The sequence below is a fragment of the Martes martes genome (assembly GCF_963455335.1).
Source record: "Martes martes genome assembly, chromosome: 12".
In the NCBI taxonomy this organism is placed as follows: domain Eukaryota; kingdom Metazoa; phylum Chordata; class Mammalia; order Carnivora; family Mustelidae; genus Martes; species Martes martes.
This window is the reverse complement of record NC_137900.1, coordinates 15,816,252-15,960,430: the sequence shown is the minus strand read 5'-3', so window position 1 is coordinate 15,960,430 and position 144,179 is coordinate 15,816,252. Positions and strand designations below refer to the sequence as shown.

The following is a 144,179-nucleotide window of genomic DNA, read 5'->3' as shown; positions in this document are numbered from 1 at the left end:
TAAGAGTTGGCAAATGATAGTTTAAAATTTAAGACTCAGTAGGGTCAAGGTCATATGAGGACTAAATGGAAGTTCAAATAAGAGAATGATTATAATCCGGTTGGCAGGATCAAGAATCCCTTCATAGGAGGTGGCAGCATGTCAAATATGCCTTGAAGGAAGGATAAAATATTAACAAGCAGAATCAAGGGGGAGGAGAGAGGGAGAAAAATTCAGTAAGAGGCAACCGGCCAAATGCGGTCAAAAAGGCGAGACCCTGTGTGTATGCGTGTGTGCGTGTGCGCGCGCGCGCGCGCGTGCCTGTGCGCGCATGTAAAAAGGAGTGATCCAGTTTGCCTGCGAAACAGGGCATGTTTAGAAAACAAAATGACACAGAGCAGTGAGACAGACTGGAACATTCCATAGAGGGCTCCCTAGGCCACCCCGAGGGGATTGTATTTAAGTATTTCCTACCAGAAAGAAGGTTCTTTAGTAGAACCTTCCTCTGCTACTGAAGGCTTGAGTCCCCCCCCCCAACACTGAAAGCCACCCATTCAGATGGCTGGTACAGAGTCACTTCACCCACTCTTCGTTCCTATGTCTAGGCTTGTTACTCCTGGGGCCACAAAGGCAGGAAAAGGGTCTGGTGAGGAGCCCTGGGGGCTCCGATGGTTAAGAGTCTGACTCTGGCTCAAGTCGTGATCTCAGGGTCCTGGGATGGAGCCCCGTGTCTCCGGCTCCCCACTGAACTGGGAGTCTGCTTCTCCCTCTCCCTCTGTGGCCCCTTGTCCTCCTTCTCTTCTCTCAAATAAATAAATAGAATATATTTTTTTAAAAGGGGCTCCTGGATCACTCGTCATTAAGCCTCTGCCTTTAGCTCAGGTCATGATTCCAGGGTCCTGGGATCGGGCCCTGCATCGGGATCGCTGCTCAGCAGGAAGCCTGCTTCTCCCTCTCTCTCTCCCCTGGCTTGTGTTCCCTCTCACTGTGTCTCTCTATCAAATAAATAAATAAATCTTAAAAAATAAACAAAGATTCTGGAAGCACTGATGGGGCAGGGAGGGGTGGCCCCAGGGGGTCACTCAGTCGACCAAGCCAATGGTCAAAGCACCAAGGTCCCCTTTTTCCGCACAGCTCCGCATGGACCTGGGCTGGGACACCAAAGTACATGGCGCGCATGTACTTTGTTGGTGGCCTTGTGGGTGGGGCCGGCACAAGGGCTCTCCAGGTCCCGCCACGTGGGAAATGCTGGTAGTTGGGTATGCACCGAACCTGGGCACTTCTGGCTGTACCAGAGGGGCTGAAAAAGTCCCTGAAAGGCCTCAATGTCACTCCCTGTGTTAAATCATAGCTCAGACAGAAACATGTGTTACTCAGTTGCTGTCAAAAAGTATTTTTTTTCTAAAATCAACAAATACTGTGGGAATTACTAAAGTAACTAGATAAATGATTTACACTAGAATTTACAGCTCTTCTTTTATGACATAAACTTTAGTTTAGGCAGAGAATAAAAAGATATTTCTTGGGGTACCTGGGTGGCTCAGTGGTTAAGTGTCTGCCTTCAGCTCGGGTCATGATCCCAGCGTTCTGGGATCGAGCCCCGAATCGGGCTCCCTGCTCAGCAGGAAGCCTGCTTCTTCCTCTCCCACTTCCCTGCTTGTGTTCCCTCTCTCACAGTCTCTCTCACTGTCAAATAAATGAAATCTTTAAAAAAAAAAAAAAAGAAAAATATATTTCTCCTATTCTTATTCATTAATGTTAATGTTAATGTTAATGTTAAATGTTTTGACTATTATTCAGGTTTGTGGCCATTTGTTTCAATGGAGGCAGGGAGCTGTCAGGGAGGGCCTGGGAGTGGTGAGAGAGGAGGCCAGGGTGGCAAGCAAGGCCCAGTTCACAAACGGCCTTGTGAGCGGGATTTAGGAATCAGGGCTTTTTCATGAGAGTAACAGAGAGGCATAGGAACCATGTCAGAGAAGAGTGATGTGATCAGATTCGGACCTTAGCTGCAGCATGAGAACTAGAGGACACAGGGGTAGACAGGAAGCTGGGAGAGGAGGAAGGACGCCTGCCGTGGTAAATGGGGTGAGAGAGAACGGTGCTCAGAATTAAATTCATGATGGTAGGAGGCAGGAGAAGCAGGTGTTTCAAACACTATTTATTAGGAAGGCTTGAAAGATTTTGGTGATTGATGTGTCATAGACCAAACGTTTGTGTCCCCCTCAAAATTCCTATACTGAAAGCCAGTGCAGCTAGATTTGGACATGGAGCCTCTAAGGAAGTAATTAAGGTCAAATGAGGTCATAAGGATGGGGTCCTGATCTGATGGCTTTAGTATCTTCAACGGAAGAGAACCCAGAGCGCTTGGACTCTCTCTCTCTCTCCGCCATGTGAGGACACGGAGAGAAACCAGATGTCTGAAAGCCAGGAGGGGAGTCTTCACCAGAAACCAAATTTGTCAACACCATGATCCTGGACTTCCCGGCCTAAAGAAATGGGAAGAAAAAAATTCCTATTGTTTAAACAGCACAGATGATGGAATTTGGTTGTAGCAGTACAAATAGGTTAACACAGATGGGGATTCAGGAAGGGGAAGGAATTCAACGGAATATGCGGGGCTCTAGCTGGTCACTACATCACCTGGGGTACCCAGACCCTGATAAAGGAGAGGAGAAACAGGCTTGTGGGGGAGGGTGAGTTCAGTTCTAGGCATACAGTGTTTGAGAGACAACGGGGATCCTCATGAAGATGTCCAGTAAACAGCGCGATACATGAGTCTGCCGCTCAGGAGAAAAAGCTATATTAGAGATACATGTTTGAGAATAATCAGCATATAAATGATCATTAAAGACTTGAAAATGAATGACATTCTCAGGGAAAGTATAGGTGAAAAGAAAAAACACTGAAGATACAAGTTGGAGGATGGCCAATTTTTAAGGAATGGGAAAAGGAAAAAGGAGAGCTCTTAAGAAGGATTAAGAACAATAGTGGGGTGGAGGGTGAATCCAAGAAAGCATGGAAGACAAAACAGAGGGGATGGAACATCAAGAGGGAGGGCATGATGGGGTACCCCGGGTGGCTCAGTCTGTTGGGTGTTCAACTCTTGGTTTCGGCTCAGATCATGATCTCATAGTTGTGGGATTAAGCCCCAGGTCGGGCTCTGTGCTCACTGCGGAGTCTGCTTCAGATTCTCTCTCCCTCTCATTCGCTTTGTCTCCCTCAAATAAATAAATAAAATCAAGAAGGAGGAGGAGAAGGAGGAGAAGAAGGAGAAGAAGAAAGGCATGAGCCATAATGTCAGATGTCAACGGGAGATGAAGTCAGATTAGGACCAAGCAGGGATCCACGGGTGAATTCACCAGCAGCCAGGATGATGCTGATGACCCGAAAAGGAGGACTTCCCGTGCCAGAGTAAGAGGCGGTAGCAGCCGGGGAGCAGAGAGTTAAGGGCTGCAGCAGCAGAATGAACTGGGAAAGAAATGTAGGCAGAACAACACAAGAAATAAGGTCAATGCATATTTGCAAATTTTTTACCCTGGAGTTGTAATTTTTTTAAATAGATGTAAATAGTAAGACAGAATTCATTACTAAAAGGCATAAAGAGATACTTTATTTGTGCAATGCTGTTTTTTAAATTAGGCTATTTGGCAGGTTAGAAATGAAGTCACATTTCAACCTCATGTGGAACTAGATTGGTATATTTTGTTCAGATTAGCTTTTAATAGAAACAAAGCCTCGTGAATCTCTGAGCTTTCAAAACTGTTACTTTTGTTTATTTGTAAAGTGGCCTGAGAGCAACTACAAACACATTCCGAAACCAGGCAAATTCCAGGAAAGCTATCTTTGTGCATTGCAATGTTGGTTGCCATTACTGCTATTTGAAGACAGTATTCTGTCCATTACTAAACTCAGATGACCTGTATTGACCCAGAACTTCACTAATCCATTGTTGAGACTGAAATCTCTGGATAATTGTCAAGAGTCTAGGATGAAACTAGGCCTGTCCCTTTCCCTCACCTTCTCCCTCTTTCTGTCCCTCAATAATCATCCAAATGTGACAAGCTCTATGGCAACACCTCACAAGAGCATAGCTCGTGTTATTTTAGGATGTCTCTGTTTACCCGGGAGTCTGAATTCCTCTGCAAGAAGTTCTTTCCTGCTCTTTGAAACCATCAAATGTATCGGAGGATTCTATCACTTTTCCTCCCCCCAGATTCTGAACATGGCCCATCTAGGACCCATTACCTTCATGTTTTCCCTGCTTGTCTTCTGCCGCACCAAAGTCAAGGCAGATATCTAATCTTTATGCAGCAGAAACTGGCTCTAACTGCTCAGACAGTCTTCTAAACTGTGTTTTTGCAGGCCTTAACTTCAAAAATACAAAAGTTAAAAATCGACTACATGTCAGCCCATCCCTGTGGCATGAAGGTAAGCCTCATAATGCTTTTGGGGAATAAAATCGATGGGCGGTGGGTAGGGGGGGTAGTTTAGATCTCAAAATATTCACTTGCCACTTAAGCAAATAAAAGACGAAGGAAGCAGGTACAAACCAGCTGGATATAATTCAAAAAATTAAAACACCCATAACCAACACCATAATCACCCATAACCAACACCATAATCACTGGGAACAATTTATATGTGTATGCATATATTTCTACTTTGTCTATCTGCTGCTACCTGTAGGTTGCAACCTGCTTTGTTTAATTTAATCATTCACCTATCCCGTGTGTAACATTATTTTAGTTCTGGAAAACCTTGCTAAGTGAGAAAAACAGTAATTTTTAAATTTTCATTGATTTCAATGAGAAAAATCATGATACATTTATTTCATGCCAACTTATGATACCCAAACAATTTCCACATTGCTAACTGAAAAATGAAAATAAGTTAGATAAGCAACACAATAATATTTGAAGAGATATGGTTTGGTTTGTACATTGATTAAAATATAATAAAGATTATTCTCTCAAAATGAGGAAGAAGGATGTTGATAGTGGGTGTCAGTGAGGGATAGTTGGGAAGGAGTACTCTTTTAGAAGATAAATTCTGTGGGTACCATTTTCTTTACCAACTTTTTAAAGTTGGGGGGGATTTATGGTTATTATTTTGCACTGAAATCAGACTTAGAAATAAGTTATAATACTGAAAGTCACTCTTAGGGCAAAATAAAGGCTAAAGCTACTAGCCCTTGGTGACATATGGAAAGAGCATACAGAAATGCTATATCTTTATCCCACTTGACTAGCAAACTTACACAAAGCAATCACTTTGGAATCAACAAATATGGTGCCCACTTCACTGTTCCATATGGTATTATTTGATTAGAAACTACTGTGTTGAGAAAATTGGTGAGTGTTCACTAGTCTAAAACCATAATGTTTAGGATGGCACATTCATTTAGTTTTCTTTCAGTGAAAAATAATTACTTTTTCGAGAAGAGTTTTCTGGAAACTGATAAAGCTGTTTAACAGCCATTTGGCAAAATATATATATATATATATTCAATGAACAGTCATTATATGAAGTAACTCTACATATGAAAACATGATCTCATGGAAGTATAGATGATTCTACAGCAATATTTTAAGTGGCTGCATAAATTCCATTATGTAAATATACCAAACGTTATTGAACAATTCCCAGTTGTTAGAAATTTAGTGATTTTCCAAATTTCATTATTATAAACAATACTGTGGATGAACATTTCTGTGGGTAAGTTTCCTAGAAAGTTACTCATATGCAAGAATTAGCTTTGACCTCGAGCTAGATTCCTAATTCTCATCCGAACTAATATATTTTTCTCTATGCCAAATTGGGGAAACTCAGATCACATTAGATCTGTTACAGATAGATTCTGCACAAACACAGAAACGAACACATAAGATTCCCATAAACACACACAGAAAAGTTTACACTGGTTGCCCAATTCGAGTGAATACAAGTCTCACTCCAGTGTAACTATAATCATCATAATAATATTAACAATATTATCATAACAATAATATTATTGGGGCGCCTGGGTGGCTCAGTGGGTTAAAGCCTCTGCCTTCGGCTCAGGTCATGATCCCAGGGTCCTGGGATCGAGCCCCGCATTGAGCTCTCTGCTCAGCAGGGAGCCTGCTTCCCTTCCTCTCCCTCTGCTTGCCTCTCTGCCTACTTGTGATCTCTGTCCGTCAAATGAATAAATAAAATCTTTAAAAAATATATTATTACTATTATTATTAAAATAATATGCCTTTCAAGACACAGAGTCAAGAAAAAAAATCTAGTTCTTGTTCAATGTACGTTGTCCGGCTTGGAATGGGAATCCCTTCCGAATGACCTAATTCTTGTGGACCAGAGCATTTTTGAGGGTTTTCCAACTTTCGTAACTTTGCCAATTTAGGGGAAAACTGTGTTGTACTGAAAAAAACATGAGACTTGGCTCTAATTCTTCGGCCTTTATCTTTGTTTCCTTATTGATGTATACAGTAATTAATATGGAAAAATTCCAGTGAACCACATGGGCACAGTACTCAGCACTAATCATGTTACATAGTTAACACACACACACACACACACACACACTCACTCTCTCTCTCTCTCCCCCCCTGAGTAACAGAAGGAGAAATGAACTGGTGATGAATACCATTGAAGCCAGACTCCATGGCTTTTGAAAGGTATAATCTACTATGGATAGAGAGTAAAACTAATATGTTTTCATACACAGAGAAATAAATGGCCTCAAATCCATATTTCCAATTCAGATCTGACATTTTCCTGCTGAAGCACGGGTCTTGGCCATGCAAAATATTGTGTCATAAACAAGTTTTCTGTAGATGCTACCAATCTATTTCAAATTCAACAAGTTCCCTTAGCTTTTCTCTCCAGCAGTTCATGTAAAAAACACAGTATATAAATGTAATCTATCATCTTGTTCAAGAATGATAGAGTAAAGTTTATATAAATCCTGTCAACACAGTCCGGAATTGGTGAGGTGAACTGATTTTCCATCTACTCTCTCTGGACTTGACTTCCTTGAAAAAGAGTTGTGTTGGGATATAAACTTCATAAAAAGCAAATCAATGAGGCTTTCACTTTCCTTTATTCTCTTTACAAGATGGCAGCCTATGGCAGCAGGAGGCTCCCCAGACAAAGCAGAAGTGGAAATACCAAAGAGGCGCTACTGCTGCTCCCTGGGCCATTGGTGTGCAACTGCCACAATCCCAAAACCCCCTCAACAATCACCGGTAACCCCGAGCAGTCGCTACTGTGGAAGCCAGAGGCGGACAGTGGACCTTTTCTGCCCACCTCTGAACTCTCACAAATGCCTCTTAATGACAGCACCTAAGAGGGAGCCCACTGGCAAAGGTACCTGGGAAACATAGTTTGCAGACTCCTAGAAAGGAGGAAGCAAAAGGAAAAAGCAAGCCATGAAGTCACAGGATCCAAGAAACAAGGAGTTAAACACTGGAGAGTGGTGAGGGGAATTTGGAAGTGAGTGGTCCCTGAATGGCCCTGGCCTGGAGATGAACCAGCCCAGATTGGAGCAGTAGGATGATGGGTTCTAAGAAAGTTGTTTCCAGGTGGGGAATAATAGATGATTAATAGATGATCTAAAAAGTGTGGCTATACAGAAAGGACATTTACCATTCTGTCAGAATATTTGAGGAAGAAGTAAGTATATGGAAAAAATCAGAGCAATTATAAATTCTGGGGAGGACAAAAATTATGAAAGAAAGAAACTGCAATTATATTACACTATATTACATTATTTGATAATGCTGCGAACCATAGTTATATAATCAAAATAGTGTAAATCATGAATACTGATTTAAGAAAAATAAGTGATATTGGGAAGACGGGAGCAGAAGCTTGGATGGGATTGGTGGGAATACTGGAGTTGAGGGAGTCCAAGAGAGATAAAACTTCAACTTCTCTGGTAGAAAATCAATAAAACATGCTTAAAACGAAAACAGTAAGGAATATCATTAAAGCTTGAGGATCCACTTCACGTATAATAAAGCAAATAATTTAAATTGTAACTTGCCACAGGTCATACACATAGTACTGACGGTGCGAGGCTTCCAATCCAGGTCTGTTTTACAAAATCTGTGGTTTAACTCCTCTATGTGCTGACTCTGCCTGGCTGGCAACGTCTTGTTTTATGTCTCGGGTGTTTAAGCCATAAATCCTACTCCACAAAATGTGCATTTCTAACACCACAGAGTCCCACCGCACCGTGCTCGAGATATTCCCCAGAACTTACTGCAGAGAAGAATGGGACCAAACCACTTGTCTCTACCATTTGGTAACAACAAACAGCAGTAGGTCCTTTGACCTGGATCCTCTGGGAATGAACTGTAATATCAAGATCTTTCTACAATTTTAGGAAATCATTTTTCAAACAGATGATTTTCGTTCCTGATTTCTTAGAAATAAAGCAATAAGCGTTGCTAACTTCTTATTCAGGATTCCATACCATTGCGTTTAGGGTCTCACAGAAAGACACTTTTTCCTACCACAGGCTCCTTTGGAGAATTTTTTCAGGTAAATGGCAGGTCTCAAGTAGTTTGTTGTCAGCTATAAATTAGCATCGGGGTTGGGGGGTGGCTTTTAAAAGTCCCGATCCCTAGGTCCCACCATATATTAATAAAAAGTCAGAAGATCTGGGTATTTTGAAAGCATCCCAAGCGACCTTGTCGTGTGAGGCCCGTGTTGAAAACCATAGGTTGAGAACAGCGATTCTCGAAGCGCTGTTCCCAGACCAGCAGCACCGCCATCCCCTGAGAACTTGTTAAAAATGCAAAATCTTGGCCCCAACTCAGACCTACGGAATCCCATCCTCGGGGAGCCCGCGGCCAGCCAGCTGGGCTCTAACACGGCCCCCAGGTGAGCGTGACGCACACTTGAACTCGTTTCTAGGACGGTCCTAGCAGATTACCGGAAACCAGGTAGTTTATTAAAAAAATTTTAAAAATAAAATAAAATAAACCTTTAATTTCTCACAGTTCTGGAAGTGTGCGCAGGGCAGCACTCGCTTCGAAGGCACCTTCTGGTCCTCGCCTCTTCCAGCTCTTGCTGCCGCGTTCCTCGCGGCTGCCCCTCTCCGGCGTCTGCCTTGTCTGCACAATGTCTTCCCTCCGTGCGTCTGCTCATGCGCTGGTTCTCCTAAGGACGCTCGTCCCTGGATATAGCGCCCCCCGCTGGAGACCCGCGCGTTATTACACCTGCAAAAACAGCCTTTCGGCTCATGTTCACACGTTCACTGGAGACCTCTCTTGGTGGAGGCAGGGAGGGCACCATTGGACCCATTACCACACTCAACTTTCGAAACTCTGGTTGAGGACAAGAGAATGAGGAAATTCCCCGTCAAAAGATGCACGTTGGGGGGCATCTGACTCTTGATTTCAGCTCGGGTCATGATCTCAGGATGGAGATCGAGCCCTGCGTGGGGCTCCGCACTGAATGTGGAAACTGCTTGTGATTCTCTTTCTCCCTCTCCCTTCTTTGCCCCTTCCCCTGATCGCTCGCTCGCTCGCTCGCTCGCTCTCTCTCTCTCGCAAATTAAAAAATAAATAAATAAATAAATAACAATACTTTTTTTTTTAAAAATCCACTTTTTAAATTTTCTCCTCTTCATAGTTGCGTGCGTGTGTGTGTGTGTGTGTGTGTGTGTTAAGAATTTACTTATTTGACAGGGGGAGTGGCACAAGCAGGGGGAGTGAGAGAGGGAGAAGCAGGCTTCCCGCTGAGCGGGGAGCCCAATACGGGGCTCGATCCCAGAACCATGAGACCATGACGCGAGTGGAAGGCAGACGCTTAGCGACTGAGCCACCCAGGTGCCCTAGTTGTGTTCTTTTGATTATGTTTTTCTACTCCTTTTCCACTATCTAAACTTTTTCTCTCTCTCCACATTCCCTGATGGAGATCTGACTCTTCTCCTTAGAGCCTTATTCACGCTAGAAACTGCAATTCTGTTAACAGAAAAGTCAGGGTAGTCCTCAAATAAACCTGCCTTTATCAAATGAAATATCAGAAGTCACATTGCACATGAAGTGTGATGAAAATGGATTTTAGAATTAATACTACAGATAACAATTAAATGCTATATATAAATTTTTAGGAATTCTTATTTTTTAACCGTTGCAACTAGCGCCCTCTAGTGGCCAATATAGGAACTGAAAGGAAAAAACGGAATCCTTTTTCTCACTCACTGATTATATAAAAACATATTGAGTTTCTAATGTGTGTCAGACACTGCAGATGTCTAAATGAGGTACCTAGACAAGTAAATTGCATACCCTGTTCTTCAGTTCAACTTTTCTCCACATTATTTCAGAAATGCTAGAATATCATATGATTGAAATATTTATTTCACTAGAGAGTCTATATGAACTATTTCAAGTTCATCGGGGTAACTATGCAGACTTTCTAGGGAAGCAAGATTTTTCTTTCTGAAAGGTTAATTACAGAAACTTCATAATGCATGAAAATGAATGAAATTTATAACTGTAACTTAGAAACCCTGAGTGTGATGTTAAGAATTATACAGGTTGATGTGGAAATTTTAGCTCTTTGAAATTCCTTTACTTATAATGGAATCGTTATGTATATTTTTGCCTTTGAAAACTAGAAGTTAGTTCAAGATAACTAACCAAGTATACCCTTCTTCCTCCCCCAATCCCATTAAAATAATTAAAGAAATATAAGCAGCCAAATTAAGCTGTATAGAGTTAACTAGTGGAAAAGATGGCCATCAACAGACCAAAAGAGAGTTCAATTTCGACAAAATGTACTGAGCATGTGTGTAGAGAATTCCTGTCAAGCATGCAAACTTGTGGTTAGTATTGGGCCTTCTAAGAGCCATGTTGGTATTTATAAAAAGAGGAAGTCCTCTGGGAAGAAGTTGTAGCTGGAAAGGAATGAGGGGATTCAGAAGCAACAGGAAACTAAAGCAGGCTATGACCTGAAGAAATAGAAGTTTCTAGAGATCTCTGGAGGTACTGGGGAGAACACTGGATTTCCAACAGCATTTGGGATGAATGTTGGAGCAATTCTACTAGTTATTAAAGGATCAGGCTATCCAAAGCATGCAGGATGTGGGGACATGCAGACCAACAACTAGCTGGGTTTCAAATAGCTAAAGTTTGCAAATTATTTGGTTTTGTGTTAAATGAAGCACTATGGTCTCCCTATTCCTATAATATCACCTCCATTTACTTGAGTTTGATACACTTCATTTGACTGAGAAAAGAGCAGTGAGAGGTACCCTGAGGGTGATAGGGACTGACTGCAGGGCGTGTTGAACTTGGGAATATTATTTCTCATTTGTATACATTGGCGGGGTGGGGGGCGGAGAATCTGGATGGTGCCTTTCACAGAATTTGCTCAGGGAACCTGTCCATGATTCATCGAATGTGTTGTTTACAAGCCTCAATCTGAGGGAGGTTCAATCAAGGTCTAGCCCACACTCACCTGCATGATGGGAGTAGAGCATCAAGGGGAAAAGACCACTCCAGGACCCTGCATCCCAAGCCAGCTTACCTACTGGAAACAGACCCCAAACATCTACATTCCTTGTTATAGGCTGAAATGCGTCCCCCGTAGTTTAACCTGTTGAAGCCCCACCACCTCAGAATGTGATGTGTTTGGAGACAGAACCCTTCAAGAGGTGATTAAGTTAAAATCAGGCCATTGGGATGAGCCCTCACCTAAACAGACTGGTCTCCTTATAAGAAGAGGAAATTCAGGGTCACAAAGAGATGCCCGAGATGCACACACACACCTTGCGAGGGTATAGCAAGAAGGCAGCTGTCTACAAACCCAGGAGCAGTCAACAGCTGACACCTTGACCTTGGGCCTCCTGCCTCCAGAACTGTGAAAACCCAGTTTCTGTTGTTTAAGCTGCCGAGTCTGTGGTGCTCTATTAGGGCAGCCTTCTCAAGCTAATACATACCTAATACACACAGGTATAATGTCTGATTTTTAAGTTTCTGTTACCTAAGCTAGGCTTCCTTTTATCTTTTCTTCTGATACTAAAGTCCACCCACCAAAGATCACCAAAATACACCTGTTGCAGGGGGGAGGTTTGGTTTCTTAGCTTTCTGTAGCAAGAGGAACACATGGCATGAGAATTGTGACGTATCTCAAACATTTGGGGAAGGACATTTACAGGGTTTGGGGGGACAGGGGTTTGCCATCGTGTAGTTTAAGACAGTCTGGTTTAAGGCGGTGGTTTAATGAGCGGGTCTGCACAGGGATGGGTCAGAATTCATAAACCAGGTGGATTCCTGGAACGACCAGTGGTTTTTACCGCTACAAGATATGAGTCCTTATACAGTTAATATTAGATCAAGTTGATGACTTCACTTGAACACAGGGGTCTGAATGGGCTGGGGCTGAAGGGGTCTGTGCTTAAATGGTTTGTCTTGTGTGTTGCGGTTTGGTACAGGTTGTCTCTTTTGCAAGTTATGGTTTCTGTTTCATTTCTCACTAGTCAGAACCTCTTTGTGTTTACCTCTGTGATCTCAGATATGATCCAGAGAACAGATATGGATAAGTGAGCACCTTATCAGGGAAAAGCAACTGCTTACTTTCTGGGTGATTCCAAAAGTCCTTACCTGTTTAAGAATAACCATGATCCTAATATTAAAAAGAGGCCACTTGGTGTCTGAAAAACTAAAGTCTCCACACACTCAATTAACCCAAATTTATGTTTTCAAGCTAACTGAGATCCAAGTAGTGAAATTACATGAACAATTTTGGCTCAAACATTTAAAGTGGGTCTGTGGGGGTCAAACAGTCCTCGATTCCATTTCCACCTCCCCAGCTTGTTAGTTGTAGGATCTCAGGCAAATTATTTAACACGTCTGGGTCCATTTCATCACCAGCAAAATAGTATAACTAAGAGTACTTCCCTCAAAGGGTAAATGTGAGAATAAAATAAGTTAATACATGCCAGTCTAGTTATCTGGTGCTACATTAAAAAACAACTCAAACTTAGAGGCTTAAAAGAGCAGTTTTATTTTGTGGGTCAGGAATTTCATCAGGGTTCATCCCCACAGGCATTAGTTGAAGTGATTACATTGAGGCAGGAAGACACACTTCCAAGATGGCTGCCAGGTGGGAACATCTCCCGGGGCTGTTGGCCAAAAACCTTGGCTCCTCTCCAGTGAGCCTCTCCACAGGGCTACTTGGGCTCTCTGACAGTCTGGCAACTCGGTTCCAAGAGCTCATGTTCTAAGAGGCCTAAACTGAAGCTAGAAACTTTTTTTTAACATAGTCTCTGATCCCATATTATCACCTCTATTTCATTCTACTGGTGAAGCATGTTGTAAAAGTCAGCATAGATTTGAGGGGACAAGAATTAAACCCTCCCTACCTATCACTGGGTGGAATGGTAAAGAATTTGTGGTCTTCTTGATCCTACCACACACGAAGTGTTCTATACGGTAATCACCACATTCTGTGAGCTACTACAACCTTTTAGAGTCATTACTAGACACAACATAGGATACAAAATAGCTTCAGGCTCCTAAAATCAGCACAGAAACACAAAGTAAATATATATTTTGATTTTCTGATACAAATTTTGTCATTTTTATTAACCCTACATTGCTTCAGGGAATGTTTTCCCAGCCTTCATCAATAATCATAGTCACTATAGGATTGTGGGAGGGGAGGTATGTGAGGGATGGGGTAACGAACTAGGAGATGAGCATTAAGGAGGGCACATGCTGTAACGAGCACTGGGTGTTACATGCAACTGATGAATTGCTAAATTCTACCCCTGAAACTAATAATACAGTATATGCTAACTAAATTGAATTTAAATAGAAAATTTTTAAAAAATCATAGCCACTATAGACGATAATGATAGTTTTGCGGAGATGCTGAACATTTTTCAAATAATTGTTTGTCTCCAGATTTCTCAAGAGGCATGTTATGAACCATTCCCCCATACCAGCTATCTCCTGCAATGGCATCAGGCAGAAGACAGGAAAGGACTTTCCCAAAAGCAAGTTAAAGACTTTCCTCTCACCCCAGCCCCTACCTAGCATACTCCGCCTTCCATGGGATCAAGACAAAAAGTTGCTGATCTAAGAGTCTGAGAAAGGAGGGATAACCTACTAAATTACTTTCCATTTTTTTGAAAGGGGAGAAGAGAAGACTCAGGGTGACAATAAAAATTGTTCAGATATCTGAAGGGCTGCCCTATAAGAAAAGCAAACTTAATCCCAAAGTAAAAGCAATTTTTAAAACAATTTTAAAGACTATATTTATTTTTGACAGATAGATCACAAGTACGCAGAGCAGCAGGCAGAGGGAGAAGTGGGGGGGAAGCAGGACCCCTGCTGAACAGAGAGCCCAATGTGGGGCTCAATCCCAGGACCCTGAGATCATGACCTGAGCCGAAGGCAGAGGCTTAACCCACTGAGCCACCCAGGTGCCCCTAATCTGTAAAAAAATTTTAAATTTGAGTCACAGTACATGGAAGCCGTAGGGCAGTAGATCTTGGTTTAATAGACAAACATTTTCTTTCTGTTAGAATTGTCAACCAATGGAACAAGCTTCCTCCGGGAGTAGCATCCTTCCACTCCCTGGAGGACCGGTAGCAGGTCTGGATCACTACTTGGTGGGAATGTTACAGAGAGGATTCCTGCAACCATTAGTTGTAAACAACTTAGTCATATGATATCAAGTACCCTCTAACTCCAGGATTACATAAATTCTGAATGAAATTCAGTGCCTGTTTTTCTCACTTCTTTTATACTCCACAATTCTTTAATCTACATGCAAGAAACATATTCATATAAAATCTATTACCCATTCCTTCCCAGGTGGCCAATAGCCTGTCAGTTCAATAGACCCATCCAGCAGAATTTGGGAGAGAAACCCTCTTGCAATGTGTGCTGAGAAGTAATTAGTGAAATAGCCATCCCACAGAACCTCCATGTTTGTATCGAGGTGAAAAGTCTAAAGGTACCATACAAAGAAATGCAGATGGAGATAATTGGACACCAAAAAATGAGACATCTATTGGTTTGGGGCCATAGGAAAGTTAATGCACAAGCTACAGTATTTTAAAGCAGAAAAAAGTAAATGAATGGTAGGAACTTTGAACTTAGTAGTACTTAGGCCATACCTCCAAAACTCTGCGTTGGGTGAGGCAGGACGAGGTAAGAGCTGGTATTGGCAGGTGGATGGGAGTGCTTGGGCCATCAGGCTGGGAAAGAACTTTGGTAACTAAGGGAGAGATTGCCACAAGAAAGAAGATCGCCATCTCCACACAGATCATTCTTCCAGGGAGTGTCTTAATTTACAGAAAAAATATTTAGAATCATAGCCACAAGGTCACCAATTACCTCTCTGTTGCCAAAGCCAGTCACCACCCTCTGTCCACATTTTAGTGTAGCTTTCAGCAGGTTTTCACACAATTAACCATTCTTCTCACTTTCTTTAAACACTTTTCTCATTTGGTTTCAATAACTCCACATTCTTCTGGTTTCCTCTATGCTCTCTCTCTACTCCTTCCAAGTTAGTTTCCTTTTCAAGGCCCCTCTCCTTGACATCACCTCTAAAGGTTGCAGGTCCACAAGCTCCAGTAATAGCAACCACTTTCTTTCCATATCATTGAATAACATCTATACAACATCTATACACTTACACCACAAAATGTATGTCTTGTGACAAGAACTTCTCCTCAGAGCACCATCATATATCTATCCAATTGCCTACTTGACATCTCTACTTGTGTACTTCATACATCTTAACTTCAACATGAGCAGAACACGGTATTTGATTCTGCCCCGAGCAACACTGCTCCTTGTGTACCCACTGCCCCACCCCCAAGTCTGTGGCCAAGTCTTCCCTTGATGCATATGGTAATGATGCATCACCATATAACCAGCTACTCAGTCAGACACACAAGAACCATGCTCAACTCCTACTCCTCCCTCATTCCGTCATTTCTGATCTTTATCAACAAGTTCTGTTGTTGAGTCCACATGCAAAATATATCTAGAACCCATCCACGATCTACCTCTTCACTGCCAGAACCCTAAGGCAAACTACCCTGGACATTGCAATGGTCTTCCTAACCATTCTCTCCATCGTCATTTTGGTAATTCTCAACCCACTCTCCCCACAGGAACCACTGTAGCTCTTAGGAAAATAATTTGCTTTTCTTACCTGTATTTCCCTTCTTCCTTCCCCAAAGAAGAAAAAGACTTAACAGAATTTTTAGGCAACTATAACAACAGCTTGGATTTTTATCCTTATTACTTCTAAGAGGCAATGTTTCCATTCTCACTATTCTTTCCTATTGTTCTTTTTCTTTTTGTAAGTCGATGAAATGCCTAAGGAATATTCCCTCATCTACCAAGAGAGTCCACCTTTTGACACATGTGCTGGACACACTAGCTCCATCATGGTCACAATTCATGTGACTCTTCTGCTTAACATTTTTCAAGGACTTTCCTCTGGAGTGAAAAGAAAATCTCACTCTATTTTGGAGTCTTCATCAGGCCCCCACATCTTCTCAAACTCTCCATGTAAAGGGCCAGTTTTCTTTTTCTTTTTCTTTTCTTAATTTCCAATTCCTTGCTGGTGGATACTTTTATAAGATATAATAAAAATGAATTACTAGAAAAGATAAAACCAGAAAAAAACTATCAAAATATATGTCCAATTTTTTTTATTAGATTGAATAGATAGAAAATCACTCTGTCAATTGTTTGAAAGGTTTAAGGGCTTAGTTTCAGTTTCTGTATTTATCCCAACATGGACCATTTGAAGGACTGGTGCTGACCTAGGTGATGTGGCTCCTGCCTCATTCTCCCAGCCCTACTTTCTGGATCTTAAACAGAACAAGCTCTTTTCAGTTCCAAGGTATATCCCTGTTCCTGGACCTGGAAACCACCACCACCAACCACCCGCCTCTGCCTGGAGTTCCTTCTCATCCAGTCTCATTTTAACTTCATCTTCTCAGATGACTCTTTCAATCTAAGTCATCCTGTTTCTCTCTAACAGGGCACCTCAGCCATTCCTGCATCCCACCTACCACCATAATTCACACTCTTGGTTTCCTTGTTTACTCTTTGTCTCCTAAGTTGGGCCTCGGTTCAACAACGGCAAGAACCATGCCACCTTTATTCACCACCATCCGGAGTACGCCAGGGATGCCATAAATATTTGTTGAGTGACTGAATGAATGAATAAGTGAGGGGGTTTTTCTGATGGAGAACAGCCCTAATAGCCATGCTATCTATCCTTGAATATTCAGCATTGGGGCCAGGCCAACTCAGTCAACATGCAACACAAAAGTATACCACTATTCTGTGGCTATTTATTTAAATTCAAAATTTAATGTGCAAAATTTAATAAATGTGCAACTATTTATTTAAATTCAAAATTCCCTGAAGGATAGGACTAAATCCAAAATTATTTAATGACAAAATTGTCTGCTATTAACTGGTCTTAATGGTGCTTTTTGCAAAAGAAAAATAATTCTGAATCTCTCTCATCCCTGTAAATAACCTCACAAATATTCTCTTATTCAGTGTAAACGTGTGGGATTTATACTCCATTTAGATAATATCATCAACCCACAGATGTCAACATTTTTTTTAAGATTTTATTTATTTATTTGTCAGAGAGAGAGAGTACAAGCGCAGGCTCCCCACTGAGCAAGGAGCCTGATGTGGGACTCGATCCCAGGACCCTGGGATCATGATCTAAGCTGAAGGCAGAGGCTTCACTGACTGAGCCAGCCAGGCATCCCAGCAGTCAATATTTTAAAGTTAAGATTTAAATTAGCACAACTAGAGCAAGAGGGGACATCAGCACTATATTTTTTATTGTTGTTTCATGACGGTTTTGTTTTATGATCTTTATTTTGTCTGGGTTTTTTTTTTTTTTGGAGGTTGTTGTACAATAATCTGAATATAAAAGACAAGTCCATCAAAAGTGAAATGCTCTAAGCATATAGGACTTCTCAAAACCTTTGTTGAAACAAAGGCTTGACAAGCACAGGGTACCCTAGCCAACTACTCAGGAAAAAAAAAAAAAATGAATTCAATTTCCCTATTGTTACCTTGAAGAAATTCAATTAATCATTATGCATGCAGACAGTATTTTTTAAGATATAACAATCCACTTTTGAAATATTAAATAAGAGATTAGGAGATCCTTAATTTGGGGGGGGGGGGTTAGAGAGGAAGTGTGGAGATAAATTACAGAAGCATCAAAGCCAAAGCTCAACATTGGGTGGGAGCCAAGAATTAGATTTCAGAATCTCCAACCAAATAACAAAGGATCTGGAGAACTAAGAGAAATTCCCTCTTCAGTACTTCCTTGAATGTCTAAATATCTTTTCCCAGGTCAATGACTCCAGGCAGGAATGAGAAAGAGGAAAGGAGTTGGTTCTAGATTCTCCCACAGAGCCTAGTCTCAGACTTCCATTACATAAGAGGTCACCAACAAAAGAACCTCTGCCCCTCCTCAACCAAACACTAACCAACTTGTTGCTTTGCTTTAGGATGTATTGTCTGTCTTCCCTCATTTCAGATGCAAGCTCCTTTAGAAAAGAGACTTTGTCTCTCAGATTTGCACTTATAACTCAGCTAGAACATTGCTTCAAATATAAGAGGAGGTCAACGAATACTGTTGAGGGAGTGAGTAGACCACTTAATGCTTGAGTGTTCAGCAAGGGATGTATACAGCTCTGTTCATGTGGAACATGCATTCAATCCAGTTTCATACACAACTGTACAATAACTGCTGAGAGGGAGATAACTATAAAAATCAACCACTAATCTAAGCAAAAAGGATGACAAAAGTACCTGAGGCAAGGAGGTGGGGGTGGGGGAATTGGATGAAGTGATCAAAAGGTACACACTTCCAGTTAGAAGATACATAAGGAGCGGAAATGTAATGTACAATACGAGGTCTACAGTTAACCCCCACTATATATTATGTCACATACACCACTTCTTTCTTTCTTTTTTCTTTTTTTAGTATCTATGTGAGATGACAGATCTTAACTAAATTGATTGTGGTAATCATTACACAATATATGTGAGTCATGTCATTATGCTTCACACTTTCAACTTACCCAGTGCTTTGCATCAATTATATCTCAATAAAACTGGGGCAAGGATGCCTCAGTGGCTCAGTTGGTTAAGTGCCTGCCTTGGGCTCAGGTTCTGGGACTGAGTCCCGTGTTGGGCTCTCCTTCCCCTCCCCACTCGTGCTCTCTGTCACTATCTCTTTCTCTCTCAAATAAACAAATAAAATATTTTTTAAAAATCAAAATCAAATCAAATCAAACAGGGGGTAAGAAGATTAACCACAGCTCCTACCCTCTAAGGAACATACAGTCCAGTTGAAGAGTGAAACCCGTGCAGTAAGTGGCATCAGTAAAATAGTGGAGTTGGAAGCTTAAAGTTTTCATTTACCATAGAAACCCTGAAAAGTAAGCAGAAACTATCAGAACCAACTTTGTCAGGGCTTTACCAACATAAACTGAATCATGAAAAAAAAAGACACTTCGAAATGGTAAGTCCGTTTTGTGGCACTTTTACGTGCCCTTGCTTCAGCTTCTCCCAGACTCGGCAGCCATTTTGGTCCTGAGGGAGTGGCTGCCTGGGCTCCCACCCTTTTCTCTAGCTCTGGAGGGAGCAGTGCAGACCTTATTGACGAGTTGCGTATAGCTGTTCTAAGCAGTCTGGGGACGACCTGACGTACTGATGCCAGGCAATCGTCTGTTTTGCCTACCTCAGGAATCAAGCCAGAAAAGTGGTATGCATTACTCCAAAACACTGCAAGCCAAACTAACAATTTTCCAACACCTGGGACAAAAGATTACAGTCTAAATATACAACAGGCTGCCTAAAGCCCAAATTAGGGAAAGTTTCGGGGGGGTAATTAGGACATTCAAAAGCAGACATGTACACTGGAATTTAGAAAACCACATGCATGCCCAAGGCAAAACACATGCAGAGAAAAAAACCTGAGAAGATTGTAAGCCTCCACCTTGGGCTGGTCCCTAGGTTAGGAGCCAACCTGGCCAAAGTGTTGAAGGAGGGCCCCAACACAGAGCACCTCATCTCTCTCTCTCTTCCTCTCCCTCCGCCTACCCCCCACCCCTGCTCTCCTGTTTGTTCTCTTGCTCTCAAATAAATAAATTAATTAAAATCTTTTTAAAAAAGAAACTAAGAAGAACATTATAGGGTGCCTGGGTGGCTCAGTGGGTTAAAGCCTCTGCCTTCGGCTCAGGTCATGGTCTCAGGGTCCTGGGATCGAGCCCCACGTTGGGCTCTCTGCTCAGCAGGGAGCCTGCTTCCTTCTCTCTCTCTGCCTGCCTCTCTGCCTACTTGTGATCTCTCTCTCTGTCAAATAAATAAATAATAAATCTTTAAAAAAAAAAAAAAAAAAAAAGAAGAACATTATATATTAATAAAGGACTAATCCATTAAGAAAACATAACAACTCTAAACATATATGCAACAGACAACAGAAACCCAAGCATGTGAAGCAAACATTGACAGAACTGAAGGGAAAAGGACAGTTGTACAATAACAGCTGGAGACTTTAATATACTTTCAGTAATGGATAGAATGTGTGCACAGAAGATCAGTAAGGGGGGGCGCCTGGGTGGCTCAGTGGGTTAAGCCTTTGCCTTCAGCTCAGGTCATGATCTTAGGGTCCTGGGATCGAGCCCTGCATCGGGCTCTCTGCTCAGCAGGGAGCCTGCTTCCTCCCCACCCCTCTCTGCCCACTTGTGATCTCTCTCTCTCTCTGTCAAATAAACAAATAAAATCTTAAAAAAAAAAAAAGAAGATCATAAGGAAATAGAGGAATTGAACAACTCTATCAATCAATTAGATCTAACTGAGATACATACAACACTCTACCCAGCAACAGTAGAATACACCTTCTTCTGAAATGCACATGGAACGGTCTCCAGGATAGAGCGTATGTAAAGCCACAATATGTCACAGTAGATTTTAAAAGGCAGAACTCATACAAAGTGTCTTTTCTGATCATGATATGGGGACGAAACCACACTAACATAGAAAAACTGGAAATCTCACAAATATGTAGGACTTAAACAGCACATTCTTGGTTGTTGGGTTTTTTTTGTTTTTTTTTTTAAGATTTTATTTCTTTATTTGACAGAGGGAGAGATCACAAGTAGGCAGAGAGGCAGGCAGAGAGAGAGGAGGAAGCAGGCTCCCTGCTGAGCAGAGAGCCCGATGCGGGACCCGATCCCAGGACCCCGGGATCATGACCTAGGCCGAAGGCAGAGCCTTTAACCCCCTGAGCCACCCAGGCGCCCCAGTTGTTGGGTTTTTTTTAAAGATTTTATTTATTTATTTGAGAGGCAGAGTGAGCAAGAGAGTGAGCATGAATGGGGATGGGGGGAGCAGAGGGAAAGGGAGAAGCAGGCTTGATTCCAGGACCCCGGAATCATGACCTGAGCCTAAGACAGATGCTTAAATGACTGGGCCACCCAGGCTCCCCAAACAGCACATTCTTAAACTATCAATGGACTAAAGAAGAAACCACAAAGGAAATTATAAGAAAATGCTTATGAACAAAGGACACACAATATACCAAAACTTATGGATGTAGTGGAGGCAAATGTTCAGAGGGAAATTTATAGTTATGACCAATTACATTAAAAAAGAAAAATTATCTCGTCAATAACCTAATCTTATGCTTTCAAGAACTAGAAACAGAAGAACATACTAAATCCAAAGCTGGCAGATGAAAGGACATAATAAAGATTTGAGTGGAGAAAAATAAAATTGAGAACAGAAAGATAACAGAATAAACAAAACCAAAAGTCAGTCCTCTGAAATAATCAACCAAATTCACAAAATTTTAGTTAGAGTGACAAAGAAAAAAGAGAAGGCACAAATAACTAAAATTGCAATGAATGTGGGAACATCACTACTCAGAAACATTCAGGAAAACATTCAGAAAACTAGGAAGAGAAGAAAACTGCTTTAACATCATGAAAAAGATTTATGGAAAACCCAGAGCTAACATCACACTGGATGATGAAAGACTGAAAGCTTTCATCCTAAGATAAGGAAAACAATTAAAGCATACTCACTTCCATCACTGCTACTCAACATCATACTGAAAGTTCTAGAAAGAACAATTAGAAAAGAAAAAGAAATAACAGTAATCCAAATGAGAAAGTAATAAAACTCTCCCTACTCACAGACAACATGATCCTAATTACAGAGAATTCCAATCCCTAAGAAAGCCACTAAAGCGAATAAATTCAGCAAAATTGCAGGATACAAGATGAACATTTAAAAAAAAATCCATTGTGTTCCTATACATTTGCAATGAACCATCGAAAAAAGAAATTAAGCAAGCAATCCCATTTACAATAGCATCCAAAAGACTAAAATACTTAGGCGTTGAAATAAATTTAAGCAAGGAGGTAAAAGGCCTGTGCACCAAAAACTACAAAACGTTGCTGAAAAAATTTAAAGACCTTAAATAAATGGGGAGATATCCCAGCTTCGTGGGTAGGAAGACTTAAAATTAAGATGTCAACACTATCCAAAGCAAACTACAGATTAATGTAATTCCTACCAGAATCCATAGGGCCTTTTTTGCAGAAGTGGAAAAGCCAATCCTTAAATTCATATGGAATTTCAAATAGCCAAAACCATCTTGAAAAAGAATAACAAGGTCAGAGAACTCACATGTCCCAATTTAAAAACTTACTACAGAGGTATAGTAATCAAAACAGGGTGGTACTGACAAAAGGGGAGAATATAGAACATGGAGTAACATTGAGATTTCAGAAATAATCTCAAGCATGTATGGCCAATTCATTTCTGACAAAGTGTCAAGTTCATTCGATGGAGAAAGCAGGCTCTTCAACAAATGGTGCTGGGACAACTGGTTTCCCACATGCAAAATAACCAAGTACAAAACACCATATACAAAGCATTAACTTAACATGGGTCAATGATCCAAACAGAAGAGCGAAAACGATAACATTCTTAAAAGAAAACAGGGGTAAATCTTCATGACCTTGGATTTAGTGATAGAGCTTTAGACATGACACAAGCAACAAAAGAAAAATAGATAAATTGACTTCATCAGTAGTAGAACTTTTGTGCCTCAAACAACATTATCCGGAAAGTGAAAAGACAACCTATAGAGTGGGAGAAAATATTTGTAAATCACATATATGTAAGATTTAAATAACCAGAATATATTCCTAGAACTCAATATTAAAAGACAAGCAATGCAATTTTTAAATGGGAAAATACATAAATAGACATTTAAAAGGGAAAATACTTAAATAGACATCAAATAGACATTTGTACAACAAAGATATACAAATGGCCAAGAAGCACATGAAAATATGTTCAATATCCTTCATCACTAAGAAAATGCAAATTAAAACTACAATGTGGCAACACTTCAAACATACTAGGATGTCTACAAAAAATGGAAAATGACAAGTCTTGGCAAGGATGTGGAGAAACTGAAACCCTTATAAATGTACTGACGGGAATATGAAATGGTACAGCCACTGTGGAAAACAGTTTGGTGGTTCCTTACAAAAGAGAATTACATATGAGAAATTACAAAAGAGAATTACCATATGATCTAGTAATTCTGCTCTTAGTTATAATACCCAAAAAGAATTTAAAAGAGGGACTCATATCCATGTATGACAATGTTCATTGCAGCACTATTCACAACAGTCGAAAGGTGGAAATAACTCAGGTGTCCATTCATCAACAGATGAATGGAAAAATAAAATATGGTATGTACATCCATCTAATGGAAAATTATTCATCCATAAAATGAATGAAGTTCTTAAACATGCTACAACATGGATGGATCTTGAAAACAGTATGCTAAGAGAAAAGCCAGACAGAGGATATCTATTACATGATTTCACTTATGTGAAATATTAGATGAGTCAAATTCATAGAGACAGAAAGTAGGTTAGAGGTTACCAACGGCTAGGAGAAGAAGGAAATAGGTGGTTATTGTCTCACGGTTACAGAGTTTCTGTTTGAGGTAATGAAAATGTTCTGGAAACAGAGAGTGATGATGGTTTCTCAACAGTGTAAATGTAATTAATACCATGGAGTTGTACAAGAAAAAACAGTTAAAATAGTAAATTCCGAGTTCGTATATTTTACCACAGTAAGAAACCCATATATAAATAAATAAAAACACATGTACACCAACAAAAGAATGTGACCAGAATATTTGTCTTTTAGTAGGGGGCTGTATTTATTTAACTAACATTTCTTGGTATAAACTGGTCAACAAACATTAAGTTGAGGTCCTTGATCTCAAGAATTTACAACTTTCTGGAACAGGCAGACAAGCCCAATGCCCACTCTGATGAATTCAGTGATGGATGTATACGTGGAGAGCAAGACAGGGCACAAAAGGAGCCCCTAGCCCAAATTGGAATGAGTAAAGAAATCAGACTAAAAGGGGTTGAAGTATTCTGGGCAAGAACAGCAGGTTTTGCAAAGGCAACTGGTGAGACAGAAATGGGGCCTTAGGGAAGAACCATTAGTAGCTGAGCAAGGTGGGGCGGAGTTGGGGATGGAGTGGTGGACGCTGAGGGGTGGCAAAGGATGAAGTTAAAGAGATAAGCAAAAACCAGACTCTGCCATGCAGAGAAATCCTCATCTTATCCTATGGAGTAGCACTGAAAGATTTTAAGCAAGGTAGTAATACAATTATGGGCGGCTCCATGAAGAATGATTTATGGGTGATAAAACTAAACAGAAGAATTCAGGCACTCCTATGAGCTTTAAAGAAAAATTTTCACAAGACACCAAACCTATCAAGAAGGCCCTAAAATCACAAAATGTTTGCTAAATCCTCTGTTGATAAGGCTTTGGGTAAACAGGCATTCTCATGCATTGCTGATGGAGTGATCAAAGTGTCGGGGTCATTTGACAATATTTATGAAAATGCATAAACATACTCAGCAATTCTTCTGGGAGTTCTTCCTAGAGACAGACATGTGTAAACGGCAAACATAGAATGTTTATTTACTGTTTGTAATCATAAAGATTTGAAGTAATTTAAATATCCATCATTTACAATCTGACCAAACAGGTTATGGTGCAGCCATACACTGAAATACTATTTGACAATAAAAAATATGTGATAAAGCTCGCATGTACACACAGAGAATAATTACCAAGATACATTTTTTTAAAGATTTTATCTATTTATTTGAGAGACAGAGAGAGAGAGAAGAGCACAAGCAGTGGAGAGGGAGAAGCAAGCTGCCCATTGAGCAAGAAGCCTGATGTGGGGCTCAATCCCAGGACCCTGGGGTCATGACCTGAGCCAAAGGCAGACACTAAACCAACTGAGCCAACGAGGCACCCTGATGATCTTTTTAGATACAACACCAAAGACTTGACTCTTGAAAGAAATAAACACTAAACTGAACTTCATTAAAATTAAAAACTTCTGCTCTGTGAAAGACAATGCCAAGAAAATAAGACAACCACAAACTGGGAGGAAATATTTACAAAATTATACCTGATAAATAAATATGACCCAAAATATACAAAGAACTCCAAAAAGTCAATAAGAAAACAAATAACTGGATTTAAAAGATCATGACAGACAGGCCAAAGATCATGACAGACACCTCACCAAAGAAGATCTATAGATGGCAAATAAGCATAAGAAAAGATTCTCCAGGGATGCCTTGGGTGGCTCAGTGGTTTAAGCCTCTGCCTTCGGCTCGGGTCATGATCTCAGGGTTCTGGAATCAAGCCCCATAACAGGCTCTCTGCTCAGCAGGAAACCTGCTTCCCCCTCTCTCTCTGCCTGCATTTCTGCCTACCTGTGATCTCTCTCTCTCAAATAAATAAATAAAATATTTTTAAAAAAAAGAAAAGAAAAGATTCTCCACATCAGATGTCATCAGGGAAAGGAAAATTACAACAAGATATCACTACACACCTACTTGGAATGGCCAAATCCAAAACATGGACAACAAATGCAGTGGAAATACTCTGTACGATACCATAATGGGGGGAGGGGGAGAAGGGTACCTGACACTATCCATTTGTCCAGATCTATAGAAAGTACACACCACGAGTGAACCCTACTGTGAACTATGGACTTTGGGTGATTATGATGTGTGAATATAAGTTCATAAGCTATAATGAATGTACCCCCTGATGGGAGATGTGGATCATGAGGGAGAATGTGGGGACAGGTAATTTACAAGAAATCTCTGAACCTTCCTCTTATTTTGGTGTGAATCCAAAACTGCTCTAAAAAAAAAATTAAGTCTTTAAAAAAACAAAAGTGGATTTCAGACTGAAAATTTAATAGAGCCATTGGGAATCTTTGAATTCAAAGTAAAGCACTTAATGCCATTATTCTTTATTTTTAAAAAAAAATTATTTATTTATTTGACAGAGAGAAAGAGATCACAACTAGGCAGAGAGGCAGGCAGAGAGAGAGGGGGAAGCAGGCTCCCCACTGAGCAGAGAGCCCCACATGGGCCTCGATCCCAGGACCCTGGGAACATGACCTGAGCTAAATGCAGAGGCTTAGCCCACTGAGCCACCCAGGTGACCACCATTATTACTTATTTATCAAAAAGTTATATTCCTTAATTTGGAAGCCTGGATCTCTGCAACTAGGATTTCTCCCCATACCCACCCAAAGTAACTTCAGATAGAAAAAAGTTCCTAATCATGAAAATGTAGGACTAAGACCAGATGATTTATAAAATTTTTCCAACTCTAGACTTTTTTCCACCTGTGATTGGGTGAATTACGAAAAGGTACATCTTCTGGGCACACACATTTCTAGATCAAGTAAAATATTATGTCCTACATCCTCTTTTATACTCCAGTTTAACTCATACTAGATAGCTGAAAATCAAATTTTAAAGATAAAGATGTTAAAGTTCAGAGAAGAGGTGTGTGTGAGGAAGCAACATGGCAGAGGAGTAGGAAATGGAAAAGGCATTAGGTCCCAGGAGTTCAGCTAGGTAATTATCAAACCATTCTGAATACCTACAAACTCAACAGGAGATCAAAGAGAAGAAGAGCAGCAATTCTAGAAACAGAAAATCGACCACTTTCAGGAACGTAGGACATGCGGAAAAGTGAATCTGAAGCAACGGGAAGATGACTGTGGAGGGGAGGGGCTGGCTCCTGGCAAGTGTTGGAGCAGCAAAGCATAAAGTCAGAACTTTTAGAAGTCTGCTCCACTGAAGGATGTCACTCCAGAGGCTAAGCTGGGGTGGAGCCCTGGCGGGGACAGTGTGGTCTCAGGACCCACGGGGTCACAGAAAGACTGGGTGTGTCTGAGTGTGGCAGAGCTCCCAGGTATCAGAGTAGGGAAGCTGGCTACAGAGACGGAGCTGAAGAGTGAGGCCTCAGCTTGGGCTTACCTTAAACCATGATCCCAGGCACAGTTGGATCACTGCTCTTCGAGCAGGGACACCACAAGTGGCAGATCCAGGGAGACCCCTTCCTTCCTCCTCCAGGAGGAGCGGCATGCAAGCGCGGGGCAGCAATCTGCAGGGTTTGAAGACTCCAAATGGGGCTGTACACCAGAGACAGAAACGCTCTGTCACAGGCCAAGCGAGCACAGAGCACAGCTGGAGACCAGGGAGACAGGAGTGATTGACTGCTTTTCTCTGAGGGCGCACTGAGGAGGGGGGGCCCTGAGCTCAGCTCCTCTGGGCTGGAGATTGGGAAGCCGCCATTTTTATTCCCATCCTCCAAAGCTCTACAGAAAGCATTCAAGGAACAAAAGCTCCCGAGAGCAAGCGAGCAGATTTCTTAGCCTGGCCCCTGGCAAGGGCGGTGCAATTCTGCCTCGGGCAAAGACATTTGAGAATCACTACAACGGCCCCCTCCAGAAGATCGGCAAGAACATCCAGCAAAGACCAAGTTCACTGGATCAACGAAAACTGTGGAACTGAGGAGGAGGGGAAAGCAAAACATAGAACTCATGGCTTTTTTCCCATGATCCTTTAGTCTTGCAAAGTTAATTTTTTTTAATTTTTTTCTTATTCCATTTTTTTAACTTTTCCTCTTTCCTCTTTTAACGTCTTTCAACTATTTTATCTTATCAATATCTTTTTTAAAGAATCTTTTTAAATTTTCATTGTTACAGTCATTTTTTTTTAAAGATTTTATTTATTCATTTGACAGACAGAGATCACAAGTAGGCAGAGAGGCAGGGAGAAAGAGGAGGAAGCAGGCTCCCTGCTGAACAGAGAGCCCTATGTGGGGCTCGATCCCAGGACTCTGGGATCATGACCTGAGCCGAAGGCAGAGGCTTTAACCCACTGAGCCACCCAGGTGTCCCTATAGTCATATTTTATCCCTTCATTGTATTTAAGCATATTTTTTGTATACATATGGGGTTTTTTTCTTTAAAATTTTGGGATATAATTTCTTCTAATAGATCAAAACATACCCTAAATATAGCTCTACCCTGATCACATTCTCTCCTCTTTTTTTTTCTTTTTCTAACCAACTTATCAATTCCTTTTTCATAATCTTCCTTTATTTTCATCTTTATAGTCATATTCCATCCCTTCATCATGTTTACCCTTATTTTTGTATATATATAACTTTTTCTTTCTTTAAAATTTTGAGAGGTAGTTCCTTCTAAAAGACCAGAATAAACACAAAATCAAGTGGGTGGATCTGTTCTATTCACCAGTCTAATATATACATACATATTTTTTTCATTCCCCCCCCTTTTTATCTCCCCCCAGTTCCAGGTCTCTTCTGATTTGGTTAGTGTATATTTTTCTGGGGTCTTTCCAACCTCTTAGTATTTTACTCTCTCTATTCATATATTCTTATCTGGATAAAATGACAAGGCAGAAAAACTCTCCACAAAACAACAACAACAACAACAACAAAAAAAAAACAAGAGGTGGTACCAATGGCTGGCTAGGGACCTAATCAATAACTAGAGTTCAGAATGATGATAATCAAGGTGCTAGCTGGGCTCAGAAAAAACATGGAAGATACTAGAGAATCCCTTTCTCTAAAGGGAGAAATAAAATCCCTTTCTCGAGAAATAAAAGAACAAAAACCTAATCAAGTTGAAATCAAAAAAGCTATTAATGAGATGCAATAAAAAACAGAGGCTCTTACTGCTACTATAAATGAGGCAGAAGAGAGAATTAGTGATATAGAAGACCAAATGATTAAAAATAAAGAAGCTGAGCAAAAGAGAAACAAACAACTACTGGACCACGAGGGGAGAATTCGAGAAATAAGTCATCCCATAAGACAAAACAATAGTAGATAATTGGGATCCCAGAAGAAGAAAGAGAGAGAGGGGCAGAAGGTATATTGGAGCAAATTATAATAGAAATTTCCCTAATATGACAAAGGGAAGAAGCATCAAAATCCAGGAGGCACAGAAAACCCCCCTCAAAATCAATAAAAATAGATCCATACCCCATCACCTAACAGTAAAACTTAACAAGTCTTAGTGACAAAGAGAAAATCCTGAAAGCAGCTCGGGACAAAAGGTCTGTAACATACAATGGTAGAATTAGTAGATTGACAGCAGACTTATCCACAGAGACCTGGCAGGCCAGAAAGGTCTGGCATGACATATTCAGAGCACTAAGCAAGAAAAATATGCAGCCAAGAATACTATACCCAGCTAGACTGTCATTGAAAACAGAAGGAGAGATAAAAAGCTTCCAGGACAAACAAAAACTAAAAGAATTTGCAAACACCAAATCAGCCCTACAGGAAATATTGAAAGGGGTCTTCTAAGCAAAGAGAGAGCCTAAAAGTAGTAGGCCAGAAAGGAACAGAAACAAAATACAGTAATAGTCACCTTAAAGGCAATACAACGGCACTAAATTCATATCTTTCAATAGTTACTTTGAATGTAAATGGAATGAATGCCCCAATCAAAAAACACGGGGTATCAGAATGGATGAAAAAACAAGACCCATCAATATTCTGTCTGCAAGAAACTCATTTTAGAACCAAAGACATCTCCAGATTTAAAGTGAGGGGGTGGAAAACCATTTACCATTTACCATCAAAAGAAAGCTGGGGTGGCAATCCTTATAGCAGATAAATTAGATTTTATGCCAAAGACTATAATAAGAGATGAGGAAGGACACTATATCATACTTAAAGGGCCTGTCCAACAAGAAGATCTAACAATTTTAAATATCTATGCCCCTAACATAGGAGCAGCCAATTATATAAACCAATTAATAACAAAATCAAAGAGACACATTGACAATAATACAATAATAGTAGGGGACTTTAACCCCCCCTCACTGAAATGGACAGATCATATAAGCAAAAGATTAGCAAGGAAATAAAGGCCTTAAATGACACATTGGACCAGATGGACATCACAGATATATTCAGAACATCCCATCCCAAAGCAACAGAATACACATTCTTCTCTAGTGTACATGGAACATTCTCCAGAACAGATCACATTCCGGGTCACAAATCAGATCCCAACAGTACCAAAAGATTGGGATCATTCCCTGCATATTTTCAGACCACAATGCTCTGAAGCTAGAACTCAATCCCCAGAGGGAAGTTGGAAAGAACTCAAATACATGGAGGCTAAAGAGCATCCCACTAAAGAATGAATGAGTCAACCAGGAGATTAAAGAACAACTGAAAAAACTCATGGAAACAAATGGAAGTGAAAAGGCGACTCTTCAAAATCTTTTGGGCACAGCAAAGGCAGTCCTGAGAGGAAAGTATATACCAACACAAGCCATTCTCAAGAAATGAGAAAGGTCTCAAGTACACAAAGTAACCATACACCTAAAAGAGCTGGAGAAAGAACAGCAAAGAAAGCCTAAACTCAGCAAGAGAAGAGAACTCATAAAGATCAGAGCAGAAATCAATGAAATAGAAACCTAAAGAACAGTAGAACAAATCAATGAAACCAGGAGCTGGTTCTTTGAAAGAATTAATAAGACTGATAAACCGCTGGCCAGACTTATCAAAAAGAAAAGAGAAAGGGCCCAAATTAATAAAAGCATGAATGAAAGTGAAGAGATAACAATGAACACCAAAGAATACAAACAATTATAAGAACACATTATGAGCAACTATACACCAGCAAATTTAACAATCTGGAAGAAATGGATACATCCCTAGAGACATATAAACTTACAAAACTGAGCCAGGAAGAAAGAAAACCTGAACAGACCCATAACCAGTAAGGAAATTGAAGCAGTCATCAAAATCTCCCAACAAACAAGAGTCCAGGGCCAGATGGCTTCCCAGAGGAATTCTACCAAATATTTAAAGAAGAATTAATACCTATTCTCCCGAAACTGTTTGAAAAAATAAAAATGGAAGGAAAGCTTCTAAACTCATTTAATGAAGCCAGCATTACCTTGATCCCAAAACCAGACAAAGACCCCATTAAAAAGGATAATTACAGACAAATATTCTTGACGAACACAGATGCAAAAATTCTCACCAAAATACTAGCCAATAGGATCCAACAGTACATTAAAAGGATTATTCACCAAGACCAAGTGGGATTTATTCCTGGGCTGCAAGGATGGTTCAACATCTGCAAATCAATCAGTTGTGATACAATACATTAATAAAAGAAAGAACAAGAACCATATGATACTCTCAGTAGATCCTGGAAAAGCATTTGGCAAAGTAGAGCATCCTTTCTTGATCAAAACTCTTTAAAGTATAGGGATAGAGGGTACATATCTCAATATCATCAAAGCCATCTATGAAAAAAGCCACAGCAAATATCATTCTCTATGGGGAAAAAAATGACAGCTTTCCCCCTAAAGTCAGGAACACATCAACATAGTACTAGTATACATAGTACTAGTCAACATAGTACTAGAAGTCCTAGCCTCGGCAATCAGACAACAAAAAGAAGTAAAAGGCATCCGAATTGGCAAAGAAGAAGTCAAACTCTCAATCTTTGCAGATGATATGATACTTTATGTGGAAAACCCAAAAGATTCCACTCCAAAACAAATAATCCTAAAATTTTTATGGAACCAGAAAAGACCTCGAATAGCAAGAGGAATGTTGAAAAAGAAAGCCAAAGTTGGTGGCATCACAATTCCAGACTTCAAGCTCTATTACAAAGCTGTCATCATCAAGACAGTATGGTACTGGCACAAAAACAGACACACAGATCAATAGAACAGAATAGAGAGCCCAGAAATAGACCCTCAACTCTATGGTCAACTAATCTTCGACAAAGCAGGAAAGAATGTCCAATGGAAAAAAGATAGTCTCTTCAACAAATGGTGTTGGGAAAAGTGGACAGCCACATGCAGAAAAATGAAACTGGACCATTTCCTTAAACCACACACAAAAATAGACTCCAAATGGATGAAAGACCTCAATGTGAGACAGGAATCCATCAAAATCCTTGAGGAGAACACAGGCAGCAACCTCTTTGACCTCAGCTGCAGCAACTTCCTCCTAGAAACATCACCAATGGCAAGGGAAGCAAGGGCAAAAATGAACTATTGGGACTTCATCAAGACCAAAAGCTTTTTCACAGCAAAGGAAACAGTCAACAAAACCAAAGACAACTGACAGAATGGGAGAAGATATTCACAAATGACTTATCAGATAAAGGGCAAGTATCCAAAATATATATATCAAACTCAACACCCAAAGAACAAATAATCCAATCAAGAAATAGGCAGAGGACATGAACAGACATTTCTGCAAAGAAGACATCCAGATGGCCAACACACACATGAAAAAATGCTCCACATCACTCGGCATCAGGGAAGTACAAATCAAAACACAATGAAATACCACCTCACACCAGTCAGAATGGCTAAAATTAACCAGTCAGGAAACAACAGATGTTGGCGAGGAGGCAGAGAAAAGGGAACCCTCCTACACTGTTGGTAGGAATGCAAGCTCGTGCAGCCACTCAGGAAAGCAGCATGGAGGTTCCTCAAAACGTTGAAAATAGAGCTACCCTACAACCCAGAAATCACACTACTGGGTATCTACCCTAACAATATAAATGTAGTGATCCGAAGGGGCACATGCACTGAATGTTTATAGCAGCAATGTCTACAATAGCCAAACTATGGAAAGAACCTAGATGGCCATAAACAGATGAATGGATAAAAGATATGATATACACACACACACACACACACACACATCTATATCTCATATCTTCTTTATATATATCTCATATCTTATATATATATATATCTCTCATATCTTCTTTTTATATATATATATATATATAAAATGGAATACTATGCAGCCATCAAAAAAACCGAAATCGTCATTTGCAACAATGCGGATGGAACTAGAGGATATTATTATGCTGAGAGAAATAAGTCAATCAAAGAAAGACAATTATCATATGATCTCTCTGATATGAGGAATTTGAGAGGCAGGACGGGGGGTTGTGGGGAGTAGGGATGGAAAAAATGAAACAAGATGGGATCGGGAGGGAGATAAACCATACGAGACTCTTAATCTCAGGAAACAAACTAAGGGTTACTGGGGGGTGAAGGGGTAGGGATAGGGTGTTTGGGCTATGGATATTGGGGAGGGTATGAGCTATAGTGAGTGCTCTGAAATGTGTAAGCCTGATGATTCACAGACCTGTACCCCTGGGGCAAATAATACATTATATTTTAATGAAAATAATTTTTAAATTAAATAAATAAATAAATTGAAGAAAAAAAAGTTCAGAGAAGAAGGCAGGAACTTAACATTTACTGAATGAATAATATCACAAGCAGTTTCTGCATGTTATCTCTTAAATCTGCACAATCATCCCATGTGGTAATCAAAAGTACTCTCACTTTCAGAAATGAGGAAACAGATGCTCAGAGAGGTTGGGTGACCCGCCTGAAATGATTCAGCAAGTTTGTAGCTAATCTTTGACTCAAACTCAGTTCTCCCTGAAAGTGAATGCACTCTTCCCTTTGCCATACTTTTTTAAGTGTATTGTCTTCTGTTAATAAAAGGGGAAGTCAGGATATTTTGCACTGTTTTACTTTTTCTTAGAACACCTTGCTCTGTTTGAAATTTCCAAGAATGTTGACAGTGATAAGTTCTTAAGAAATCTATATTTAAAGTGTTTGGTATTTCTGAATCATTGGGAATGATCCTGTCAATGATACAAATTGATAGTTTGGACTTCTCGTGAGCATTTCAAAATTAATAAATTCTATGTAAGTCACAAAATAAACAAATCTTTACGCAAGTTCATGTGTTTCCTTGATTCATACTGTCAAGCATCTGTCTGGGAAGCATTGATTTCATTTCAGAATTCAAATAGTAATAATTATATGTCAGTGACACCCACAGCTAATCCTACGTTTTCCTGAATTCTGAAAGGATATGTCGATTTTAGAATGACTCATCATGTATAAACATACATCATTTGCATATATATTCTTCAAGTATATATAGAACATACAGCACACAGTAAGAAATATACATACAGTCTTCCCCTTTTCCTGGCACATCATTCCTAAAATCCTTGGAATCTTCTAAGTAATACGTGTCCTTTTGTATAGTAATGCTATGACTAATGGCTGGGGGCTCCTGGAGAGCCTCAGGATGGAAGCTATTTGACAGAAGAACCAACCCTGTGGTCAGATGGGACAGAGACTGGAGGTTGAATTAATCGCCGAGGGTCAATGATTTTATCGATCGGGCCTGTGTAATGAAGCCTCTGTAAAAACCCCAACCAAAGGGGTTTGGAGAATTTCTGGGTTGGTAATACCAACCCAGAAGGTTGTCAGGAGGGGGGTGCACTTTGGGCATCAAGTTCCACAGGCTTACCCCATACCCTGCCCTATGCGTCTCTTCCATCTGGCAAACTAGTAAACTTACTCCTGAGTTCTGTGAGTCATTCTCACACCTTATCAGACTTGAATAGGGGTTCATAGGCACATCTGATTTATAAGCAGCCAGTGAGAAGCACAGGTGACAGCCTGGCCTTGTGACTGGCCTCTGGAGTTGGGGGTGGGGTGGGGTGGAGACGACAGTCTTGAAGGACTGAGCCTTTCATCTGTGGGGTCTGGCACTAACCCCAGGTAGACCGTTCAGAATTGAACTGAAATACAGGACACCCAGTAGGTGTCCAGAGACTTGGAGAAGGCTTTATGTAGAAACTCCACACATCGGTGTCAGATGCGTGGACAGTAGAGAAAGAAGGGGTTTTTTAGCCTCTACTGAGGCCTACCACACATTTTGCTTACCTATGCAGTCCATGAGACCAAGTGTTGAACCTGTACCAATCCTGTGTTCACCAGCTTATTCAAAAAGCACTCGGGAGGGGCGCTGGCACTGGGTCCGGAGGCCCAGCAGGAATGGGGGGGGCAGGCATGAAGGACAACGCAGCCAGGAGACCGGCCACGGGAAATGTTGCGGCAACAGGGGTGCGGGCTGCTGCCGAGGCACCGAGGAGCAGTGACACGGATCGTGGGGCGACCGGGGTCTTCCGGGTGATGAAGGAACAGCTTTCTCGTGCTGCATTTGGTGGAGCGAGACCTCTTTGACCAGCTCACTCTCGGCTCAGTGAGAGAGAGAGGACTGGTTCGCTCGGGTGGCTCCTACCCCCAGCGGTGCCCTGTGCCCGTGGGCGTCCGCGTCCTGGTGCCCGCACGCATCTGCAGTGAGAGCTCGGGGTTCTTCCGCGCCGCGGCGGGGATCCTGTGCACCTGCGCCGTAGTTGGGTTGTGGACGCAACGAAAGCTTCTACAGTAAATGCCCGGGGAAGGAAACAAACCAACCCACAAACACCTGAAAGACAAGCAGGGAAGGCCCGGGTGCAGGAAACCGTCCACGCAGAGGTGGGAGGCGCCTACACCTTTCCCGCAGCCTCGCCCTGGGGGCAAAAACAGAAATAAAGGGAAATCTGATTTGCTCTCAATTAGGAAAAACAACAACAAAAAAGTAATTTGATTAAACAAGGACTTACTAAACCTGTACATAACTGTTTATCGCTTTTCATAATTGCTGAAAATTGGAACCAACCCAAATGCTCAGCAAGAAAACGTATTCAATTCATAGATGGCAGTATTACCAACAAACCTGGATAATCTCAAAGGCATTATGGTGAGTGAAAGAAGTATGTCCCAAAACGTTACATGCTTTATGATTCCGTTTATAGGATATTCTGGAAAAGACAAAACTAGAGGGATGAACAGATCAGGAATTGGCAAGGGCTGGGGGTGGGGGAGCACACAGTTATTTGGGGTGCCCTAACTGCTCTGTATCCTGATCATGTTGATGGTTATACGTGTGCTAAAATTCATAGAACTTTACATAGAAAAGGGGGGTCCGTTTTATACAGAACTTTGTTGTTGTTTTTTTAAATGTAGGCACTACGCCAGGCATTACACTATGTGAGGCAAAAGCAATGGTGGACCGTTATCATCAAAGAGCTCCATAAAATAAGGCATGGATATAAGCACAAAGCACGGCACAAAAATATTTGCTCTACGATAACTGAAAAATAAAAGTAGCAAATGTTATAAGCAATGAAAGAGGAAAGAAATCTCTAGTTTAAATGAGCAGAAAATGCTTCAGAAGAGGGGTGGGGGGATGGAGCCACTGGGGGTTGGGCATTAAGGAGGGCACGTGAAGGAATGAGCACTGGGTTTTATATGCAGCAGACGAATCACTGAACTCTACCCCTGAAACTAATAATACACTCTATGTTAATTAATTGAATGTAAATAAAATTAAATTTAAAAAATGCTTCAGAGCAGAGATGGCATTGGATGTGTTTCAAGAGCAGGAGAAGGCACCTGATCATTTAGAGATATTGTCATGTCAGTAGTGTGCGGAAGGAATGGGAAAGAAGCACCCGAGGACAGAAAGTGTGCCTTGTTAGAAGACAAGTCATTTGGGGAGAGCCTGAGCTGGGGTGCTGGCCGTCTAGCACAACAAGGCTTTGCAGGCAGTGGAACCCACCCCCCCAGTCTGCAGGCGTGACCTAGAGACCATGTGGAAAATAAACCTGGTCCACTTCTTCATTTTATTCCCACCATTTAAGTTTTGGGGCCTCATTTACAAATACGGGGCATATGTTCATCTTCCTTGCTACAACTTTGGCTCTTCCTCATTTTAATTATGCTGCCTCTTATCTGCCGCATATCCTGAAATCTGTAGGAACGTCCCTGCTCAGCTTGTGTTATTTTCCACCAACCTCTGCACAGATGGTGTCCCCCCAAAAAGGGACACAAACTCCCACCTTGAGAATCCAGGCAGTTGTAGTGGGAATGGAAGGGAAAGCACAGTTTGGAGAGACATGGTTTTGGAGTTAGCATTAATTAATAAGACTGGGTTGCAAATTGGATGGAAGGGATGAAGGAGCTGGGAAGAAAACAAACAGATTTGGAAGCAAAGCTCTAAAGGAAATATAAGTTTGTTGATTGCTTTATTCTTGTCCAACTGCATTTTTTTTTTCAAGACTTAACTTATTTATTTGAGAGAGAGCGTGAGCAGGGAGTGGGGAGGGGCAGAGGGAGAGGGAGAGCAGGCTCCCCGCTGAACAGGGAGCCCTGATGCATTCCCAGGACCCTGGGATCGTGACCTGAGCTGAAGGCAGATGTTTAACCAACTGAGTCACCCAGATGCCCCAAACAACTGTATTTAAATATTAGTTTGCCTTAATCGATATTTGTAAAGGAAATTTTTCTTCATTTAAGAAATACATGCCAGGCAATTAAATAATATTTGAGAATAGACCATTCTAACTTCAAATAAAAACTTAAAGGTATTTCAAGCAACAGCATGATGTAATCCAATTTTTGAGAGATCAAATAATAGACAATCTTTCAAATCACAATTAAAAACTCCTTACTGGGGGACATTATGTGGCTCAGTTGGTTAATCGACTGCCTTCAGCTCAGGTCATGATCCTGGGGTCCTGGGATCAAGTCTCACATCAGGCTCCTACTCAGCAGGGAGCCTACTTCTTCCTCTCCCTCTGCCTGCTTATGCGCACACACTCTCTCTCTGTCAAATAAATAAATAAAATCTTTAAAAACAAACAAAAAATCTCCTTACTGGCATGGAGAGGAGGAAAGAATTATCGTGGATTTTACAAAACAGAGAGAAAGAAAATAAAATATGATTGAAGAATTCTTTAAAAATGAGAATCGGCTTTTCTCACAGTAAAGAAATTCGGCTGAAAGAGAAATAAGAATGACATACAGAGAATAAAATTTCTTATACAGCTTGTAGTAAAAAGGAAAATTTGATAGTACTAAATGTATATTGCTATAGTTTTAGTATTAAACTACAACTGTATGCAATACAAGCAACCCACCGACTGATTTGAACACAACGTACCTCTTGGTATGAATATATGTGAAGTCATTATTAACACTGCAATAAAAAATATATGTAAACCATTAAAATAAGCAAGGCACATCAATGAAAACCAAGCCTTGTATTCCTATTCATTTGAAGTCATTACTGAGTTTACAGGGCTCTTCATTCAAAGGAAAACACAAGAGCCACAAACCTTGAGTGAAACACTGCCTACTTACCACAGTTTCATTTCTTAGGATTTGTCCGTGGGTCAAAATGATGAGGCTGCTGGACTAGTACTAAGTCAACCCGTTCAACATAGTTATTATTCTTCAATTTAAAGAGAAGGCACCTTCGGCATACAAATGTTAACAGGTATTTCCTAAATACCCAGCCACAGTCCTTGCTGACGGACGAGACAGAAAGCACAATGAACAGGGACAGCCTGTGACTACACATACTCCACAGAATGCAGTCGTCTTATTTTCGTAGTGACTCAGACACAGAAAAATTAGGACACGAGAATTTCAACTCCTTTTCATCTAGGACAGCTAACAGAGGCAAGCCACAAAATAGGGCTAATAAACTCAATCATTTCAAATTTTATTTAGGCTAGCTGTTCAATTTCTCCCCCTATTAACCTTTTAGTGGGAGATAAAAGTGTAAAAAAAAATTAGTTGATGCAATCAGACCTTTCCCATTTCCCTGTGTGTGGCTAAAATGCAGTTGAAGGCGAGGGGGAGCAGAGAAAAAGGAAAGATGGTGAGAGAGGGAGAGAGAGAAGAATATACAGGACCTGGAAAAAAGAAAGCATGTCTACAGTGGGAAAACAATCTCTCGCAAAACAACACAATCTGGAAAGAAAAGACCCAGGGCAACGATCTCAAATCCTGTGTGATTAATTTCTCATCAATGACCATTTCTGCCATGACCTTGCTGTGTTTCTAATAGAAAGTCAACAGGGAAGAGGGCGCCTAGATGGCTCAGTTGGTTAAGCATCTGCGGTTGGCTCAGGTCATGATCTCAGGGTCCTGGGATTGAGCCCCACAGCAGGCTTCATGCCCAGTGGGGAGCCTGCTTCCTCCTCTGCCCCTCCCCCACTCGTTCTCTCTCTCTCTCTCTCAAATAAATAAAATCTTGAAAGAAAGCAAGCAAGCAAGCAAGCCACTTCTGGACCTCGGGCTCTATCTATTTAAAAAGGAGACGGGCCAGACACTGGACTGAATAAATCACATCCAAGGACTGTTCAAGGACAAAATTTAGGAACAATTCTTATATTAGCAGTTCCAGTGTTCTTGCTGAAATTTCCTTGCAGGGAATAAATGCTCAATAGCTTGAGGTAGTAGCAGCAGGCGTAATTAATGAATTCATGTAACAGTTCAGAAGACAGACATTGCTAACTAATAAGGAAAAATGGAGCAAGAGAGAGATAAGGCACCATTTCCAATTTTAAGACAAGAACGGCATCCACAAGTTCCGTGCCGTTACCTGTAAGTGACGGCCCAAAGGTCAACAACGTAATGAAAAGCGTCTGACTCACAGAAGGGCAAAACCTGCAGCTCTGACAAAGGCAGATGGAGAGATGCAGTGAAAACCTCCCACCGTACCACATCCCATTCACAAATTCCACGGGGGCAACGTGGAGGAACCCCAAGTATTCTTCCCCACCAAGGTCTGCTATCTCAACCCCAGTTCTGAGATTAAAGGCAGGGTTCATCACGCGTCCAATTGCAGACGAAGGGTATCCTGTGCGAGAAAGCTGACACAGCAACACAGTGGCTTATGCTCTAACCTGAGGTCCTGGGAAAAGGCCCCTGATCGAGCTCCTCTTAAAGATGGATGGAGCGACGACACTTTGAATTCACACAAACCAGTGTCCCCCGATCCTCACGACCGGTGCATCAAGGGGACGAAGGGGCCTAGCCAGTCACCGGGCTCCGAAATGGTGGGTAACACCCGCAGGCTGGGTTTTTCCTGAGCCATGGGGTCGTGGTGATGTAAGCCCTCTACTGAAGAGCCCTTCGGACCTGTGGGCTTCTCTGAAGCTACTTCTTGTCTGTCAATCAGTGACCTTCACACCAGCCTGTGTCCCAACAGGCCTCATGACCTCATCTCAGTCTTCACTTGTAAGTAAGCATTTTCATGGGGTCCCACAAATTTCCCTTCTAAAATGGGAAATGGCCAATTGAATTCTTCCTCTGTAGCCTTGGTCAGAGTGAGGGACTGTATGAGGGAGGACTGTAAGACACTTCACTTCTCATGTCTCAGTGTCGTTAACACCCGCAGACCCACGTCTTGAAGCTTAGACCTTGTCAGGGAAATGTATGAAGTTAGGAACCTGATCTGTTCAAAAAGATGGATTGTTTGTAGTTTGAAGACATGTAATTTGAAATCTTCCCAATTTGAAATCTTGATGTACCAAATAGTAGATTCATGGTCTTTCAAGCCCATCAAACAATTCCAGAGCAACAACGTAAAACTGAAACGGAGGCCAACACTCTCCCCACTTGACCTTGAATTATTTTAATAATAATAGCAAGGTCTTTTTTGAGTTATATATATCTTCCCTGTAACTCTCAATCAGTAAATTTATTTTTCTTAGTTTTTTTTACGGTTTTTATTTATTTGAGAGAGAGAGACAGAGCACAAGCCAGGGGGAGGAGCAGAGGGAGAGAGAGAAGCATCCTCCCCACGGAGCAGGGAACCCAACACAGGTCTGGATCCCAGGACCCTAGGATCATGACCTGAACCAAAAGCAGACTCTTACTCAACTGAGCCACCCAGGTGCCCCAATAAGTAGATTTATATTGAAAAATGCTCTACCACATGTAAGCGTACCTAAAGGAGTGGAAGGAAATATCATTGTCCTCTACTCATTTTTAATGTATTTTAGGAAATCTTACAATGATGGCCATGTTTTTGAAAAAACATGTTTGACCCATCCTTCAAACACACACATTTATTTAATGAAAACGTCCTCCTTCGGGCTTATGGGTACAGCCAATATTTATGAGGCGATCACTCCGACAAGCACTCTCTTAAGTCATTTACATAGATCACTACATTTAATCCTCTCAACTTCAGTATCTATAAGTAACAGATACTATTACTTACCCGTGTTACAGTTTATGAATCTAGATGTTTTCCGTAATCTGTCCAACATCACTCAGCAATGAGCACCAGAGCCAGACCTGAATCCAGAGTTCCTCCCCAAAGCCCCATACCCTTAGCCACTTCTCCAAGCTTTAGGATTTCGTATCAGGACCATGTGTAACCCAGAGGGGGGCGCCATTTCTCCTTTGCTGTTCACCCCCTTTCCTCCTCGTCTCTTCTCCTACCTTCCTTCCTCCTCCCACTAGGGCTTTCAAACTCATACTTGTGGATTTTTTCAGTTTTCTTTTTCAGCCACAGCCAGGAACCTGACCTCACCCCGGCCCCCCATTGGCAACAGTGGAGTGTAGGCGGAGGGCTGAGCGTGATGGGAGCCCCGCGCAGACGGCCGCTGGCAGGAGACAACAGCAGAACTCCCTGGGAAGTGGGAGGGAACCGACCCGTCCCTGCAAGCTCCCAGACTTGGGTAAGACAATATTCCCTGACCCTTCCCAGGCACACAGTTCTTTTCATGATTACATGGAAATAAGTCAGGAACTCTTGGACTATCTGAGGGAAATGCTGAAGTTAGCAGTATAAACTCCAAGCAAGGTGATCGGCTGCTGGTTGAGGCTCTCCTTCTTTGGCACTTATTTATAGTTATCATGTAGATAGGAAAATTGGGAAACTTGTTCATTAAATCGTATTTCTTCTGGGAACCAAAAAGTTCTGCCAAAATTTTCCAGGATGGGGTGGGGTGGGGAGGGAGAAATCCTTTACTTAAAAAAAAGAAAGAAAAAAAGCTCTTAGGGTTGGTTTACATAACACATTTAAGTAAATTGGCAGATATGCTGAATTTATTAGATGCTAGATCCTGGGCTCAAGTAGGAAAGGAGCTGGTTCGTTTCTGCCTATTTTTCTGGCCGAACGTGAAAGGCATCACCTGCCAGATGCAGTAGGTTGCAGGTGCATTAGCTCAGGAGTTGACCAGACCTGCACTTCCAACTTCGCAGTATGACCTTGAGCTAGTTACTTAACTTCTTCAAAACTCAGCTTTTCTGTAAAAAAGATAGGGGCATTAATGTTCCCTGCCCGGGGTTGCTGTAAAGATCAAATGACATCATGTCTACGAAACTGCCTGGCATAGGAACGGGCAGGGTAGGCATTTAATAAATGGTAGTTTTATTTAATTTTATGTCATTTGAAGGGACGGGCAGATGTAAAGCCTTGTTATTAAGAAATAAGGGGAAAGCAACCATAAATTTGTGGTCTGCAATTTTTCCTTCACTTGAGAAAACTTCACTGAAGCTGTATTTTCAGTTAAAATAGGGAGAATAGACTCTTTTGCAATCCTACTCCCCCCAAAACCTCAACTTTCAGTACAGACTTTGCAGTTCGGCTGTACAATGTATGGTTGTCTGTGCATTACCACTACCAACCTATTTTCAACATAAAATTCAGGAGAATAAGTACAAAATCAAAGCCAACAGGGAAATGCTGATGTTAAGCGTTAGACTCCATACAGCCTATCAGAGAAGAAATTACCCTTCACAAATGTAAGAGGCACAGGGCTCACAAGAAGAAGAAATGCCAGTAAATCAGAAATTACACAATAAAGAAACCTTATGAAGGAAGCTTATATAGAAAATTTTTATTTTCCTCTACCTAAAATTATCTGAGATTTCATTTTCAGCATTATTTCCAATTTGGTTTTTAAGAGTTAAGCCTCTGTCTTTGGCTCAGGTCATGATCCCAGGGTCCTGGGATCCAGCCCTCCATCGGGCTCTCTGCTCAGCAGGGAGCCTGCTTCCTCCTCTCTCTCTCTGACTGCCTCTCTGCCTACTTGTGATCTCTCTGTCAAATAAATAAATAAAACCTTTAAAAAAAAATCCTTTAAAAAAATAAAAAATTAAAAAAAGAGTTAAGAAAAAAACAGGGTCACCACCACTTTGTTCAACATTTCCCTTTGGGTAACAACATGGCCACACTGTTGAAAAAAAACAAGACAATGGGGGGAGTGAGCTCACCAGAGAAATACAGAAATTGACAAATGTAATGCCTACAGCCCAACAACAAAAAAAATTTGCCACAGACCAGTCCCAGAAAGGAAGCTAAAATGGGAAACTGATAAAAACCGTTCTTTGCATGAGGCTATTGGGTGTAAAGCTGGTCTATCTCACACCCCCACGGGCTGGGAGCCATTTTCTATCTAAAGCACACAATGGACTGGGAAGGCATTCAGGCCACAGGGACTGTCAGAAAGCTCAGATTACAGCCAAACCTCCAAAGTCATTTTCAGAACATAATCAAAGCTCTCCTCTACACAGAATTAGAGGAGTGACACGTTCTTAGAACTGATTTTTGTTGCTGAGTTCAGCATTCGACATCTCTGAAAAAGCTCAGATCGGCAAGGCTGAATAAACAAGAAGCAAAAGTAAATTTTCCCATGAAGTTTCAACCACAGTGAAATGTGTTGTCCTTTTTTTGTTTCACCAGCAACTCATGCATATACCTAAGTCCACCCGCCACCCCCCCAAAATTCTGGTTGGCCAACTTTCTAGAATTTTCACGAAGTTCAGTAATGTTAAAAGCAATGTTAGTGAAGCCACTCACTATTCTTTTCTTCAAAGACATAAATAATGTACCCACATCAAGCACACAGCATTTTCATAAAAATTATCTGTATTCATATAAACTGCATTATCTCTGCCCATGTGAAAAAATTAAAAGTGTTTAGTTGGCATCTATCCTAATCACACCAGTCCCAAAGTATGTAGGAACAAAAAGTCAGAGATTTCCAAAAGCTTTTTGTTAAGGCACAAGCCCTGCATCTTATTTTATTTTATCACTTCATTTTAAAGATTTTATTTTTAAGCAATCTTGACACCTAACATGGGACTCAAACTTGCAACCCCAAGATCAAGGATCACACTTTTCCAACTGAGCCAGCCAGGAGCCCCACACAAACCCCATTTTAAAGAATGAATCCTTAGCAAACCCCATTTTAAAGAATGAATCCTTAGAGGCACCTAGGTGGCTCAATCAGTTGGGCATCCGACTCTTGATTTCAAGTCAGGTCATGGTCTCAGGGTCACGAGATCGAGCCCCATGTGGAGCTCTGCACTGAGCGTGGAGCCTGCTTGGGATTCTCTCTCTCCCTTTGCAACTCCTGCCCCTGGCTCGTGCTCTCTTCCTTTAAAAAAAAAGTTTAAAAATAAAGAATGAATCCTTAAAGGTTCTATGGTTTCAAACAGACACAATTTCAACAAGGATTTCCTGTCTTCAAGCTTGTGCTTATGAAGGAATGCAAATCCTTAACTCAAGTTTCATAAACATATTTATTTTGAGGATATCAATTTCAGATTTTGTGTTCTTCCTCTGCTGTCGCTACTTATACAGATTTCTTTCTATTAAAATTCAGTCAGGGTATTAGAAAGACCTCAAACAGGCTTCTCAGGATACCCTTCCTCAAGGCACCCACAGAGGGAAAAAAAAAAGTCACAGACAGAAAACTCTTACAGTTATTCATTTCCTGAGCTAACCCACTTCCTTCTTCAAACATTTCCTTCTCCGCACCAATGTGTTTTATGAAATCAGCATTTAAGTCTTCTTACAAAATAGGGTTCTGGGCTGAGGGCCTAGAATCTAGGCAAATGCCAACAGTGATGACAAAATTAGAACTGGAATCTCAAATCAAGGGGCACTTCAATATTACAGAAGGCTCCCTGCAATATTAATTGATGTTTTAGTAAAAGATTCTGAATTGTTATGAGCTAGAGGCACGCTCTGGGAAAACAAATGCTATCAAAGTGAAAAGCTTACCACAAAAAAATTTCATGGCTCCTGGCTACTCCATTACAGGAAATGATGACATCTTCCATGATAAGGAAATCAATTTTTTTAATCTTTCAGACCACAAGCAAACTGGTAATGAGTGGCTGGATTTCTTCATACTACGTATAACCTTAGAGATAAAAGTGGCAGTCTAATAATTACTGAAGTTATGTATTTCATGATAAATGTATCTTCTCCATGATTATTGTCTCAACTTTAATCAGATTAAAGCAAATATATAAAGTTGAACAGAAATGTGGCTACCTTGATTCCTTTGTGCTAATAAATATAAAATAGGACTTAAAAAATAAAATCAGCCTTTACCTAAATATAAAGAGCTTTATTTACCAGCAAATAGTGATCCACAAAAACAGACAAAAGGAATACAGTCTCTTAAATGTTTATTTTTGTCAGAATAGCTGACGATTTTCTGTTAAGTCTCTTGGTTCATTATTATAACAAGCATTTCTCCCTTGAAAAATCCATTCAAAATATTTCAATCCTTGAGGTAAAGAACTTAAAACACAAAAATAAAACAACAACAAAAAAAAAAAACCCAAAAACCATTCTGATTTTTTAAAGAAAAAAAAATTTTAATTCCTTTAAAACTTGATAAATAGAAATAATCTCTTCTTGTTCTACTCTGGTGAACAAAAATGTACTTTATACAGCAAAGTATCCAGTCACTTATTGGCAAACTGAAGGTGAAAACCTACCCATTTACACGTTCTACGCAAATGCAGTGCAATACTTCCATGTTCATATAGACTTAAAAAAAAAAAAAAAGACAAAAAACAGTTACCAACACTCTTCTGGCAAAGACAAAGGATTTGGAATGGCAAAAGCAACAGATGTTTTAGCTCTCGAATCTCCAGAAGGGAATTAATCGGAGTCTTCATCATCAAGATATTCCTCGGCATTGCTTAATGTTCGAACAGCATCTAAACGGAATGGGGGGCAGAGCAAAACAGAGACATTACAAATTGCCCAGATTTTGTTTTCACTTTCAAAGCTCCTGATAGCTCAACAAACTGTAATCTTTCCTCAGACCCTGGGACTGTACTTCCCCCAAGGATCTTTTCCAACTTTTGCTTTCTTGCCTAACTGCTGAGGATTTGCTGCCACAGAGGCTGACAATTACAGATGTCTGCATGTTCCCTAGACGTGCAAAAAAAATAAAGCATGTGATGCTAATGTACCATTCATCTACCTTGCACAAAATGCAACCAGCCCCATGCACCATGACCAGCATGGAACACACGGGAAGCCCCTCCACTCCGAGCAGTGTACTTCCAACCTCCTCTCCCAAAGACAAGTGCGCACACGCGGCTTCGGTCAGTCGACAGCCCGCGAGGCCTTACCTGAGGGCAAGGTCACTGGGTAGAAAGATAACTAATGCGGGGGAAAAAAAGGAAAAGAAAGAGAATGAAAACACAGAAGCTTCAGTTTCATTTTTAAAACTACGGATAAAGTAGGCTCAGAAGCAAAAGAATGAAACAAAATAAATAAAAGTGTGAAACGGAAAGAACAGTACCTCACCATATGTTAAATCAGGCTTGGACAGGGTTCAAAAAGAAGGCATCTGATCTTTAACTGTTCACCTATTCAAGTGTCTAGTTAAATGCCTATAAGCAACAGGTTACGTGAGGTATCATTTTAGGGGGAAACGGAAATGGAAGTATAAGAGCTGTTAGAGTTCAATAAATGTATGTGATCATGGTTTCTAAACACTCAATCCCTATGCTCACTGGAGATGTCACTGATCCCAAGTCTGGGGCAGAAAATATAAAAGATTCACCTGGAAACCAGCATAAAACAAGGATGCTATCAAAGAGAGCATCATTTTAAAGATTCATGATCCAACCTGAAGAGGCCTCCACTAGTCAAAGAGGGACTATCAATAGGGATACTAGGGGCGCCTGGGGGGCTCAGTCAGTTAAGGCAGAAGTCTGCCTTCAGCTCAGGTCATGATTGTGGGATCCCGGGATCGAGCCCCACATCGGGCTCCCTGCTGAGTGGGGAGTCTGCTTCTCCCTTTCCCTCTGCAGCTCCCCCTGCTTGTGCTCAGGCTCTCTCTCGAATAAATAAAATCTTCAAAAAATTTTTCTAAAAAATAAGGATACTGGGGTCCCTGGGTGGCTCAGTGGGTTAAGCCTCTGCCTTCAGCTCAGGTCATGATTTCAGGGTCCTGGGATTGGGCTCTCTGCTCAGCGGGGAGCCTGCTTCTCCCCCACCCCTGCCCCTGCCTGCTGTTCTACCTACTTGAGACCTCTCTCTCTCTCTCTGTCAGATAAATAAATAAAATGTTTTAAAAAAAATAAGGACTAAATATAATGGATTGAAACACAGCACGTATTTTGACATATACCAAGGAGAATTCACCAGTCCTCTTTGGAGAACAATAGGGAACCAGTACCTTATTTTGAAAATTTATTAACAAAGGATAAAAATCAAGCCTTTATTCTGCCCCTATTGCACAAACTATTACCTCTGAGGGATCAAGCCATGGATGAAGGGAATTTTTTTTTTAACAGAATGTTCTGGCTAATAACTGAGACAGGAGTGACAGAATTCAAATATCACCGTTTTGCAACTGTTCGTGAACTAGTGGATCCAGATAATGATTATTGATGAATGTTAATGTCACAGGACAAGTGACAGATATTCTGTGCCTCTGATGAAACAACTGTCTTCATGAATTAGTTTCCCTCTAACCCTTAGGTAGACGGATAAAATGGAAAATCTAATCAAAGCTCTAATCTAACACCAACTGACAAAAATACAGAGGAAAGAGGAACATGACAAACAGCACCATGGGGAGGCACATATGCAATGTCTAGACTGGAAAATTCAGGAAAAGTGACCCAGCTTCTTTAATAAGTAAATCACCAGGCTAGCAAAAGAGAGGAAAAGGAGAGGGAGAGAAAGCAATGATTTAAGAGACGTACCTACCAATCAGAGCCTGACCTTATTCAGACTCTGACTTAAATTATAAACAAACAAGTAAACACAAAAATAGGTAAATAAAGGGCACCTGGGTGGCTCAGTGGTTTAAGCCTCTGCCTTTGGCTCAGGTCATGATCTCAGGGTCCTGGATAGAGCCCCACATCAGGCTCTCTGCTTGGCGGGGAGCCTGCTTCCTCCCCCGCCCCCCCCCCCCCCCCGCCTACTTGTGATCTCTCGCTCTCTGTGAAATGAAGGAATAAAATCTTTTTTAAAAAATCTTTAAAAAATAGGTAAATAAAGCATAAACAAACATGTATGAGAAAAAAAGGGGAAATTTGGGCAATGACAAGATTTATTTGATGATACGAAGGCATTATTAATTTTATGCATGCTGAAGATACTATAGTTTTTCAGCCATGATCTTTATGAATTTAGAATTATTGGGAAAAAGGAAGGGACAAGGGAGAGTTGGTACAAGGGAAGTTGAAATGGATTTATCTACAAGAAGGAAAGATAAAGGAGCAAGTGGATATAAGCAGAACAGAGGCAAACTTCAAAGATTTCACAGCAGCTTCCAAACTCCTAGAAGTCTCCAGGTTTCAGTATTCGTGCCCATCCTCCTTATGAGAAGTTCGGAGACCTGGATAGAATATACTTTGTCCTATCCCACACATACTCCCAAACTTCAGACTGGCTGTAAACTTAGGAAAAGCAGCTTTTGGAGCTACAGACAAAAAGACAATAGCAAAGCTCTTTCCTACTCTACTTTATTACTACGATCCTATGTTTTGCCACTTGAGATATTCTTTGTCCTTCCATGGTTACTTCTGCATTTTATTTCCACCTCGTTTCTCCTGTTAGCAAGAGAAGATGGCTCGCCATGGTCCAAACGTTACTGACAGGAAATCAAGAGACAGGAATGAGCCAGGCAAATAAACTCCTCCACCTTCCTTCCTTTCATGGATTGAGCTCAGGCACAGTTTCTCTGGAAACTTCTCACACGGCCAAGTGCCCATCCTGGGCTGTGGCCATGATAATAATGTATCTCCTAGTGATACATCCCCTTCTTCCCTACATCACTTCCATTTCTCCCCAGTGTCACTGACCTGGCTCTGCATGTCCCAAATCAAGCACCAGTACTTAAGACAAACAAACAAACAATAAATAAATAAGTGGTAGAAAGAAAGACACAGTAACCTAGATATATCTCATAGAGGATTAAGTGAAAAGAAGTTAGACACAAAAAAGTACATACTGTTTGGTTCCATTTATATCAAGTTCAAGCACAGGCAAATGATGAGAGAAAGGGAGACTATGGAAGGGGCTTCTTGGGTGTGGAAAATATGCTCTACCTCGATCTGGGTTGTGGCAAATAGGTGTGAGCACAGTTAAAACACACACTCACACTCACATACACACATACACATAAAGATATAAACTTAGGATTTATATATTTACTTAATATAAATTATGCCCCAATTTGTAAAAACTGGAAAAAGAATTTACAGGGTGGAACCCTTAAGGAAGGGTTGAACCCTGGTCCCACACTCGTATCCCAAAGTTACCCAAGGTAAATACAAAATGGGACTTGTTTTTTCTCTACAAAAAATCCAAGATGTGCTCTTAAAAGTGGGCAAAAACCATCAGGATACACTTTTTCCAGTGCAGAGTTTGTACTGATAATTACCTATATGGCCCAAGAGTCAACTCTGATTCCAATTAGGATCACAATACAAATTGGAACGTTTTACTGGATGATTATGGAATGAAGCAAGAAAAAAGAGAGGAAAAAGGTAACATGAAAACTGAAATGTGAAAATTCATTTCTTGCCTCTGTGTGCCAGGCCCTCAGATTACCTCATTAATGAGTCCATTATCTAATCAATATAAATTTAGGAAAGTAGCCTAAAGACACTTGGCATGAACAGAGAAAAAGAGACTTTCCTCCCAGCCCCATTCTACAAAGACTGTAGAAAGGTGAGGGGGGAAACAGCAGTTTGCCATCTGCCTCCCCCAGCTCCCGCTGCCCATGTGGAGGCTTCTGGGTACAGCTCTCTGGGGTCTAATGCAAGTGTGGCATTTTCCTTGTCTACCATGATCAAGCTTATAGTACACATGAGTCTCTGATAACCTTCAGCTCATAAGAAGTCTTACTCCACGATCAGGACATTCTGAAGGGACCCACATAGCAACAGGAAGTCAGCGGCAGAAAAAGGAAGTTAGGCCATAGTCCGACTTCCAGAACCAACCAAGGCAGCAGGAAGGTGGAGACAGGCTCCAAGTAAAAGTATTTCTCCCTCATAGCTACATATATGGCTTCTCAATCAAAATGTAGGATTGCTAAGGAGCACCACTCAGCTGGTAAATACTTTCTCACTCCCTTAGCAGACCCTCAATCCATCTATGCATGAATAATTACTTTAAAGAAACACTATCTCTGCCAGTGAGAATTCATGGCTTAAATAATTAAGGAACCCAAGTTTCTTAATGGTTTAATGGTTTACACTATATCTGAACTAAAAGTTAAAAGAAATAAAAATCTGGAACAAAGACCTATCTGGAGTTAAGAACAAAGGAACAGCAGATTCGTGAGGAGGGCTATGAGGGGAATTTGGTGATGGACAGACAAGGAGGATAATTCTGGCGGCTCCCTTGGTAAGTCATGAAGAGATAGGCTCTGTTTGCGATTTTTGATCGACTAAAGCAGGAAACCAGAGGACTGACTTTATTTTGTTGTTTCTGCTGGAACTGGGCCATAGGACAAGATAACATTGCCTCTTCTCATAAAACAAAGGGTACTTAGCTAAGGAAAAAAAAAAGCTTTCCCAAAGTTCAAAAATTAATGGGAGTGTGGTTCACATGATGAAACAGAAATCAGTACCTCGTCACACAAGCTCAGAACTCTGACAGTGATAGGACTCTTAGCTTAAAATGGAAACAAACGCACTGAGCCTCTACACCGGAAATGCATCAGAAGCTGATCTGGTGATTCTCCACCAGCATGGATCAGTCTCAACTTCCGACTCTAAAGCAACACTGAGAAGGGTTGGAATGGCGAGTAGCAATGTGAAATAAAGACTTGTACAAAGTGAGTTCTCCATTATACTAGCTTCCATTCTAGAAAATGGTGGGAAAGATGCATCAATCACTGGCTTCTCCTTCAAAGTGGCGTTAGAGAGCCAAACATAGGAGTAGAGGAAGGCCTGGGGGGGCGGGGGCGGTAACTGAATGTGCCCTCCAACCAAATCATCTCCTACTTTTCTTTTTTCTACCTCTGGATTCCTCGTGGGCCAGGAGGCTGATGGTGGATGAAAGGGAGAGACAGGACAGGGGAATGGGAAGGAGGGTTAAAGCACATCCTCCCAGCATTTCTTTTAGGGGGAATGGTTCGTTCAGTAGGTGATGCGCTGAGAGGTCCAATAAACAGCCAGTCTCTGAATAGTAATCATGAAGGAGGCAAATGTGTTTAACACCTTTTCTTTGACACCTTTTCAAAACAACCACACAAACCTTTCATTTTTTTCTTTCAAACCTATTCTCCCACACCAACAGATATTTTTATCTTTAAGGATGTATACCTAAACTTTACCTTTAAAAACCACACAGAGTCTGTTAGTAAACATCAAATTGCTTACCAAGTCTAGAATATTCTGATTATTGTTTACTGATACTCTCATTTAAAACAAAAACCAAATAGAACCATGGAGCTCTTCAGTGCTTAACTGAAAAAAATATATTTAGAGATAACCACTGGTAAAAACCTATCTGAAATGAGGATATGGAGACCATGGCTCTCTGATAAGGGCTCTCATGGAAAGCAAGGTGATTACAACCTGATTGTAAGGAACAAAGGAAACATACAAAAAAATACTAAAAGGTCAATGTCTCTTCAACTTATTTGCATGAAGATATTTCTTCTAAGGCGAACGTTCCAAATCAGACCCAGGAGATAAAACCTAACTTCAGAACCACATGAAGAGTTTCCTGAGAAAAGTGGTTTTTTGCCCAGTTCTAAGATGATAACCTTTGGTGATGATGGTGCCAGAGGAGAACAAAGAATGAAAGCTGAGGGGCGCCTGGGTGGCTCAGTGGGTTAAAGCCTCTGCCTTCGGCTCAGGTTGTGATCCCAGGATTCAGGGATCAAGCCCCGCATCGGGCTCTCTGCTCAGCAGGGATCCGGCTTCCGTTCCCCTCTCTCTCTCTCTGCCTGCCTCTCTGCCTACTTGTGATCTCTGTCTGTCAAATAAATAAATAAATAAGAAAAAAAGAAAGAATGAAAGCTGAATACCTGTGCCCTGTTTCTTTTTCAGGAGAGATGCGCAGGCGGCATTCGTAGCCATGTCCAGGGCCAGCTTCTTCTCGTTGTTTCTTAAGTCTGTTCTCGCACCTTTCCCGCAACACAAGAAAAGCACATCAGGTGTTTCTGAAGAATCTAGAGTAGCAGACAATCTTCCTTCCACTCAAACTAATCACTTGGGGCCAAACAAACTAGAAAACCCCTCTCGTGCTAAAGTCAGCTTTTTCAGAACAGTAAAAGCCCACTTGGCGTCTTTAATCAGGGGGCCTGCTGCTGTACCCCTGATAATTAGGCACCATTAAAATACCCTCTCCTTTCAAGTGCCTAGAATACTGCATGTGAGTTTTCAGCGGGGAGGTGGCCCTCCCCAAGGTGAATCCTGAGCCAGTCAGACTCCACAGTGTCTTGGCACTAGTTTTGGAGACTCAATGTAATACACCCGTTGCTTTTTGAGAAAATACCACGTGGCTGGTGCCTGAGGGGATTAATATTTTATATCTGTAAGTGGACTCCTGTGCAAATTAGAAAAGTCGCACAATAAAACCTAGAGGCAATCCATTGTCCCCACAGCCCAGCTTCTACTTGCTTTTTTCCTCGTCTTCACAATGGTAAAAGTTACATCAGAATTTATGAGTACATTTTTGTTGTTAGAGATTTAAAAATATAGAAGTATGCTGAATAGAAGCATACATCCCACTTCATCCAATTCATGCCTTCCCTTCCCCTTCTTCTAGCTTGTCCACAGGAAACCATTCCCAGCAAGTGGGCATCAACCCTCATTCCCTTAGGTGCATGAATGCATTCACAAACATCTATGTATATATACACAAATTCATAGCACATATATTGGTCTGTAAATTGATTTTTTAACCTGACAATACATAGTGGTATTCCTTCATACTATTCCTTATTAACACACATCCTTATAACTCAATTATTTAAACATTTGTAAGTATTCAATTTTGTGGACACTGCAAAATTTATTTAATCACCCACTTTCCTGAGGGGTACTTAGGCTGCTCCTTTATTACAAACAGCACTTCTGTAAACCTCCTTGAACACCATCTTTCTGAAGTCTGGTTTTCTAGAAGTGATGCTGGAATGTAAGGATATGTACATTTTTCATTCTGCTAGCTACTGTCAGATTGCTTTCCATGAAGGCTTTACCAATCTACACTTTCTGCCACAGTATAGGAGAGTGCCATTCTCTTTGTAACCACATCCTCTTCCATAAGCAAAAAAATAAATAAATGTATGAAACTCAAAGGCACAAAAATACTTGAGTTAAGAAAGCTTGGCCTATTTAATTAGGAATATGGCGACTGTGTATAAAAATCTCCCTCATGAGCAGATTCAGATCTACCCATAGCGAAGGGTCTAGAAACCTCATTTTCTTGTTGTGCTACAGGTTTAAAAAAATCCTGAGGGTTAAGAGTTCTGTGGCTAAGTGTATCTTACATTAAATTACACTTTAGAACTCATGTACATGATTTCTGTCAGGACAGGAAATGTTCAGAGCCAGCATCGCAAGAGAAGAAATAACCATTTCCTGTGTCCCTCTCCACCCACACTACCCAAGAGAAATGCAATGTGAGCCATATATGTCATTTCAAGTTTTCCAGTGGCCACAATTTCAAAAAAGAGGAATTCATTTTCATAATACATTTTCTTTAACCCAGTGTATCGAAAAGGTGACTGGTCTACGATAGAACCAACATAAAAATGGTTTTGATGCTTGACATCTTTTTTTCACCAAGTCTTTGACATTCAAAACGTGCATTTTACACATGCAGCACATCTCAGTTCAGACGAGGCTCATTTTCCCCGCTTAGTGGCTTAGGCACAGAGGGCGCAGTTCTAGGCATAACCTTGAGGGGGCGCTATAGCAGTGCTCACGCAGATCTTTTTTACACCTGAGGTTTACGTCAACACACTTTAAACCAGTAACATTTCCCCTCATATATCCCACAACATTGCTCCGAGGAGCCCTAATGACAGCACATCCATAGGACACCTTGGAATTTAAGCAACTCATAGGTTTCTGGACCAGGGTACAGGAAGGGGGGGCGGTGCCTGGCCCTCTGAAAGGATTATAATGAATATGTGCGGGACAAGTGGATGGACAGATGGATGGTCAGCCCATAATTTCATTGTCCCCTCTGACTTGTAGAGAAATAGGGAATCGGGGTATCTTCTCATTCTTCGTCCGTCTAGCACTTTCAGCTCAAAGCTGGACGTTATAGCTACAGCTTGCCTTCTTATCTATCAAGACTTTCCTGTGTGAACAGAGACCTCAGCGACTTTACCCACACAGCCTTCTGAGATAGAATCTTCTCTGCACACACATGCACACAGGCACGCACACACTCACACCTTTCTTCTAAGGCCCTTTAATCCTGCAGAAATATATAATAAACAAGTCCTAAAAGTAATATATGTAACCTTAAAGCTTACCAAACTTTCAATTTAAAATGAAAAACTTCACACAAATCACCTCAATACTGTAATTTCATCTTATTGTAACAACGTGTGATACAGAGTGAAAGTTAAAATCCCAGTTTCAAAACACAGAGCCTATTATTCTTCCTACTATCTCAAATAATATAATTGAATGTAGCCTATTTTCCCAGGGTACACGAAGGCCAAATAAACTGGGCACACCCTTTACCTTTTTCCAGAAGCAACTGGACGATATCTGCATAACCCTTCCAGGCGGCAGCGTGCAAGGCTGTGTCTCCTAACTTGTTCTATAGTGATTTAAAGAGAGAAAGCAGCATTTTAAAGATAGAGTGTGGATTGAAAATGTGCATGAATTCAGGTTCACTCTAAGTAAACGTACAACGAGAACAAGTCACAAGATCATAAAATTCCAGAGAGAGAAAGAAGAGTCACAAGACGACAAAAGAGTCATCTGGGGGGAGGGGATGGGACGGAGGAGCAGAAACCGACTGGGCAGAACACCAGGGGACCTGCAGGTGCCCGCAGGAGACACCAGGAGGAAGCAAGCAGATCTGTCCCTGCAGAAACCCTACATGAATTAGCAACTGGAGATGCCCGGAGACGTTGGAGCAGGCAAGAGGCGTGGGAGTGAAAACAAGAGTACTGGGTGAAAGTGTTTATGGAAGTAATTAGATCACCCTCCTCACTCCTTGCTGTCAGCTGACCCCGTGCAGATGGCAGACTTACCCTGTCGAGAAATTAACCGGATCATTTCCAAGCCCACAAGATGTAGAGGTACAAGGTAAGGTAGCAGTGAGGCCAGGAGCTAAAAGCAGTGGCTAAGCTTGAAACCGACAAGCTGAGCAGTAAGCTGCCCCGGTGTGCACGGTCTAGCATCTACCCCTAGGCAGAAGGCTGGAGGACAGTTCTCCAGTGGAGCTGAACAGCCCCACGTGCAGAAGAGGAAGAGGGTATTCATGCTGACATCTGGGTATCACCCAGCGAAACAGCCAAGATCTTACGTCACCCTACAGAGAAGCCCCGTGAGCAGGCAGAAGATCTATCACACTTCAGACAGTAGGTATTTGGAAATACCAGGTACTAGCAAAGCCTCCATTATTTGAGAAAAGATCAAACCAAAATTAACGGAGCTCAGGGGGAAAAGACAAAGTACAGTGAATGGCAGAAAATGTTTTAAAAAGCTCTAATTCATAGATCTGAGATATAACATGAAAGAGCATAATGGAACAAAAAAAAATGCTACTTAAAAATAATAATCAGAGTAAAAGAAAAAGCTTTTAGTGGGCAGAATTCTAAGAAGGTGCTCAAGGTCCCTGCCTCCTGGGATCCACCCCCTGAAGAATCCCTCCACCTTGAGTATGGGTGAGACTAAGGAATACAATGGGATATCACTCCCCTAATTGGGTTTCTAATCGGTTGATGTTGACTTCATCAAAAGGGAGATTATACCGGGTGGGCCTGGCCTAATCAGGTAAGCCCTTTCCCAAAGGGACAGCATCAGAGACACAATCTCCTACTGGCCTTCAAGAAGAAAGCAAACGGCCATGTTGTGAAATGTCTGTGGAGAGGGGTGACCTCTGAAAGCTAAGGGCCAGAGCACTAGAGGTGCAAGAAACTGAATCCTCCTGGCAAACCTGAGTGAGCCTGGAACAGGAGCTGAGCTCCAAGAGGAGAACCCAGTCCAACTAATCCCTTGATTCCGGCCCGTGAGATCCTGTGCAGCTGCGCCACACCCCGAATTCCAGTCTATCTACAGAAAGCATAAGGCAAATGGGTGTCGTTTTAAGCTGCTGAGCCTGTGGTGTTTTGTCACACAGCAGCAGAAAACTTACACAGGACAGAAAGGAATTAAAGAGGTAACCAAGATAAAATACAAAGGTAAGAAGATCTCTGAGAAAAACTAAAATAACTGGAGCCTCAACGTTAAGAGGTCCTACCTCACTACGAACAAGCATTCCAGAACCAAAGAACAAAGACAACAGTCAGTAAAAACTGGAAAAGAAACCCCAGACAATATTTTTCCAGGCTGAAAGAGTCCACTACCAGTCCTGGGAAGAGATCTACTCTAAGCACATCATGGTAAAATTTCAGATCACCACGGACAGAGGGACAATTCTGGGTGAGAGAAAAAGCAGACCACATGCAGAAGAATGGGAATCAAAAGGGCATCAAACCTCTCGAAAGCAATCCTAAAAACTGAGTACCCTAGAGGCCTGCCTGCAAAATTCCAAGGGAAATCATTTTCAACCTGGAATTCTCTCAGCCAAATCAATCCCTTGGACCCCTTTCTTAGCAATCTGCTTGAAGAGGTTCTTCAACAACAGGAGGACAGACGCAGGATGCAGACAGGTGAAGGCATATCACAGGAGGGAGGTGAAGGCTTCGCAGGAAGACAGCAAAGGACAGCAGAGACCAAGCTGCTCAGATCAGAGAATGAGGACGAGGACATCGGGAGGTACCAGTACCATTCCCGGGCGGGGTGGGACCGGGGGTGGGGAGAAAACAGTTACCTTACACATTTTGGAAAAGCATGTCAAGAGAACATGAAACAGTGTGGAAGTCTCCAGTGAGATACAAAAACTAAAAACCAGCTAAATAAAAGTGAGGCCGGAAAGAGAAATGACACAAACAGTGAGCAATATTTAGCCATAATACTTGTAAGCATTACAAGGTTACTCTACAGAGTAACATACCGGAAACTCTAATAGGATACTTGGCAGAGGACCAGAGGAGCAAAGGTTGGGAGCTGGCAGATCAGAGTGGGGGTGGGGAGAAGCTAAAGCCTTCAGACAAGACACCAGAACATTATGAAGATACTGACTTAGGGGACAGCTCTGTAGGCATCTTCCTTAGTAACATGAAGGCAAGAGGAAAGCGCTAACAGCCAGAAGGAGTGCATGGGAAGGATGGACTATGGTATGCATTTTGGGCTTTATACAATTTGGACTTCAGGACAATAGTAATTTTTTAACCATGTGTTTGTAGTGTTTTGATTAAGAAGTGTATGAAATAAGGGCGCTTGGGTGGCTCTGTTGTTAGGTGTCTGCCTTCGGTTCAGGTCATGATCCCAGGGTCCTGGGTTCGAGCCCTGCATCGGGATCCCTGCTCAGCGGGAAGCCTGCTTCTCCCTCTCCATTTCCCATTCCCTCTACTTGTGCTCTCTCTCTCTCGCTATGTCTCTCTCTGTCAAATAAATAAATAAAAATCTTTAAAAAAAAAAAAAGTGTATGGAAGATAGGAAATGAGAAGAGGTCAGTTCAAGGCACCAAGACAGGCCTTTGCACGCCCATAAGCCACCCATAAGCAGCCGAGAACAAGGGAGGTGTGTTATGACCACCGACTTCCGTGTAACAATCTTACCTGTTGGTTCAGTTCAACGTTCGGTTGAGTAAACAGCACTTCCACTACGTCTGAAATTAAAAAGGAGAGATATTTTTTAAGAATGAAAAAGAAAAGGCTGATAAGGCTAGGCATAATAGTTTTAAAAGAGAGGATTCTTTAGAAGAATCTTCAAGAACATCTGTATAACAAAATCGTTTATATGTATGGAAGTACAGGACTTAAGAACCTAAAAAGGAGAATTATCTAGGGAAAAGTTGTTTTCAGATAATCTGGCTTCTGCATTTTGACACAGCAACCACTGTAGAAATATCTCTACATTTGCTGTGCTACTTTATATTCATTTAACTAATCTGTGTTCATTAGCTAAAATAAGATTGGCTTCCTTTTGGGAAACAGCCAGAAACTTCTCCTTTGGCTCTGCTATCTGATCTGCTGGATGCTCTGTTTCTGGTTGTTGTGTTTGTTTTGTGTGTGTGTGTGTGTGTTGTAGGGAGAGGTAAATGGGTGTAGGTCAGGCTGAAACAGATGTAGAAATTCCACTTGTCCTATTACCGATTGTAACTGAGAAGGTTACCGACTCCATCACTGACTTAAGCAAATGCTGTCCTTCCCCTACATCTAACAGCGTGCATTCAACTTAAAACGTAAATCAAGAAAGCGTATCTTGGGAGCAACCGAGCCGGAGGAGTCCCTGTTGCCCCGTCCTTCCGTAAGATCAGATCGTGGTGTTTGTTTTTACATGACTATTGTTTTCCTGTAACCTTTCCAAGCCCGGGAGAGAAAAGGAAGTTTCCAGGCTTTCAAGTGAGGGAGGTCCATGCAGTGAGCACTCTACCTACTGCTTCCCAGACCTTCCAGGAACAAGGCTTTTTGGCCGAAGTTCTAAAGGACTTGAAAAGAATCGATTGTTTTTTCATTTCTGTAAATCCGTCTCCTCTCTGCGGTGCATAGTTTCGGTAGCGTGGACGGTGAGGACAGCACACGGAAGCTAGTACCTTTATGGCCCCCGTGGCAGGCCCAGTAGAGGGCGGTGCTTCCAGCCTTGTCTAAGCCATTAACGCCGACTCCGTTGTCCAAACACTCTCTCAACCAGCTCAAGTTGCCTGAAAAAATTTCACATTGATAAAAACACGAGAAAAAGGTTTTTGCTTTGTTTTGTTTTGCTTTGCTTCGCTTCAAAATCAATTTCATCCTCCACAAATTCCCATCTACAATGGATTCGTCAGCAAGTCTGAAATTAATCCCCAACCCACAATGCATTCATTATGGTACATTTTCGCTTCCAGTTTATTAATGAAAAGCATTGACAGTGACTTGGGAGTGGAGTAGGGGGAGGGTCGGAAGGGCTTAAACAGCACAAATTACTTGTCACTGTTCTGAGACGCCCGGAGTCAAGGTGCTGGCAGATTCAGTGTCCGGTAAGAGCCTGCTTCCTGGTTCACGGGCACTGTCTTTCTACCCCTTGGACAGAAAAGGCAGGAGAGCTCCCCAGGGTCTCTACGGGCTTATTTAAATTCCAGTTATTTAACAAAGAGTGTAATATTCATTTCAGGTACTAATGATTTTTTAAATGTCAGCTTAGCAGTTCTCTAACGTATCCACCATTCTAAACCCATGATTTCCTTTTGTACATTCACATTTCAAAAAGATCTGGGGTACCTGGTGGCTCAGTTGGTTAAGGAACTGCCTTCAGTTCAGGTCACGATCCCAGAGTCCTGGGATCGAGTCCCACATCAGACTCCCAACTCCATAGGGAGTCTGCTTCTCCCTCTGACCTTCTCCCCTCTAATGCTCTCTCTCTCTCTCAAATAAATAAATAAAATCAGGGACGCCTGGGTGGCTCAGCAGGTTAAGCCGCTGCCTTCAGCTCAGGTCATGATCCCAGCGTCCTGGGATCGAGTCCCACATTGGGCTCCTTGTCCAGCAGGGAGCCTGCTTCTCTCTCTGCCTCTGTCTGCCACTCTGCCTGCTTGTGCTCTCTCTCTGACAAATAAATAAATAAAATCTTAAAAATAAATAAATAAATAAATAAATAAAATCATTAAAAAAATCAGAAAGATCTGGAATAGAATGGAAGAGAGCGCCCCGAGGACTTATTAACAACTCCCCTTGTCTATGGCAGGGTTTCTCAACAGCAGCCCTTTCGATGGCGGGGCTGCAGAATTCCTTGCTGTGAGGCTAACCGGTGCCCTGTAGCAAGTTCGGCAATGTCCCCAGCATCTACTACCCAAAAGGTGCCAGGAGCATCCCCAAGTCTACAGTCAAAATGTCTCCAGGCATTGCCGAATATCTCAGGGTTTGGAGGAGGAAACCACAGATGTGTGGGACCAAGGCCCATCCCTGTTGCTCCCTCCCTCCCTAACCTCAACCTCATCCCACACACCTGCACTACAACAACACTCTCCTAAATGCTAAGGCCCACAAGAAGTCTCTACCCTCCTGCCCTCTGGTTACTCACTGTGGCCTCTATAACCTGCTTAACTTAAACATACTTCAACTGCTTTTCTTCTGACGTCATCTTGTAATGATCTGTTACACACATGGCACCCCGGCCAGACTCGGCTCCGAGAGTCACAGGCAATGCCTTTCCACCAGCCACTGAGCACAGACTAAATAAAGGACTCAAAAGTGTTTGGTGGCTGACATTTTAAAAGTTAAAATCACAGGGGCACCCGACCAGCTCAGTTGGTAGAGAATGTGATGCTTGATCTTGGGGTTGTGAGTTCGAGCCCTACACGGGGGTGTAGGACTTAGTTAAGGAAATAAAAAAAAATTAATCACATTTTCTCTCTCGAGGGTGATAGAAGGCAGAACAGAGATCGCCTCTGGAGGACACGGGGGTTTAACTGGAATGGGAACATATTAGGATGACACAAGTGTTCTAGATCTTGCTCTGGGTGTTGGCAACACGGGTGTATATACCAGTCAGAAGCCATCAGATGATGTAATTAAAATCTGTGTTTTGCTCTACTGTGTATCTCAATCAAAAAGAATCACACCTACCTCTTTTTGCAGCTTCATGCAATGGATTGTCAATGGATTCTGCCTGCTCAGCCACTAGATTGAAAATAGAAAGAGCAAAGGCAACATTGAGGGTGCCACCCCGATGACTCATGACCCCCTGAAGCCACTTCGCAGCCCCCCGGTTCCCCGAGTGCCAGGGCTTTTCACCACGTGGCAGCCCTTTGGGTGCAGATTAAAAAAAAAAAAAAAAACAGCAGAAAATCAAATGCTTCCTGCTTTAAAAGAAGCTGAATTATTTGCAAATGAAACCAAACTGAGCAGTAAGACAACACCACGGCAAGGAGCTGGTGTATAAACAAAGCCACACACGGTAATGAACTGCAAGGATGAGCAAAAACAAGCAGACAGCCTGCATACCAGCACACCCAAGTCTGTCCTAAACTGAGTCACAGAAATGCGAAGGAAACCATTCGATGTTCATCTGCACATTCTGTAAAACACCCGACTTCGAAGATGGCCGAAAATAACTGTTTCCCTTGTGTGTGTGCGTGTGGGGGGCACGCATGAGGGGGAAAGAGTTCACTTCCCGTATTTACAAAGGGCGAGCAGCATCCCTACCTGCCTCTGAGGAAGGTGTGTTCTCTGCTGTCCCACGATCAGCAGGAGTGACCACATGCAGACTGCGGTTCAAAACAGACGTCAGACCCGCGCCCTCCCGCCATAAAGAGCTAAAACGGGACATGCCCTTGGCTACCGGAGGTGCAAAGCAACAGGGGGAGCATTTTACATGCTCACTGTCTGCGACTCGCTGGAAATGGAGCGCAAAGGTTGGAGGAGAGTAGAAATGTTTCAAGTCTTTTTTTAACCCAGAATGGTATCACCTTTAGACCAGGGCAAGCCGGGCCCCTGCGTGGGGCCCCAGACCTCAGCTCTCACTTCCCCTCCCTTCCCCTCGCCCTCTTCGCTCCCCAAGAACTTTGCAACAGTTTCTTCCTTGAAATTTTCTAAGTCCTGTGCCAGTGCTTGGAACTGGGCCTGACGCCAGCCCCCACTGGTCTCGAGACTCATCCCGTGCTGAAGTCAAGAGGAATCTTGGAAGTGACTGAAATCAAACCTCTCATGACACGATGGGGAAACAGTCCCAGGGACAGCGGACAAGGGCCTTCACTAAAGCCCCTTGTTATTAAGAAGCAGAAGAAAAAGGATTAAAACCCCGTTTACCCATCCCGTGCTCTTTTTACCTACTTTGCCGTTTTCTACAGAATTACTTTGTTTGCCCCTCTTCCAACGGATGGCGGCTTCAAGGCAGAGGCCACCTCTCACTCCCCAAGCTCCTCACACTGCCTGGACACCCACCTAGTGAATACAACCGCCTCAGACATGAATGAACAAGGCAAGGTCCCTCCGTCACCAGAGAAAGGGCTAGGCTAAGAAACCACCTGAGGTTTTGTTTAACAGCAAAGGAAAAGGGAAAAAAACAAAAAATAAAAAATAAAAAACAAAAAACAACATGCTAAGAGCTAGATAAAGGAAAGCCATAGCACTTCCTTGGAAACCTGGTATTCTACTGAGAGTGCGACAATGCGTTTTCTTAAGCCAAAGAGTCAAGTTCAAGTGCCTCCAGTGCCCATATTCCCCCTTTTATTAAGGAGAGCTTCATGGAGTACAAAATGTTCTATCCTGGCAATGACTCCATTGATTTCTCAGCTGGGGCAGCAAGCAGAAAGGCTTCAGGAACTACAACACTGAAATTCCACAGAGTAGAAACAAAGTAATAACCACCCCAGCCATGCTTACCGTAGTTGCTTGGGATGAGACCAGTCCTGCCTTTGGACGTGCCTTTCCACCAATTGGTATCACTCTAGTGAAAGAAGAGTTAGATTAAGTGGCACCAAATTTATATTCAATCACTTTTAAAACCATCTGGCTCGGGGCGCCTGGGTGGCTCAGTCAGTTAAGCATCTGCCTTCTGCTCGGGTCATGATCCCAGGGTCCTGGGATCGAGCCCCGTATCAGTCAGGCTCCTTGTTCAGCAGGAAGCCTGCTTTTTCCCTCTCCCTCTCCGCACCCTGCCCCCCGCTCCGCTCATTCTCTCTCTCTAATAAATAAATAAATAAAATCTTTAAAACAAACAAAAACCAAACCAAAAAAAAAAAAAAAAAAAAAAACATCTGGCTCATGGTCTCCCCTGTTCTACAGAATGTCCATCGGCCCCAGTCACATCAAGTTTCCTCACCCCCTAGTTACGGATACCCGTTCCCGCTCTCATTAAAGTACAAATATACCCCAATCGGCTTGGGACACACACAATACACTTCATCATGGACCCTCAACAACCACACACATCAGAGATCATGGGAAAGGGAAGAAAACAATTATAGCTAAACTATCCACAGAATTTTTTTGTCCAGAGTCTAATTTCTCGTAGTTGGAAGATTTTTTTTTTCCTAAACATCTCTTTATTTTAGTTTCATTTGGAGGGAAACTTTATTTTAGAAAAATTCAGACCTATAAAAGGTAGGAAGAACAGGATAATGGACCTACATAAACTCAGCTCCCACCTGCATAAATTATTCAGTCATGGGCGAATTGTTTCCTATATCTAACCCACAACCTCCCTCCCCTTTGGATTATTTTGAAATAAACAGCAGACATTGTATTAGCTCACCTGTACGTATTTCAGTACATATTTCTGAAAGATGAGGATTTTTTTCCAAAGACATATAACCATTATCATTGCTTAAAATTTATTTCAACAATTCCTTAATATCATCAAATATGTAGATCAATATTCAACTCTTCTAGTTGTCCCACAATTTAGAATCCAAGTAAGGGCCATACAACATGATGGATTGATTTGCCTCTTTGGTCTCTTTTAGTATATAGGTTTCTTCCATCTTTTTTTTCATTCCTTCATTATACACTTGTTGAAGGAAGCAGTTTATTTGGTCCGCTGAGTTTCAAACAGTCTGGATTTTGCCTGTTCCCTCTCCGTGTTACCAAAAACGTGTTCCTTTGGTCCCCCATTGCCTATAAATTGGTTGTTAGTTCTAGAGGCTTAATTAGATTCAGATTCAGTTTTCTGGGCAAGACTATTTTATAGGTAGTATCGATTTCTTCCATCACTAGACACATAATGTCTTGTGGTCTCTCTTTTTGTAAGGTTAGTTAGTCACTGAAGAGCACCAGCTGGATCCATTATTTCCTGGGAGCTACAAAATGGTAACATTCTATCACTTCTTTCTCACTTAAACAATCAGAGTATCTCTTTAAAGAACAATTTTCCCTCACCGAGTCTCAGGTTACCCAGAGATGAAGTTCATAGAGAAAAGGCAGAATCAATACTCATGATTTTCCCTAACTGAACTGAATAAAACGTTGGTTCCCTAGCATCTGCTCAGGGTGAAGAAGGATGCTTGGGTTTTTGGAAGTATCATTGACAGCCCATGGGTTTAAACACCGTAAATGTCCTTCAATTCTAGGGGATTGCTGCCTTATTTAACTGCTCAAATTTTCCTATCCTTGACTAGTGGCAGCCTCTTCAACTTCATTCCTGTCTTTCTACTGTGACCCTTGTTTTGGAGGCTTTCCTACTTTCTTTTTTAAATTTAACTGAATTTTATATTTTTAAGATTTTATTTATTTGACCAGAGAGAGAAAGAGCGCACACAAGTAGGGAGAGTGGCAGGCAGAGAGAGAGGGAGAAGAATCCCACTGAGCAGGGAGCCCAATGTGGGGCTCGATCCCAGGACGCCAGGATCATGACCCAAGTCAAAGGCAGCCGCTTAACCGACTGAGCCACCTGGGTGCCCCAGCTTCCCTGCGTTCTAATAACAGCGTTTTCAGATTATCTTGTACCTCTGCTGGCCCCAACCCGGTCACAGGTATTTCTCAACAGAGCCTTGTTCCTTTGAATGCAGAATAACATAATATTATTAGGCTGGTCATTTTTTTTCTAGGCCTTTACAAAGGACAGAGCAGGACCTATTTTTATTTTATTGTAGATGAAGTACAACGTACTTGCCATACAGATGCAGAGCTATGGGGTTTTCATTTAACCTCCTTGATCTTACATCTGTGTACCTTTTCCTGCCAGCTGAAAATCCCCGTGTCAGTATCACTGACCTAATGACTCATTTGCTCTCAACCACAATACAATGCAGCAATCTCAGCACAGAAACGCCAATGCTTCTGCTACAGGACCATGACTGAAACCAGGGTATAGTGATTCTTCCTGCCAGCCCTTTTTGTCCTTCATGTTCATTCTACTGGAGATGTTCCATCGAACTACTGAGTTTTAAAGTCACTTGGAACAGTTCCTTCCGGTGTGGTTATGCCAATTCCCCGGGGTATAACTAACTTCATTTGATTCATTCTGCTTTTAAATTTCAAGGACTGCTTTTTTACCATTTCATTTCATAACTATGCAAAAGTTTATATGACTCCAAAGTCAGATCTCCAAAACAAGGTGTGATTTTTTTTAAAAGGTTTTATTCCATGTTTCCTCTACCCTATATGCCTTCCCTCACATAGAAGAAACTATTTTTAAAATTTTACTCGATGATTCCTCCTTTGACCTTCTGTTTTAAACTGAAGAAAACAGTTATACATATCACCTCTCTTAGGTAAATAAGGCATACTGTTCACATTTTTTTTTTACCTTGAGTTTTTTCACTTAAATTACTCCATAATAGCATTTAGAGATATTGCTCATTCCTTTTTATAAATGCATAAAACTCTGTTTGTGGATATACCAAAACTTATTCAACTATCTTCCTACAGGTGGACATAAGGGCTACCTCTAATTTTATGCTATTATTATAAATTGTGCTAAAATGAACAAACCTGGGAATACGTATTTCTATCCAGATAAACATTTAAATACTGTGCAATATTACAGCTACACAGAATAGTCTTATGTATCTTTAGTTCATATGCAGTATTACAAAATATTAGTTGGGCTTACCATGTCAGTAATGTAGATAATATCACCTTCCTCAAAGTACAATTCATCTGGCTGAAAGAAAAAAAAATATACACAGTTTGACTTCATGTGATTTTTCATGAATTAGAATATAATGACGATGCTAATAATTACATGAATTTCAAATACTAAAGTACCTTACAGACAATGTGGTTTTTAGATACTTAAATCTGCACACAGACCACTTAACGAAACATTACTGACAAACTAGCATACGTATAGAAAGCTAAATTTTTCCCGTGATGAACTTCAAAGAATTGCATACGTGACATATAAGATTTCCCCCTACGCACATATCCTATATTCTTTCACAATGAAAGCAGGGCATTCTCCATCAAAATAAAATATTGATAAAACCTTTCTCATAAAAAGTCTAAGAGGTGATACACATTTTTTCATAAGAGGATAAATGTCTAGAATTTTAAACCAGGCAAAATAGCTAGGAGCTTGGCTCTTGTCTAAGGGATTAGGTTCAGTCCTCAAATATACTTTTAGATCAACATCTGCTACCTGCTTATTTTGAGAAAGCAACTATCCTATCTTTTCATGCCCAGAGAGAATGAACATTTCCTATATAAGGATAGTTAATATGTAATTCAACCATTAATAAGGCTAAAGAGTGGGGAAAACAGGAAGCAGTAACTCAGTCGGTCCAGACCGTAAGCAGCTCTCAGGGCTTAGCTGACCACACAGACAACATGCACTCAGCTTGTCCTGCAAATGCTCTGAATACAGCCACGAGCTTTAATAAGCATCTTTTTTCTATCACGACATTAACGCTTACCAGCACAACTCTGTAAGTATACAGGACCTTGCCTATTTAGGATCAAGTTTCAGATACTGGGAAATATTCACGTTGTCATGTTGAATGAAGAATGTGGAGCACAGAATTTGATGTAGGATAAGATCACAATTATGTATGAAATATGAAATATGTAGAAAAATTTTTCCAAATTTTCTATCATGAGCATGTGTTACTTTCATAATTTGGATTGGAAAAATAAAATGTTTTTTAAACAGGCGTTGATAGTTCTGATTATAGTTACTGTTCCATACAAATAAAACTCAAATAATTTCATCGACTGATTTTTCCATTTGTTTATCTCCTCTCTGTTACAGACCACGGTGGCAAATATGACTCTGAGCTACTAATTTATTTAGTTTCTAAGCCTGATCTGTATTATTATAACTATCTCCTCCTGAATATAAATGAAGACTATATCAGCTACACCATGCTGAAACCAACCACACACATAAATACTTAGGCACATTACGCATTCAAATATAAAAATTACCAAATGGTAATTAATGATACTAAAAAACTGCTTAGTTTCTTTATTTTTTTAAAGATTTTATTTATTTATTTGAGAGACAGAGAAAATGAGTAGTAAGAGGAACAGAGATAGGAGGAGAAGCAGACTCCCTGCTGAGCAGGGAGCCTGATGTGGGACTCCATCCCATGACCCTGAGATCATGACCTGGATCGAAGGCAGATGCTTAACCCACTGAACCACCCAGGTGCCCTGCCTAGTTCCTTTAAAAGGTACCTCCTGAAGTATTTGTTGCATTTGCCGAATCTAGACTTAACACACAGCACAAGCTTTGCAAAATTAATTGAGCCAATGTAGACTCAATGACATAGATTTTTAAGATTATTAGAAATAGGCATTTAAGGCAAAAAAAGTAAAGCCCTCTAATCCTTTTCTTTCATGTTCTGATGATCTATGATCAACAGACTACCAATGTTTAATAGATATAGAAAGTGACTAGGGAAACGAACTACTTTTTTTTAATATTTCACTGCTGCAAACTGGATCACTCCCAGTGAGGCCGTAAAGGGTTCATACCGCCCACCCAGCACCCCAGCTGGACCCAGTGGCCATCCCTGTAATAGGAGGGTCCACCTTCGCTGGCAATTTCAACACCCTTTGACTGTGTCTCCTTGAGATGACAATACGGGTTAGGAGGAGAGAATGAGGAGAATGTAAAGAAGTAAGGAAAACAGAATACATGTGCAAGCTTGGCGTTTTTCTGGAGGGACTCTGTGTTTCCCAGAGTTTCGAAAGAGTGCAACATCTTGAAGAGATCTTTCTGGTCTTGGAGTCATCCAAAGCACATCTTACCCCATCCCTCTCCAAGACCTAACCTTGCCACTTATGTCTAGCAAGGGGCTTTCACGGAAGTTAAAAATCTACTTATGGTGTTGGCCTCCTTTTAAAACCACAAGTCAAGTTTGCCTAAATTTCAACACGTAGTAAGTTCATTCACCCTTGAACCAAAAAGGTGTGTTTTGAAAAGGAACCGAACAAACAGGTTCAAAAAAGCACACACAAACAAAAATCCCTGTGATGAATCCTTCTCATTAAAACAAAACAAAAAACAAAAACAAAAAAACAAAAACCTAGAACAATGGACTGTAAGTGCTTAATGGGTATAGGGTTTTCTTTCAGAAGGATGAAAATGTTTTGGAACTGGATAGAGGTGGGGGTTGTACAACATTGTAAATTTACTGAATGACACTGAACTGTTCCCTTCAAAACGGTGAATTTTATGTTATGTGAATTTTTACCTCAATTTTTCAAACGGCAATAAAAAAATAAAATACATTTAGAGGCAATAAAAAACCCAGAACAGTTATAATTCTTATTGTCTTTTAGGTAATTCTCGTCCTTTGCGGTTTGGTAAAACGCCTCATTTGGAAAAATGTCATTCGACACCGTCATTTCGATACTTCTCAGTGCTGCTTTGGTTTTTAAAATAATGGCTGTTGTTCAAACACTGGTGCCTGCCACAAGCCACCTATTAGGTGAGACTTTTTTTTTCAGCTGAGAGGAGGACAACGGCCGTCGATTTCAGTCAGGGGAAAAAAAGGTCTCACTATTTTTCAACCCTAAGAAAGGAGAGTGGACAGTTTTTCTTTTTAATCAATAGCTCCTAGACAGACAATGCTATTGCCCATAAAATAGCTTCTTCCAAAGGAACCAGGGGCAGTTTTTCCAAACCTAGCCACCGAATTCTTCACACTGTTACTAGCTGTGTAGATAATAAGGTCATTTTCATGATTTTAGAACTTAAATAGATTTTACCTACAATATTCACACTTCCCATTAAGAAACCGCTTGTAGGGCACTTAATGTAAATGATTTGATGAGGGTCTACTTTTAAATTCCTGGCATTATATTCACAGAGCAGAAATGGGAAAACAGTGACACAATCAAGCAAGCACTTTATTTCTAGATTGTTCTTTGGTTTTCAACCACATTCCTCTTTTCCCCTCTCCTTGAAGAACCACAAGGTATCAGGACAAGCAAATTGTTGGCCACTGGAATGTTAGAGCGATGAGTACAAACTTGGTAATATATATTCTCATTCCTGTTTCATATATTCTTGGTAACATGTAATTCCCAAGGCATTCGTTCAGTTGGTTTATGAAAAAATATATTTTATGAAAAATTTTAGAGACTATAACATCCTTATGAAACTTTTCAGATGTGTCAACCTGGAACCCCAAGAACTGATAAAAATATTTTTACAAATCAAATTTTCTGTGGATGTTTTTATTTACCACTTTATAGGACTACAAAATTGCCAGGCACTAGCCTGGACATGTACAAATATTAACACATTTAATCCTCACCAGCAACCCCATGAGGTGGGTGTTACTCTTATCACCACCCTGTAGATGAGAAGCTTGTCCAAGGCCATAGAGCAGGTATGTGGTAGACACTAGACTTGCACCATGACAGTTAGCGTCTGGAATCTTCACCAGCACCTATGCTTTCTCTCTTATGGAAGGGTCTTGTATAGCCACTACTGGTCATCACGGTATCAAAACCAGGTTAAAAGGTGGTGGCCATGGAAAGCATCTGTGGTTTGCCGCTACTCCCATCCCTACATGATGCAGTACAACAGAAAGAAAGAGCAACCCCTTACACTTGCAAAGCATGCTTAACCTCGTTTAATCCTCATGACAACCCATTAATTAGGTCAGGGCTGAAACACGGGTATCATCTCCATTTCACAACCAGGCTCAGAGGGGTGCTGAAGAACTTGCCACAAACCACACAGTGAATGAGTGGCAGGGCTGGGCTCCTGCTTCAGCTTTTGGAGTCCCATTCTAGGGTTCCTTCCTCTCCGCAGAGTGTGATAAACCTAGTGAGGCCCAGAAAACGTGACACGACAGAGTGGTGTCCTGCTGCTTTCCCTTTAGAACTCAATACCCCACCAACACACAGAAAATGCTGTACCCTCTCTCTTGGGGCATCTTGACACTGGTCTATCCAGTCCAGCCAGATCTCTGTATAAGACTTTATTGGACTAGGGGTTGAGCAAGAATTAAGAACCAAACATGTATGGGTGGCACCAGGACTCCCCTGCCTTCAAGCAAGACTGAACAGAAATGGGTTGGCAGGAAGAACCAGAAGTAACAAACTGCCCAGTGTTTCTGCTGCCCCATAGACTGCCGAGACTGAAGCTGGCATTGCCAGCCCTATCCCCTGAGGAGAGAAGAGCAGCTAAAAGCTGGACCCAGGCCTTCCTGGGGTGCCGCACTTGTCAGCAAGTGTCCCAGAGAAGCCAGCTCAGCCCTTGCATCTTGCCTGGTCCCAGTGACTTTGAAGAGGCCAGGTTCGCATCCATCCTGTCGGGGTGGCTACTGGGGGAGATGGGAGAGAGAGACAAACTGAGCTTCCCGCATCGCCCAACAGAACTCCTTATTCAGAAAAAGAATCTAAAATTAAACTAGCACTGGGATGACTTTCAAAACATCGAGTAACTAGTCTAGCACAGGCTCTTAAGCAGCAAGGAGGGCCGGGAGCTAGAGGCTATTTGCCCAGCCAGCCACCTCCCCTTTAACATCTTCATCTAGGGGAGGTGGGAAACGGCAGACTGTGGGGGCAGGTGCGGGATACTCATTACTGAGCACGCAGTACATCCTGGATGGATTAGCAGCCTGTGCCACAGCTGAGGATCCCTGGGACCAGGGATATTAAAAAAAAAAAAAAAAAAAAAAATTTAAATATGGACTCTTTAAAAACCCTAGTGAATTTAATTAAATACCTTTTTCCTCCTGCACATTCAATAATAACAAAGATACTTTTTAAAAGATTTTATTTATTTATTTGAGAGACAGAAAGAGAATGCAAGCAAGAGCAGGAGGGAAGGGCAGAGGGAGAGAGAGAAAAGCAGACTCACCCACTGCGCAGGGAGCCAGTCGTGGGGCTCAATCCCAAGACCCTGGGATCATGACCTGAACCGAAGGCAGATGCTTAACCGACTGAGCCACCCAGGCACCCCAATAACGAAGATTAAAAAAAAAAAATAGTAGAGAATTCCATCCTGCAGCAGAACTGGAGGTGAATTAAAATAATCAATGTCAACCCACCAAAACTATTAGCTAAATGTCTATAATACAGTAACCACTACCCCTCTTAACAGTAACAGCAGCTTCACACATTAATCACCTACTTTGCATTAAAACCCCATGAGATTATTATTATTCTCACTTGACAGAGGAGCACACCAAGGTGCAGAAGTTAGGGAATTCCCAAATTTCCCAGGTCACACAGATGCTAAAGAGGCAGAGTGGGTCCTAAAACCTACGGCCAGCTCTGAACAGCCCTGTGTTCTGCCCCCGACCCAGACACGTGTTATGGGGAGCTGGACAGAAATGCCAAGTGTAAAAGGCAACCCATTCTAGGCTGGGTTAATCTGAGAGTCTTTATGGAAGAGGAAATATGTTATTAGAGCCTAGAGAGGGGCAATACTATGAGTCTAGAAAGGGTTCAGAGATGGGTTCTGCTGTGCATCAAATCCAGACTAGAATGGTCTAAGAAGGGAAAGGAGCAGAGGACTGCAGGGCGGAAACAGGCTGGAGTCTAGGGGACTCTATCCTAAGTCAAATAAAGAGGTGAAGCAGATAATGGGAGCAAAGCCACATTTTAGGAAAATCAATCAGGAAGAAGAATGCGGATGAAATGGAGAAGCTGGAGTCCTTGGACCAGAAGCAAGAAAAAGCACAAGAGAACCAAAGGAGGAGGAGGTCAGCGAGAAAGGACAAAGGTGATGACCAAAAGGATATTGGGGGGAGAGTCAGGACTCATGTCTGGCCTCAAACTGAGCACATGCAGGTTCCTTCCTAGAGTGAGGGAGGCTTTAGAGAATGATCTATTATATATTCACTGACCAGCCCAGGATGGCAGCTGATGTGCACACCCCAGCCCCCACTTCCACCAGCCTCAGGGGGCTTGCAACCTAGGAAACCATCGATCAGGACAATCAGATGCATGAAATGACAGCCCTCCTGTGAGCAAGGGACAAACACAAAGACAACTTCTGGGGCTCATAGTTCCTTACCTTTTTGTGCCCCACCCCCTGCTCAATTCATACGGTGAAGTCCTAATCCTTAGTACCTCAGGATGTTGAGAGTATTTGGAGACAGACTCTTTAAAGAGGTAATTAAATTAGTATTAGGTCATCAAGTGAACCCTAACCCATATAGGACTTGGGCCCTTTTAAGAAGAGCAGACTGGGAAACTGACAAGCCCAGAGGAAAAACGACCCACTTGGGGACACCAGGAGAACACAATCATCTACAAGCCACAGAGAGAGGCTCGGGAAGAAACCAACCCTGTCCACACCTCCATGTGACTCTTTGCTTCCAAAGCTCTAAGAAAAATTTTTGTTGGTTAAGCTACAGAGCCTGCAGGACTTTGTTCTGTAGCCGTAGCAAGCTGACACGCGGCCCGTTCATTACTGCCTCCCCCGACACAGGCCAGATGCCACTGGAACATCCCGGGAGGAGAATAAAAACGTGAGATCTACCTCTACCCACCCCACCCCTTTCTTGGTCCAGGAACACTTTGTTTATTAAGTCTTGGGAGGATTCATCGGAGCACAAGCACATCCCGTATCAGCGTACTCCCTGCTTCAAATATCGATCTCGTTCCCCGCTCACAGCCAAATTCTGCAGCCTGGCTGATGAGGACACAGATGGCCACAGAGATCTGGAATTTGAGGGCCGGCTGCCTCCCGATGGCAGCAAGCCAACGCCTTGGCACCGTCTGGGTCTGCGTTACCTTCTGAGATGCTGGGCTCTGGGGAGGCCAGGGCCCAGGGCAAACCCAGACAAAGCCAGTGGCAAGCTGGCTGCCCCCAGCACAAAGGCTCCCATATGTAGTGAGTAGGACGGGGAAGTAGAGAGGGTGGGCTTCCTTGCTCAGTCTCTCTCCTCTGCCTCCTAACTGCCTGGACATTTCTGCTCTCACTCTCACTCTGCTGGATGGTTTCCCACACCGCAGGAGAGTGGCTCTTCTAAAACTTGTCTGATCAACCCCGGACTCAAAGCCGTCCGTCCTCCCCGACGAAGCCCCTACGTGATCTGCCCTCCCTCTCCTCCCAGGCTCTCTGAACCCATCTCCTACCTCCCTCTCCTTTATGCACAACTTTCTAAGCTGCTGTCCTCCCTGTTGTTTCTAGAACCCACCAAAGATGCTCCTGGGTGGGGTGTTCCCACGGCTCTCTCACTTCCCTCAGGCCTCCACGCGAACGTCACCTTTATAGAAAGCTCATCCCCGAACACCCTGCTGAAAAGAACTCTTTTCTCCATGAACCTTTTGGCTCCGTACCCTCTGTACTTTTCTTCGTCGCACTGATCAGGCCCTGACAGTCATGTTCATTTGTCTGCTTACTGTCTGTCTCCCCCCCTGGGAGGGGAGCTCCATGGGGCCACCCTTTCTGTTGACGTGGCACTGTCCCCAAGGCCTGGGCCAGGGTCTGGCACATAGTAAGTGCTCACTAAACCAAGGATGGATGGGTGGATGGATGGATGAACACCAGAAAGAGCAAAAACAGAAAAAATTGTTCTAGAGAGTTGATTAAAGGTGCCATTATGAGGTGGGCTGAGGTGAAGGGTCAACAGAAGAAGAGGAAGGTCAGCGTTGAGATTCACGGGAAGGATGACTAAGACAAGGTCATGTGCTTCACACATGGGTCACTTGGTGATTTCTGAAGTGGGTGACATCACCCTAGGGAAAAAGGCAAAATAGGCTGGACTACATGACCTCAAGGTGGGGAACGCTTTCAGGTCAACCCAAGGGACTTAGCTCTCACACCTCTGGACTACATGGGAAGTGACTGACCATCCATCCCTGTGAATCATTTATGGGTATCAGAAAAAAGAGAGGCCTTTTAGGCCAGAGGAAGTATCTAAATGAAATCATCTTAAGTTTTTATGCCAATTTTGAGGTTAAAAATTGAATACTTACAGTTCTGGGTTCAAATGTATAAAGAGCTCTGAACACTTTAACTTGCCCTAAAAGAGAAGGAATAAACAACACATGATCAATTCTTTCATTTTAAGTTTACTCTAAATATTATCCATTATAGTCTTCAGAATTCCCTAATTAAAAGCCCATGTGAGAAATTTATTTTGGAATTAAATGTTTTTTTTCTGCATAGAGGATATTTTGTAAATATGTATTAAAGGAAGGCATGAATCGACACACATCCCTGGGGATGAATTTGTTTCCCCTCTCAAACAGGAGCTACAAAATTATTTGGACTTCGTTTCTGTCCTATACAGAGCCCTTCCAACCCTAAGATCTAAGTTTAAAAATCAAAAGGTAAGCGTTTAACATAAAGAGGTATTTAATGTGACAGTCAACAGCGTTTTAATATCCTTAAACTGATGATTTAGAATTTTATATTTTTCAAAAGAAAATACCATGGAGAAACACGGTTATCTGTTGGAGAAATACGTGATTCCATTAAGTCCCAAAACAGTGCAGTAACTCAGCAAAGAGGTGGTCGTGAAAGCTGTCCTCCATTCTTGCGAACAAGCTCTCTTGTTATATGCCCCTTTCTTGCGTTTCCATAACACCTTGTGTTAGAATAAATGCTTTGCTGGCCTGTCTCATTTGAGAGCAGGAACCCTGACCTGTTCAATTTCCTGGCATCCACTAGCATACAGTAAGAACTTCATAAATGCTTAGTAAATGAGTATGTAAATAAAAAAACAAATTCAAACTGTAGGAAAAAGCCTACATATAGGAAAAAAAAGAGAGAGAGAGAGGGCGTCTGGGGGGCTCAGTCCTTAAGCGTCTCAGTACAGGTCATGTTCCCAAGGTCCTGGGATGGAGCCCCACATCAGGCTCCCTGCTCAGTGGGAAGCCTTCTTCTCCCTCTCCCACTCCCCCTGTTTGTGTTCCCTCTCTGCCTTCTCTCTCTCTGGCAAATAAATAAATAAAATCTTTAAAACAACACAAAAGGATACATATGTAACTATTGGGAGTGAACACTCAAAACATTTTGCTGGTAGAAAGTTAAGCATTATGAGGACAGGTATTTATGTTTTGTGAGTGAGACATCCACATACCAAGCACAGTGCCTGGCTCATAGGAGGCACTCAGGAATCATTTGTTGAATGGATGAATAAAGGAATGGAAACATGTACTTGAAAAAAAAAAAAATCTGAAAACCAGCAGTTTAGAACAGCACTGTCCAATATAACTTCACCCAACGGTGGGGAAGTTCTTCCTCGGTGCTAGCCACGTACAGCTACCGGGCACTTGAAATGTGGCAAGCCTGACTGCGAACTGATTTTTAAACATTATTTGACTTTAATCAAGTTAAGTTGCCACACGTGGCTGGTGGCTACCTATGGAACCAAGTATGTTTAGAATATGAGAAAACAGGAAATGACCACAATGTCCACTGAACGGGATTATGCAAATCAACTCTGACTCATCCTAAGAATGCTGCAGACAGATCCGCAGACCCTGACGTAGAGAAGACCCTGCAAGGTATTCAGTGAAAAAAAGCAGCTTACAGAACAGTATGCCAAGGACCATTCCATTCCTGTTGACAATATACACGCACATATACCCCTCGAAGAACAGCACCGACTTATGGGGAACCTTCTACTTTACAAATACCGTTTATATTCATTACGTTCAGCACGTATTACTTTTATAATCAATAAAAACAGATACTTTCATGGCAGACGGTGGGGTTTGGGGGATGTGGGGTTGGCAATCATTTCTTCCTCCTAAATGCCTTATAGAGTCAATCCCCTGCTCAGATCCCTTGTGACTTACTTAGCATGTTTGCAAAAAAACATGATTTTTGCAATCTGAGTTCTAGTGCCACTCCTTCCCTGCTCTTCTAGGAGGAAGGTTAATAGGCAGAAGCAAATGTGAAACCTCTTTTCTTCTGGAGTATGTTTTTTACACACGCCACAGCCCTGAGAAAGGAAACACCAAAAGGAAGGAAGAGCTGCCAGGAGAGATAGCTGCTGACCTGATTGTCTCTCCGAGAGAGGGGAGATTCGTTATCTGGATGACTTCAAACTTTCCAAAGAGGAGTTACACAAGGAAGCAGATCCTGGTGACCAAAATCAATAATGACAGAACTTTCTTGTTGCTTTGAGGGAATGGCAGCAATGAGACGGGCTATGTATGGCTAATTGTGGAAACTAGATCCAATAGGAACTTAATGAACTTAGATAAAATTCAATATAAGCTAAAGAACATGAAAAAACATACTTGGGTTGCCTGGGTGGCTCAGTCTGTTAACGTCTGCCTTTAGCTCAGGTCATGATCCCAGGGTCCCGGGATTGAGCCCCAGCATTGGGCTCCCTGCTCAGTGGGGAATCTGCTTCTGTCCCTCCCCTGCTCCTTCTCTCTCTCTCTCTCTCTCTCTCTCTCCCTCTCCCTCCCTCTCTCAAATAAATAAATAATCCTTTAAAATAAATAAATATTGGGGAGTGTGTCTAAGCCACTGAATTTTGTAACTGTATCTTTTGTGACTGTCCAACTTAAAATGTTCGCAGCTAAAAGGAAGTGGGAGATTTATTTACATTTTGACTTATACTACACATTGAACATCAGGCCACTCTTTTAGGCCATTACGCAAGGGAACGTTCTCTGTGCGAAGCTGTAGAAAACACTCTCACCTCCACTATCCTACTTATTGACTAATGTTAGAACATTAGCCTCGTGAGACTCCCTTTTAATCCTAATATTATAAAAGTTCTGGGCCTTAATTTATTCAATTCTCAACCCTGACTCAAACAGAAATGAATGAACGCCAAAGAAACAGCCAGAGGATAGGGAAGGACTGCAAACAGATGAGAAACAGATGACTTTCATGATTACAGTCTACCAACCCTGGATGGTCTCTCAAGAGAGTAATAATAGGAGAGAATTCACTGAGCATTTTTACATCATATTTAATGTAACTGCTCTGGGGGGCAGGGGTTCACACGGAGCAGCGAAGGGAAGGAATCAGGGTACTCTGGGTTTCTATCATAATGTCCTGGCAGACATGTAAAAAAGTATTCGTAAACATCACGAATCATCAAGAGCAGGCACTGATCGACTGCAAATATATGTAAAGGAGGCAGATCCAGAAATGTAAAATCACCGTGTTCTTGGGAGGGTAGGGAGGCTAAGTCAGATGTCTTCTCCGGGCACCCTCCACCTTGACCATTTTCTCATGGAAGCCTGGAGACGTGATAAGGAGAACGTGGAACTGAGACGACTGTACGCATTACCTGACATCACCCTGACATCACCCTGGAATTCACCCTGAATGGAGACCGGGAGGAGGCCCAGTCTTTTGTCCGATGCTTTCAGGGAATCTCGAGTGAATGGTATTTGGGGTTTCAGGAGGACAGGCCTCCTGACGTCAGCAAGAGAAGCAGATTCCCATTTTCCTCCAGGGGCAGCTGGGCCTGCTGCTTTTCCCTTTGCGGGCTCCTCACCTAGTCGGCCACACCCTTCCCTTTTCTCTGCAGCCCCACCCCGGCCCTGCAGAAAAGGGCTGAGAGCACAAGCCAGCAGCCAAACACCAGAAGGCTGACCCCGGTGACAGTAAAGGAATCCTAGTCCGCAACAGGCGAGGCAGAGAGCGGGAAGGGGCTCTGGGACAGGGCCCTGCACCGGCAAAGGGTACGAGACTCTTCTGTGTCTGAAGTCTGCCAACAGATATGTACACATGCGGCTCCTGTGGCCCTGGTACTGCACTTGGAAGGAGGATGTAAAAACTCAAACATACGGTTTCCAGTCTAGTGGATCCTCTGTTGTGACGGGGTAGAGAAGTCTGCAGAGTGAGCCGCGATGACAGCATTGACCGCTCATTACAATGAGTGGACATACCATCAACAGCAAAAGGAATGACCATTCGAAATACCCAAACTTAGTGATCCGCGACAGATCGACCATTTTGTTTACATTCTGCTTAAAGACATTCGAAGGCCCAAGACATTTTAGAAGGACTTCATTTAAAATAGCCATGACAGGGGGTGCCTGGGTGGCTCAGTTGGTTAAGAGTCTGCCTTTAGCTCAGGTCATGATCTCAGGGTCCTGGGATCGAGTCCTGTATGGGGCTCCCTGCTCAGAGGGGAGCCTGCTTCTCTCTCTCCCTCTGGCCCCAACTCCTGCTCACTCACTCTCTTTTGCTCCCTCTCTCAAGTAAGTAATCTTTAAAAAAATTAAAAATTAAATAAAAGATAAAATGGGCACGACAACCACTACATACCCACTATGACAGCTAAAATGAAAAATACTGGCAACGCTAAGTGTTCAGAAGGATACAGAACAACTAGAATCCTCAGACATACTGTCTGAGTGGGTGTCTAAACTGGTACGACCACTGGAGAAAATTCTTTGGCAGTGACATTCACTCATTTGTTTGGAAGTCCTCACATGCTTTTGACGTCTTAAATTACATTTCTGGGAAAGGAACTTAACGAGGAAACCCTCGTCTCATCCTTTGTGGATAAAATGCTACATACAAAAATGACCCCTCCGGGATGGTGTCACCCCCTCTCCAGAGGACAGGGAGTCTCAACGTTTTTTTAACTGCACATCAAGAAACTGATTTAGTGGCTTTCAAAAATATTAAATAGAACAGAAATGACCATGGTACAGTGCACATGACAGAAATAATTATGGTTTTGTGAGATTCTTTCGTGGGGGACTGGACAGATGGATGGAGAGATTCATGTTTATTCTAGCAATTTTACCAAATACACCTTTTGGCATACTGCCAAATGGCCAAAATATGAAAATCAGTATTTGCCGAAGCCAGAGATGGCTTTACAGAAGGGACTGCTGGGAAACAAGAAGAATTCTGAAATGTTATTGAAAAAATTCGTTACGATTACAATTTTATTATTAAAATTCTGGCAGACCCATTTTAAACGTTTGACATAAAAGGGCAGGAGCCGTAATTCCTTAGCATGACCAACTGCGGCCTGATGAGACTTCTGCAAAACTGAATAAATGCTTTAAAAATTAGGTCTGTGTAAAAGCAAGATCTTCGGGTGCCGGCCTAGCTGTTGCCTGTGAGGATTCTGCCAGAGAGTTGGCAAGCCTGCTCCTCCCTGACAGAAACAGTGAGGTCAAGACGTTCCTCCTCTCACCTTCTGGGCCTGAAGACTTGCTTAATGCTGATGGTGCAACTTCAAGTGAAGCCTATCCCACAAAGGAGACAACGGTTTTCCCCAAATTATTAGCAACTGTCCTCTCTTAAGGCTAATTCTCAATCTACACCTGTACTTTCTAATATTTATATCATCATTTTCAGACACACAGAATTCAGTGCCTCACCATCGTCAGTGTTTGCAATATTTACTCTCCAATAAAAATCAGAAATTGATACTCTCAGTTGACTGAATTTTCATACACAGACCATAAAAGGGGACACCGCCACAGTTACATTTAGAGTATCCACCTGTTTTTCAAAGCAAATATTATGGTAACAAATCCAAATGGTATGCCCTATTTGCCTTACTTACATGGTTAGACAGGAGAGTTACCTGTGCAATCTACAATCCTTGTTCAAGTTCAAGTCTAGGTGTACCAGAACCAACCCTGAAGTGAGGCATTCCCCCATTTGACCAGTTAGCCGAAGCTGACTGGCAGATTTATGAAGAATTTGAGGCTAAGGTGAAGTTCATGGTCGCGCGCACGCGCGCGCGTGTGTGTGTGTGTGTGTGTGTGTGTGTGTACTTTTGTATGTATCAGACCATTAAATAAAGTATATACCTTCCTGAAGAGCAAAGTCAAAAAAAAGTCTGAAAATGATCCCTCTACACTATCTGATCAAATCAAATAAGGGATTTATACAGGACTCTCTAAAGAGTGAGTGATATTCCCTCTACTTTATGGGTTTCAAGATCCAGCTAGCATATAAAAACTACTATTCTCCCAGCTGCTCCAGAGTGTTTGAACCAATATAGGAGTTTTTGAAAAGAAAGGAGAGGAAGGGATGCCTGGGTGGCTCAGTGGGCTAAAGCCTCTGCCTTTGGCTCAGATCATGATCCCAGGGCCCTGGGATCAAGCCCCGCATCGGGCTCTTAGCTCAGCAGAGAGCCTGCTTCCCTTCCTCTCTCTCTGCCTGCCTCTCTGCCTGCCTCTCTGCCTACCTTTGATCTCCGTCTGTCAAATAAATAAATAAAATCTTAAAAAAAGAAAGAAAGAAAGAAAGGAGAGGAAGAGAATTATTTGAACAAGGGAACACCCTGGAAAAATAAGAATTTACCACATACACAGAGTTCTCGTATTTGTCGAAGAGAAAGGACTATCGCTTCTTGATTTATACCCCATGGGTATGAAAAACCCGTCACCCCCTTCAAATATTCTCAGGGCAAATAAAAATATTGCTATTTCTACTAGACATATTTAAATGATTCTATTAAACATGCATGATGAAACAGGATGTTTTCTGCTCAAAACCAAAACAGATTGTGATAACATCCAAGAGTCAAGGCCATCATTTCGACTGCGCGGTAAGAGGAAACAGCTGTGCTCTGTTGGGCCAACACGGGCTCCCCTGGGCTTTGTGGATTCCAACACCCATAAAGGAGGTGGTTAACTCACAACAGGCTTCTGGGTGAACATCTCTATTCATGTCATTCCACAAAAGTACACTGCTCTTGAAGATAAAACCCAGAGGCTATCAGCCTTGCAGAGACAACCATCTTGTGAGCACAGCAATGCCTAAGAGTTTCCAAAGTAAAGGGTAAGTCTCTTCCCTCATACTTCTATTCTTGGAGTAATAAAATCAAATCCAATGAATCCCATTTGCATATATACCTTAAAGGATATAACTAATAAAAAAGAATATGAACATAATATTTCCATCCCTCCTTACACCAATACCACCTCTTCCCCGCTGCCTCCCTCATCCAACCCCACTCCAAGAAAACCACCAAAAAAAACCAAAAAAACTGAAGAATTTGAAACGTGTCTTGATTTCAGCTGCAGGAATGGCACGCTCGTTAAAAACAGTAGCCAGTGTGTTTTCTGACAAGAGGGTTCTGTTTATTAACACTGTGCCTTTCTTATCCATTTTTTCCTTTGCTTATACTTTTTCAGTGCCTTTCAGCAAACGTGGTGACTTTTATGTCTTCAGGAGCCATAACTGCTGGTTATTTTTATTTCTTCTTGTGGTCTAATATAAAAGTCCCAAAGAGCAAAATTTCAAATGACACGCTCATTGTCAACTATGTATGTCTTGACTGGCTAAACATTAGAGAGGGAGCAGTGGCCTGTAAGTCCCTTTTACTCCCAGACAAACTGCTTCCAAAGTCACTCTGAGGAGACCCACGGGAAAGAATGTTAGAAAAATCTTTATTTCAGTCCTCGGAATTTAACTGGAAAAGGCAACACTGGTCACGCCACTTTCTTGCAAAAGGCAAGATGAACCCAAGGGCCGACCCGTGACAGCCAACAATTGGTTACTCTGTGACCCAGGAACTAAGACGGTTTTGCATTTTTTAATGGTTGGGGGCAAGTGGGAGGCTCAAAGAATATTACTATTTGAAGACACATGAAAATTATCTGAAATGTAAATTGCAGTGTCCGTAAATAAAGTTTTATTGGAACAGAGCCTGTATTTGCACACCGTCTATGGCTGTTTTCGCTCTGCAATGCCAGAATTGAATTGTTGCCAACAGAAACCATCTGTGACCCACAAAGCCTAGACTATTTCCCAATTGGACCTTTATCGAAGAAAGTCTGCATTCCCCTCTCCTCTGGTCCCTTTTCCTGTAGGTAACAAGTCAGACTATAGGAGCATCACAGACCACAAGCAGTGTGGTTCTCAGCCCCATCCTATGTGAAATGACTGGTCATCTACACACCCAAGGTTGAAACAGAAGATCCTCTGACACTAAAATCTTTCATCCAAAATGGTATTACCCATCTAAACTCATATTTATGGGACACCTACCATGTGCCAGGCACCACACAAAGTGCTGACTTGCCGCAACTCATTTGATCCTCAAAGTAATCCTGGGCCGAAAATACTTTATGTATGGAGCCCATTTTACAGATGAGAAAACTGAGGTTAGAGAAGTGAAGTAGCTACTCCGGGTCTACACAGCTAAAAAGGGGGGCAGAGATGGGTTTAAACCCAGGCCGTCTGACTCAGAGCTCATGCTCTGAACTCTGGATGTGGCTCAGAGATCTGAGCTTTCGATGCCCACACGCTGGGATTTAGGGAGACAAATCAATGTATATAAAGCACTGAGTGCTGTTCCTGAGAAACTTCCTGTGCCCACAAGTGTTAGCTATTACAAACTGCTACAAATCTTTAGCTAATTTGGGGGGGCTATTCCTTGCGTCTTTATCCCCACTATCAAGGCAGCCATTTACCCAAATCCCATTCCTCTAGATCTGAGAATTTAACATTTACAACACCCCAGCCAAGAAATCTTCATGCTTTTGTTAAGCCAACAAAACATGATGTGTAATATTATACCTTTTAGGGACCATTCAAGGATTCAATGTGAGTTTAAAATTGTCATTTTTGAACCCTACAGCTACTGTCTTTAATCTGCTCAAGCCACCATAACAAAATGTCACAGACTGGGTGGCCTGAACACAACGACATTAATTTCTCACCGTTCTGGAGGCTGAGAAGTCCAACATCAAGATATTACCCACTTCAGTTTCTGGTGAGAACCCTCTTCCCGGCACGCAGACGGCTGCTTGCCCACCGTATGCTCACACGGCCCTTCCTGTGTGCAAGGACACACAGAGAGACTCTCTTACAAAACCACTAACCCCACCACGTGGCCCCACCTTCATGGCCTCCTCTAAACCTAATGCAAAACTCGAGGCCTGTCTCCAGATACCATCACGCTGGGGGTTAGAGCTTCGACACTGGAACTTTGGGGGCACATAAACATTCAGCCCACGTTCAGCACCTATGAATACAGAATTATAGAAAAAACAGAACATGTAAAGGTGTACACATGTTGGACTAGAGGTCCAACAACAGTAATTTAAAAAGGTTTATTGTGATCTTGAAAAATCAGCTTTTCGGGGGGAGGCTCTTGGGGAGTTTGCTTTAGAATCTTTCTTGCCTTCTGCCCCTCTCCCATCCCCAGAGCCCGCACACACAGCCCCCTTCTCTCTCAAAAAACAAACAAACAAACAAACAAAAAAAAACCCCAGCTTTTTGGAAATGTGATTATGCTTTAGTGTTACTTAAAAAAGGCTGGTAGTAATATTACATTTATGATCATCTGTGCAAAACGAAGATATGCATAGAAGAAACAGTCGAAGAAAATATCAAAACGCCAACAATTACTTTGGGTGATACTACCATGAAACACATTTATTTTCTTAATTTTCTCAGTTGGCCATAAAGAATAAGAATTCCATATATTATCAGGAAAACATGTTTTCTTTTAATGCCCTACTGAAACGTAAGTTACATGGTATCTGTACTCTATCCACAGGGTATTTCTTATTTTTTTTATATTTTAAAGGTATTATTTATTTGAGAGAGCATGTGTGTATGGGGAGGGGAGGCAAGGGAGAGAACTCAAACAGATTCCATGCCGAATACGGGGCCAGGTGCGAGGCTTGATCTCACGGCCCTGAGATTGTGACCTGAGCCAAAACCAAGAGTCAGAGGCTTACCCGACTGAGCCACCCAGGCGCCCTAGCAGGGTATTTTTTTATTATGAGTCCTCTTTGTCTCCTTGATCTCACACCACACACACACACACACACACACACACAATCGCTGGGGAGACTAGCAACCACAATGCCAACTGTGCTTAGAGGGGTGAGAATTCAGGTGGAGGGAAGTGTACCGACCGTGGGGAAACTCATAGGTCAGTGCAGGCTGAACCAGAGGCGGCATCCACTTTGTTTCTGGCAGGATAAGAGGAGTTGCCAATAAAGGGGGGCAGGGCAGACCCAGAATAGGGACCCAGAGGGCTGGAGACCAGGACGAGTGGTGGAGGAAACAGTACAGAGTTCCACGTGCCTGAGGCCAGGCGGGAGAAACACCGACTAGGGACATGAGCACAGAAAGGGCACGGGTTTCTCAGATATTTCTGAGACCCACATTAAGAAATATATTGTATATCAGGGCTTAGGAAACACACACACAATGAAACACTGTTTCACAAAAAAATGCTTATCCTTACTTTGAATGATCCCCTCTGAAATTTTCTATTCTTGCTCTATTCTCTTTCCTTCTTTTTTTATTGAGATGCAAGTCATGACAGGGGTGTCTGGATGGTTGAGTCAGTTAAGTATGTGACTCTTGGATTTGGCTCGGGTCTAGGTCATGATCTCAGGGTTGTGAGAGTTGAGTCCCCTCGAAGAACTCTGTGTTCTGTGGAGAGTCTGCTTTTGATTCTCTTCTTCTCCTCTGTCCCTACCCCCTGTGCTCATTTGTGTGCTCGCTCTCTCTCTCCAAAATAAATAAATCCTAAAAAAAAAAAAAAAAAAGATGCTAGTCGTGATAAACTATACAGACTTCATGACCTACCACTGGGTCACCACTCACAGTCTGAAAAAACCAGCAGGCCAGAGCATTTAAATTATGTGTATAACCACTGCCCAGAGACCAAATGGGAATTTATTCAGATTTAGGTATCTGGTACTCATGGTAATAATGAAACACTCTCTGAATACAAAATACTAGAAATGGCCTTGGAAATTATTTTTAATTCAAGAGAATTTTTTTTAATTTGAGCAAATAATAAATGGACAAGCTTAAACTTCAGACTTCATGAACGCCCAATTCACTGGAAAATTACAGTTGTATTTAGGAAATAAAAAGCTGCTTAAAAAAAATGGCCTTGGTCTTAGCCCTCTAATAAAGACTCATGCCAGGAAGACAACAGGATGATAAAAATGTCTCCTTTATTTAAAACAGAATCCCTTTAAAACCTGATGTAGGGACAAAGATATACACTGTATCTAAGAACAAAAAAAGAGAAACTCTCTAGAGACATAGACCCAAGCTTAAACAAGATGCTTACTTGAAGTTTACCTGATAGACACACAGGGGCCAGAGCTGTAGCTAAGGGCATTTTTCTATTTCTACTCAATACGAAGGCTCTCGTATACTAATACAAACTCTGGATGAATGAGAAATATTATCAAACACAGCAGGAAAAACTAAGTAGAGAGCAATGAATAAGCAATAACCTTGAAACTGAGCTCCTCTCATTCAGGAAATGAAAGGATTCAAATTTTCTGCAGCACATACAAGAAACTCTGCCAAAACCCATGTCCCGGGCACCTGGGTGGCTCAGTTGGGTAAGCAACTGCCTTCGGCTCAGGTCATGATCCTGGAATCCGAGGATCCAGTTCCGCATCGGGCTCCCTGCTCCGCGGGGAGTCTGCTTCTCCCTCTGACCCTCCCCCATCTCGTGCTCTCTCATTCTCTCTCTCAGATAAATATATAAAATCTTAAAAAAAAAAAAATCCCAAATTACAACAGAACCCAAACTAGGGAGGAGGTCCAGAGAGGACGTCAATAGGAAACCAACAAGAGGTCTATGACAGTTACTTCTTCATCAGCTACTTACTAGGACAACAACAGCTTTTAAATTGGAAACTATTTCCCTAATTTCAGCCTCTCTCAAGACACACAAGAGGGCCCCTTCACAAGGTTCACTAAGTGTTCCTGAGGGCTGCATTCCAATCGACTGTGAAAGTGCTGAGCCTCACTTGGTGGCCCTGGACACACGCTGGCCAGGACACGCTGGTGGAAGCTCCGCCCACCGCCATCCCAGGGCTGCACGCACGGGGCACCTTGCTGAAGGCGAGGCCCAGGCAGGGGGATAACCCAGGTGATTGACCCATTCTTCCTCCCGACTTGCCTGGGTCCCCAAAGTCGAGACTGTTTATGAGAAGGAGGAGCTAGACAGAGGTCTGGAGGTCTGGGAAGACCCAAAGAGTCCAAGTGACTCCAAAAAAGGCCAGGGGAGAATGTTAAACCCAAAGAAATGCTCAGGTATTTTCCCAAACCAGAATCAGACCTGGGGAGGAGGAAGAAGGATGTGAGAGAATGAACTTGGATTTCCCCTGAAAAGCGGCAAGGCAGGACAAATGAAAAGCTGTGGCTTTCTGGGGTTGTAATTAAAACGGGGTAATTACAGGACCGTTCTTATGAAAATCTCCCTAACCTCTGGGCAGGAGCAGGGACGGCACTCCCCAGGGTCATATACTCATATTCAACAACTAACCTCAGCAGCTCTAAGACCCACAGCACCTTCCACACCCATTCCTGGGGCTGCAACATGCTCCGTGATTTTGTGTGTGTTGTTAACTCTTTTTTCATTAACGGATGTCCAGAAGATCATTTATCATTCTCTGAATGTGGGGTCATCGGTGGGGGGAAGGCAGGGAACTGAGACACTGGAATTTTCCCTAAAATGTCTAGGAATACCTCAGCCCCCTCCCAAACCCTTCAGCCTGAAGAAACATTTGCTGTTTACAATGTGGATGGGATGGCAGTGAAAATCACTTCTGTCCCCGGGGAGAGAAGAGGAAAACTCAATGCTCTCCAGGACAGTAGTTTCCCACCAATATGCAGCGGCTGTGTAAACTGCAGGCTTTCCTAATAATTACTAAGAATTTGCTCTCCTTCAGTTCCCACTGTCCAGTTGTGGAAGTAAGGGTCTTCACTCATCATCTGTTCTAACAAATTGCAATTCTTTGCCTACAGTCTTAAGACATTTGGCAGAAAATGAACATTTGGTTTTTAATTATGAACAGAACTCTTTCTGAGTTCTAAAATTATAGCAATAACATTCATTCCCATCAACACAATGCTACATTCTTAAATTTGTCATTATAACCCTATGAGTATATAAATGTTGTTTTCTTTAAAAAAATAAATTAAAAAAAAAAAAAAAGAGGGGCACCTGGGTGGCACAGTTGGTTAAGCATCCAAATCTTGGTTGCAGCTCTGGGTTGTGAGATCAAACCCCACTTGGGGCTCCTCACCGAGCACAGAGGCTGCCTGGGATTGTCTCTCCCTCTTCCTCTGTCCCTCCCACTCATGCACATAAACTCGTCCTCAATCTCTCTCTCTCAAATTTTTTTTTAAAAAGGCTTCTGGTTTCTGTGTGAGCCCTACATAACTCACAAAGTGATGGGTGGGCTAAGAGAGAAGCTCTGAAACCCTCCTTCCTGGAACGAAATATGAGACTTTCTACCAAGCAAGCTCTGAACTTGAATCCATGGCTTAAAACGGTGACCTCCAAAATGGACAGGAAAAAGATGGGAGAACAATATTTTGCAGAGACTTAATTTCAAAAAACTAGCAGAATATATATATTCTTAGAGCTCAAATCTACAGGCTTGATGTTACTGAGTTATGGTTAACTTTACATGTTTTCCAAACATTAAAAGTCCTCAATGTCCCAAAAGCCGTTCATGAATTATATACATACACACACACACATATACATATACATATGTGTGTGTGTGTGTGTGTGTATATATATATATATATTTTTTTTTTCAATTGTCCCAACTGGAATCTCATGGGACCCATTTCTGTAAGGCCACCCAAGGTAATCTTTCTCTAGGCAACCGAAAAAAAACCAGAAACAACAGACAGAACAAACTCCCCTGTCCTTTGTAGCTAGAGTCTAAGTGAAATCAGAGCGGGTGGGGCGCCTGGGTGGCTCAGTCAGATAACCATCTGACTCCTGATTTTGGCTCAGGTCACGATCACATGGGTCACGATCCTGGGGTCGGGAGATGGAGCCCCACAACAGGCTCAGCATTCAGTGGGGAGTCTACCTGAGATTCTCTTCCTCTGCCTCTGCCCCTCCCCCTGCTCATGCTCTCACTCTCTTTCCCTCTCTCAAATAAATAAAATTAAAAAACAAAACAGAACAGTAGACACAGACCCATATTAGTCTTTCGGTCACAGTACATCAGAAAGGCGCAGATGTGTTGGCCAAAGGTCCATGTGACAGGGAGCACGTATCCAAGAAGGGACAAAGCAGCCAATGACCAGGACTCAGGAGAGACTAAGGAGCAGATTTCCCAGTGCTGCTAAACGCAAAGAGTGCTAGGCCACATGTCAAGACACAGGAGAGACCTGGTACCGAGCAAAAATCAGAAAATGGGCAGGAGCCCACTGTGGAGAATAGAGCTCCTACCAAGCCAGGGTCGAGTGCTGGGCACCCTTCAGAGCCCCAGGACTTAGGTACAGAACTGGTCCTCGAGAGTAGGAAGGCACTGGGCAAGGACAAGAGGCAGCCCTGCCGAGGGGACAGGCTCCCTGAAAGCGGAAGTAGGCGGGCACCCTAAGCAGTGACTCCCACTTCTCAGAGGCCCAGGTCCCAGAGGGCAGCTGCTTGGGTGACTCTGATGAGGAGCCTGAGTGCGGAGGAATCCCTAACATCATCATCATCGTCGTCGTCATTATTAGTATTATTCCCTATTAGTATTATTCCCTATTATTATTATTCCCTAACAGAAAAATGAGGTTGAGAACACCGTCGAGCTTGACGCACCATTCAGAGATGAACCCTGGAGGGACGGGTTTTCTGTTGCAATGCTCCACAGCTAGCTTCCTTACCTAAAAAAAAAACCCCAGCAAGAATACCTTCTGTTCCCTGGGTTACTATCGACAAACTCACACTGACTCATCAAAACAAGAGGCCCAAAGGCAGCCGTAGAATCCTGTAAACCTGCGTAAGCAACATTTTAGAGAACGTCTTCAGATTCTGGTGTTTTCAAGCAAGGAAATCTAAGACTCTCTGGAACCTTCCAAATCTGGAGTCTGAGATACCTGCCAACTGTGGCAAAAGGTGAGAGGGACTTCGCTCAGCCTGGCTGCCCCTAGCACGCTCGGAGACCTAGGACTTGGGAGGCAGGTCCCCGCACGTAATGGATTGGGTCAAGAGGTTTCTAGAAGACAGAGCCTCCCCAGAATACTCTCCAGGAGAAAGTCGTTTCTTTGTCTCATGCAAGTGAGTTGATTTAAGTCTCTCCGCCTTGATGAGGGATTCCCTTAATAGAATCTACAAGTTTCCCAGAATCAAGCAAAACCCCTGGAGTGGAGGGATGCCAGAAAGACTTCCTTGCTGCCTCCAGACCCTTGTAAGGGGCCTGAGACAGACCCTCCAGCAGGAGAGTAAACCAGCTGGTCTCTAAGGCCTTTCTTAATTTAAATTCAGATCACCTCAGGCTCCCTGGAAATCAGGAGCAAGAGACTAGGAAAGGACTCCTGTTCAGCGCATTCTTTGGCCCCAAGAATATTAAATCGGAGTAGTTTATCAAATTCTAAAGGATGCTAATGTGTTTTAAAATCCCACGCCAACCAAAATGCAAATACAAAACGCTCCCCCCAACTCGGACCCCAAGAACAAGTTGAGGAATTTGCCTTGTGACTCTAAAAACTCGACAGCCGCCCAAATATAAGTGGGAAACAACAAGCGAGAATCCATTAGGAGGAAGTGGCCACAGCAGTCCCACCAGTGACTGAAGTGACTTTGAGCTGTGACCCTAACACATGGCTTCCCCCTAAACACCACAGCTATTGTTGATGTCCTGACAAACGGATATGCAGATGCGAACACAGAGGACCCACGGGCCGGCACTCCAAGTCTCGCTTTCTGCGTGGGAAGTACTCCACAAACTGTTAGCACAAGGCAAATGGCTTTCTCTTTAATTCGGAACAAATTTATACAGGTCACAGCTTCCATGGGTGTCCACCCTGTCTCCCTGGCTTCTCTGAGAGAAGCCGAGCCCTATGCAGTCAAGCAAACGAAGAGAAGAGGACATCAAGTGATCTCATTTTGCCCCCAGTGATCTCATTTTGCCTGAGTTCAATGACCGTCTCCCCTCTTTTGCCGACCACACTCCGACACAGCATTCCAGATTCTGCTTAAATTTCCCCTCTTAGATGACACCCTCCCAGCTTCCTCAAACTCTCTGCCTTGGACTGCCCAGCCCCTCAATTGCCATCTCCTAGCCCACGCATCATGAAGTTGCTGTTTAAGGCGTGCTCACACGTTTTTGGTAGGAAGGTCAAGTGGTAAAACCCTTCTTTGGAGAGCATTTTGGAAATGTCTATGAAAACGACCTTGCGGGGCGCCTGGTGGCTCAGTGGGTTAAAGCCTCTGCCTTCGGCTCAGGTCATGATCTCAGGGTCCTGGGATCGAGCCCCGCATCGGGCTCCCTGCTCAGCAGAGAGCCTGCTTCTCCCTCTCTCTCTGCCTGCCTCTGTGCCTACGTGTGATCCCTGTCTGTCAAATAAACAAATAAAATCTTAAAAAAAAAAAAAAAAGAAAGAAGGAAGGAAGAAAAGAAAAAAGAAAGAAAGAAAGAAAGAAAGAAAGAAAGAAAGAAAGAAAGAAAGAAAGAAAGAAAAGAAAGAGAAAGAAAGAAAGAAAACGACATTGCCCATACGCTCTGGTACAACAATCCACTGCCAGGACTTTCCCTCAGGGATTTACTCCCACCCTAGTAAGGAACAAGGTTGTTGTAACCATCTAAACTCTGAAACAATCTAGATGTGCATCAATGGGGATCTGATTAAACAGACGCAATGCACTGTCAAGCCTTGTTCAAAAGCACAAGGGGAGCTCTCTCTGCGCTGTTATCTGCAATGTTGTCCCTAAACTCCTTTAATATACTTGAGTATCTCTTTTTTGGGGGAGGGGGCTTTTTTTTGAAGTTTTTTTTTTTAAGCTTTTCTGAAGTTTTTTTTTTTTTAAAAAAGACTTTATTTTTGCCAGAGAGAGAGACACAGAGAGAGAGAGAGAGCATAAGCAGGCAGAGGGAAGGAGGGAGAAGCAGACCCCCCGTTGAGCACGGAACCTGACAAGGGGTTCGATCCCAGTACCGTGGGATCATGACCTGAGCCAAAGGCTGATTTTTACCCAACTAAGGCACCCATGTGCCCAGCTTTTTTGAAGTATTGACAAATTGATAGAAAATCTTTTTTTAAAAAGATTTTATTTATTTATTTGGCAGAGAGGGCAAGTGCACACAAGCACACAAGCAGGGAGAGCACCAGAGGGAGAGGAAGAAACAGGCTCTCCGCTGAGCAGGGAGTCTGACATGGGGCTCAATCCCAGACCTGAGCCAAAGGCAGACACTTAACCTACTGAGCCACCCAGGCAACCCTAAATGATAAGAAAATCTTGATGTGACAGCTCACATCAGCCCACTGAAAATTGTTGCTCCATCCCTCTCCTGACCTCCCTCTGCCTGTCTCTGTCTCTTTCTCTCATGTATTTTGTCTTCCCCTGAGCATTAAGCAACTGAGTACTACTTTGACAATGGTTTTCACTGGACATGAGGTATGAGGTAAAGGGGATCAGAATATGCCACCCCTCAGTATGTCACTTGGTTTAAGAATTACTTTGACCTGAACTGACCTCTACTGAGAAAAAGCAGACACAGAAGAACTCTCTGCCCTCCCCCCCATTTGCCTAAAAGCAGGGCATAAATTCCCCTTGTGAAGGAGTTCTGCTCCATACAAGAGAACAACTCTTACTATCAGATGGAGATCACACCTAAACGTGTCTGAATAAAGAAACCTTACTAAAATAACCCTTATCTTCCACAGTTTCCCCATATATTTACCTTCCCACAATTAACTGCCTCTAAAAAACAAAACCCCTCTTTCCTTTCGTAACTTTTCCACAATGTATCACTCTTTGTTAAAATGGCCCATAAGCTTCCAAGTCTACCCCTTCTTTGGATTTTCACCTCTTTTCTGCACAGCCCCTATGCAGGTAAACCCGAAAACATCAATTAAACTTGTATGCCTTTTCTTCCTGTTAATCTGATTTTGTGTCAGCCTAATTTGCAGGACCCAGAACCAGAACCTAAGAGGGTAGAGAGGAAAGGTCTTTTTTCCCTCCCTTACACAGGTGTGTCAGAAAAGCTCATGGCACTAGTCAGACTGGAGTCAAGCTGTGCTTGAAATGTTGAAACATAAGAGGGAGGGGACCCCACTATTTCCAGAACTAGTGCTGATGGATACTGCCTGCAGCCTTTGCTGCTTTATAGTGAAGCTTTAAGAGGTACCCAACCATGGACTACCCCACCTTCTTCCAGACAAAGACTTTGTTATGTATCAAGACTTTGTATTTATTTGCCATGAACAAAAAAGTTTAGTTGCTGCAAAGTTATAAGAAAACAAAAGGTTATTCTACTCTCAAAAAGTGTCTAATAGCCTAATACAGGTGCACTGAAAGAGGGGAGTTAAACAACAAAATTGCAAATAATACAATCCCATAAGTTAATGAAGGTGACTGCCCAACGAAAGCTGGTCCAATCTAATGGAGTCTTCATAGATTTCTCTGCCCAAAAAGCACAGCTTGCACTTAAAGCTTGTGTTCCATTCCCAGGTCAAACCAACCACTTCCTAGCTCTGAGACCTTAAGTGGTTTACTTAACCTCACTAAGTCCTACTCCACCCATAAAAACGGGGATATTAGGACCCACCTCATAGGGAAGTTAGAATAATTAAATGAGATGGAGCATATCAAGCACTTTGCACGATACCAGACACTCAGGGCCAAATAAATGTTAAGTATTACTATTACAATCATCACCATCGTTCTGGAATTTCCAAAATGCTTTCCGAACTTTGATGCCACCAGGCATCAGTGGAACATGAAGTTTAAGGACACTACCCATATGTATACTTCCAGCCAATTCCATACTCTCGCCTTTGACTAATTCATTTACTCAGAGGGGCAAAAAATACACAAAAGCTCAGATCATTTTAGAGAAAGCCTTTTTTTCCTCTCAAAAATGTTATATAAGCAGCATATGGGTGACATCTTTGAAGTTTATGATGTTTTTACTGTAAATACAAAAGAACCCCAAATACTGGCATTTGCTTCTTCCAAGTCCCATGAATTTATTTTCCTAAGACACATAAAATATTTATGCTGCTTTACTTCCACCACCAAAATCAATAAGCCATTTGAAAGAATTGGTCAAGGTCAGACCTCTGGCTTCCAACTACAGTGGAGGGTTATCAAACCGGCTTAGAATAAGATGATTCTAGTCCAAATCTCACTCAATATCCTTTGGCCATTTTTACAGGATACAGTTTCAGAATAAAGTCTCTTTTAAAAAGAAGAGTTTTTGTGAGAACACAAGATGCCATCTACACTCTGCCATGGCCTGCGGGTTCACCCTAATTGAACTGCAAGGCTTGGGAGGGTGGCCGACAAGAACCAAAGTGCTTGATGTATAAACCTGAGAGGCCACATTGGTCCCGAAGAAGGAGGAGGGGCCCATGAAGAATGAGCAGAAGACCATGAAACATGACACTTTTTAGCAGGCTGAGCACCTTGGTGGCACATCTAACAATGAGCGGGGAGAGTTTCAATGACAGATCTTGAGTGGCCAAAAATGACCCTATAGAAAGACCTCAGTAGGAGGGGCGCCTGGGTGGCTCAGTGGGTTAAGCGTCTGCCTTCGGCTCGGGTCATGGTCCCAGGGTCCTGGGATGAAGCCCCACATCGGGCCCCCTGCTCGATGCGGTGGTTACTTCTCCCTCTTCCCCACTCATGCTCTCTCACTCTCTCGTTCTCTTGTACTCTCTCTCTTTCTCTCTCTCTCTCAAATAAATGAATAAAATCTTCAAAAAAAAAAAAAAGACATCAGTAGGCAAGGAAAGGTCAAAAACATGACAATTGATTTTTCAAGCAGAGCTTCAGCAACAGTATACCCACTATAGGAAAAAGCCAATCCAATTTCAAAATTGAAACTGAGACTCCATTCTGAAAATAGTTGTTTGTATTTTCTTTTTTTTTAAGATTTCTTTCTTTTTTTTTTTTGACAGACAAAGATCACAAGTAGGCACAGAGAGAAGGGGAAGCAGGCTCCCCGCCGAGCAGAGAGCCTGATGCGGGGCTCGATCCCAGGAACCCAGGATCATGACCTGAGCCGAAGGCAGAGGCTTTAACCCACTGAGCCACCCAGGCGCCCCTGTATTTTCTTTTTTTAATGAAATGGATTTGACAAGGAAAAATAACACCTGAGAGAAAGCAGTGATTATCACTAGATAGTTAGGGATAATATTTATATTTTCATACATTTTTTTCTATAGGTATTTTCTAAATTTCCCATAAAAATATATTACAAGATTTGAAGAAAAGAAGAAAGAAGAAAAAAATATTACTTTTATTTTTAATGACGAGATTTTTCCCTAACAAAATGGGTAAAAGATCAGCCATCCAATTACGGATAGGGGTCAACTTAAGTTATTATCTATTGATACCTAAATCTCCCCCATCAGACTCAATATTTTCATGGACGAGAGCTTATTTTATTGTTCCCAGGAACCACAATGTCTAGCACAAGGCCAAAAACATTAGCTGCATATAACAAGAAATGTTTAGCAAATAAATTTTGGATGTGGCTACAAACCCAAAGTGTGCTATAACCTTAGGAAGGTGCAAAAGAAAACAGTCTCTTTATGGGATATATGCCAATCGTCCCAATAGATACACTACTCTTCCTCATAGTTTAATGTCCCTTGCTACTGAAATCTTCCATTAAGTCCTTTGTCCTCCCCCACCCAGCTCCCCTCCCTTCAGCACAGCCTATGGAATCGAACCATGCTGTTTTGCCGGGGTCTTGCCCTGCAGGAAGCTAGAGGGACCACCACCAGGATGTCCCGCTTGTGTTTCTTACAGAGATGTGCAGTCCCCTCCAACACTTTGAGAGGCCCCATGGGAAGTTTTTTGGATCTCAGTGCCATCAACATATCTCTTCTCTGAGAAAGTAACACATTTTATCGTTACAAAGAGTAGGAATCTTATAATTGATTTTTTTACCTTTATGCAGGAAGCCAAGAGCCAAATCTATAGGCACTCTTCAGAAACCTTGGCGGACCTTAGGACACACATGTCTGTAGGTTAACCTTTCCACTGGTTCCCTCTTATTCTTCCCCCTATATGGCCCTTTCTTTCTTTTTTTTCCTTCTTTCTTAACTCTCATCTGGGATGAGGCTCAGTATAAACAAACCAGGAAATCAAAAATTTAATACAACCCTCAACTCCCAATTCCAAGCAGCTTCAGACACTTTCCACCCATGCGTCTTGCCTGCAGGACAAGAAAGTAAAGCTCACGCTCCTCACGGCTACCAACCCTTTCTGTGCATCTGTGACCACAAGATCTGACCGAGGGCGAGAAGCATTTTCCGTTCCACTTCCACTCACGAGTTCTAAACTACACAAGACCTCACGCAGGAATGGTGCACAGTGATACGAGGCAGAAGAGTATTATGACTAGGAAGGCAGATTCTTTTTTTCTTTTTAAAGATTTTGTTTATTTATTTGACAGAGAGACAGTGAGAGAGAGAGAACACAAGCGTGGGGAGTGGGAGAGGGAGAAGCAGGCAGAGCGGGGTGTCTGTGTGGGGCTAGATCTTAGGACACTGGGATCATCACCTGAACCAAAGGCAGATGCTTATGGACTGAGCCACCCTGGAGCCCCAGGAAAGCAGATTTTTAAATGAGACTACTTGAGTGCTTGCTAAACCTGCCCTGCTCCTCCCTACTGGGCCGCTGACTCTGGGCAAGTGACTTAACCTTTCTGTGCCTTGCCTTAATTTCCCAACCTGTGCAATGGAAACAATAATGGTCCTGACCTCACAGGGTTGTGGTGAGGAGCAAATGAGTTAATATATGTAAAGTGATTACATCAGTGCCGGGCACACAGTAAATGTGGACCAGTACTATAATAGGACAGTTTTGTTTCCAATTAAGCCAGGCCACCCAATGTTTCGAGTCGGACTGAAAGTAATATTTCTCATTGTAAATTCGTAAACTAACAAACCGAATTCTGTGTTGAGCTTGAGCTTGGATCTCATTTATAAATCAATGTGGGGTCAAAGCTGTTTCTAAAACAGGAAGCATTTTCAACCCTTTGCTTTCTGATTTGCTGAAGAGAAGGAGAAAGCAGCGGGTCCAACCGCGAAAATGGTTTCCTGGGTGTGTATCCCTAACTGGTAACAGTAGGATCCTTCAACCAAACCAGGGTACGCACGAGTCATGGACACGCTTGCACACCACAGTCAGTGCCCCTCTAGCCACAGCACGGACATCACTTAAAGTCTGGAGATGAAAAACCTCTTGAACAGCTAACTTCTCGGGACATTCTTTAAAATAAAGTACTTTGTTTAGCCAGCAAAGAACAACTCTGCTTTGTTGGGCGCTTGAGGTCCTGATTTACATCCAAATTGAGAAAGCTGCCACCTCCTACACATGCATTTAAAAAGCAAACCCCTCATCAGATTCCACTTATGAAAATGCACGGAGCCCAATACTAGCCACACCCCATCTCTGCTCACCGCAAGCCAAAGTCCCGGCAACTTCCTTCACACCCAGCCCAACAAAAAAATTTCAGTCCCCGGTGAATGACTGTCAAGTATAGGAGTATGTACTTAATTTTCATAAAAAATGACTTGAAACGGCCGGTGTGTGTTGAAGAAAAAAAAACTAGAAAATTATGAAAGGTGTAGTGCCTGCAACCAAGGTTACTTCGAAGTTTGATGTAAGTGGATACATTTCAGCTCGTATTATACTTAAATTAGGGGAGATTCTAAGGAAACACCCCAAAGTGCATCAAAGCCATTTATCTTCCACGTCCTACGTGTCCCGTAATTACTCACCAAATGAATGCACGAGTTTGTTACAGTATTGAATTGAAATACGTCACTCTCTTTTACATTCTCGAGTCTCCCTATCACAGAAAACATGCTAAGAATAGAATAAAAAATGCACAGACTACCGGCCACGAACAGCGCTTGGAGGGAACTGGTCACCTCGCCCTCTCCACTTTCGCAGGGCGAACTCACTGCGGGAGGCGGAGGCAAAGGACTTGGACTGCACCATAAAGGGACACTCCCGAAGAGCAACAGCCGAGATTACTCTGCCGCAGCCTACATTTTTCTCGCCGCGAGAGCTCGCGCACAGAGTTTTCCAAATGCTTTTCCCAAGATCCCGAGGGCAATTTCATACGCGGCTCCTCTCAAAAGTCCCAAAGGAGACTCGCTCCCCCACCCCACCCTGCAAACGGCGCACTTCCCGTTCGCTCTGGCCGGTCAAGAACTCTAACTTGACACTGCACACACACGGGGAAAAAAAAAAAAAAGAGGAAGTGGCCAAAAGACCATTTCAAGGCATATATATAATTCCCCCCCCCAAGGGAATCAATATCCCCGTCTTCCAGTCAAACTTCAATGGGACGTAACCATCCCACACACTAGAAAGTTGCAGCGAATGACAATATTGCAATATCGAGGGCGACTCCCCTTTCAACATAAAATTAAAAAAAAAAAAATCCTCGAAATCCTCTTGCTATCCAAAACGATCCCTCCCTGCAGCGAACGCAACAAAGCGACCCATCCCGGCGGGTCGGTTCCCGAGAGCGAAGCTGCAGGCCGGGTACGTGCGCGGTCTGCCCTGCCAAGTGGCAGAGGAAGCGCAGGGCACCACGGCGGCCAGGGGACCCGGCGAGCGCCTCCCTTACCTGGTTTGACCGGTTTGGGTGGCGGCTTCGACATCGCGCTTCCTGGAGCGGCTGAGCCTCAAGACCAAGCACGAAAAGCCGGCCGAACGCCCCGCCAGCCGGCACTCCGGGGGCACCAAAGTTTCTTTTTGTCCGGTTCGCAGCGGAGCGCCTTCAAGGATCTGCGCCCACCCTTGGCCGTCGGACGAGCGGACGCAGGCAGAGCCGCTCCGCGCGATGCCCCGCCCCGCCGCGCCGCCGCCCGAGCCTCCCGAGCGCGCGCCCCCGCGACGAGGAAGTGGCCGCCGTCTCGCCGAGCGCTAATTGGCTCTCGGGCTGGCAGCTTCGGCGCGCCGGGAGCGCGGGCGGCGCGCACGGCAGCGCGCGCGGCGGCGATGGCGCCGGCGGAACCAGCCGGAGCCGAGAGAGGGCGCAGCAAGCTCACGCCGGGGCAGGCCCGGCCGCGCGCGCCCCCAACGAGAAAGGGCCGGACCCTGCGGGGGCGCGCCCGTGGGGCCCCGGTCGCCGGAGTCCCGCCCCGCCCCGCCTCGCCCCGCCCCGCCCCGGGCGCTGAAATCCGCCCCGGGCGCTGGAACCCGCACCGCGTCCGGCCTGGGTCGGACGAATCCCCAGGTTGGCGTCTTCTACCGGGGCCGCTTCTGACCCGGTAGGGGCGCTGAGTGGGGGGCTGTGGGCCTCTAGACTAGCGAGCTTCAGGGGTTGTGGCGGGTCGGCGAGAGGCGCAGGTTCGGCCCGCGCTTCTGCCGCTTTGCTGGGGAGGGGTCGAACTGGCGCCCGGTGAGTACCTGCGCGACCCGGCCGCGCGGCGCCGCCTCGCCGAGGCCTGGAGGTGCTCGCGACGTGCGGCTGCGCTGGAGCCTGAACCGGGTTGCGTCTTGCAAGCCTTGGGGGGGACTCTTACCGCGCTAAGCGGGCTGGTGGATGGCCTGCCGAGGAGTATGTGTGCTTTTAACGCCCCGTACCGACCCTGAAAATGGGAGACTCCCTCCAGGAGACGGTGCGGGTTGTGGAGAGAAGTCGCCAGGGTTCGGGGTCAGGTCTTGATCCCTACGGGATGAGGCAGGCTTTTATTCCACCTGTATGAGGGTGCACCGAGTACGACCCGCCTGCCACCTGTTAACTGAACGGCCTGCCAGCTGAGGATGGCTTTACCATTTCAGATGGTTGCAGAGCTATCAGAAGATTTTTGTGGCACGTGGGAGTGATAAGAAATTCTAATTTCGGTGTCCATAAAGTGTTGCGAGAGCACGGCCACGCTTATTTTGCTTATGGCCGCTTTCCTCTTCCCAACACGCTGCCCTCGAAGCCTAAAACGTTGACTCGAACGAGGTATGCCGACCCCTGACCCAGCAGATTGGTCCTCCAAGAGGAGGCGAGGGCCGGAGCGAACCAGAAACGCAGCGCGCCTTCGGTACGAGATAGCACGGTGTTCCGGATCCATTGTATGTCTGAGGGAAGACAAATGAAAAAACCTTTACGTGAAAGTCTCCCTAAAATGAAGGTTGCAAGTTTTTGTTAGGGGTCCGTGAGAGAGAAAAGTGATTCCACGGGGAAGAGGCATGGGTTGAGGGATTCAGAAATTCTAACCGTGGGAGATTTCTGTTTACCAAAAGGGAGCAAAGTTGAAACAATAGTAGGAAAAGACTTGCCTGGTGGGTGGAAGAAGATAATCAAAATACCTGTTGAATAAGGCAAGTGAGTGAGAAGTCCTGAAACACTTCGCTGGTTTAAAAATACCAGGCTGCTCCGTGGAGTCAGGGACAAGCACAACAATTCGGTAGCATGTTGTCATTCCATTTGTGTTAGAGGGCTGCTGGCTTCCTTATCATCTGCTGACTTCCGCACATACCACCCCTGACCGTTTTAAAGTCCAAAACGTACCTTGTTTATTAGAGGAATCCGCATAATAAGCACATACTAGTAGCGAAACAAAGGACTCGGCAACCTCTCTTACTTTCGGTTAAAAAAAGAAATTAAAATATTCGTTTTGGGGTTTGCCCCTGGCGATCTTCGCTTGTTCTCCTGCCACTATGCAAATAACTCTGCTGTGGAGGAAAACTTGGCGCTTATGGGGAGGATAAGGTACATAAACATCCCAAGAGATTGAGGGGGCAGTCTATATTCCAAGTAATCAGATGCCCCGGGTGGATGAGACTGCGAAGTTCTGATGGTTGTCTGTGGAGACGCCCAGTGATTGAGTGTAGTTGATGAGGCTTGTCTTTGCCTCATGGAGTCTGTTGCATGTATTTGGAATCTGACAGCTCCTGGTTGTAAGTTTTTAAGTAAGTGTGATTTTAAAATAGTCCCCTAAGAGGGCAACAGGGGGTGTCATAGCACCAAGTAGTATGGAGGTAGACGATTCCAGTCCCAAATTTGGAGTTCGCCTGATGCTGCCCTATGCATCCGGCAAGGTTTCTGAAATGAATGACTTCTGGGATTTCTAGGCCTGCCCTCACCCCAGCACCTGCCCTGCTTTGGCTTCTCCCAGTTCTCCACCCCTTCCCCCACAATTGTCACCCCTTTAGGGCTAATACACTGTGCCCAGCGTTTACCCAAACCCTGTCTTGGGTAATAGCTCTGTTAGCTAACTAATACAGGACTGAGGGTTCCTGTTTCGGTTAAAAACTTACCTTTGATGGCAGGAATTCCCTCCTGAACCCAAACAATTTTATAAGTAGGTTCTTGATTCTCCCTCAGTCTTCATTTCGGAATTGCTAGCTTCCACCCAAATAACCCCCCTCCAGGATCTTTCCAGTGCCACAACCACATTCGTTATTTGCATGCTATGTAACTGATTCGGTATCCTCCCATGTGTGCACAGATGTGGCACGAAGCAGGGGGACCCTTAGTCCTTGCCTTTCAGTGTGCTCAACCGTTAATAATACATCAATAAAAATGGCATCCATTATACATGAGAGCCTCACAATTAAGCCAGCCCATGTGCAGCATCCTTTCTTTGCTCTTGGCAATAAAGTGCTTTTTAACAGGCTGGAAAGAAGAAAGAAATTAACTCGCTAGGACACAGGTCAGGGATAGGAACTGGGAGGGCCACTGGGGGTCTCCAGCCCAGGAGCCACTCACCCAGGAGGCCCAGCTTAGGTCCCTGATCACCCAACCAGAGCAGTCTGGAATAAAGAGCAGCCTTAGGTCAGGCAACCCTCAGGAACCTCTGATCAGAGGTTCCCTCCAGCTGAGCCCCACCTTTTCACAGAAAGAGGTGAAAATGGTTCATTAGAATATCCATAGGACGGCTGGACTGGACCTCAGGGGCCCTGTGTGAAACTGCCCTCAACCTCCCACCTCCCCAGATCCAGGGGTCAACAAACAATGGCCTGTGCCTAAAATCTGGCCCTCAGCCTGAACGTTTGCAGTCACTTGTCTGATTTGAGAACACTAACTCTGAAATCCAGTAAGAGAAATACTATCCCAATAAGAAAGGAATTCCATTCTTCTCATAAGTAGATGTCTATTACAACCACCACCAACAAAATTGTACTCAAGGGTTACGTTTTGACTTTCGTCAAAAACATTGTGGAAATTTGTTTTCTCTCTGGTTACATAAGTACCTACGTAGTAATTTTCAGTTTGCTTCTGGGCCCACAAAACCTCAATATTTTACTACCTGGCCCTTTTTGGAAAGCGTTGGCCTGCACTGGCCCTGGACTTAGGTTTCTGAATGAGGAAATAGCACCCTTAAAGGGAATTAACTTCCTTTCGGCTCCGGCCAGCAGTGATGTTTTCCCCATTTCAGAAGGGGAGAGAGGCAAGCTCTGTGGGGTTCCCTGGCATTGGGGAAATAAAGGGTCCGTCCCCAGGTGATTGAATCTTGAAACTCTTGAGTTTGAGAGTTCTGAGACACTGTGGTGTGGCCTACTGAGCACATACCCGCTGTTGGATTTAGCCATGGCGCCTAGCGGGGAGAGCGTCTAGCAGAGGGAAGCTGGTACTTTGTAAAGCTCTTCTACCAACTGGCTAATCCAGGTGTAGGGGTTCCCCAGAGATCATGGTCAACTTTCCCCCTCAGCTGACTCTCCTAATGTAGGGCTCTTTCTTTCTTTCTTTAGACATCTCACTGATAAGCATTCGATTTGTTTTCTTTTGTTTTGTCTTTTAATTTTAGGAAGACGTGATTTTCAAAGCTAATTATGAAAACATTTGTCATTGGAATCAGTGGGTGAGTAATTTTGCTACAAACAGCTGGTGGAGATACTGCGGATGTCCCAGGGGTGTTTTGGGGGATGGAGGGTCGGGGTTCCTGAGTCCTCAGGAAGAGAGCAGGCCACTGGATATCAAACAGGGGACCACTGGCTACAGAAATGACAACAGGAGATGAGAGAGTCTCCCCTAAACAGAGACACAGGGCCATCAGTAAGCAAAATCTGCCTGCCCTACCATTTCTTTTCTGGAGTGGACACCAGATACGTTTTATCCTTATTATCCTTATGTCCTGATTGCCCTGGCCTAATTAGTAGTTGTGTGCCCCTCTCCCTCTCAAAAGTGTCCTAAATTATAGGGTCACCCTCCCCGTGGTACCAGAGGTATGCATGCAAATAAGACACCAACAACAGGTCCAAAGGCCCTTGTTTGTTTGGCTGCTTTGTTGTGTTCGTCTTTCTTCTGATTTCTTCTGAGTACCTTCACACTAGGTGTGTGTGGTCCAATGAATGAAATACTTGAAACTGTTAAAAGTAAACATTTGTGATTTGGGGGCGATCACTGTATTGTTGTATTATGTTACTATAGCAAGTAATCAGAGGTCGAAGGGAATGAATCCTGTGTCAGAACTCTGCCTCGTTTTCTCCCATCTAACCAGAACCAGAGTTCTGTTTTACTCTGCCTTGCTTTTCTTGGACAGGCTTTCCCTTCTGCGCTCACTGCCCCATTGTAAATCACGCCCTCGTTTCCTAATTCCAGCCTCCCCCTCTTAGCTTTTCCTAGGTACCTCTCCACCAGTTGAATCTTCTTGCAGAAATGTTTAAGTATTCTCTCACCTACTGAACAATATACAGTGGTTACCAGTTATCTAGAACAAAATCTGAATATCCGGGTGTGTGAAGACCATCCATACATAGTAAAAGAACTGTATTAGCTTCGGTGGCATGGAGGCTGTAGGGAAGGTTTGATCCAGGAGCTCAGTGGTATCACCAAGGACTCCATGACTTTTTGTCTCTTCTTTGTGTCTTCGTAGAGTTGGCTGCACTTTTGGGGCACAAGGGGTTAGCAAAGGTTCTGGGCCCTGCTCTGCAGCCCAAACCAGACCTCAGAAACCAGGATAGAATCTGGGGAGACAGCTACCAGGTCAATGCTAGCATCCAAACCAACTTCCATTCTGCATGTGTAGGAGGAACATTCCCTTCTCCTCCATGTTCCAGGTGTAGAAACCTGCCTCGTGCTTTCTTGCCCCATGCATTAGGTGCTAACCACAATTCCCTAAGAAAGCCTCCCCTTCACTGTCTTTTCCTCAGCAAGGGCCAGGATTTCCTGTTAGGGCTTCACAGAAGCACCTACCACACTCAGCCGCAGTGACCTCTGCTCCTGCCATTATTCCTTCGTCCAGACTCTGTGGAGTCCAGACTCCTTGTGTACTTACCACTTGCTACGCTGTGAAGGGGTCGTTCAGTTAAGACGTCAGGGAATAGCAGGGATCCCAAAGGATTCCAAGATCATTCAAGATCCTCCCGAAAATGGAATGCATGTGTGAAGATGTTCATTTTTCTGGGGAAGGGGCATAAAATCTTCATCAGAGGCTCACAGAATTCTGTGATATTAGAATATGTAAGTTTCATGGGCTTTTGGGGGAAAAAAAAGATCCTTGGGCTTTGGAGTTAGACTTTATATCCCATCCTCATTACTTGCTAGTTGTTACCTTGGGCAAGTTTTATGAGTATATAGTCTTTCAGTCCTTAGTTTCCTCAACTGTAAAATGGTAATATTAATACCTACCTGCTACAGAATGGATTTGCCTCTTAAGTACCTGCAGACAGCCTTTTTAACTTCCCCTGTCATATTCCGAAAACACTTACCCTTCCTGTCTCTTGGCACATAAAAGAACAAATGGACAAGACTTGTGCATTTATGCTATAAGGGAAGAGTTAGTTTTAAGGTGTCACCTGACCAGAATTCCAAGTATAGATCATAGGCTTGAACTTGCGCCATTCTGACTTGTTAAATTCTCATTAAACCCCTCTCCCTGACCTGTACTACCTTCTGTCTGGTCTGTCTCCTCCAAGTCTGTGACACTGGAGTGCTTGCTTCTCATTGTCTCCAGCTAAGTCAGTGAGAAGGGATCTAAGTACGGTTGGTTTGACTATATCATCTGAAAGAGATAAGTCTAGAAAATGACACATTTTCTGGCCAGGTTGTTCAAAAAAGTTAGCCCTGTTTACTCTCTTTTATTTTTTTTTTTTATTATTTATTTATTTGACACACAGAGATCACAAGTAGGCAGAGAGGCAGGCAGAAAGAGAGGGGAAAGCAGGCTCCCTGCTAACAGAGGGCCTGATGCGGGGCTCGATCCCAGGATCCCGAGATCATGACCCTAGCCGAGGGCAGAGGCTTAACCCACTGAGCCACCCAGGCACCCCATACTCTCCCTTTTAAACCAACGTTCAATATCTGAATTCTGGAAACATAGTATGAATTACAGACATTTTTGTTAAAAGGGAGAAATTCTGTACCGGTATTTTCTCAAGGCAAAGGGTAATACCCACCACTTCCCTGTCTTTTCTTAAAAAAAAAAAAAAAAAATTGATTTATTTGTTTGAGGGGGCAGGGGAAGAGAGAGAGAGCTTGAGCAGGGGGAGGGGCAAAAGGAGAGGGAAAAGGAGGAAGCAGACTCCCCACTGAGCTGACAAGCCCGCTGGATCCCAGGACCCTGAGATCAGGACTTGAGCCAAAATCAAGAGTCAGACGCTAAACTGACTGAGTCACCAAGGCACTTCTGTCTTTTCAAGGAGATGGCCCATATCCTATCCAATTGTGTATTCTTAGTTTAAGTGAAAAAGTTTACGAGGCGCCTGGGTGGCTCAGTCAGTTAAGTGGCTACCTTCAGCTCAGGTCATGATCTCAGGGTCCTGGGATTGAAGGCTCCGCCCTCTCCCTCTGCCCTTCTGCCCCTACCCTTCTCCCCCACCTTGGGCTCACTCTCTCTCTCTCAAATAAATAAATAAAATCTTTTTAAAAAATTAATGAAAAAAAGTTTTGAATCAAGTTCCTTGTACTTTATAAGTATGAGGTATTTAGGTAATAATTGAATTACAGCCAGTAAACAGTTTTGATGAATGAATATTTGTTTCTTTTCTAGATTATGAATACATTGCAATCTGTCATCTGGGATTAAGCACAGGTTCCTGCATATAAATGTGCAGTTAAGAGGTTTTTTTGTGCCGCCAACATTCGGTGGCATGATGAAATCTTGATTTAGAGTAATGGTTTTAAATGCACAAAATAAAATACAGAAATACAAAAGAAACCAGTTGTGTTGAAATACAGTTATAAAAATATTTAAAAAAAAACAAATTGTTGCTTTGTGATATGTACATGGTTAACTTATTAAATAACAGTGTCCAGGGGTGGGTCTAAAAACTGCTATCAATTTGAAATAATAGTGAATATCAATCATGCTTCAAGATCTCTGCACCCCCCTACACCAGGATATGAAAATATCTATGATTTCTAGTGGTGATAGAGCCACAGGTGCTGTTACTACTACTGATGTTTGTTACTTATAATTAAAGGGGAAGCTAAAATTCTGTTAGAATGTAATAAACATAAAGATGTAATTTCTTTCCCATTCAAGTTCACAAAGTCCACCAATGGGTCCACAGACCCTTTGAGGCAGCAGCCCCAGGTTAAAAAAAACCTCTGACTGAGCGACTGACTGCAGAACCCCCTCCCAGGTGCCATGCGTGGTTCTGGAAAACTAGATACACAGGGGAGTTAGCCAAGATCCACTGTCACAGTCCAGCCAGGAGAGACAAGTAACTGACTCCATAAGGAGGAAGGGAGCCCCTCAGCGGAGATGGGAATATGTGCTGTTTGGCTTGTCATAAGCGCGTCCTCCCTTTTTCTCCATGGCACACTGAAACAAAATCACAGTGACCACGAGCGGGTGGACAGACTTGCACTAAAACATGCTACTCGTGTTCTCAGTGTTGCTCATGAGCCCTGGGAATCGCTCAGTATAGATGGAACGTTCTTTTGCTTCCCACCCAGTAGCTGTAATTTTAAGTCTTAGTATCACCCAGTGTACTTGCTCAGTACTTAGTGACCTTTCTCCTCCATCCTTTCCAGTTTATTTGTCCTCATTTACCACAGTAGATCTACTCAGGCTTATGCTATTACCACCGTATCTATGAAAGAAATAATTTCTTCTTAGGTATTACATATTTTTTTAAATACCCTTTTTGTAAGATCACTTTAAAATGTTTTAGGGATGCCTGGGTGGATCAGTCAGTTAAGGGTCTGCCTTTAGCTTTGATCATGATCCCCAGGTCCTGGGATTGAGCCCCACATTAGGCTCCTTGCTCCACAGGGAGCCTGCTTCTCCCTCTGGCCTAGGGCTCCCCCTGCTTGTGCATGCATGTGCTTGTGTGTGTGTGTGTGTGTGTGTGTGTGTGCTCTCTGTCTCGCTCTCTCTCTCTGACAAATAAATAAAAATATTTAAAAAAAATAAAAAATAAAATAAGTATTTTATATTAAATGCATCTTCCTTCTTGGTATGTTCAATTTTTTTTTTCTTTTCCTTTTTTTATTCAGGGTGACAAATGGTGGGAAGACAACACTGGCTAAGAATTTGCAGAAACACCTCCCAAACTGCAGTGTCATATCTCAGGATGATTTCTTTAAGGTACCTATAAAGACTTCTTCGATAATTCACTTAATACAACAAAGTTCTAGTAGCAAAATTAATGAAATTACATCCAAAAAGCCTTTGCTGAGTAATAGTTTTTGCAGTGAAGATAGGTTCCATGCAGTAACGTCCCTTATCCACTAGATGGCATTACTTATTGGCGCGGCTCCGATTTTGTCTCCTCCTCCTCCAGAGCACTTAGTAAGTTTCTTGCCCTCTTCATTCTGTAATTGTGTTATTTCAGCAGCGCACAGTTTTGATGGGTGCTTTGCTCTTTTTTCCAGCCACAGTCAGAGATAGAGACAGATACAAACGGATTTTTGCAGTATGATGGTAAGTAGATGAGTTTGTGACCCATTCGCCAATGTTCATTCTCTTTTCCAAACCCGAATACCTTTTCTGTCTATGAAGACAGTCTCAAAAATGTGCTTAAATATATTGCTGTACTTTACGCATACCTTTGTAAAGGTTTCTGGTTTATATCCAGCTATTTAAATAGATGAAACCTTTTCCCCGGTTTTATGTGTAAGACTGAAAACATAGAAACGATACATTTTTCTTCTAAAGCTAGAGCAAGGTAAGTTTGCTGGTACTCCACTTATCCCTGCCTGGGGCACACATAACTAAGGATACTTCCCTCACCCTGTCCCTGTAATCTCCCCTGAAGCAAACTCTAAGCTGCTCCTCTGGGCTTCCCTTCCCAGTGACCCAGGGGCACTGGACAGCTGCTTTCTTCTTTCTGCTGCTCATAAAGGTTAGTGAATGTTTTTGAGATGGATTCACCTCTCTCCCGTGCCCAATCTAACACTGAAGCCAGAAGATTATAAGGTCCACGAGAAGATACTTATTTTGCTACAGAGAATATCATGCTAATAAACTATATTTAATGGTCTTATCGACTTTTATGACGAACAAGATGATCACTGAGTGCTTATGCAAACTGGCAACAGAAACATCTCTCTTAAAAAGCCATAAACTACGTTATTTTTAACTTTGACGACCTTTAAGGGAAAATGTTGTGTAATCAGTTCTTACAGACACTTGATAGTTTTAAGAGAAGCAAAATCCTTGACTCACTGCCTGTTCTTGTGTCTTGAGCTCCAGCCAGAATATATTTTTCTTTTCGTCCCCGTGTCTAACGGCTAGTGAGGACGATTCTTAAAAAGTAAGCGTTAAACAAGGAAAAACTGTTTTCAACAATGGACAAAGAATTATTCGTAGTTCAAATGAGTTCTTATAAGCTGACAAGAAAAACACTAATATTCCAATTGAAAAATGTCCAAGGAGATAAACAAACTATTCATAAAAGCAAAAGTTTATTTGATTAATAAATATTACAATAAAAAGTCAACCTCAGAAGTAGTCAGAGTTGTAAATTACCTTTTTCCCCACTTATCTAATAAACAGATTTTTAAAGCAATGATTATCTAATGATGGCACAGCTATCTAATTATCAAATGATGGCTCAGTAAAACAAAAACTCTCTTAGATGGAAGTATTAATTGACATAACCCTTCTGGAAGGGAGATTGAGCATATATCCCAAAGACCTTAAAATACTCATGCCATGTGTCCAGTATCCCACTTCCAGGAATCTATCCTGGGAAAAAAAATCTGAAATTTTTAGGTAAGTGTACAAATTTAAACTAAATCAAGGTAATGCTGAAACCTTATGATAACCACCATAAGAATAGTTTAAAGATGGGGGCGCCTGGGTGGCTCAGTGGTTTAAAGCCTCTACCTTCGGCTCAGGTCATGATCCCAGGGTCCCCACATCGGGCTCTCTGCCCAGCAGGGAGCCTGCTTCCTTTCCTCTGCCTGCCTCTCTCCTTACTTGTGATCTCTGTCAAATAAATAAATAAAATCTTAAAAAAAAAAAAAAAGAATAGTTTAAAGATGTATAGCTATCAAGTTTATAAACAGATGGAATCATTAAAATGTAGTTGATAAAGACAAAGTCAGAAATAAAAAATGGAGAACTTAAAGAAGTCAAAAAATGATAGAAAAGTAGAAAATGAGATGTAAATGGTAAAGTTAAGCCAAATATATCACTAGCTGTATTAAGTTAAATGAACTAAAGTACTCCAAAGATTGTCAAGTTTATTTAAAAAAAAAAAAAAAGAAAGAAAGAAAGAAAAGCCCAAGTATAAGCACCTTACAAGAGATATATTTAAATATTAGGACAAAGAAAAGTAGACAAGGCTAGAAAAAGATCTGCCATATGAACACCTTCTGAAAGAATCTGGTGTAACTACTAATATGAGACTAAGTAAACACAAAGAGTATCACTAGAGATACTGTTATTAGAGATAAATGGGTTAATTCAACGGGAAGGTAAACGATCTAAAATTCGTGTGCACGTGATAACAACCTCACAATACATTAAGCAAAAACTGACCAAACAAAATGGGGAAATACACAAATCTATAATTATTGTGGGAGATTTTTAGTACAAGTTCTTCAATAACTAATGGAAAAAGCAGACAAAAGTTCTAAGGGTATAGCAAATTTGAACAACACAATTAACAAAGCTAACCGAATTAACATATATAGAACATGTGGCCAGTTAGAGCAGAATACACATTTTTTGTTTTCTTGAAACAGGAACGTTAACTAAAATGGCAGGCATATGCAAGGGCACGGAGCAAGTCCTAGGACATTTCAGTAGATTGAAGTAAAATAGAGATATCCTCTAACTACAGAGAACTGAATTAGAAATCAGTAACAAAAGAGTAAGTAGAAAATTCCTAAGTGTTTGGAAATTAATCAGTACCCTTTTTTTTCCAGAAAAATTTAAACATACACAAAAGTAGGCAGAAAAGTGTAATGAGCTCTCATGAATTTCTCATCCAGCTTTTAAAATGATGCACTCTTGACAATTTATATTTCATCTATGCCCTTACCCACTCTCTCCTTCTATATTTTTTGAAGTAAATTCCAGATGTCATCACATTTCTTCCGAAGCAAAGCACTTCTGTATATCCTGTGGGTTAGAGAATGAATCACGGTGAAAATTAGAAGATACTTTTAATTAAGCAACAATGAAAATATGTTAAAACTAATGGTATTTCTGGATCCAGCTAAGATGGATTGGCCCCATTCCTTTCTCTTGCTCCTCTTATAATTGAAAACCTTGGATGCAGCACAACCAACAAAGGCAGACACGAAGATGAAAAGAAAACAGACTTGAGGAATGATGGGGCTGTGATTCTCTAGGTTTTCTTCTCACCTGTCATATGTCCAGGAAGGGGTGCTAAAGGGGTGTGGAACATGATGTCATCAATAGGTGCAGACAAAAAAATCCCCAAGAAGACTGTTCCCTGTAGTCAAAGGACCGGGAAGAGAGGGGCACACCAAGTAGAAAATCATTTTGATAATATCCAACTTACTGTAGCCAAACACAAAAAGGAAAACCATCCTCCTTTCATGGCGTCAGCAGGGCCAGGTGGGGAGCAAGACTTCTGGACCCATGTGGCACCAACCAGGCAGAGAACCCCTCAGTGATCCTGTCAGTAGAGCCAGACGGCGAACTGAATTTCCACACCCGTCTAGCAGCAGCGACAGAATGAGGCAGTGTGAGGTGGTGCTAGTGGACTCTCCACTCTCCTCACCCAGAGAGCATCAGCTGCTGGCAGTCCCCACCAAGTGAAGCCACACCAACTTTCCACCTGTCTCTTCCTCCTCCCGTGACAACCTCCCCCTCCATGTTGGTGCGGCTCAGCAGGGGGATGACCGTCCACGCCCTCTCGGACCTGCGTACTACAGCTAAGCAGGGTAACTGCCTGTAGAAAAGAAGATAAAATGAGATCCAGAGCCTCACAACGTGGTACCTCAACTATCTAGGACAAGACTGAAAGTCACCAGGCAACTCTCAACTTGAATGAGAAAAGACAATCAACAGACACCAACTCCGTGACAACAGAGATGTTGGAATTATCTGACAAGGATTATAAAAGCAGCATTCATAAAAAGGCTTCCCTGAGTGATGGTGAACATTGCTGAGTCTAGTAAAAAGTTAGAAAACCTCAGTAAAGAAATAGAAGATGTAAAAAAGAACCAAATAGAAATTTTTTAATTGACAACATACAGTTAGCGAAATTTTAAAACTCACCAGAGGGACTCAACAGCAGGATAAATATGATAGAGGAAAGAATCTGTGAAATTTGAGGACAGAACAAAAGAAATTACTCTGTCTGAACAACAGAAAGTAGACTGAAAAAAAGTTAAGAGAAATATGGGACAATAACAAAAGCTGTAACATTTTTATCATTGGACCCTCAGAAGGGAGAAAAGTAAATGGGGACACCTGGGTGGCTCAGTCCATTAAGCATCTGCCTTCAGCTTGGGTCATGATCCCAGGGCTCAGGGATGGAGACCCGCATCAGCCTCCTTGCTCAGTTGGGAGCCTGCTTCTCCCTCTGCCTGCTGCTCCCCCTGCTTCTGCTCTCTCTATCTCTCTGACAAATAAAATCTTAAAAAATAAAAATTAAAAAGAAGTAAATGTGTGTAAAACATTGCAAACTTGGCATAAGACATAAACTTACAAATTCAAGAATCTGACTGATCCCCAAACAGATTAAACAAGACTGACCAAGAAAAAAAAGAGAAGGCACAAGCTAACAGAAGGCACAAGCTAACCAAGAACAAAAAAGGTAATACCACTACAGATCCAACAGACATTGAAAGAGTATATTATGAACAATCAGTGCAACTAAATTAGAAAACTTTAATGAAATTGACAATTTCCTAGAAGAACGCAACTTACCAAAGCTAACACCAGATCAAAGAGAAAATCCTAATAGTCCTATGTCTGCTGAGTAAGTTAATCCATAATTTATAAACTTTCCACTAAAAAGACTCTAAGTCCAGATGGTTCAATATAGTAGTTCTGAAGTAAGGCTCAGAAATTATAATTCTTTTTTTTTAAGATTCTATTTATTTATTTGACAGAGACATAGCAAGAGTGGGAACACAAACGGGGAGTGGGAGGGAGGGAAGCAGGCTTCCTGCTGAGCAAGGAGCCCAATGTGGGGCTTGATCGCAGGACCCTGGGATCAGGTCCTGAGCCGAAGGGCAGATGCTTAACAACTAAGCCACCCAGGCAGCCAGAAATTATAATTCTGGTAAATTCCCAGGTGATAGTAACGCTGCAGGTCTAGGTCCTACACTTTGAGAATTGGTATTTTGCAATAATTTTCTAGAACTATAGTTGTAAGCTCAAAAAGTATGTACATTTTAGAGTTTAGAAAGGACATATTTGTGTCCTTTATAAAATTTTTAATGATTTTTCTCTTATTTACTTATAAGAGCCATATATATATATTAAAGATACTAGCTCTTGGGGTGCCCGAGTGGCTCAGTTGGTTAAGCGCCTGACTCTTGGTTTTGGCTCAGGTCACGATCTCGCAGTCTTGGGATGGAGCCCCACGTCGGGCTCCGCGCTCAGTGCTGAGTCGGCTTCAGATTCTTTCTCCCTCCCCCTCTACTTGCTTGTGCTCTCTGGTTCTCTCTCTCAAATAAATCTTTTTTTTTTTTTTTTAAAGAGAAATTTTTTTAGCTCTTTGTGAAATACATTGTGGATATTTTCCCCAGTGTGTCATTTATCTTTCAAACTAATCTATAGATACTTTGCCATCCAAAAATATTAAACTTTTGTGTAGTCAGGAGGAAACAGACATCATAAGTAAAGCAACATTGGCCATGAGTTTATGATTGTCAAAGCTCGTAATGCGAACATAGGAATTCATTGTACCCTACTCTCTACTTTTATATATATATTTGAAATGGTCCATATTAGAAATGTTTTAAACATACCAATTTGTCTAAAATATTTATTCCATATTTTGAAGGGTAAATAAAATAGTGTTATTCTATATATTTTTAGAGCCCTGGATATACTCATCATAGAAAGCCACATCATAAACCTTTTGTTATATTGACTTCATATTCTTGTCTGTTTGTTTCAAGTGCTTGAAGCGCTTAACATGGAAAAAATGATGTCCGCCATTTCCTGCTGGATGGAAAGCCCAAGACACTCACCGGTATCAACAGACTCTGGAAGCACCGAGGAAATTCCCATATTAATCATTGAAGGCTTCCTTCTCTTTAATTATAAGTAAGCGTCCTCAACCTAATACTGACTCGGAATGAATGGGGGGAAAACCTTGTGAACTAAAGATGCTGTGATTTTAGGCCCCTTGACGCTCTGTGGGACAGAAGCTACTTTCTGACAATTCCTTATGAAGAGTGTAAGAGGAGGAGGAGGTGAGTGTTGAAATCACCTTTGTGGATCCTAATTCAAAAGACAGTTTACATAGGGGTGCAAATTACAGCATAGGGTGTAGGGTCACTAGTATTTGTAACAACACAGTGTAGTGACAGAGGGTAGTGGCTACACTCACGGTGAGCATAGCCTAACGTACAGAGAAGTTGAATCTCTATGCTGTACAATCAAAACTAAAGTGACGTGTGTCAACCATACTTCAATTAAAAATGAAAAATTTTTAAGTAAAAAAATATGTTGATTATGATTTTCCATTCATGAGCCATAACTCTGCTGCAGACACAAAGAACACCAATTAATTGAAAGCTTAACCCAACATAGCAAGTTCTCTGTCATTATTTACACTGACATTTGTCTCTTAATTCTGTACTGAAGGAGGGGGAGATAATTATGAATGATAGTGAATTACAAAAGTAATTAAATCCATTTTGTTGTCTTTGTAACTAGTGTTGCATCTAAAATGTATACCCTTAATTCTGTTTAGAGTTAAGTCTCAGTGATTTTTCCCAGTATCCTGACCATTATTATTTTACTGTTATCAATTGTGCGTTTCTGTCCACATAAAGTGTCCTCTGTGTTTTGATAGTACAAGGGTCTACGAGCCCCCAGATGTCCCAGGGTACTTTGATGGCCACGTGTGGCCCATGTATCTGAAGCACAGACAAGAAATAGAGAACATCACGTGGGAGATTAGTAAGTACCTTTTCTTCCTCCGCAGGAGGCCTTCACGTGTCATTGCTCAAAGTCTGCAGGAGAAAGGATTTTTAGGAGGCATTTTTCTCATGGATTACATTATAAAGGAATGCTTTAAACCAGAATACTCCAGGCCTTTCCACAACTGTTCTGATTTCTGTTTCTCTCTCTAAGGCTCTTGTGAAAGCCTGTCAGCTTCTAGAGGGTCCGTCGTGAAACAGATATTAACTGAATGCCTTCTGTGTACAAGGCACTGCCCTGGTGATGTTGAGGAAAATAAGACAAACCCAGCCACTACTCTTAGGAGCCAACATTCTCTCAGGGAAACAGGCATTAGAGACACTAGCTGCCTGAGCATGTCCTTTCTAGCTATGCTAAGTGCTGTGACACCAAGTTCCAGGGGGACTAGGCGAGGCCCAGCAATCAGGGAAGGCTTCCTTGAGGAAGTCACTTAAACCACACTCTGAGGGGTTTAACTGGACAAAGGGAGGTAGGTTGGGTGGACAGCGGATCACCCCAAACAGTGCACAAAAAGGCCAGGGATAGGTAAGGAATGAATAGCATCTGAAAGAAGGGTTGGTGTATTTTTGGTAGAGAACCAAGAGGAAGAAGTGATGCTGGAGACATAAGGAAGATCTAAACTCTACAAGGCCATAAGCCAGTTAAGGACTTCGGTCGTTATCGTGGGAGAAATGGGAAACCCTCCTCAGAGAGGTTTTAAACAAGGACATGGTAAATAACAAATTATTGAGTTAGTGAGATTCCCCTAGCTATGTGAGTGTGGATGCAGGTGCTTAATAGAACAGAATGAGAGAAGAGATTTGGAGGGTGCCCCTCTCTCCCTCTCCATCCAAACTGCCAATCTGGGGGTGCCTGGCGGCTCAGTCAGTGGAGCATGCAAGTCTCGATCTCAGGGTTATGAGTTCGAGACCCATGTTTGGTGGAGAGATTACTTAAAATGAAACCTTAAAAAAAAAAAAAAATGCTGGGCACCTGAGTGGTTCAGTGGGTTAAAGCCTCTGCCTTCAGCTCAGGTCATAGTCTCAGGGTCCTGGGATCGAGCCCTGCATCAGGCTCTCTGCTCAGCGGGAGCCTGCTTCCTCCTCTCTCTGCCTGTCTCTCTGCCTACTTGTGATCTCTCTCTCTCTGTCAAATAAATAAATAAAATCTTTTAAAAAAAAATGCTGATCTAACCACACCCCCACTTTGCTTAAATACCTACAAACAAAGAGTTCAACTTTTTGGGATAAAATCCAAACAGTCAGACTTAAAGGCCTCTAAAGACTAAGTAAGGCCTAGACAGCCTTGCTCTAAAATCTCATCTCTCTAGTGTCCCTGACTCCCACATTCTAGCCCCTCCAAACTGTGCATCCCTTGCTGAACAAGCAAACTGATCTCTTACCACCAGTTTTCTGATTAAAGTATTCTTTTCGGGGCGCCTGGGTGGCTCAGTGGGTTAAAGCCTCTGCCTTCGGCTCAGGTCATGATCCCAGGGTCCTGGGATCTAGCCCCGCATCGGGCTCTCTGCTCAGCAGGGAGCCTGCTTCCTCCTCTCTCTCTCTCTGCCTGCCTCTCTGCCTCCTTGTGATCTCTGTCTGTCAAATAAATTTTTTTTTAAAAAAGTGTTCTTTTCTTCCATTAACCTATATAACTTATACTTTTTCTCCAAAATTACCTATGCCAGTTTGGGTAAAAATGCATATCTCCTGGGCCTGGAGAACATGGCAGAGCCCAGACCCCTGCATGGTTCTTTCTGCCCACAGGTCCTATCCCCGTGCTTTAATAAAACCACGTTTTGCACCCAAAAAAAAAAAAAAAAAAAAAAAAGCTTCGCAAGGATCCTGATATATAAAGCAGTTGGAGAACCAGGCCCTGGAATGATTCCTCAGGGCTGCTACATACCCAGTGCCATTTAACTCTTTCTTTTTCAAAAAATAATTTCCACACCTGTTAATATGCATTTCCCCCTATTAAACCAATTTTTCTTTACCTGTTATTCCTGACTCTAATCTATTTCTGTCTTTAATGGCTATTAATTTCTTTTTAAGTGTCTAAGGTCCTGTGTTCTTTATTTAAACCTGTGAATATTCTCTTTTTTTGAGGGGGTAGTGGCAGAGCAAGAGGGACAGAGAGAACCTTAAGCAGGCTCCATGCCCAGCACAGAACCCGACGAGGGGCTCAGTCTCAGTACCCTGTAGTCATGACCTGAGCTGAAATCTAGAGTCAGACGGTTAACCGACCGAACCACCCAGGCGCCCCTGAACCTGAATCTGTTAGTATTCTTAAGGGATGTCAGATAGCAGAGTAAGAATCCACGGCTAAGAGGCCCCCTGGCATTTGAACCGCTCTCCTTTCTCCTTCTCAGTTTACCTAGATGGAACCAAATCAGAAGAGGACCTCTTTTCACAAGTGTATGAGGAGCTAAAACGAGAACTAGCAAAGCAAAAGTGTAAGTGTTGTGGACGGTGAAGGAACAGCCCGGAAGAAGCGTTCATTGCACACCCAAGAATGGCTTCCCAGGATGCTCCTGTAGGGGTGGTTGTATCCTTTCACTCGTTGCTTTGAAGACAATTTTGAATCAGAGACTCCGAATGGGTTTGGGGCCTTGATTATTTTGTTTATGAGGCTTTGTCTTTTGTTGTTTTTTTTTAAGGGTGAAAATGCCCACCCAGTGTTACAGCCCTTAACGATGTTTATGTTACATAGTTGAAACTTTCTAGTAGATGGCTGTCATTTCAGTGGGATTGACATTATCCTTTGGGCAGAGTGAAGTTAAAAGGCTAATGACCCCCTTTTTATATGTCTAGAGCTCCCCTTCTGCTTTAGTCCTCTTAAAGATTTCCCATGGACTTACTTTTCCCAGATACCTCAAAAATAAACACAGGATGTTAAAAAAAATATTTAAGGAGAGTTTCTTTAAGGTTTTCATCTTAGATGACCCATTTTTCAAGTACCAGAACCCCTCCTCCATCTGACTTGAGCGGGAAGAAAGTACAGGGTAGCTGTGGCTTCAGGCTCAGCCAGACTGAGCAGCTCAATGCAGCCTTCAAGGCTCTGCCACAATTCCACGTTGCTCTTTGGGTTTCTTCTGGAGGCAGACTCTCTCCACCAACAGATACGATGACGGTTGGCAGCAGACTCTCTCCACCAACAAATACGATGGCTGTTGGCAGCACCAGCCTCCCAGATGCAGCATCCCCAGTAGAGAAAGACAGTTCATCCTTTCTTTAGCTTTCCCAGGAGTTGAAAGATGTCAGAGCTGAGTGTTGGGTTCCAAGGAGCTTGTATATAATTTTCACTACTTTAGCATATGTTTAAGATTCTTTATTTTAAACACTTTTGTAAAAAGCCATTTTGCATTTTAACCCAACGGGGAGATTTTGATTGGTCCTGCTTGGGTCACAGGGCTTGTGCTAACCTAATCACTTTGGCCAGGGAGATGGGATACTCTGATTGGGTAGGACTAGATCACGGACTCATCTTGTCCTTGAACGCCTCTCCTAAGGCCTCCTGTTTAGCCAGAGAAATTCCCCAGAAGGAAAACAGCAGGAGGTAGAAACCAGAAGGAGGTTGGAAAAGCATGCTGGGAGAGCAAAACTAAAGACCCAGCTGCTGTTTTGTTGTGGGGTTTTTTTGTTGTTTTTTTTAAGAGTTTATTTATTTATTTGACAGTGAGAGAGGGAATACAAGCAGGGGGAGTGGGAAGGGGGGAAGCAGGCTTACTACCGAGCAGGGAGCCCAAGGCTCGCTCCCACGCTCCTGGGATCATGACCTGAGCCAAAGGCAGACAGACACTTTAAGACCCGAACCATCCAGGTGCCCACTCCCCCCACCCCCAGCTGCTGTTGTATTCGAACTATTGCAACTAAAAGGGTTTTCACAGTTGACATGTGCAAAATGTAGTCATTCGCTCATTGAAGAGGAGACAGTGTGAGTCCTGAGAAGCAACTCCCCTAAGCCAGATGTAATCATCTCTTAATAAGAATTAGATTTCCTGGGGCACCTGGGTGCCTCAAGTGGGTTAAGCCTCTGCCTTCAGCTCAGGTCGTGATCTCAGAGTACTGGGATCGAGCCCTGCGTCGGAGAGGGAGTGGTCTCTGCTCAGCAGGGAGCCTGCTTCCCCCCTCTATCTGCCTGCCTCTCCGCCTACTTGTGATCTCTCTCTGTGTCAAATAAATAAATAAAATCTTTAAAAAAAATTAGATTTCCCTTGTTCTCAGTAAATTCCTGTGTTAACAAGGGGACTGAGCCCTGCCCGTCCGTGCACTGACCCTACACACTCCTGATTCCACCATCAGCCCTTCGTGTAGCCATTCCCATTTGGAGAAATTTCAGGACCATTTTAAAGTTTCTTGTAAGTGGAGCTTAGAGTCCTTGGCTGATATGCCTGTCCCCCCACCCCACACCCCTGTCGTCTGTTTCTTTGGTGAAACCCAGGGAGGCTCAGGGCACCGACGTGAAGGGCTCTAGAGTGTAGAGTGAGGAGAGTTCAGCCTCTGAGCCAGAGCCACTTTGCTGAGAGTGGCTGCCTCCCTTTCCGACCCTAATGAGATACTTCAGGGTGTTTCAGCTGCTGGACACCCGTGCCTTTCCATCCCTTGATAGTGGCCAGCGCTGAAGTCCAGTTTTAAGTGGCTAAGTCATACTCTGGAGTTGGGCCTTGTGGCCCATCTACCGATAAAGATGAAAGGAGCCTTCTCCAAGTAGCTCAGACCGCAGCTCGTTCCAGATCAAATGCCGGTTTCTCCCATCTGTTCCAAGACCCGAGAACAGCAGGTCTGTTTTGACAGACACTGAAACCCCATGAGGGAGTACATGTCCGTGTGTGGGCGGCAGCCCTCTTTGCTTGCTCACGTCCTAGAGGCCGCTGAGAAGTGTTCACCTGGGCCTTTTCAGGCTCTCTTGCTTGGGTTCTAGATATCAGATGAAGTTAAGTAGGAAAAAAAATCATAACAAATATTAGAAGAGACATAAAATCCAAAGCAAATCTGCTTTTCTTACCTCTTAAGATCTATACCAGCTTTTTTTTCTTCCAGTTGCATAAATAAGTTACAGTGTTATTTATAGTAACCCACCACCTTTCCCAGTTCTCATAACCACGGTACCTTGGCAGTGCTGCCTGGAGGGCTCCTCAGCATGGCCTGGTTTAACCCACGCTCGGGGGCTGAGCGAGCAGGGAGGCCTTTCCTAGGTTTCTACGGAGCACTCTGTAGGCTCCTCAGAACCTCTCCTAAACCTGCTGCACCAACTTCCCATTTTAAGCACATAAAATTGTAATTGTGATCAAGTCACAATAATGGGAGGGAAACAGAGATTGAATTTAATGATTAATGAAACAAAGGACCCAAGAGAGTAAGAACATAAAGTTATATGTTTAATTTAATCCTTACTTAAATTCCGTGTTTGGGGCAAGATTTAATCATTGCCTCTCCTCACAAGGACAAGGCCGTCTAGCTACCAGAACTTTCAGACCCCTTTGGAGAATGTTTATTTTCATGGTGATGGCTTGCTTTCTGGCATGCTGGTTACTTTTTCAAGGGAGGCTGACTCTGCCACATATGCAAGATAGAAGCTGGCAAGTCTTGATGGGAGATTGGCTCCCACATGTAGAGAGGAAAGGGGGCAACAAATGTCTATTACCATCTCATTATAAAAGCATATTCATTATAAACAACTTTTAATATTAAAAAGAAAATAATCACTTGAATCCCCCCCCAATCAGCAATGTTAACATCTTAGTGAGTACACAATCAGCATTTTTGCTGTTCACATCAGCCTCTTAACGTGTTTACGTGGTTAATCGCCATACGCATTTCTTTTTTACAATGTTTTTACACTAGTATTTAATACTTAAAGGAGCTTTATAGAGCTTATTATATAATGAAACTGAGTAAAACTAAACAGCTCTTCCAATTAAAGGAGTCAAGGCCGAGTTCTGTTTTGCTCATTAAAAGTGAGTTGTAAGACTTGGCATTGACATCTCAGTGCAGAAGAAAGAGGTCACATGTCTCATTTCAAATGAAAGGAATAAGAAATTGCAAAATAAAATTTAATAAAAGGTGTGTATTTTTCTCTCAGCATTTTTCTACCTTTATATTTAAAATATAATGTCCAATTAAAAATAATAGTATAATTATCTGATATAATAGCCAGAATTATCATAGGATTTATGACCCATTTCACAGCTGCTAAGTGTTTAGTACCTTTACAAGTTTTTCACATTGGCAAGTAACATGCTATAAAAATATTTACAAATATCATTTGTTTTCTTCTCCTGGAATTATATTAAAAATTTTCAGAAGTGGGGCACCTGGGTGGCTCAGTGAGTTAAAGCCTCTGCCTTCGGCTCAGGTCATGATCCCAGGGTCCTGGGATCGAGCCCCGTATTGGGCTGTCTGCTTAGCAGGGAGCCTGCTTCCTCCTCTCTCTCTCTGCCTGCCTCTCTGCCTATTTGTGATCTCTGTCTGTCAAATAAATAAATAAAAATCTTTAAAAAAAATTTTTTTCAGAAGTAACGCTTGATTAAAGAGTATAATCATATCTATATGTATATACTTCAGAAAATAAATACTACACTAAAAAACTTTGTTTCTCCAACACTAACTCTATGATACGAATGCAATAGGTTTATCGTTGAGCTTCAAACCAAAGTCACCAAAGGTTCAACTAGGCTTCCTTATTTTAAGAAAAAAAGAGTAAAGGTACCCATGCTCTTTCCCCAGATCAAGGAAAATGCTCCAAAACAATAATTCTACTACAACCAGCCACCCTTTGTGATATTCTTCTAATTTTCAAACTATTTCATTCCTTGAAGCCAGCAATTATTACACCAATTGCAAACGATGTTGGATATCTGATACCTTAAGATAGGCTTAAATTTAGTCTAAGGATTCAAAGAATGAGTTCTTTTAGCCTTTATTTAGTTCCTGATGGAAAAGCAGCATTTCTGGCTCCAGAATCCCTATGATCTTAATAGTAGATTAAGATTCACTGTTGATAATGTGAAGATTTAATGCAATGAGATTGGAATTCTCTATTAATTTCTTTCTACTTGTGTTTGTTTCCAAGGCTTGCAAGTAACAACATAAAGATGCAGTGCTCGGAATCCTTCCTGGGATGAATTAGGAAACTCAAAGGAGTATATCTGAGAACCTTAACCAAGATTCAATAAGTGCTTTGGTATGATAACAGCTGCTGGTTCGTTTGTTTGTGTTATCACACGTGGTTTCTCCGACATGTGGAACAGTAAATGGTTATCCACACGCCACCAGACAGGACTTTACCTTCATGAGTTGTTCTTACTCCAAGAAATACGGAGAGATAGCATAGCTCACAATGAGTCAGTCCGTCTGGACCAATGATTGTCAAACTTTTCTGAATGGGACCCAGAGTACAAAATAAGATTCATCACAATCCAGTATTTATGTAATCTCTTGTGCTTGAATGTGGATGTGTGTGTGTGTGTGTGTACACACCTATCAAGTATCACAAAGCATTTACCTTAGATTCAATGCACACTGATATTTTTCTATTTTTAAATTTATTTTAAATATTCTTTACCATCTAATATCAATGCCTATTTCCTACAAATAAAGGCTTTAGTGGGAGTAGCAGTCACATTGAATAGATCAACAATTTACCTCGGGTGTCTTTCTTGTGTGTGTTTTGTTACTGTTTCTTACATGTGTGTAAAACCACTGGATCATTGTGTCACTTGTTTTGATACTTTGTTATAATAGGGAGTGGTTTTTTGTTTGTTTTATTTTGTTTCTGTCAAACCAATGGTCTAAAGTCATAGAAAGCATTTATGGTTACTTAAATATGTAGTACCTTTCACTGAAAGGAACAGACAGAAGATCTGAATTATATAATTTTGGGGGGCCTCTTTCAATGCTGGAATTTAAATATCTACTGTACTGATCAACCTCTTATTTTTTAAGAGATTGCTCCCAATCCTCTCAATCTTTACAAGTAGAAATATATTATTACATTAACGTTAATTGATCTTTACAGACTCACTTGATCAGCTCTCGTTATTTCTGTATTTCTAACTAGCTTGTACTCAGTGGTAATTAAGGAGGGTGTTTTGATCATACACACTAAACAACAAGCAAACAACAACAACAACAAAACAAACCCTGAACCCAAGTGGCACTTCTTCCCCCTAACAGCTGTATGACTCTGATCAAATTATGGAAAGTCTTTACTGCAAACAATTCAAAGTCTCTATTTCCTCTTGGTAAGATGGGGATATCAACAGTACTTAGTATGGGTGTAGCATTGAGTGAGGATCAAGTTCAAAATCCTTAATATGGCCTCCAAGTCACTGCCTGAGCTAGCTTCTCTGTGCCTCTCTATTCTCGTTGCCCGTCACTCAACCCATTGCTGTTCAGTACCGTGACCTCCTCTCCTCAAACTTTCCAGAACCCTTCCTGCCTCGTGGTGGGCACACATGCTGTTTCTGGGGCTCAGATCAAACTTCCACAACCCTCCCCTCCAATCAGCCTGCCCCCCTCCACTCCTCCTTCAGAGTGCCCTGACGTTCCTGCTTCAAGAAGAACTTCCCTCTGTAGATGCTGGCAAAGCCCCCCTCCTTGTCCTTCAGAGCACTCATCACAACTGGAATTACACTACCACTTCCAGAATCGCTCATTTAGCAACAGTCTTTCCAGCTACACAGAAGCTCCGTAAAGGCGGGTCTTGCCTCTGTGACTGAGTCACACACACGTCCCTGCGAACCAGCACAGTGTCTAGCACGTGAGAAGCATCCAAAGAAGTATTGGGTACAAAAGTAAATTCCTATTATACCAAGAATGAATTCACATGCAACCAATATGTTAGTTGAGTAGTAGTAGCTTAAACTTACCGGGATTTTTTTTTTTTTTAACCTAAGAAGAAAGTTCAAGGCAGGCAGTCCAGAGTTTGTACATAGAGTTGTCAGGTTTAGGGGGGGAACCCCCAAAAACACAAGTAGAGGACACAGAGTTAAATTTGAATTTCAGATAAACTATAGTTATTTATAAATAACTGCAGTATAAGTAAGTCCCAAATACTACATATGTAAGACTGTTGTTTCTCTGAAACTCAAATTTAATTGGGTGTCCTGTATTTTATCCGGCACCTCTGCTTTTGCAGCAACTCAAAAATTCAGAAAAAAGGCAAGGTTTTCCATCCTTGGCTTGCGGCCCTATCACTAGGAGGTCACAGGAAGGCACTGAAAGTTCCCAACATATTGTCAGCTATCAAAGCAGAAAGATGGGGGGATGGGGATACAGATAGCCCCATGTCTTCCAACATCCCCCTCCAGTGTCCCTGGCGGACTCCTGCAGATGTCTTTGGAGCCAGGATTGGCTCACATGGCCACTTCTCACTGCAAGGGAGGCGAGACGGAGGCTGTCATGACAGATTTGAACTGATTATGATTCATTGTCTGGGGATGTTGCCACGGGAACAAAATCAAGCCTCTTTTAGCAAGGAAGGAGGAGGGAACAGATGAGCAACCCAAAGTGCCTACCACAACCTTTTCTCTGCCTACCCTCCCTGGCCGTGATTTCATCAAGATTGGATTGCTCTAATCCCAAATTCCAAATTACTGTTCTCAAAACAGTAGGAATTTTTATTTTAAAAAAATTATTTATTTTTTTTTTAATTTTTAATTTTTTAATTTTTTTAAGAATAAAAGTCTAGGGATGCCTGGCTGGCTCAGTCCATTGAATATCTGCCTTCTGCTCAGGTCATGATCCCAGAGTCCTGGGATCGACTCCTGTATTGGGCTCCTTGCTCAGTGGGGAGCCTGCTTCTCCCTCTGCCTGCTGCTCCCCCTGCTTGTTCTCTCGCTCTCTCTCTCTAACAAATAAATAGATTTAAAAAAATCTTAAACAACAACCAAAAAAAGGACTAAAAGTCTAGATGTAATTCTTTAAACATCATTTCCAAGAATTTTCTGAAATATCCTCTCTCCCCGCACCCCTCCCCACCCCCAAGAAGGATGTCCCTGCTGATTGAGGATCATTACACTTGACTTTTCTCCCCATTTCAGCATGCAAAACTAGGTCAGAGAAAGACTCTACCTTGAAGAAGGATATTAAAAATAGAAATAGTCGAATCATTTTAAGAGGCAATAAGTGTCTTTATGCTTACTACTCTCAGTGGGAAATAAATCAGGAATTCAAAATGAAGGCTACCTCCTTTCTGACTTCTGGCTGAGTATTTTCACACTGCAGCTCCTCTTACCCACACAATTGATGAGACGTTATTTCAAAAAGCACAAGCTCTTTATACATTGAAAGGAGCAATCCTGGCTGACATCTCCACTCTCCGTGCATAAGTAGCCTCAATCCTTTTAGGTGACTGTGCTGTAGGAAGGCTTCATCGTACTTAATATGACACAGAGGAGGGAATCACAAAGACTGTCACAGTGGAGGGTAAGATTCAAACCCAAGTTAACCTTTTAAGGCCATGCTCGTGGCAGTACACAGAATCATAAAATGTTGGAGCAGTAACAGCTGGTTCAACCTTCTGTATTTCAGGATGGAAGTTAAAACCGGAGCTGGTGACCTGCCCAGCCCCACGCAGCTAGTTAGTGGCGGGACCGGGGCCAGGCCGCCATCCCCACTCTGCTCAAATACGCGCACACGCACACGCACACGCACACGCACACACACGCACGTATTTTAATTTCAAAGCAAAGAAGGGCAGAAAAGTCATCTGCGAGACTACATCAACTGTTCTCTCTCCTTTGAAGATTGCAAATTGAGGAGCCTGGGAAGACAAGGGCTGAGTCAGGGAAACATGAAACTTTCTTCTCTGGGCTGTCGGAGCCTGGTCAAGGAGGCAAGCCTGCTCACGAGCAGGGGGAAGCTAATGTGTGCTCCGTGCTGCTCTCTGGCTGGCCTGACCCTTGGCTTGAGGCTCTAGCTGCTCCTCCAACCGTCCATCCGTAGTGGAGAGTTAGGGAAGAGCAAGGATATGGAAAAAGTAGAACAGGCGTTGGGCTCCTTTTTTGCAAACACGCAGAAATCGATGGAAATGGCAGTAGCTGGCTCAGGGCTCTAATCAAGGGAGTATGACCTTGAGAACATCAAAGAAATGTTAAGAGAACATCAGAAACAGACTTTCTTACCAAAGCGAGCATATCTGATATGTGCATGCCCACAAGTCCAGAAACACGTTGTCAATGCAAACGTGGAGATAGAATAATGGGTTCCCTGCGAGCTTCCAGATCCCAGAGAAGTTAGGTCATGTTCTTCAAGGTTAAAAACTGAGACTAAAGCTTGGCCAAAGAAATCTGTATTGACTGTTCCCTCCAAACCTGCACAACAAGATCCCGGAACTTATTGTTATACCAGTGGTTTTCAAACCTCAGCATGTACCAAAATCACTTGGACAGCTTGTTAAAACAGAGAAGCAGGTCCCCAACACCCTGTTCAACACATTACTGAGTTTCTGACTCAGTAAGCCTGAGATAAGTTCGTAGAATTTGCCTTTTTTTTCTTTCTTTTTTTTAAAGATTATATTTATTTATTTGACGGAGAGAGAAAGCGAGAGACCACAAGCCAGGGGGAGTGGCAGAAGGAGAGGGAGAAGCAGGCTCCCCAGTGAACAAGAAGCCCAGTGTGAGGCTCTCGATCCTAGGGTCCTGGGAACATGACCCGAGCTGTAGGCAGACGCTTAACTGCTTAACTGACTGAGCCACCCAGGCACCCCTTAGAATTTGCATTTCCAACAATTTCCCGTGTGATGCCAATGGTGCTGACCCAGGGACCACACTCTCAGCATGACTGCTCTACAGAGGACCAACAGCAGCTTGCAGACCCAGAACGGACCCTGCTGGCTGTTACTTGGACACTACCAGCCTGAAAGGATCAGTATTCTGAGCCCCGAAAGATGTTACAGAATCACACATGTGCTAGTTATTGGATTGATCACTCCAGATTCTTCCTTTTGGCCTCATCTGTAAAAATTAATCTGGGCCCTTTACATATTTTTCCCTTCCCAGGTAGAATGATGTTAGGCTTTGTCCATAGCAGGTGCTGGAGAGACACAGCAGAAGAAAAGGATTTTCTCTGGTTCTTGTGGCTTGGCAACTGTAGCCGAGGACCTCTGGGGAGACAGCTCCCTGCAGAGCTGCATTTCCATGGCACCCTAAAGAGGGGGATTCCCGAAATTTCCAGAGGATGGATTTCTAGAGAGTTTGGTTTGCATTGCTAACCAAACTGCTTTCCAGCCATTCGTGAGCCATGGCAGTGCCTTCTCCAACAAGGGTTGGCTCTCATTAGTGACCACAGAAATAATGAGGTTTTGAGAGGTATAGTAACTACCCAAAGTTCCATGGCTCACACTTATTGGAACCAGGTTTGGTACCCAAGCAGGGAGCTCTTGACCATCATACCTTACCTACAAGGCTAGTCCTAGCACTCTGTGATGTGGCTTGCTGGCGCCACTGCACTTGGCCTGCAATCACACCTCCACGGCTCTTGGCCACCCATTTTCTATACTACGAGAGGGCTTCATAGTTCAAAATCCAAAACCAATCGGAAGCCTTCTACCTTTAAAAGCTCTTACGTTCACTGTGTCATATCACAGAAGTCGACACAATAGTCACCTGGCTGAGGAATGCCTGGGATCATGAGCCACGCAATTTAAAACACCATGTTCAACACACCCCTTGAACTTATCTCCATGAGTGAGTTGCGGCTGTCCCTCTCTGGGCACACCCGGCAGGAAATCTGGTGGGACTTGCTCACACTAGTTTTCACTTTTTGTCTGTCTTCCTGTTTTACAAACGGGGAATGTGGTAGAAGGCACAAAGGCATCAGGAATCAATGACATCAGCACTTGGAGCTATTTTGTTTAGATTCATGCTGATCTCCGTGACTTCTCTGTCTGGTCCAATCGTACTAATCAGAGTAGGCAGTACATAGATGCTTATTGGACTCCCTGATTGAACAGTCATTTGCCTGACTCTTAATGTTCTTAGGAGGTAACCTAGCTTTAGGAAAAATACATTCAATGGTAAAAATAGCTATCATCTTGGGTCGCCTCAATGGCTGAGTTGGTTGAGGACTGACTCTTGGTTTCAGCTCAGGTCATGATCTCAGGGGCGTGGGAGCTCAGGTTCTGAGCTCAGTGTGGAGTCTGCTTGTCTCTCTTCCTCTGCTCTTCCCCCACTCACATGCTCACTCTCACTCTATCTATCTCTAATATGAAAGAATAAAATCTTTAAAAAAAATAGCAATCACCTGTAGAGTGCTTACCATACACAGAACTGAGGCTCTATTGCCTAGCTAGTCTACAGAAATAGATTAATTGGATGAGAGAGTTGACATCTATATTAGGTAATCAAAGGTATTATTATTGCTTTGATTGATTGATTGATTGATTGGGGGGAGAGAAAAAAGGGGGGAGGGGCAGAGGGAGGGAGAGAGAATCTTAAGCAGGCTCTACCTCAATGTGGAGCCCACCATGGGGCTCAGTCTCACAACCCTGAGATCATGACCTGAGCCAAAATCAAGAGTCAAATGCTTAACCACCTCTGCCACCCAGGGACCCCTATTATTGCTTTTAGTAAACAACAAATGGCATAGAGAAGTAATGTTTACTTACAGCTGGAAACCTTGACTCAAATCGCAGTTAGGCTTATTTGTAAAGTGTAAGCGCCTTTAGAAAGTTTGAGATCATTAGAAATAGGGATGATGTATACAGCCTGGAAGTCAATTATGTCTCCCAAACACAAGAAACACAAAATGCCTCCCATCGTTCATGTCCAAACCTGTCCTTCCACGTCCATGAATTTGGGGCTGAGCTTAGGACATACTACCCCACTTGACAACAAAGGAAAATGAGGTGCTAATTTGTCCCTTGAGGCCACTGAAGGAGTCTGCATCGGAGCCAGATTTTTAATAAAAATCAAACAAAGGTAGACATTCACAGAGAATTGGATTTATTTCAGTATAAATTATAAACTTGATTTCCTTTCCAACCCCATGTACTTTCTTCCGTCCTCTTTTATTTTTCCTTCTAACAGGCTTGCGATAAAGTGCTCACCAAAGCAAAATGCAAGTCATGCTGAAGGCTCAGTAAGTGTGGGCCTGCTGTGACACGGCTATCTGGCTTTTGGGGAATTCCATGCTTCCAGAGACGAAGACGAGTCAAGGACACAGCGCACGGCGGAAGTGGCCGCCATGGTTGCTCATGCTGACCCGTGAAGCAGCCACATGGAAAGCACGTGGAACTATGAGTAGGAAAACCTAGGTTTTCATTCCAGCTCTGAGGCTTGACCACGGGCATGCCATTTAACTTCTCTGAGCCCGAGGAAGCGAAGCCTCCCTCAAAATTGAAATTCTTAATATCAACCTCATGGCATTTGGTGACAAGGATTAGTGCATCTAAAGCATCCAGTCAAATGCCTGGCAGTAGGTGAGTGTTGACTATTAGTATTAGCTCCATCTTCAGTCCCACCTCTTGTCTCCATCCTACAAACCTAAGGTTGTTCTTAAGATCAAATAAGGTGTAAGAAAAATCGTGTGACAGAATCTATGGGGCTCTGCAAATGTTAAAATGTTATTATGACAGATGAAAGCCAAGGCTAGAGGCAAGTTGCACATAACCCTCGTGTTTTTTTAATTATTATTCTTTCCCCTTCAAGACCTCATTCGAGACACATTTTAATCCTTTTGGCCTATAAAAAATGAATGGAACATATGGTATGTTTGCTCCAGGCCCGAAACTCTGTATTAGGGTCTTCAGCCTTTGAGACAACAGATGATCTGACCTATGAATTCCATCCCCCTTCCCCTCCTCAAAGAAACCTTAATCCCAGCCATAATATTGGATCAAGCTGTTTTTGCCTTGCCCTCTTAGATTACTTGATCTGAGGAAAACCAGCCAACATATGGTGAGAATATTCAAACAGCCCTCTGCAAAAGCCCATGTGGCAAATAGTAGGACTCCCTGCCAATAGCCAGCCCTGGTACTGAGCCATCCCGGAATTGGGGCTTCCAACACCAGTCAAGCCTTTAGGTGACTAAAGCCTGACGGACACCTTGATTTCAACTTGGTGAGAGGCTCTGAGGCAGAACCCACTCCTAACACCCCCATCCGAGTAACTGCACAAGGTCACTGTGTTTCAAGCTGCTACATTTGGGGTGATTGGATAATTTGTTATGCAGCATTAGATCATAATACACCACTCACTCCACATCATCAGCTGAGGGTGATTTGTGTTGCATGTCTGCCACTTTCCTGCCAAAGACATTTTGAATAATTGATCTGAATCACTTGGGATGGGTCCTGGGCATCTGTACTTTTTTTTAAAGCTCTATAGATGAATGTGATGTTGCAGTGAAAAACCTCTATTTTATTGGGAAGTATAAATACTTAATGTGTAATTATAACCCACTAGCTTTGAAAAAAATTTTTTCTTTTATTTAACAGTCAGAGATCGCAAGCAGGCAGAGAGGCAGGCAGAGAGAGAGGAGGAAGCAGGCTCCCTGCTGAGCAGAGAGCCCGATGTGGGGCTCGATCCCAGGACGCTGGGATCATGACCTGAGCCAAAGGCAGAGGCTTTAACCCACTGAGCCACCCAGGTGCCCCAACCCACTAGCTCTGAATCCGCTAAACTGCATTCTTTCCTCTACGATACACTGTACAAATTAGGACTGGCTTTTAAGCTATTGGAAACTCAGGTGGGCAGCCCCATCATTGGGACGATCTGGTGTTCTTCTCCCCTCTGTCTCTAACATAGAAGTGAGCGAGGAAGACTCATCTTCACTACTTTCCTCTTGAATTTCCCTCTTGGCTTCACTGTTTTGACTTAAGAACAAAGCCAGTGTATATGTAGCACTGCTTGGCTTTGGGACAATTTGCAACGGCTCCCATCATGTTCTGTTGCAAACCCTCCTTTGCTCCTGACTCAGACGCACTGACTCTTTCATGGGCTGCTCCACAAATATTTTTCAAGTACATATGAAAATTCTGTTTTACCTGGAGAAAATGACAGTCATGACGAGATGGTGACACTTCTGTCCCGCTCAAACATACACACCAAAGATGCTGAATTTCCTAACGTGAGGCTTGAAAATAAGAGTAAATGCATGGCTGAGCATCTTCTCCTTCCTTCTGTATCTTTTCTCCACAGACATTCAACCAGCCTCTTACAGCACCACACACTAGCAAATTAATATTTTTTAAATCTTAAGAAATCTGAATTAGAAGGGTTTTGGCCACCAGCTGAGAGTGGTGTGAACCATCTCCCTGTTATCCTAATATCCTAGTAATTATCCTCAGTTCCTCTTCTCACTTCACTTATGGAAACAGCTCCTAAATCCTATTAGCTTCACTTCAGAAATCCCATTTTCAGATGTTCATTCCCCACCCCTACAACCAGAGCCTTTGTTCACACCGTCTTCACCCCTAGTCTCTTTACCAGGGCATGGACCACAAGCTCCCTCCTCTCCAACTCATTCTGCACCCAGCTGCCAGAGTAGTCGTTCCAAATTCTAAATTGTATCATGCCACACCCTTGATGGAGAAAGTCTGTGATGTCATGTACCCACTAATATGGTGCACCAGGGAAGGCACATTCACTTCGCTGGTATTCTTGTCAGAGATGCAGAGCCTCAGTCTCGTCGTGAGAAAACACTAGATAAGCTGAGGGACATTCTGTGAAACAAATGGTTAATGTTCTCCCACAGTGTCAAGGTTATGACAGAAAAAGACGAAGGAGCTGTCCCAGACTGGTGAAGACAAAGGAGACCTGATGTTGAAATGTAGTGCCAGATCCTGGACTGGCTTCTGGAACATTAGATAGACATGACCAGAAAACCCGGTGAAGTGCAAATAAATTCCATATTTGATGCTGTTATAGCAGCTTCTTCATTTTGACCATTACGCGAGATGTTGAGTCCAAGAAAGCTGAATGAAGACTATGAAATTGCTCTGCCCTACTCTTGCAACCTTTCTGAAGTCAAAAATTGGGGGCACCTGGGTGGCTCAGTCGGTTAAGCATCTGCCTTCGGCTCGGGTCATGATCTCAGGGTCCTGGGATCGAGTCCCACCCCGGGCTCCTTGCTCAGCCAAGAGCCTGCTTCTCTCTTTGCCTGCTGCTCCCCTGCTTGTGTGCACGCGCGCTCTCTCTCTCTCTCTCTCTCTCTCTGACAAACAGATAAATACAATCTTTTTTTAAAAATGAAGTCTACAATCATTCTGAGGGGTGGGTGGAAAGGAGACAGAGTGGCAGGGAGAGTACCATTGTTTCAAATTCCAATCATCTATATAGGCTTAGTGAAGAGAGACATGGGCTGGGGAGGGGTATCGATGCATGTCTGGCAGGTACCGTGGGGTGAGATGTGAAGTTACAAGAACTCTCACCAGGTCTTGAAATAAATACATTAATTTTAAACCCATTTTTAACATTCACTTTATAAAACTGCTGTGAATATTAAATTTTTAACCCATGCAAATGCTTTACATTGAGCATAGTAATCCGGCACAGCATACATGCTCTGTTAAATATTAACTATTATTTAAAGGCAAAAAGGAAAAAACTAAAATTTGTAACAGTGGAAGGTTCGTGATGAGACATTTGACTATAACTCTGACTACATGCCCCATTAACCCAGTACTCAGTAGTTTTGAAATTATGAACTTGTACTCAGCTTTCTTTCCCCATGCTAGACTTTACTCCTAAGGGGATCCTCACATTCTCTATATTCTATCAACCAAATCATTGAATCTCTCCAGTTTCCTAAAATGGAGGAGAATCCATCCTCTGAGATCTAGTGAGCAGAGAAGGGAACCTGGAAAGGAAGGTGAGTCTCGTTGCTTGAGTGCTGCTCTCAGTCCTCTCCCCCCAAATCATGAGACTGTCTTACCTGTTGCATTGTCATCTTTCCCTTCCCTCTTCTTTTCCTTATGTCTACAGATAATTTGTACCCCTATCAAATAGCTCTAACTACTAAGATTAGATAGATATGCCTTTATTTTTAAAGAGCTGGAAATTATAAATAAGAATTTTAGAATTCATAAATGTTCATGGATATATACATACATAGACCTAGGTATATCTACATATCACATCTTTTTAATCCATTCATCCACTAAAGAACACTTATGTTGTTTTCTTGTCTTAGCTATTATGAACAATACTGTAACAAACCTGTAGATATCTCTTTAATACCCCGTTTTCATTTCCTCTGGGGTGGGAAATTTCAGTTGCTTTAGAGCACCATCGTAAAGTTGCCTATAAAAAAAAAATCCAAAGTACATGTGCAGTGAAAGAATACGCGTTTTCAATCTGAGGGTGAGAAACGAAGACATTGTTACTTACAAGCAGTGCTATCTTACATAAACAAAGCATGAATTAGGGTATCAGCAAGTAAATTTCCAATGAGAGGAAACTAAAATGGTATTCGTGATTGTAGGCAAACAGCACAGCCATCACGTGACATATCATGACTGTTGGACTTCTGACGCTTATTCTATAGTTTTCTATTTTAATGTGGACTTGCACACGGTGGTGGAGGTGGGGTACCATGATTTCCCAGTACTTAGATCTCTAGCAGGTTTTATCCAGCCTGCTGATGGAAATCACAGGGTAAGAGAGCAGGCTTGTGGGGCGGGGGCACTGGAAGGAGGAGAAATCCACTCTCCTTATAAATTTCTCTTAGTGATATCTTGGTAACTTTAGCTACAACCATTGTCATCCTTTTCGATTCTTCTCTTTATTCATCCCCTATATTCAACTCTGCCTTTTTTTCCCCTCTTTGGAATTACGATCTGGATTTACCTTCCTCTTTCCTTCACTATTACTATCTAGCATAAATCTTTATCACATCATTTCAGGATTATTTGAACAGTCTCCTCATCTGGTCTTCCTGATGGCAGTTTATCCTCTGGCTCTTGCCCAATTAATCCTCCCATAATACTACCTTCATCGCTATCATTCTACTGCTTCAGAATCTGAAATGACTCTCTGTCGCCGAGTGACTCACCCAAACTCTTCTGGCTGACTTTGAAAGTTCCTAACAATTTTTTTTTTTTTTTGGAAAGTTCCTAACAATTTTATACCGCTTGCATGACTGCAGTTTACTTCCCTCTGTTTCTTTCTCTGGATTATCATCAGACTGGTCTTTGCTTTCCTTTCCACCTTGCTCATGCTGTTATTCACCCACGACACCAAAGATCTGTATACATTCCCGCCCCAAATTGACTTTATCTTTCGGGAGCATCACCTGGAATTTCCTCTGAGAAACACCAAGGCCATCAAGTCCATAGTTTCGGACGTGTCTGAATCCACAGCCAGCTCGGGGGTGGACGTGTGACCCTGGCTAATCAGAAAACCGCAACCCCTTGGTCACGACCGCTGATTCAATATAGAACACATGAACCAAGTATCCAATGAGACCCCTTCCCAAACCTTTTGTTGGAACATTTAAAAAAGAGTAGTAGTTGGCAAAGCCAAGAAACAGCAACTAACAGATTCCTGAGGATATAGTTTGAGGTTCTAGATCTACCTATGCCTGATCTTTTCAGTAATAAGAAATGATAAATCCTTTCTTCCATTTGGCTTAAGCTAACTTAAATTGGTCTGTGAAGAGCATTCCCACCTCTTTACCTCTTCGAGTTAAATTCATCCTTTGAGATCTAGCTCTCATGTCACTTCTGGACTGTTCCCTTCCCTTAATCCCCATTGCACCTTACCTCATCTACACTACATTAACACTGGATCATCTCCATTGTTCAGTATTTTCTAGTTTTGCTTTCCCGGTGTGCTTAAAAGGTTGGACCAATCATCTCTCTTGTGTTCACAACACTTAAGAACATTTCACATGTAACATGTAGACTGACTGATAAATTCTTGGTTAAATTACTTTGCCCTAGGAAGCCAACAGTCAGAATCTCAAGAGTAAATGAAAAGTGGGCAAAATTGTTGCCAATCAGATCCCTGCTCTGTGGATAATTCTGTTCCCATCTTCCTGATTAAAAACAAATATTGGGGGAGCGAAGGGAATTCGATACCAGTGACTGTGGTATAAAGTTGCACTTTGTATCAACTTCTGAAGCTATCTGTTCAAGCCTTTGGAAGGGCCCAATAACACCTACCTGTTCTAGAATGTGGGTTTCATTTTTATTCAGGGATGGTGAAACCAATAAATCAGGAGATGACCGCCACTGAAAAGACAGTTGGTTACTCGGTCCCCAAGAGGAGGGGGCGCACCACACCATACAGGACCACATGGGGAAGCACAAAGGGTTTCTGCAGATAGAAAGCGCAAAGGGGACAGTCTTTATCATGGTCTCCAAAAGAAAGGCAAAGCAAGAAAGCAAGGAAGAGTGAGCAGGTTCAGGATTGGCTAGTTTGAAAAATTTCAGCGAGCTCTAGGGTATAGGGCCTATCCTAAATTATCTGGTTCCTGGTCCTGGATTGATTAGGGAAGGGGAATATTGGCTTAGTGTGTAAGAGCTTGATAAAGGAGATGGTTGGGGGGATGTGGGTTCTGGATTCATCAGTTTGCATATGAAAGGTTCTCAGGAGTTATTTTCTATCTCTGGAAATTAGCTAGCCCTGGAAGGGCAGTCTAGCCCCAGTCAAGGAGGTCCTGGATGGCAGAGTATCACCAATACAGAAATTAAGAACATATATTTAACACAGTCCCCTCTTTCCCACCCAGGTTCAGAACACATTGAACAATAAGACAAAGGAGAGGCTGATGGTAGACAAAATGCTCCTTCTATTACTGAGAAAGCCTACATTGGAGAATGTGTCTTTTTTTTTTTTTTAAGATTCTATTTATTTATTTGACAAGAGAGAGAGAGATCACAAGTAGGCAGAGAGGCAGGCGGGGGGTGGGGGGGTGGGGGGGTGGAGAATGCTCCCCGCTGAGCAGAGAGCCCGATGTGGGCCTCAATCCCAGGATCCTGAGACCATGACCTGAGCTGAAGGCAGAGGCTTAACCCACTGAGCCACCCAGGCACCCTGGAGAATGCATCTTAACATGAGAGGCAAACAAGACCTCCTTCTACCTCCTCCATCCAGAATTAGTCAGACTTACTCATGTGGTCATAGGCACCATTGGATCAGGACACCTTTACCAACAGACAAGAAATTGTGCTAACTGCAAGCAGACTTACTTCCAAGAGGGGGAAAAAAAAATTAGGTCAGGAGATGAGTCAAGCACACCCAGTTTATTCTTCCCAAATGTATCAATCAGATAAGACAACCCAACTTGCCCAGGCAGAGTGAATAGAAAATAGGGAGTGTCAGTCAGGGGGTACTGCTAGGCTAATGTCCCTTTTCATGGAGGGTCACATCAAGAGTGGGAAAGAAACATTACCTCCCACCAAAAACCAGATTTTTCTAGAGATTTTAGGAAGACAGTGAAATTCTGGCACTTTCGTAACCAAGACTCCAGCTTCGTGTTTCATATTTTAAATCTGGAGTGTCAGCTAGTTGATACTACAGACTGGTTCAATTCCCCGACCTCACACCCCGGGATTAGCAGCACCTGAGTAACTGCTAAGTCTGTAAAACTTGGAGTCAACTTTGGTGTGTGGGAAATACCCTTCTTAGGGCTCAGGGTTGTATTCTGTCTCACTTCCTTCCACTTTTTTGGATAGAAACAGGGAAAGGGCCAACGGGCCCAGACACCTGGAAACTGTCATCCAGTAGACAGGTCAATAAAGAATGACCTATGTTCGAGGCCCCCACGGGCCATAAGATGGTGTGGAAAAAAGGGGAAAACTCCTTATAGCAACATACATCTTTATTCTCAACATTTATTCATCTATAACAGGGGCAAACAAATTGTGTTCCACGGGCTAAATACAGCCTGTCATCCATTTTTTTTTTTTTTAATGAAGATTTATTGGGGCACCTGGATGGTTTGGTTGTTAAGCGTCTGCCTTCAGCTCAGGTCAAGGTCTCAGGGTCCCGGGATCAAGCCCCGCTTCAGGCCTCCTGCTCGGCAGGAAGCCTGCTTCTCCATCTCCCACTCCCCCTGCTTGTGTTCCCTCTTTTGCTGTGTCTCTCTATGTCAGGTAAATAAATAAAATCTTAAAAAAAATAATAAAAAAAAAGTAAAATAAAATAAAAACTAAAGATTTGTTGGAACACAGCAACACCCATCCCTTTACATGTTCTGTGTGGCAGCTTGTGTGCTGTAACAGCAGAGCTGAGGAGTTGGGACAGACTTTATGGCCTGCAAAGCCAAAAATATTTACTATCTGGTTCTCTGTAGAAGTTTGCCAACCTTTGCTCTATATATGTTCATTGAATGTTTCTAGATTTACCTACACGGTCCTGGGAGCAGGGCCAGTCTGTGCCTTAAATGAGCTCACAACCTGCTAGGGATCCAAATAAATATATATATGTATATGTATATGTATATGCATATGTATATACATATATATATTTAAGTCTTTATTTATGTCTTTCATTTTTTATTATTTAAAAAAATTTAAATTTATATTCATAAATCAACATTGGGGAGCCAGATATTTTATTTTTTTAAGATTTTATTTATTTATTACAGATAAGGAGAGAGGCAGGCAGAGAGAGAGAGAGAGAAGCAGGCTCCCTGCCGAGCAGAGAGCCCCATGTGGGACTCGATCCCAGGACCCTGAGATCATGACCTGAACCGAAGGCGGTGGCTTAACCCACTGAGCCACCCAGGCACCCCAGGGGAGCCAGATATTTTAAAAACTACTTACAAAGCAGGGTGAGAAACACAGAACCAGAGGAAGAAGAACTCTGAAATTGTAAAGGAAGGAGTGACTTTTGGGAGTGATCATGAGGGGTGGGAGGTGACTGCTGGGACATGACAGGAAAGGCTGCCTTCCGCCCACTGGGCAAGATGTTATGCTATGCTCAATAACTAGGAATTTATCTGAAGGGTAGTGGAACACCACCGAGGGATTTGAATCAGAAAAGCAACATTATCAATTGACTTTTGGAAAAGAAAATTATTTATTGAAAAAAAAAAAAGAATCACATGAAATCTCTCCATATCTAATACACAGGAGGGAAGTGTGAAGGCTGGCAGATAAGTTAGCAGAGTTGCAATAGACCAATTTTTTTAAACCTAGGCCAAGCCCTGCCCCAAATCATTTTTATGTAAGCCTATTTGTTAGCAAGTAAAGTACATATCAGGGGTTCTTTTGGCATAGAGCATCGAATGCAATAAAGTAAACTGAAGCCAAACATTAATTATATGCACATTTAGTTAGTTATGCTTCTAGCGTGGGTGTATATTAAATCAGCGAGGATTCATTCCTTAGAGAGGTTTTCCGTCATCCCTACTCTACTCTTTCTTTTCCGTTTATACATGAAGATAAAGTTGTTATCAGTTACCCCCTCCACAAACTCCGCACTCCCCATCTCCACCCCACCCTTTATCTTTCTTCTTGATAAGAGATTAGAGACCTGAGTGGTTTAAGATCAGGTATGTGTTTCAGGGTTATGAAGAAGACACTAATTAGTCTAAGCCTGTCAAGTTAATTCTATATCCTTTGCCTATGATTATTTTAGAAATGGGAATGTGACGCACTAATGGGAAGTCTCTGGGAGACTTCCAGGAAAGGTGTACTTACTGAAGAAAAGGGACACGTGTAGGAGGAAACAGACTATCTTCTCTGCTAGATTTGTTGTGTCTGGGAACTGTGGCAACCATTTTGACTGGGAGGGATACGCGGACATACTTTTCAAGCAGAGGGGAGGAAGGCAGGGACTGGGTTGATGATACGGAGGACTCAACCTAGAGCTATCTTAACTTGGAACTTCGTGTTATTTATGGCGGTAAATGTCCTTATGACTGAAGCTTCTTTTAGTTAGGTGTTCTGCTCATTCTGACATAGGCTCCCAGAGAGAAAGATACATATGAGCTTTTGATTTATCAGCAAACGGATTCATAGATACATGTTCTGTGTTGTTTCTAAAGCAGGACTTGTCAAATTTTCATGTGCCTCTGAATGACCTGGGGTCCTTGTTTAAAGGCAGATTCAGATTCAGGAGGTAAAGCCTGAGATACTGCATTTCAGTTCTAAGAAACTTCCAGGAGATGTCGATGATGCTGGTGCAAGGACCATGCTTCTGAGTGGCAAATGTAGGCAACGGGTGCAGCTCATTGAAGGTAGACAAAGGGGAAACCTCCCAGAAACGGATAGACTTTTAAAGGGAGAGCCAGAAGTCATAGTGCAATAGTGATTCCGATCATTCAAATAGAGCAGACCAATATCATGTGTTCTTAATAATTTCAGAAAAGTTGAGGGACACACGGTGGAACAAGGACAGGCTCTTAGAGACTGTCTGGGCAGAGAAGAGAGAAGTAGGTGTCTTTCCTACTTGTGTGAGGTCCCCAGACAAAGTACAAATCCATGCTTCTCATAGAGATTTTCAGATGACTGTATAGGCCTTTGGCCCTGAAAATTCGGTGGCACTTCTATCTTCACCACCGTAGGCAATTTGAATCACTACCACCAACAACAAAATCTGTAAAATAAGTGTAAGGAAGCCCAAACTCTTGATTTTTAACCCCCATGATTACTACTTTGATGCTTTCTTTGGAAGTAATAGTTATATAATTCTTCCCAAATGAGTTTTGGAAGTACATTTGCTTGGCTGGTAGCTTAATCAGACATGAGCAAGCTTATAGGGTAACTGAACCCTAGATTTTCGGATGGGAAAGCTTGGAATAATGTCAATTCAAAGCATCTCTTTAATTTGAAATGTTCCCCAATGGCAGCAACAAAAAAGATTTGGAGTTTGTGGGATGGAAAGATAACTTTGTAAGGATCATTTTAGTGTTCCTGGGAAGAAAGAGTGACCCCTAGCAGTAGATAAGCTATGACACATTTTGTAAACCAACTACCATTTGCAGTTTACACAGAAATCCATCTTACTTCACTTTTTATTAAAAAAAAAAAAAACCACAATTGAAATAGAATTTTCATGCCAAATTTGAGAATAACTGTTGGGAACGTTAAAATAAAATGTGCATACAAATACTACAACTGGCTCTTGGCTCCTAGGATTAACAATATAACAAATCACAAAAAGTACAAGGGAACTATTTTTTTTCAAGATTTTATTTATTTATTTGAAAGACAGAGATCACAAATAGGCAGAGAGGCAGGCAGAGGGAGAGGAAGGGAAGCAGGCTCCCTGCTGAGCAGAGAGCCCAATTCGGGGCTCGATCCCAGGACCCTGAGATCGTGACCTGAGCTGAAGGCAGAGACTTTAGCCCACTGAGCCACCCAGGCGCCCCAAGGAAACTATGTATAGGAGTCATATCTCTAGTTTTACAGGGGAGAGTGTAGGTTACTTTAAGAGTGCTGGTTACTTTAAGACTAAATGATGGTATACTTCGTCTAGATCCAGTTATTAGAACAAAGAACACAAAGGCAGGGGCGCCTGGGTGGCTCAGTGGGTTAAAGCCTCTGCCTTCGGCTCAGGTCATGATCTCAGGGTCCTGGGATCGAGCCCCGCATCGGGCTCTCTGCTCAGCAGGGAGCCTGCTTCCCCCTCTCTCTCTAACTGCCTCTCTGCTTACTTATGATCTCTGTCTGCCAAATAAATAAATAAAATCTTTAAAAAAAGAGAAAAAGAACACAAAAGCAAAACAAGCTAGTTCTAAGATTAAGACTGGACCCATAAAAAGCAGAATAAACAGAGGAAGAATTCCAAGAATAAAAATGATAAATCCTAGAACAAGGATCATGATTACGTGGGAACTCTCTTAGTGAGCCAAGGAAGTCCCAAGTGACCTTTTCCTTTTTCCATAAGATTTTTAGGTCAATAGCAATTTGAGTCTGTGTTGATATAAAATCAAGATATTTCACATAAAGAATAAGAAACCATTTGTCTCCACAAACATATTCCTGGGGCAACCTAGTCTCTCAGCTTCGGTTAGCAACATCTGTCTCTCTTCTTGCCCACTTAAGAGTGTTAAATCTCTGTAAATAATTATTTTCAAGTTAATAAGGTTTTTCCAAAGTAAAGGGACTTCATGAAACTTGTCTAAGGAGAAGCAAGACCAGTTTCACTACAGGCAGTAGACTCGGTGGTTAATAGCTTTCTGGGCCTTGTAGACTTGCTTCCAAATCAGGGCTTTCCCATCCAATAGCTGCGTGTTTGATAGAGTCACTTGAAGTCTTTATAGTGTTCTCAACTGTTTTTGTTTTTTTCTTTTAATTAATTAATTAATTTATTTATTTGAAAGACAGAGATCGCAAGTAGGCAGAGAGGCAGGCAGAGATAGAGGAGGAAGCAGGCTCCCCACGGAGCAGAGAGCCCAATGCGGGACTCGATCCCAGGACCCTGGGATCATGACCTGAGCCGAAGGCAGAGGCTTCAACCCACTGAGCCACCCAAGCGCCCCGTTCTCATCTGTTTTGAAAAAAAAAAAAAAAAAGGATGGGAACACTATTGTACTAAGTTATATGCAATCATATGTGTGCGGTGTTTAACATGGAAACTGGAAGTTATAAATGCATTTATTTATTTCACAAAATGGTTACAGAAAATATTTATGTGCCAGACACTGTACCAAGTGTTGGGGATCTGGGCATGAACAAAACAAATATGCCTCCTACCCTCAAAGAAGTAGGTAAAGAAGCCGATTAAGAGGCAAACCAATATAATAAATAAATATAAACTTCCAACGGAATATCTTCTCATTGTTTAAGTATAATCCTCTATACTTAGGCTTAGTAGACGAGTAGGTCTTCAGATTTCTGAGCCCGTATTTTCAAACGTTGAATCGTTATGAAACGGACTTGAGAATTATGAGGGAGTTACTTCATTGGCACATGAGGACAACTAAGGGAGGCTTTCGTTAACCATTTTACCAAAAGCAGGAAAACAAGTTCGGACTCTTTGTTCAGATAGTAGAGCATGGAGTTTCCTTCTTTCAGTTCGTCCTGTTTATCCACTCTGTATATCAGTGGAAGACCACTTTGGAAATGGTGTTCGGGAATTCATCCTGGATACCAAGGTATTTTAAAAAATAGTTTAATAGGGAAGCCTGGTTGCCTTAGTTGGTTAAGTGTCTCCCTTTGGCTCAGGTCATGATCCCAAGGTCCTGGGATCGAGTCCCACTTGGGGCTACTCACTCAGCCTGCTTCTCCCTCTGCCTGCTGCTCCCTCTGCTTGTGCTCTCTCTCCCTCTGACAAATAAATAAACAAAATCTTAAAAAAAAAAAAACCTGCGGATATAAAACTTGCTGACTGATGGCCCTTTTTTTTTGAAGAAGAAGACTGCTTGAAATCAAAAGATATTGCCTGTTAAATTATTTTTGAATCATAGAAGGATGTTATAAGAACAATTGTCCAGTCTTTACATTTTATAGATCCGGGCAAAGTCCAGGGAGGGTAGTTGCTGTCTCTAAGGTCATACACTTACTCAAGTCAGGTCAACATCATAGCCCACACCTCCTAAGCCAGAGCCGGTGTTTTGACTCCACACTGCACTGTTCTTTGTCACTTGGACCCAGTCAGCCCGCGTTTACAGTGCTGATTAGTGACACACAAATAGTCATTCTGACAGTTACATAGATCAGCTCTCTGAACACCACCTCCCTCCACTTTCCTGCATTCCTTCCTCTACCTTAGGGGTTCGAAAGCTGAAAAACAATCCCGCACTCCTTTGTAACTAAGATTCTAACTTGGAAGGCAGACGTGAGCATGATGTGGTATGGGTGCATATGGGGAAATTTGATCTCAGGGCAGAAGCATTTGGTTTTTTTTTCAGGGTGATTGTAGCCCAGGCTTTGTTATTTGTATTTGGTTCTTAACATTGTAAGTGGTGAATGGTGGGCAGAAGTGGGATTAGTGTCCATCGAAACCCTTGCCCTTGGAACAACAGGTATAGCGCTATATTATTTTTGTACGGTATTCAAGCTGGGTTGCCAGGGTTTTCCTAAAAATTGTGTGTGCCAGCATTTTAATAAATCATTTTCTGCTTCAAATAGCTCAAATGGATTCTGTTGTCTGCAGCTAAGAAATCTGACTCAGGTTGAGTAGCTTCCAAACAGAATCTTAGTGATACAAGTCCTTTAGCAGATTCACAGTTGAGAAGAAAATGGAAATGAAGCACATGAAGTCTGAAGGCCTGAGAATAGACTGATGGTGTACGTCAAGGTCTGAGTCTGACGGGCTGAGAACCAAGAGCTCTGATGTCCAAGGGTGGAAGAGCCTGATTGTTTCAACTCAAGAAAATTCACCCTTCTTCTGGTTTTGTTGTTGTTGTTGTTGTTGTTGTTCTCAGGCCCCCAGAAGATTGGAGGATGCCCACCTGCATTGGTGAGAATGATCTTCTGCACTCCGTCTACTGATTCATATGCTAATCTGTTGTCGAGACACCCAGCAATAATATTTTACCAGCTCAGCTCTCTGGACATCTCTTAACCAGTCAAGTTGATGTTTAAAAATTAGCCGTTACAGGAGTGCAATGTCAGGTAGTGCTAAGTGCTCTGAAGAAAAATAAAAATGGATAAGGGAGCTGGGGTGTACATGAAAAAAAGTAAGACATCTTCTAATAAAAGATAAATTGTGATATGTTCACCCAAGGACTACCTCGTGGTTCTATACAATGTAGATAAAGTTTTGAGACATAGTATTGAGTAAAGGAAGCAAGAAATGGTGCCATGAGAAAACAATCAGCCAAATCCAAAATATGGAATATTCTGCAGGTCAAATGATCTAGCTTCCTAAAAAAAAAAAAAAAGATAAAAATAAAAAGGCAAACAAAGGGCATAATAAGAAGAGAAGAGGGGAAAAAGCAACAACCCACAAGGTGGGGTTCGATAAAACAAGATTACTAAACTGCTGAGAATTGGTGAAATTGGATGAAGGATTACAATAATATAATAGATTGCCTATTTTTTATTATTATTACTTATTTATTTGACAGAGATCACAAGTAGGCAGAGAGGCAGGCAGAGAGACGTGGGGAAGCAGGCTCCCCACTGAGCAGAGGGCTCCATCCCAGAACCCTGAGATCATGACCTGAGTGGAAGGCAGAGGCTTAACCCACTGAGCCACCCAGGGGCCCCAATTGCCTATGCTTTTATCTCTACTTTTTTTCAGTTTGAAAATTCCCATAATTCAAATTTTTAAAAATAAGAAATGTAATTTACTTAGAAACTTCTTCTGGGCTGAAATGTAAAAATGTATCGATAAGAATAAAGTAGAAGTCACAGGTTTATGTGTCATTTTAAAGACTTTTTGTTTTGACATTATTGTGGATCGGTTTACTGTTGAAGAAATAATTCAGACAGATTCCCTATATCGTTCGCTGCAATGGCAATATCCTGCATAAACTATCGCACAATATCTCAATCGGCAAGTTGACATTGACACAATCAATGGCCCTTATTCAATTTCACCAGTTTGGTATGTATTCATTTATGCATATATGGCATGTATATTAGTTTCTATGCAATTCATCAAAGCATACATTTGTGTGATCTCTACAATAGTCAGGATACTGTTCTATCACAAGATTCCCTTTCACAAGGGCGCCTGGGTGGCCCCGTCGGTTAATAGTCAGCCTTCAGCTCAGGTCATGATCCCAGGGTCCTGGGATTGAGCCTTACATGGGGCTCACTGCTCAACAGAGAGCCTGCTTCTCCCTCTCCCTCTGCCTGCTGCTCTGCTTACTAGGGCTCTCTAGCTCTGTGCCAAATAAATGAAACCCTTAAAAAAAAAAAAGTTTCCTTTTCACAGCCACAGACACCACCCTTCCTCCTCCTTATCATCTCCAAACTCTGGCAGCCATTAATCTGTTCTCCATCTCTATAATTTTGTCATTTCAAGATAAAATATATAAATGGAATCATATAGTATCTGTAAGCCTTTGAGATTTTTTTCCCCCAACAACCGTAGTTCTTTTGAGATTCATTTGATTTATTGGGTGTATAAATAAATCTTCCTTTTCTTATTGCCAAGTAAGTATCCTATGGTATGGGTGTGCCCCAGTTTCTTTAACCATTCATCTGCCAAAAGACATTTGAGTTGTTACTAATTTTTGGCCTTAACAAATAAAGCTACCATGAACATTCATGGAAATGAGGTTTTTGTGTGAACCCATTTTTTTTTCATTTCTCTGGGATAAATGTCCAAGTGTGCAATTATTGGGTGTAAGAAACTGCTATACCTTTTTCCACAGTGACTGTTCCATTTTACATTTTCATCAGCAGTCTATGAATATATGAGTGTGTGAGTTGTAACTGTTTAACTAATAGTTTTTCAGAATAACTGAAGGAAGAATGATGGCTTTTTGGTTATTAATTCCTGGAGATTAACTGACCTCTTTCTGATGAAAATGTTTCACCCCTAATTACCCCTTGGTTTGGA

The 144,179-nt window shown here is 42.5% G+C and overlaps 2 protein-coding genes across 5 annotated transcripts; one reads left to right on the top strand and one right to left on the bottom strand.

The window, feature by feature from the left end:
• Positions 1–45,599: 45,599 nt before the first annotated feature.
• OSTF1 (osteoclast stimulating factor 1) lies at positions 45,600–98,253 on the bottom strand. Of its 2 annotated transcripts, XM_080819406.1 has the most exons (11): positions 98,002–98,253; positions 74,473–74,519; positions 66,191–66,241; positions 63,022–63,085; positions 61,264–61,317; positions 59,256–59,363; positions 58,279–58,328; positions 55,127–55,205; positions 52,450–52,548; positions 46,577–46,607; positions 45,600–46,156 (listed from the first exon to the last, which is right to left on the bottom strand). In XM_080819406.1, the coding sequence occupies exons 1-11, from the start codon at positions 98,033–98,035 to the stop codon at positions 46,117–46,119; spliced, it is 657 nt and encodes a 218-aa protein (XP_080675532.1). In that variant the 5' UTR covers positions 98,036–98,253; the 3' UTR covers positions 45,600–46,116. The 2 variants fall into 2 exon arrangements, with proteins under 2 accessions (XP_080675532.1, XP_080675533.1); XM_080819407.1 differs by lacking the exon at positions 46,577–46,607.
• Positions 98,254–98,537: 284 nt separating this feature from the next.
• NMRK1 (nicotinamide riboside kinase 1) lies at positions 98,538–121,844 on the top strand. 3 transcript variants are annotated; one of them, XM_080819940.1, is made up of 10 exons: positions 98,539–98,647; positions 102,122–102,175; positions 106,759–106,849; positions 106,997–107,053; positions 107,137–107,185; positions 112,819–112,966; positions 113,044–113,115; positions 113,721–113,827; positions 116,193–116,276; positions 120,896–121,844. In XM_080819940.1, exons 2-10 carry the CDS (start codon positions 102,147–102,149, stop codon positions 120,913–120,915), a joined length of 657 nt encoding a protein of 218 aa, XP_080676066.1. In that variant the 5' UTR covers positions 98,539–98,647; positions 102,122–102,146; the 3' UTR covers positions 120,916–121,844. The 3 variants fall into 3 exon arrangements, with proteins under 3 accessions (XP_080676067.1, XP_080676066.1, XP_080676068.1); XM_080819941.1 differs by lacking the exon at positions 106,997–107,053 and having other exon boundaries at positions 98,538–98,647; XM_080819942.1 differs by lacking the exon at positions 106,997–107,053 and having other exon boundaries at positions 98,590–98,778.
• The last annotated feature ends 22,335 nt before the right edge of the window (positions 121,845–144,179 follow it).

What these genes read in the sequence shown, in the direction of transcription:
- OSTF1 (XM_080819406.1), bottom strand. Translation starts at nt 98,035, where the DNA reads ATGTCGAAGCCGCCACCCAAACCGGTCAAACCAG. An exon ending in GCATGAAGCTGCAAAAAGAG is followed by an intron (nt 59,364 to 61,263) that starts GTAGGTGTGATT and finishes AAATTTTTTCAG; the next exon opens with GCAACTTGAGCTGGTTGAGA. An exon ending in CCAGTTGCTTCTGGAAAAAG is followed by an intron (nt 52,549 to 55,126) that starts GTAAAGGGTGTG and finishes GTTGCGGGAAAG; the next exon opens with GTGCGAGAACAGACTTAAGA.
- NMRK1 (XM_080819940.1), top strand. Translation starts at nt 102,147, where the DNA reads ATGAAAACATTTGTCATTGGAATCAGTGG. An exon ending in CTCAGGATGATTTCTTTAAG is followed by an intron (nt 106,850 to 106,996) that starts GTACCTATAAAG and finishes CTTATCCACTAG; the next exon opens with ATGGCATTACTTATTGGCGC. An exon ending in GAGTGTAAGAGGAGGAGGAG is followed by an intron (nt 113,116 to 113,720) that starts GTGAGTGTTGAA and finishes GTGTTTTGATAG; the next exon opens with TACAAGGGTCTACGAGCCCC.